Source organism: Bradysia coprophila (genome assembly GCF_014529535.1).
Source record: "Bradysia coprophila strain Holo2 chromosome X unlocalized genomic scaffold, BU_Bcop_v1 contig_20, whole genome shotgun sequence".
Taxonomy (NCBI): Eukaryota; Metazoa; Arthropoda; class Insecta; order Diptera; family Sciaridae; genus Bradysia; species Bradysia coprophila.
The window spans coordinates 4984472-5124594 of NW_023503307.1; the positions used below are offsets into that span (position 1 = coordinate 4984472).

Here is a 140123-nt window from a genome sequence, read left to right on the forward strand (position 1 = left end):
ATTTTGTAAATTATACATAATCCGTTGCAGAAGGTTTCGCAACATCAAAAATTTGAATGGGAGTAGGTAGCACCAGATACCAGACTGCTTCCATCACGGTGGGGTTGAACAAAACTTAAATAGAGTCGCGACACCACCTCTGATTTTTTTTTTATATTCTTATTGAGGGACTCGAGTACTATAAGGAACCACATTCAGTTCGCAAAATTTTCCAGCCGTTTCGGAGAACCGTCACTCATGGCCGTGCGGGACCGACGAGTCAATTTGAATACAGATTGTTATCGCAACGGATAGAGGGACTAATTCTAAGTTAATTCGTATAGAAATGGCTCCCCTCAACAACTTGACCACGTAGCTACAGCCAGCTAAAGTCGAAAATTCGACATATTTCAATGGTGATATGTCCAAGACGAAGAAAGTTTGAAATTCTTTGAATGGCGATGTTGGTAGATGATTCCATGCTCTATTAAACGCCGAGAATGGATTTTAGAAAATTTGTCTGAATTGTATAATATTTGAAAAATTTTATTTTCACCATCCTCGGCGAAACTTGGACTCGTCTGTAATACACAGGTTCACCCTGTCTGCAACAAAACAATAGTGCCTGATGAGCCTGCAGTCTAAGTTTTACAACAATACCACACTCGCCATACCAGCCTCACAACAAGTATCTGTTACGACATTTTGTTTGCAGCAAGGTCACTCTACGACGAAATTTTCAATTTATTATCTATCTTCAAGTGCCTGTTCCTTTAGGATGAATGGAATTGTTATGCATTCTTCATAAATAAGTGGTATAAGTTATTTGCAGCAGTTCTTACACTAATTACGTGTTTCTGGAGTCGATTAAAGCTGATTTCGCTAGCCGTTAGAGAAAATTTACCCCAAAAGTATGTGGAAATCAGCTTTAACCGACTCCAGATACACGTAATTAGTGTAAGAATTGCTGCAAATAACTTATACCACTTATTTATGAAGAATGCATAACAATTCCACTCATTCTAAAGGAACGGGTCATATATGGCAACTAGGCAACTCAGAAGTGTGCTTTTGTGATTTTCATTTAATTCGCTATATTGAGGTGTTTGCCGCGTAAAGCGGGCCTTTTGTCGCCTTTCCTTCACTCAAAGTATTTTTTCCTACAGGTCACCTTGCAGTGACGGTCGACCGATCTCCAATCACTCAAACGTCAAACATTTCTTCTTTGAAACTGAACTATCGACTGAAGGAGACCAATGAAGTTGTATTTTGACTATCCTACCACACTGACCCGATCTCGACATTTATTTTTTTTATCTCGACGGGCGGCCCAGGAAGACGTCACTGGGACCAACGGTATTTTATACTCAAGGCATCAAGTCCTATTCAACCCACTATGTCGTTATTCGTGTCCAAAGCCTGTGTTGCCCAGCGTATGTGATGATGTGCGTGGAAAAGGAAACAATTATTTTACATTGAGCGGTGTATAAGTGTATTTCGGTATAATAAAATCAAATTCCCGGTGTTATGTAAATCACATTAGGGTTTTAGAATCGCAAGTCATTTTTTTTTTAATTAATAATTTTGTTCTAATTTTGCTTTTTTAGAATGTTATTGTGCGTTAATTTGGCCTTAACAGAATAAATAAATATGATCGATGTCATGCCTCTAACAGACATTCGTTTAGTATACACAATAACATCCCGGTTTTTTCTTCGTTTTATTTTCCTTTTTTATATCCACACACAATTTTTTATTTAACCTTTTACCGACGGCAAACATATCATCAGTGGTTTCCGAGTGTGCCACGTCTTTGAACAAAAAACAATTTTCAACATTGATTGAAAGAAAATATTTTATGGCAGGGATGGAACCGATTATGTTCGCCTGCCGTCCGTAAAAATTAACAAAATCTTTGGTAAAAACAACAACAAATAACAACATTCGTGTCGTTACGCATACAAATTTTCTTTTTGTTTCAGTTTGTAAACGAAAAATGATTACAAAAATCGATGGCAAAGATAATAAATTTTTTCAATTTTTTTTTTCTTCAATATAATAAAAAACCCAACAACGTCCCAACCATAATCAAAACCGATATGTATAATTATATGCGTTCTATCTACTCAATTTTCGTTTTGAAATATTTCTTAAAAATAACAGGCAACATTGTGATACAAGCGAAAACGGTCAAATAGACCATTGACACCCAGGAGAATGCTTCTCGCGAACTGGTTAACGTATTCAGCGTTTTTCCCGCCTGGATCGCTAGAAATGATGGTGGGGCTACACCTAATGAGAGAGGGAGAGAAAGATAGAGCAAAAATTTTACAAAATTCAAATCCAACAAAAAATCCCAAGAAAAAATCTCCTACCAAAAAATGTTCCAACAGCAAACGGAAACAATGGAACACCAATGACCGGTGCAACCAAATTGATAAACCAATTAGGCAGAAATGGTGTCATTCGTAAAAATAGCATGTACATAAGCAGTTCGTCCTTGTGCTTATCCACCTGTTGTGACCATGATGCGGCCCGTGCCGGAAAATAATACTTAACCAATCGTCTGCCAACCAGTTGTGACAGCAGATAACATAGAGTTGCACCCAGTGCCGAACAGAAACACACCAAGCACAATGCAATCGGAAAATTGAACAGGAAACCGCTTAGAATCGATAGGAACAATGATCCAGGAATGGCGAACGTTTGCAGGCTGGATGATAAAAATTTTGTTTCGTTACGATAATGTGGATGAGAGATTATTTTGAAGAACAGCCTATTGAAATCGGGCGCATTTTCCAGGGGACTTTTCGATAAACGCTTAGGAAAGCATTGGCGGGCAGCCAAATACACTTTTCAAAAAAATCCTCGAGGCTTGTGTGACATTTTTCTTCTCCTGTCTTCAATATTTCTTGATCAAATATTTCCAGTGCACGAAGAGGAACTGAGTCATAAATTTACACTTCAAAGGTTCATTCAACCCATGCATGTTTTGTGTCATCGCAAAACTGAGAAAACCGTTTCTAGTTGTTTTCGTTGCGTTTTGGATGCAGCAGAAGTGCATTGGTCAAATTTTTACCCATTTTTTAAACGGCTCATATCTTAGTGTTGATGACTTTTAAGCCCAATAAACCTATATGCACCGAAAGTTCTTCCAATCACCTTTCTAATAACACCCTGCGCGAGTTTTTACGTTTCATTTATCTGGAGAAATTTCTATAAGAAGCCACACAAGCGTCGAGGAATTTTTTTGAAAGTAGTTTTGGCTTCTAGGGATGAGTTCATTTTTAGGTACATATAAAAAGGACCACTAGAAAAGCTTCCGATTTCGGTAGGCTGTTCTTCAAAAGAATCCTTTGATACGATGGCCGCGTATACTTACAATACGTAAACGAACACAACGCCGAACATGACTTCGAAATAGTACGTGTCTTTGTACTGATCCAACACCTTACCAAGCATTTTAGCATCTTCGATGTCGAATGGAATTTTTAGATGTTGCTTCTCTGATCTGGAGAATGAAAACGGAATAAGACAGACATTACGTTGGGGGGCACAATCGAGTTCGCGCCAGATAAAAAAAAATTGTTCGAGAAAATACTTACTCATCCAACTCAGGAAACATCATGTACATGTAAAACATAGCTACTAGACTAGTTGTAAAAATTGATAACAATATGATCAATGATTTTTGAGCGTTCGGTTCTACGCTCTTGGAGCTACATTTTGTTTCAGTCGTTGAAAATGTTTCACTGCCATTTCGTTGCTTTATTCCTGTAAATTATACAACGAATTGCGTTATGATTCCCTCACAAAACAAAACGTTTTCGTTTATGTAAACATCCAGTATACCTGCTGCTGTGTTCATTTTGCTGTGTCTCTTTGGAAGTATACTGCCTGCAATCAGGTGATGTTTTGACCATGAACGGTCGAATTAGAAAAGTACAACTCACTCCACTCACTACAAAAATACTGAGTTTCTGACGTGTTCAATTCAATTTAATGTACAAATTTTGCTTAGTTGACGAAAAATGAAATTGACGCGAGATCAATTCTTTACACGTTGAAGCCAATCTCTGTGTAAAAACACACACAATTCTTGATAAAAATCTACGTTTGTTTTCCTCTTTCGATTTTTTTTTTATAAATTCAATGCTATGACAGCATGACTAACTGTCAAAACATGAACATTGAGCAGCAGCATGTTATGATGGTATATGGTATACTCTTGGTATATAGAAAAGTAGGCTCCCCGCTCCCATACAATTTTTCTTGCATTTCCGATATTTTTAAGATGAGTAAAATGCAGAATTCTTGCAAAATATGACACAAAATGTATGAGCCAGGTGTCAAATAACGTCAGGTTTACACCGAGCTTTCAAAAGATTTGATAGATAACTCATACATTTTATGTCATATTTTGCATGGGTCCATTTTTCACGATCTGTGTATACTAAATCCTTCAAATTATAATTTTTGATCTTTCACTGACTGTATAGCACCAGCATAAATATAGAACATAGAATAAGCTGCTACTTCTTTTTATAAATGTGCGAGAAATTCGTTTCTTTTTTCGATTGTCAATAAAGAAACAATTGTTTTCATTCGCTTTACTATAAAAGATCGAAATGATCAGTCTCAAGGCAGTTTCTTTTATTGATTACGAGTGAATTCGCCAAAACATCGAACAATCGGGATTGGGATTTAAGCCGACGGCGATCCTATCGAGGTATGGCTCAAATGAATAATCGTTCCCAAGCTGGTCAATAATATTCAGCTCATTGACCTTCATAAACGTGCACAATTTAACATTATTCACATCTCGCATGTTGGAGTAATTGATAAAAAACGATTTTCACGACCACTTCGGAGAAAAATTTTCTAAGGGACATGACAGCCCAACATTTTCTATTTATACACCTTTGCTCAGACTAAGTAGCTTCGTGATCAAAAGGTGCCTTAACATTTTGTTTCAGTAGCTATATAAAAAAAAAGATTCTGAACAAAAGTTGAATCAACTTGGACGAAAAAGTGGAAAACATTGTTTTTTTTTGGCCTGGTAAGAGAATGTGAAGTTTTTGGTCCACCTGAAAATCCTTTATAGCTCGGCAAAAGCAAGGTTAAAAGTAATGTTTTCGTGTGTTTATATTCTGTTTTCGCCTCGGACCGTACATGATATATGATGTATGCGTCGAAAGCTGTACTTTTCATGTTTTAGCACCACTTTCGACATTCTCAGCACGTAAAATCCATTACAAACTCGCGTTGAATGTGAAAAGTCACGTTTTCAGCTTAGCCTCGAATCAACAAAATTCACATGAGAATTAAACTTCTTATTTCTGACGACCTTTTTCTGGGATGTTTTTTAAATGAATAAAAATGCAAAACAAAAGATAAAAAGTCGTGTAAATTTTAATGATGAAACGTGACTTTTAAATTCTTTCCCGAGCTTTGTGAATCCATTTTTCATGCAAGGGCCCTCGAAATTTCATGAAACTCGATGAAAAGAACGATTTTCAACCCGCACGTAAACTACAATTTCATCAACTCAATTCTTAAATGGATTTTTGTGCCAATGGAGATTAAGCTCAACAACGTAATAATATCATAGTCGTTTCCGTTACCCTCAATGCTGCCACTATTCAAATATTATAGAATTTTTAATTTCAATCTAAAAAAAACCGCCTCTTCTGGTTTATACCATTATTGTAGGGAAACTATGGAATGGTATCGATGGTGTCGGTACTGCCGCTGTTTAGTAGCGAAACACGGCTATCTTCATTGTATTTAAGTTAATATATCAAATTTTCAGTAGTGTCAATAAGATTATCAAACCTTTCTGCGACAAGTAAGCAAAAATTATTTATTTTTTGTTGGGCAGTAAATTAACTACCACTCCATGCCTGTGACAACCAATCATCAATTCAAAATCAATATCTAGTGAATAACTCCGATTCCTAACCACACTTTTGTTTACAGTGACAGATGTTCCGGAGCACCTAATTAGCGGGCCAAAGGCTGGGATAAATTACCCACTCACGGTTCAATACTGCGGAAATTGTTCAATGCCAATAGAGGTTTGATTCTCACATTTTCATACCGGGTTTTACGGTCAACGGACATTTAAATACCGTTTTGTGTGTATACATTGCAGTACTGTGAATACTATCCGGACTACGAGAAATGTAAAATTTGGCTGGAGAAAAATCTGCCCACAGAATTCTCGAAAGTTAAACTGGATGACGCAGATGGTGGTGCTACGGATGATGACAAGAAGCGTCAGAAACGCGGCGGTAAAGGGATAATGAAAGCGAAAAAGAGCAAAGATGATGGACCGAAAAAAGTTTGCGTTTCCCGGGCGCCTCGAGGAAAGAAGAAGTCAGTGACTGTTGTGACCGGTTTAAGTACATTTGGTATGTTGGTGTGGTATACAGATTGCATAAAGAAAATCCAGTCAACATTTTTGTTCTATTTCGGTTAGATATTGATTTGAAAGTGGCCGCTAAATACTTTGGAACGAAATTCGCTTGTGGTTCATCGGTTACGGGTGACGATGAGATTGTTATTCAGGGTGATGTTAAAGATGATTTGTTAGAGGTTATACCGGAAAAATGGCCTGAAATTGACGAAATAGACGATCTGGGTGATCAAAAGCGATAGTGTGCGATACAGTCCATTTTATGCGACTGATGACATGCATACTGCACATAAACATACCTAGAAGAGAATCCCCGCTCCCTTTTGATAAGTCTTTACATTTGATTGATTTATAATTTATTGTGATTTTTTTATAAAATTCAATTCTTAAAATGTAAGAAAAATAACATTCTGTCAACGTCAACGCGCACCTGGATTTTTATTTGGCATCCTTGTCTTATCCCCTTTTTATTCAAATAAGTAGTCTTAGCAAAATCATTCTTCCTCACTGGCAACCAACCATTGCTGAGCGATTCTAATCAATTCGTTCACTTGATCTTCCGATAACCGTTCCTCACTGTCTTCGATCTGTAACTGGATGTGCAGCGCCGATGACGGTGGATCGTTGACCATCATCAAACATTCACTTTTCGTTAAATTGAACGGTTTGACGGCTTGCATGAACTGCAAAATGTTGTGTTTCGTTTGGGTGCGGCAGGATCCTTCTTCCAAAAATCGAAGTGTCTGTAAGAAATATAGCGGAGATTCGGTGGTTCGTTATTGATCGAATGTGGAATGAAAGTTCGAGAGATGATGTCATAGAATCATGTGATACACTATGGTTCATTCAGACCCTAAGTTGAGTGCTATGCTATAACCATAGAGTTACACTCGATAGATGGCATGACGGCTATGTCATCTTGTATCATGCATGGGCCTGTACAACGCACTCCAATAACAGGCACAAGAACAGATTTTTTCAACGGTGACTTGGACTCTTATTTTGTATGGAATTTATATGAAATTTTTAGAATGCTGTGTCGTGGAGGCCTCTTATTTAATTCTCTTCTCCTGCCTGTCTTGGAGTTCGTTGGCCTGTATCATGTATTGGTGCCTATCTCAGATTTTGTGCCTTTATAGTAAGATGTGTCAATATATTAAATGCCCGATGCCATTACATGAGTAGCCAGTCCTAAATCCGGGTGATGTAATTTTTGATGGGGATTACGTCAGCACCACTATGTCACCACTCAAGTATAGCTTTGTGGCTATAACAGCTGAAAAATTTGTTTCCGTCGAGTGACACGCTTTGCTCGACGGAAACAGCCAAACTAAACATCGACACTTTAACTAAAAATGAGCTCGTATCATTAGACGAGAGAGAAAAGAAACGTCCTGCTATACAGAAAGATATCTTCAACAATGATTCTGTTGAGCCGACAAGAATTCCTTCCGAGGAATTTTTAGTCACTGAAAACCAGCGACAAAAATGTCCGCAATTAAGAATCTGCTAGAACAGAGAGACCACTTGAAATTCGCCCAGTTTCAACTTGGTGGAGAATGGAAATCGTTTGAAGGTACAACAGACTGTAACAGGAAAATAAGTTCAAGGCCCCGGTTCAATTTTAGGAAAATGTTTTCATCTGGGAAATTTAAGTAAATTCACCCCAGTCTTGGCCGGGAAAAACTTCCAGTCATCAACTTAAGCTCATCACTATCAAACTGAAACTGAGTTCTCGTAAACTCTGCCAAATGCAGCATTGTAATGACAGCTTCGGGACTCACATTACCAAAAGAAATTGACTGATTCGTCAAAATTTTTCGCTCTGATGATTTTTCGCTTACCTCATAACTGATTGTCGCAAGGTTCCTCAACCCGAATTTCTTTTTTGTATCACCAATCGTTCGAAGAGCTTCCATCACCTCGAAATTGGACATCAGAGCGCAGCTTGGATTGACACTGAAATTATTTACAGATTTTCTTTTTGTGAGTAAATTCGATGTCATTGTCCACTTGAACTAATTTACATTTCCATAGTCACAAAAACGGGTATGAGGCTGCCGGAGTCTAAGTTTTGACGTGAGTTTTTAACAAATTTCCCTTTGAAGTCGACGGATTGTTTATATTTGTTTTTGAAAAAAATGTCAACAAAAAGCAGAAGGAGCGCAGAGGGTGGTCACATTGGACATTATGGTGAAGTTGTTTACGATAAAAAGTTGATTTTGAGAATTTGAATAAATTGGCGCAATTTATGACCAAAATGTTTTCTTCACACATCGAGCGATAAAAATGAGCGAAGACAAGCTACACCTGTTGTTATTTATGCAATCAATTGATAAATGATCTTTTAGGAACTAGATGTGTGATCGGCCTTTGGCCTCGAGTGATAATCTAATACACATCGTGTCCCTAAAATGGTTTATCGTTTTCCACGCTAATGAAAGAGAGCAAACAAAGTTTTGCTTTTCGTCACTGAGTTGAGAAAAACCACTTCTTCAACTTCAATTTTTTATTTTAACTTCAGTAACTTCATCGTAAATGTCATAATCTGTTTGAGGTGGTTCACCCGGCTGCGTTACTTGAGTCTGAGGCACTGTATCAACGTTATCCACAACATCTGGATTCTCTGGACTCTCTGGACCCTCTGGACTCACTCCTTCCGTATTTACTTCTAGGCCTCCATTCTGATCTGGCTTCACGATGGCAACACCGTCCTGTCCCATTCTCATACAATCAAAGTGCAACACCTTTTGGAAAACCAGAAGTTAATTAATAAAAGAGACGAAATTAATGAACCACTACACAGTTCCGTGTGCTTACAATGATTGGCGCTTTTTGCACGTTCATTTGCATGTCCATGCACATGTGAAGATTATTTCCTGGCGTAAAAATATTGAATAATTTAACGCACATCTCAATGTTTAAAGCCACTTGAATTGGGGGCGGAAGCGGAAATGGAAGACATAACGGTGGTGGATTTTTGGCCGATACCATATTTGTGTACAGATTATTTTCGTTCATCATCACGTCCAGTTGTAAAGAGAACTCGTTGGGGTCATACGTAAAGTTTGTGCAAACTAAAATTTAGAAAATTTGAATTTTTCCAAAACGTATTCAATGTTCTTTCCACATACGGTGCTGATTGAAGTTAAACTGTTGAATAGACATCCCTGCGCAGCAACCGCAATTCAGTGAATGACATGAACATGGTCGACGAATTAAAGGTAGTCTTGGCGATGGTGAATACTTTAGTGGAGTAACGATAGGCGGGAGGAGAGTTCTATTTGTTTTCAGGTCGTAGAAGATTATCCCACCATTTCGTAGGTTCGCTTTGTCTGTGCTGTGAGCTGTAACAAAATGTGATATTTTTTGTGGTCTCTGGTTACAAAAGATCAGTCGGCTTCGGTTGACGATTCACATATTCGTTAACGCTCACTTATGTATTTGCATAGTTAATCTGCTGACAAATATATCGTCGGCAACATGACTAAAGGGCATATCTCTGAGATCAAAAAAAAAATCAGTAAAATCAGCATTTTTCGTCGTACTCTCTAAAGGCTTTTTAGTTTTTCCACAATAACATGCGAACCGTATGGCCGACTGATTTCATGTCGAGCTCAAAATTCATTACTTTTGACTACCTTTCAGGGAAAAATAAAAAAAAATCAAAATCGGCTCAAATGTCTCACAAATTTTGTTTAAATAAAGCTGTATCTTCTGAACCATATGGTTGGTTGACTTTTTCGTTGACCCGTCGGGCCCAAAATTCATAACTTTTCACACCTTTCAACGAAAAAAAAGTTTATCAAAATCGATTGAGTAGTTTCTAAGATATCGGAGATACGCCCTTTAGTTATGTTGCCGACGATATCTGGCTTGAAAATTTTGAACTGTCTGTGGGCCACTACTGTCTGATAAAGTATTATAGCTGAAGCTACAAAACTACAAATTCGTTGATGCGGACTAGGTAAGTAAAACGAAGAGTATTTTAGTTTTATCAGAAAATCGTGTTTTGAGTTTAACGGTATTTAACTTAGGGTTTTGCGGTCCTTATCAAACTACAGTCAATACAAGTAACGAAAAGGTTTTCTTTTTCGCCCTAGAAACTGTCAATACAATAAGCCGGGAGCACGTTCGGCAAATCACCATGAGCAAAGATAAATTCATTTTCACACCAAATTTTTTCCGCTTTTCAGTTCACCACTAGTATCCACATGGATTTCATATTAGCACTAAGCGTCAAAAAGTTTCCCATTTCGATGATGTAATAGTACACGAAATAGTTATTTATGCCACCGAGTGATAAATGCTTTTAGGCACTGGATGTGTTAGTTGTCACTCTAGGCACAGCTCTGCTACAGTAGCAGTGTTGTGCTCTAGGCCACATGCCGAGTGTAACAATACACATCGCGGCCTAAAAAACATTTGTTCAACTCATTGATGAAAGTGAAACTCTCGTAGGCTTTTTTCAAAAAACGTTGTAGGAGTGATTAATGCCTTTGCGGACACACTATGTGTTCACATTCAGTCTGTCGACAGTGCCAAAAAAGTTTGTCTAACAAATGCAAAGAAAGATTTACTTTTCGACACTGAGTTGAGAAAAGTAATTTCGAGGGCCTGATTTACTGATATGTTTAAATTGAATCATAAAAAAGTTAATTAACCAAACATTGGTCGGGCAGTTCTTCACATTTTTGTATCTTGTTGGAATTGTAAGCCCTCGAACCGCGACCTTTTTACAAAACGCTGGTGGCATTGACTGTGAGCTATTAGCAAGCAATTATTACGTACACAACACGGCAATTACTAAGATTGGAATCAGCACAAATGACCTGAGCACACAACTATCCATCACCATTGGAACAACCAATATATCGGTTCAACAATATAATTTATTTAATTAGAAAATGATATTCGTTGGACGAAGTTCAGTGTAACACTAAAATTGATTTCAGTATTTCTGTTTCGGAAGCACTGATTTACATAAAATTGAGGAACAGAATGTGATGATATTTTAGCGTTATGCATACCAAGCTTCTTCGTAAAAAGACAAAACAGAAAAATTGAGTAGAAAAACTCGACAATACGATGGTTTGAGTTTGTTATTCGTTTTTCAAAGAAATTGAGACTAGACGGTTCACGAGGCTCAGGCGGTGTTATGTTAAAGCTATAAAGACCTACTGTCCAAACAACATACTATGACATACATAACGTAACATTAGTTTTGCAAATATTTATGGACCTCCGACGCATGTGATCGGAATGTTAATAAGTTTTTGGTTTTGATTGGAATGGTTTATATTACAGTTCCTCTAACAGTACATTGAGTTTGGCCTTTTGTTTTGTTTTTATTAAAAAAATTTATTCTACGAAATATCAACCAGCAACGGTGTGCCTAAAACAACTTTCTTCTTATACAGTTTACAATCGATCCATTCATTTCTTATCGACCACATCTTTAACGAATTTTCGGAGCTTATCCGTGTCTTGTAAGCCAACTATTCTTTCGGCAGCCTTGCCATTTCGAATTGCTAATAACACCGGAACAGCCGCCACATCATAGTCCAATGCCAGATCACTGTACTCATCAATGTCCACTTTAGCTAAATTAATCTTTCCTTCACTCTCGGCTATCACCAGCTCAATGCGCGGTGTCAACATTTTACAGGGGCCGCACCATCTACAAATGATAACACAGCGCAATCATTTCACTTTCAGTGTAACATGTAAAATTTAATTCTATTTTTACGTTGCAAAGAAGTCCACAATCACCGGTTTGTTGCTGTTTTTCACCTTTTCATTGAATTCTTCCATACTTTGAATTTTAAAGATTTCTTGACGACGCACTGTTGTGCTAATTGTACGGATTGATGGAATTGATTGTAAGATTCTGCTTCTGCATAGAGCCAACATTTTTGGGAATAATTTAGTTCTTTGGTCCTATTACTTTATTACGAAATAAATAGTCGAGTGTCAACAACAATGTAGTGTGTTTGCTCCGTTTGCTCTCGGTACGCTCCGTGTGAATGGAACGAGAAAATAGACTGTCAAGGTTTGGTTCAGTATCAATTGGATGAATTTGAAATTGGGCGGCAAAGTAAATTCGTTTGTGAAATGAGTTAAAGTAGTAAACTCACCGTACATTGAATTTTAAAAGAATAGATGCTGATTGATCTATAGATTCGTGAGGTGTGCTGTCGATCGAAAGATGGAATTTATCGTTGTCATTTCAATGAGGAATTATTACTAGTATCTGTTTGTGTACTGTCAACACAACCAAAGCTTTGATACAACGCACTGGAAGCATGACTGATAGTAGTTTGAGCTGCCAAATAGTCTATTTTATATGATTTTTTTTTCAATTTGTTTACAGTGCCAAAAGCCAAAAGCATCACAATCAGATAGATTGCCGTCATTCTTTTCTTAGGAACGCCGATCTTCTTTGCATTTCATGATGTTTGTGACCGGACGGGAGTCCAACAACGTCTTTAAGATTTAATATTATGACTTTTCATTTTATCAATCATAGGATTGATGAACCGTCATCTAAATTCTATAAACATAGGAAAACATTTTGTTCTTACCGTCTGCTTCGAATTCCACGTTTTACAAACGGCATATCAATCCTTAAAGCTTCGTATGGGACTACAAAAAAGTTGAAAAGCCTTACCTTATCACTGACTTCCGATGTGTTCTTCTAAGACACATCTGTAGAACAAAGTGTATGGTTGTGATAATCCAATTTTTCGTAGTATATCGCTGGTATCGCTGATCTGTCTACGATCCGACGTATTGTTCAGGCTCTATTATATGATCGACACCACGACACTTTAGAATACGGATCTAATTGGCAGGTGGTCGGTGCAAATTCAGCCATTTCGATTTTTCGCCAAATTTGTAGCTTCGAATTGAACTTCCTCTCCGACATAAAACGAAGTATCTGAAGCATTAGGAACGTGGAGTGCTCGACAAGTTGATTATTTTTCTTTGCAAATAGCCACTTGACAGTTGTCGAAGGTTTGCTCATTGTTTCAGCGTTAGTGGTAAAAGTATCGACCATGACCATGTTAGTGATTCATGTTCATGCATTTAACAGTTAGTTAAACCAAACTCGAAGGTCGCAATGAACAGTTTGGCAGGTCGCGTTCTATCAATTAATTAATTTGATGCCAAAGGATAAACCTTCATTATAAAACTGATATTTGCCTCTTTTTGTAAATATGTTTCAAGCAATAAAACAACGAAACTGAAAATATTTCAATTACCTCAACTCTCCGTCAAATACCTTAGCTTATTTACACACATTTTGATTATTTCTGTCTCCAATAAATTCTGAATCCTCATGTTAAATATGCCTATATCGATTTCATTGTATTCAGCCAATGTCTTTCTGGCATTCGTTAAAAATCAAGCCCGTACACTATACAAAGTCCTAATTTTCAGTAATAAAAAAACACAACAAATAATAAAAAAAATCAGGGGGCACACAGGTTTGAACTATGGACCTCTCGATCTGCAGTCGAATGCTCTACCACTGAGCTATACCCCCCTTGAATTCGAACAAAAATATACAGCACTTTACACCATACCAATAAAATATGATTCACAATCATTGTTATTTTACTATTAATATAGGATCCATACGCATGCTTGATTTTACAGTATACTGTAACAGGTGAATGTATGTTGCTACTCATGTGACCAGTGCATATGGGAACGAGTTGTAAAAGAAACCATTCATCGCTGATATTATTGACAACTGATGGTAAAAGCGATTATTAATCATGTTGTTCTTATTTTGAACAATTAATTAAAAAGTAATTAAAAAGCTGGAAACGCTCACGATGCTGCTGAGAACTAAATAATTTTTTGTAAAATCAAATTTCATATCGATTTCGATGAATGAAACTTATTTGAGTTCTTTGATCCTTTCGCGATCTTTCTCGATCATAAAATAATAATGATAAAATTACCCAAAAGGTGCAATTGATTGATCTATCTGAGATGCCGTAAAACAATACAATAACAATAACTCAGGCAAATTGTTCAGGATTAGAGCGATTAGAGTGCGTCAAAATGGTCAAAATTTTCAGAGAAGAAACATCAATAAAAAGTATAAAATGAATGTTTAAAAAAGGCGCCAAATTCAAATGCTATTAACGAGTCTTTTAGATCAAAAGGTCGAAAATGCGCAGAGGGAGAATATTAAAACTGAGATCCAAAACGGTGAACTGCGCTTCAAGCTTTACATTCGAACTCATTTTCAAATTTTCAGACGACAAGCGGCGAAAGTGTAATTGCAGACCCGTGTAGGAGGCTCACTACTGATAATTAACACCCAAAAATTACATATACTTTTTATACTTTTTTCAAATATTTCATACTGAATCCTAAGCTAGTATTTTCTGCTGTATGTAAAGCTGTCAGTCTATCATGCATACAGTATAAGTGTACAGCTGCATACTTACTTGAGTACTGAGAAAATAGATAGATTGAACTGTAGTAAACATCCCAAAAAGTCACTGGTAGACTACATTGTGAGATTGAATGAATGAATAAGGTTCACGCGTAGAGTAAAGCAGATGGGTCGTGCTTGAAATTGATGAATGTTGTTCGTAATGTTACATACGTGTTCATTTCAGCAGATCTTCATATAAGTAAATATCAATAAATCGAGACAAACGGGATGACTGCAATAACTACATCTCATAGAGTACAACTCTGTAGATATGCTATTCATCTTCAATATTTATGTTTGTCTTCTCCTAACTTATCCACGTTTTCGAAGAAAATGCTATGCCAAAAAATCACTCATTCTGAGAGTCCTCGCTTCCAGAGAGTGTGTGCGTCGTTAAGACCTCCCGTCCAAAAACGCAAACCAATAAGTTATTGATATATTCGTTTTCGGTTTTGGCCTTATCTCAACATTCTCCCTCCGTCCTATGCCGTTTAAGGTATTTGTGTAAATAAATAAATAAAGAAATATAAACAATCTGCAACCTTTTCTACGAATAGGATTTCCAGAACTCGTTCATCTACTGCCACTAGGTAATCTTGTAGAAGTTTATTTCGACGATCCGCCTTAGACAACTCTGTTTTTAACTTGATTACTTCCGACAGTGCGTCATTATATTTCGTGGTAAGCTCATCCAAATTTATAACGACAACGTTTGCCCCACCTTGATAAATTGGGGTCGTCAGCCAATAAAAATGGTTCAAACACAAACGAGTTTTTTAAGGCAGCTTTGCTGCCTTCAGCTCGGTCTCCCACTGTGCTTCGATCATTCTGTTTGCATATTTTACTGTGGATGGATATCGTCTATGTATTGTACTAATCATGAATCGTATCTCATTATCAATCCTATCTCATCGTAGCACGTATGCCATCGTAGCACATATCCCATGATAGATTATATCTCATCATCATCATCATCATCATCATCATCATCAGCCGCATCGAAAATAGAAATAGGCTAGTTCGTTTAGATTAGTTTCGAGTGGTCGGACGATGGCTTTTTCTTACAATTCTCTAATGGGACATGTTCCCATTCTGCATTTACCTTCTCCACCTTCAGATTTTTTTCCTCTGACTTGGCATCTCTGGACAACCACACTAGGTTTCCCCTTACTCTGGGTCTAAAAAAAACTTACAAACGTCTTCTTGTTGCGTGGGTGTCAAATTTTGCAGACTCTTTTTAGCGTCGCTTCGTGTTTTCTCAATGTCTTTCACCATATCGTTGAAAATAGCATCGAGCTTAGCCTCATTTATCTTCCGTGCACTTTCAGAGCTGTCTTCTTCGAAAGTTACCCTTCCCTTTGCTTCATGCATTAAGTTGGTAAATTTTCGACGCAAATCCTCTATAAATGTCGGCTGCTGAGGTCTCTGTGACCCTAATACTCTTGCTTCATCGGTCAGCCGAAGTCGAAGAGTTGGGTAACTACTACTACTAAATTCCAAATCGTCAAGTGTGGTGAAAACCAATCTCGATGATGCCATTGTAAGCCTGAATGTTTTTATTCAATAATCAACAAATTTTGTTGCTTCGACACAAGATTACATATTTTCGTGGAAAAGTGCTTGAATAAATTACAAGATTACCTTGGTCACTTATGAAAGTGATGACAAAATACTCAACAAAAACTTTCGCTATGCAATCACTTTTGAGTAAATTGGAAGATAAGGGTCTATTTCAGTTTACACTTCAAATTTAGAAATCAGTGAAAGAAAAATTTACCTCCGATTCAAATTCAATTTTACAAAAAAATTTCGCTTTAATATCACGACGGGCACCAGTTCACTCGCTTATCGACACCCAAATAAATTGAAATCAAATTATCTATTGTTTATGACCATTTGGATCACCCACTCTCTTCTTACGCGCTCGATAACTCATACAGATGTTTGACCGAGTAGCTCAGTTGATAACGTTACTTTGTACACTGACAAAAAAGTTTCGAAAAACTCAGCTGTTGTAGGTAACTTTGTCTTCACAGTTGTAGAGTAGCACCCCATACAAAAAATACAGCTGCGGCAGATAATGTAGATTACCTGGAGACAAAGTTACCTGCTACAGGTGAGTTTTTCGATTTCTTTTGTCGTTGTCGTTCTTTACCCGTCGCATAGTCGCGACTAAAAAGTCTATGGATTTACATACGATTTTTTTTCTTTACAAATTTACCTTTATTTAACTTTGCGATTAAGTGTCATATTGCCAAAACTTCAGGCGATTGAGGAACAAGCGTTCTCCGATTCCTCGGCTTATCCTCGGATCAGTCTTCCCCCAAAATGTACTATTTCCTTCGTTTGTCCCCTTGGTAAGTAATGTACAAGTCCAGGGCCTTGGGCCGAGGTCGGTAAACACACAAGAAGCCATTTCTATTGTGTGTCTCATTGACAAATAAGGTATTTTACACAAAAACGTACAGCAAATTTTCGGTGCTGTCAAGTAAAATCAACTTTACCTCACGTTTTTGAATAAAACTGTACATTACGTGTTGGTTTGGGAATTTGTGCTTTGACACGTCTAGCGCTTGCAGCAAGGAACGTTGACTAGGAACGCAACCACAAGAGCCAAAGAACATCCTCCGAACCAATATGTACATACTTGGGAAATTAAGTGAGTCATTATTGCACGAATTTGAATGTGTGCTTGAATATATATCAGAGCGTGAATGTTGATGAAACAAGTGAAAGGAATTGGAACGAGTGTTATGATTTTCACACGAGGATCTATACTCACTTACATTACTTACTTATTTGGCCAAGATTGAAATCACAAAAAAAACTGGTCTAAGTCAACTAAGCAGTTCAAATTACGAAAATATTAAGTTTTAACTGTAGTGGATTAGACGAATGTTGACAAAATTCAATGAACCTAACCATCACAGTTAGTATGAAAGTAATAGTAGTAGTAGTAAAGTTAGTATGTTAAGGTAATAGTGTATTTTAACATACCCCAATACACACAAGATGTGTGTGCACGCGCGGGCGAAGCCCAAGCGAAAACACACATCGAGTGTGTATTGGGGTATTTTGAAAGATATTTTTCTGTAATAGTGAGAGTGTGTTGGTGCATTCCTTCCCAACCGTTACTTTCCTTCTCGACCGTTTACTTTCCCTACCGACCGATTCATATCATAGCTCACCAATACACTCTCACGTATACAGAAAAGTACTTTAAATTACTAGTGAAGTAATGAGGCTTTTCCTTCACGAGTGAGAGCACCGTTACTTCACTCATAAAATAGCATACTATCAGTAAAGTAATAATATATCCCGTATGACGATGATTAAAATTACTTCGAACTTCGGATACGGTTTAGATACGAGATATCTCATTACTTCAGTGATACGATCACTAAGGCTCGGAACGGGTTCGGGTTGACCTGATCAGTTCAGGTTATGACCCGAACCGGTCTTAGACCCGAACCGGAACTAAGACTTCGGGTTCAACCCGAACTTGTCCCGAACCAGAATTTTCGATTTCGGGTTCAAACCGAACCCGACCCGAACCCGAAGTTATTCAACCCGTACTTGACCCGAACCCGAATTTCCATTTCGGGTTTGACCCGAACCTGATCTGAACCCGAAATTTTCAAATAGATCAGGTCCGGTTCGGGTGACCCGAAAATTTTACACTAAAAAATGCCAAAAATTTCGGGTTAACCCGAACCGGACCTGATTTATTTGAAGATCTCGGGTTCAGGTCAGGTTCGGGTCAAATCCGAAATGGAAATTCGGGTTCGGGTCAAGTACGGGTTGAATAACTTCGGGTTCGGGTCGGGTTCGGTTGGAACCCGAAATCAAAAATTTAGGTTCGGGTCAAGTTCGGGTTGAACCCGAAGTCTTAGTTCCGGTTCGGGTCAAGATCAGGTTCGGGTTCCGGTCTGACCGAACCCGACCCGTTCCGAGCCATAACGATCACATTTAGAACGGTGATGTAAAGTGTTTATTGCCTAAGTAGGTTCATACCTAGGAAGCACAACTTATCGGCAGCTGATGTGATAAAATCATGTCAAAAATGGTTGCCAATCTGAAGAAGAAGAATGAAAATATTTTGTAGTTTTATTTTAAAAACAAAATTTTACCTCTCTGCTTTACTATAAACCTATATTCGTAGCAAGCAATTGAGTTTCTGTTCATTTTGTGAAGTCAAAAAGAAATGAGGTTTTCCACCTACTACGAAGTAGGAGGAAAGCAACATTTTCAAGACCAATGATCGCTCGGTTTAGGACAATTTCGAACTGAACATGTAATTTTGATTTAGTTTTTTCGCAATTCCGGTCCATAATCATCACCTTTCCATGCATCCATTTAATGTCGTTTTGAAGGTATTTATTCACTGTATTTCTGGACACAGTGCGATATTAACTTTTTTTCGCACGCAGTGCGATATCAACTTTTTTTCTAGCATTGACCAGAAATCGAACCCCCGACACCAAAAGGTCTTAGAGGCAGTTCCATAATCATTCATTTTCTTTAGCGAATATTCAGTTTCACATACAGCACAAATATCAGTACTTCCATCGGTTTCATTTCTGTTGTCTTGAACTGATTTTAAGCTTTCGTAAGTTAATGTACACCATGCATTTTTGGCAGTAGAAATGGATTAATGGAGTCCGCTGATTGGGATCAAAGACCTTCTTAAATAGGTATTTTGTTCTCGAAAAATTGGAATCCAGTATATTGTGAAATAGTTTTAAAAGATCTTCGAGGGCGACCCATTCAGATGGTGTTGATGGAAATATGCAAGAATCATAATTATAGCATCTGCCGTATTGCATTGCAGTTTCGGATGGATCAGCTGATCAGAAATAGCATGAAAAATGGCATCAGTCTCATCATTCAATACTTCAACTTCAATATTGTCCGCATTCATAAGTTCAACATTTTCTGTTCCTCCATCTACAAACGCAGCCCCATTCGTTGTATCTTCAAAATGATAAGTCACAAATTAAATATCGATTGATCGTTGAAAACTTCCTTTTTTATCCTGGATTTGCAGAATTGTTACTATTCATGGATCAATATATCGACGTTGCATTCTGAAGCTGGTCTTGGTGGTTTCTCTTTTTATTTTCTAATAAAATAAAATTTCCAAGTTCACGGTTCATTTCATTAAAATTTATTATATTAAAACCTTCGCCATATATTTTGTGAGAGGACTATCATCATCTGGCTCTAAATATCGTTTGTACATGTTTAAAGATTTTTTGTGACAAGATTCGAGTGTTCGTTAAGACGATTATTTCATGACTGTTCCATGTTAGAACTTATTTCACGTACTTATTTCATTTTAAGATTCTCAAATATCCTTAGTAAATATTTGCATCCACCTCATTGTTAAGTAGAATGTTTTGCATTCTCAACAGCATTATTAGGAATAGGAATATTTCAAAAAAGGTTCAAGGATCACAGATCTTCAACAACAATGTTCGAACATAAGATCTACACTAGTTCGTGAAGAAGAAACAGGTCATCGTGTTGATTCTTTCTTTCGCGACACAATAAAGACACATTCATTTACGATGTCTTGATATACTGTTTAGTTGAGCCTGAGGTAAGCGCAATGCATGATGTTCTTATTATGCTTACGTTTCTTGAATAGGGTCTATTGCTTCGATGAAAAACCTACATTTGTGCGTTTTGTACTATGGAAATTTCTCAGAGCTGGTTTAAACTACAGGAAACGAATCTATTTCTTATTAAAACCTTTTGAGGTCGTTGTTGTCGTCTTACATCGGTACTGAATCTTTTACTTAATTAGTTTTCGTAAATATTTTACTATATCCATTTATTCATCAATGTTTTTGTCGTATAGCCGTCGGAATGGTCTCGCTTACAAAAGTTTCAAGAGATCGGACGGATAATTTCCATTAGTCAGTAGCAGTCTAATCGAATCAAACTAATGATCAAAATCTGCAGCAACCTTGAAGAATATCCGACGAGATCAATGTGTTAATACTACTGCGCAATGATATTAGCAACTGCTGGAGAACGATTCGATAATCAAGGCCAGGGCTTATTTTAAGGCAAATATCTAAAAAAAACTTTCCCAAAATTATCACAAAAATTATTCCAAAAAAATTCCCTGCAGTGCCGATGGCCACGGATCAGTATACAAAAAAAATCAATTTGAATTTTTGAATTTTATTTTACATACTACTTTCCATGGTTGAACGTTACTCCTAACTATGCAGTAACGGGTCTAATGATTGCTTTGTCACGAAGACTCACTACCCATCCAGGATTCAACCCATAAAATAGTTGTCTCGGATCTTTAGCTTGTGAAAGCATCTCGTAGTCTGGATCGTCTTCGATTTTCGGCAGCTCGTAGCCATACTTTTGTGCCAAGACCTGTTCCGGTCATAAGGGAAAATTAAAAATTTCAATTCCGTGTTCCAAGCATCATAAGAGTTCTTACCATCCTCTCATAACTGATTGCCTCTGGATCAGCCAAATAGCCTCGATTCTTCGGATCGGTATATTGGTCGACAGCATCTGCAGGTGGCAACATTCGTCTCGGTATAGGAACACCTTTTTCGAACCATTTGGTCGGATTTTTTGCGACATTCAAACTGTGCTGATCATAATAAGCCGTTCGAATTACGCCACCGTTCCGTTCAATGGTGGCAATAACCAATTCACTTGCATGTTGGACTTCAATGTTAATTTTAGCGTTAAATTTGTTCGCTCCTTCTTCTGTCAATTGGACACCGAATTGATAGCGCTCCGGTCGAATATGGTACAGGCCGGTGTTGCAGAATGCCGTAAGATCTATGGGTTGCTTCTTGTCGATACGGTCAGTATCCAAAAATAATTGCAGCCGTTCCAAACTGATCGGTGGATACTCACGTCGAAGACTGAAAAAGTTAGTGTAATTTAACCATAAGCCGGTGCAGTGAAGAACGACAAGCAAAAACTCACTGGTGTCCACGGTAGTATGGTTCATACGGAAATCTAAGATAGAATGGTGTGTTGCCGGTTTCGTATCCCAGACGCAAGTGATTTTGGTGATCTTTTATACCGGCACCGTGTGTTTCGCCTCCATGCTGTCCGCGGCGTCGTGTTCCCTAAAAGAACGAAATATTGTCGTTGTAAATTGAAACGGAATTGTGGGCTGGACGAGCCTCAAAACACTTACGTTCCGTTTTGAATTGGGATTGTCACGAATATTTCCAATCTGTACACGGGGCAATGTTCGTAATAATTTTAGGGCTTTATCGACGGAGTGATGTGTAGAACTCATAGTCGATGAAAGTCGTAAACCGGTATTAAATGAACTTTTTGCTGGGCTAAATTTTCTTTGAAAACCTTTTTCACAACCTAAAAAACGCGAACATTAGAATGCTCACAATCGGTATTATGGACGGGAAAGTGTCATGTTGGTACAGTGTTGCCGGTCGTCTGAGTTACATCTAATTATTTCTTTTGATTACGATAAATTTCGTATATCCATGAAACCAGTCTCGTACTGGCCGTACTGGGAATTCGGGCGATTCCCAAAGGAACCTTTCGACTTTTGTATTAAAATCGTCATTTTATGGGCTTTTTACAAACGAGTTGCATTTGGTCCCGCAAGGGCTTTTTCGAGCCAGTCCGGCACTGAACGAATCTGAAGACAAGGTATGTACAATTGAAAAGATCATCTTATTTACGTCGACATACTGACCAAGAACAATGATTTATTAACATAACGTCCTAAGAAGATAGTCGTTTTTTGCCTTCGCTCTTTGCTAACATATTTGACAACACTGCCTTATACGTCAAAACATAACCTCCATTTTCGTAGATATTGACATTAGAACATTGTCGTAAGAGTGTTGTGTACATTTTTTTCGCAAGAGAACTGATTATTTTTCAATCAAATTTCTCGGTTGAATGAGTGTGATTTACCAACTTGATAAATATGTCAAAAAACGCGGATGCCGAGAAAAATAATCCATGTCTTAAGGTCAATGAAATGTTTTTCAATTTTATTCGTTTTTGTGTTATCCTATTTATAACCATAAGCACTTTTACTGGTCCGTCCGGATAATGTACATTCCAATGCACTCAACGTATTGTTAGGTGTTAACTGAGTGTAGGTTTTAGGGCAATGTTGTTAAACGTTTGGTGCCCTTAAACCTCACTCAAAATAATCACGCTTAATTAAATACTGTATATGGACATGAACAAAAATAAAAGTTTGTTTTGTTGCAGGAAAATTTGTTATTTCGAGGGGATAAATTCCTTGGCTGTTCTTAAACAAATTTTCTTGATGAAATACGTAAAAAAATTAAATTTGTACAACTCTCCCTCATTCTGTCTTACAGGAACAGAACATGACTTACCAATGCTTGAATAAAAACAACTATGACAGGGAAGTGTGTGAGCCCTATTTCGTAAATTACAATAACTGCAAAGACTTTTGGGTAATAAGAAATTTCTCGCAAGTTGAAAATCTTTAACGATCTCACTTGTTTCACTTTAATTGCATTCAGGGAAGTGTATCGTTAGCACGACGTCGTAAAGGAATCACACCGCATCTGCCAGATGTAGAAGACAGGCCGAAAATCAAAGAAGAATACATGAAAACAAGGCCGGATAGGTAACGTTGTGTTAAGTTGGTGTGTTAGAAATCATAATTCGATGTAAATAAATAAAAAAAAGTTGGAATTCATTAATGATTGTTTATTGTTTCTGTACGGTTGCGTTTATCAACACGCAAGTGAGTATGGGTAACGGTAGGCTGCGGCAAAAAGCTAACACAAATTAATTGGTACTGTTCAATCAAACGGCATAGTTACTTACAGAAAAGTGTGTTCAGTTGCAATATTGCTTCGAATTCGAATAAGAGAAATTACTCGTCGACATGAGAAACCAAATATTGTTCAGTTATGAAGAAGTTTTCTAAAATGAAGTAAAAATCAAGCGACATTCTGGAAATGACTTTCTGTCTCCACGAACGAAAAATTGTACTTACAAAAAAGGAAGGTTTGAGATTGAAATTTCGTTGCTTTTTAGTACAGTGCCCACGGTATTTTTAGTCTCACGGCTCACATAAGAAACTTTGTTATCCACACTTGCCTATTAAACCAGTGTTACAGTATTTTGAGTTCTTCATAAGGCGACGGTAATTTTGCTGACAAGAGTACCACTAGTACATACCTCGGCCTCGATCTCGACCGTCACATATCGTTTACAATTCAAAATGAAATTTTTGTTGAATGCCCTGTCGTGTCATACGTCATACAAGTTAGACATTCGAAAATTTCAATATCCCGGGTGAAAATAGAATCCTCGATTAACGAAAATAAGCATCCTCACTACTCAAATTCTGTTTCCTGTAGATGAGTGATTCATGAGTGACTCATTTCAAAACTTTGAGGATTTCTTTTTATTATTAATCAAGTTTCAAACTGTGCTCGTATGAGAGACTTAAAATGTTATGGAGCGCATGTTTATACTGAAATAAACAATTAAAGCACAAATTACACAGAGTCTCGGTTGACTCGTCCCGAAGAGAATAAGAAAGTAGTATAAGAAATAATGTACTCTTTACGTTATAAAATAACAACCAATGTATTATGGAACTAGATATAACAGTCACATATTCACATTTCATTTCTCCAGTTTGTTTTGGGACTCGACAGGTCCATTATCAGTCCAAAAATCATAATTCTTAGTGGTGTTCTCCTTCTGCTGACTGGCTTCCATATAATCTCATAACTGTAACGACAATATACCGGAATGGAAGTCAGCACTTTGATTCCATTATTTTGTTATCAATCGTGTTTTAAAACCACTTTTCAATCGATGATTTGGCAATTCGCCAAAGAAGTAGTTTTGTTTTACTTACCGTGATCAATTGTTAAATACTTTGTAATGAATGCACAGTTCAATTTTGGTTAAACATACAAACAGATCAGCAAATTTGTCAGGAAAATGAACAGAAAGAATAGGAAACTGATCAGCAAATAACGCAATGTTGTGTCCATTTGAGTAGCTGGCGAGTCTAACAACTTTTCTCTTTCGATTAGAAAACTGAACAATTACAACAGCACACACAGCAGATAATATTTCTGATCACCACATAGTACTAAAAATAGATTTTAGTGATTTTATTAGATTAAATCTTTTTTTATGATTTCGGCTGTGATCAAATGATCGATTTTACATACTACTACTACTACTATTTAAATTTTGTCTGTTAACCTGTCGCAGACGGCAAGCATATCAACAGTTTACTATTCAAATTATTACTTCATTTGATCGAAGATTTTCATAGATTGATTTCAGAAATCTTTTACTTCATTTGTTTTTAATAAGCTATTTACTATATTAGTCAGACGTTGTCGTTTATTATTGCTGTCTTTGTCGATCGCCCAAAACCACTTACAGTTGAGGTGTGACGCAAGTCCACTTACAAAAGAACTGATATCGGTGTAGTTGACGCTTACAGATTCGACACGCAAAAAGATATGCGTCACAAATGGCAGCTGATGAGGAAAGCATTTCGTCAACAAGTAGCAGCGCTTTTTAGGGAAACCATGAAACACGTATCGACTAGAATCTAAAACTCTATAACTTTGTCTTTTAAATGAACTTTCTATCTACCATATTTTTCGAGTTATGGCTGACATAGCTCGCACTTAAAACGCTCATAGCTCCCAAATGATCGATTCTTGGAGAAAACCATCAAAAACGTGTCGACTACAATGTGAAACTCTATAACTTTGTCTTTTACACGAGGTTTCTTTTTCCGGCTGACATAGCTCGCACTTAAAATGCTCATAGCTCCCAAATGGTAAATTTTTGTTGAAAACACTGAAACACGTGTCGACAGAAATTTGAAACTATATAAATTTGTCTTTTATACGAGGTTTCTATCTGCCATATTTTCTGAGTTATGGGTCCTATAGTTCAATAGCTTAAAACGTTCATAGCTCCGAAATTATAAGCTTTTATGAAAATTCCTTCAAATTAGTTTCTTAGAATTACGTCCTTGACATACACTGAAAATTTCAGCCAAATCCACCGGTAAATTCAAAAGTTTCGTTGTAACAAAGTGACAAAAGGACAAAGGTTGGTAAAATCTTAGAGTACTTATACCTAGAGAGGTATTTCGTACGATAAAATGTGGTCCCGACCTTAGAGTAATTATACCTAGAGAGGAAATGACGAACAGAATTACGTAAAATTTGTGGTCCCGACATGAAATACGTAATGTGTGATAGTGTGAGTTTTTCCCTACTAAATTAGTGGGCAAATTAGCGCAAAAAATTTGAATGTGCCTACTAGAAGGATTCTTTTTTAAAAAATCAGTCTCATTTGAAGGAAAATTACAAATCAACGAACAAATGCAACTCGAGCAATTTTTTATTATGCACTTAAAATTACCGAAAAAATGAACAGGCATTGCCCTTGACTTCTTTTCTTTAGCATCCCGTAATGTATCACATTTGCACCGTATTTAATTAATAATTATTATTATTGCGAATGATTTTAAACAAAATTCCAAAATAGTGGTACGCGATTTGGAAAATATAAAACTGACAACTATCAAAATTTTCAACGCCTACATGTGTTAGTGAAAAGCTCTACGCAAAATTGTACGAAATGTGAATCTTATACAAACGGATGTCGGGACCTTAGAGTATTTATAATAATTACTCTAAGGCCCATAGCACATAGAGTCCTTCATCATATGACCCACTTTGTTAAAGATGTAACACTCGATACTTTCGAGTTAACAGTCAATTCACATCATACATTCTCAACAATGTGAATCAAACGACGTTGATAATCAAACAATAGCTTTTGTTGAACAAATACAAAAGTCAGATCGTCTTGTTCCATTGCTTCCACTGTGGTTATGAGTGAGTCATAACTTACTGCTTCTAGCATGATCATACTTATGAAATGGTTACAATGCATTTTGATATGTTTACTTAACGACATCATAAATATTTGGGAAGACCATGCATTGCTCAAAACCAAACCTTTGTCGGTATTCATTAATAGTTTTTGGCTTTCTCGTATAGCGAGACCTTCTTTGACTTTTCTTAAGTTAAAATCTTTTTCTTTGATTCTTATTTTTCCTTCGTTCCAATTGATCTTGTGTTGCTTATTTCTTATGACATGTCTTGCAATGGCTGATTTTTTACATTCTTACGTTGCCTTCGTTGTCGTCCTTTCTCTCTTCGAATTTCTTGCTTTCACCTAAATATACTTAGTCGCAGGTTCCACATGGAATCAAGTAAATTCCTGCTTGATTTTCATTTTCTTTACCTTTCAGACTTCGGAGCATATTTAAGACTTTTATGTCTGGGGTAAAATTTATCTTCCACTTCAATTTACGGCGTTAATAACTTCCAACTTTGTTTGATATAGGTATTACCGATATATGGTAATGGAAGAAAGGCTGTAAACTTTGGGGAGGTCACGCAGATACAGAAAATCGGGTAACACACCAGACTTAACGATAAAATGGCGGATTTCATAAAAAATTCACCTCCTGTGACGATTCTCGTCGCCGTGACGATGCGATGTTGTTAATTTTTTTTGTATGTAAAATCTTTCGAAGTGGTGTGTTTCCGCGTATCTAATAAAATGGCGATCTGCGTGACCTCCCCAAAGTTTACAGCCTTGAATGGAACCCAATATTCGTCATTTGCTTTGTCTTTTTTATTGATCTTGGGATAACGTTATTATGTTGTTCTCATTTAGTGGACTTTGTAGTAAATTATTGTTGAGTGGATTTGCGATTTCAGTTATGACATTTGATGCTCTCTGTCTTCTATTAATGAATTCAATTGGAAATGCGTTTTCTTGCAGGGTTCTCTTAATACGATCTAATTCGTCTTGAAGGTAATTTTGACTGCAGATTTTGAAAGCATGGTAAACCGATGCGTCTATGACCGAAACTTTCTGTGATTTTTGGTGAAAGAAATTAAAATTATGCTACAGAGCAACACACTTCAAGCAAGAGTGGTACTCTAAATAGAGTACTGAAACGGGACAGTGTATCGAAAAAAAAAAATTGCCACAGCAAAATATTCTGGAAACATTTTTCATACAAATATAGTACTCTATTTGGCAGTTGTCACTCGAAGCCCTTTTGCTTGAAGTGCGTTGACCAACCACTTATTAGTTTAAGTCCCTCGTCAAATCGACTGCATTTGCCTGGTTTACTTTACTCTGACGTGGTAATTTCGTTACTGGTGAATATACCCAGTTTTTAGGCTTTGTAACAGCGGTAACTCAAAATAATTTAAATTTATTTCTGGGAATGTTTCGACTCCTATGTCCGCTAAAGATGATCAAGAAAAAAGGTTGCAAGTGGCTCTTTGGTCCATTCTCGGCCATTCCAACAATTATCAGTTAGTAAGAGTCTTCATTAGCTAATAACGTTCGATGCTGAGGAAGCCTTCGATAGTGTACGGCACAAATGCTTGCTGCACCACACGTTTTTTCCTCCAATGTTCCCTAATGTTTAACGAAACCTTTGCAATCGTTACCGATGCACCGCGTCTTACATTCTCACTGGTGTTCTTCAATTTTATTATCACTTGTTAACTTTGATTCTGTATAACCTATGACTTAATATTCTGTTGGAAATAAAGTGACTAAAAGTAAAACAAAGAAACTCTCCGTTTGGATTATTAATTAATTATATTTTAGGCGATGATTATGTTTATAATACAAATCCTTAAATACCTAACTAATTAAGTGTCTAAGATTTTTTTTTGTAATATTTTCTTTTTTGATATTTTTTTTCTTAATTTTTTTTTAAGCAAAAAAAGTATAAAAATGGCTTCGTGTCTCTATAAATTGTGTATAGGTGTTACTGTTCTAATCGTGTATAATGTTTCTGGAGAATAAGAAGTGAACGTTAATTTCGATTTATTTTTTGTATAAAATTTTTTTCGTTTTTTTCCATTTTTTTTATTTTATAAAAAGAGAATCATCGTTTTTATATAATTGAATTGGTTAAATGATAAACCGATTTATTTTCGGCCGATAATTCCATTCCATTTTATTAAACTCTAGATGCAAATCGTTTTTGATTTTGTTTGTTTTTAGTAAAAATTTTTTTTTCTTGCATTTTCATAATTAATTAACTTTGTTAGATTAGAAGGCCACATATTAATAAGGTAGAGTAGTTTAATCTACTTTTCAAAATTCCTGTTTGAATGTAAAAAAAATAATAATATTTTTTCCCTATCCAAATTTGTTTGTTTTTTTCATCTTTCGTTCGTTATGATTTTAAGCCGTGATGGAAAATTACAAAAAAAGAATTCTGAGGTTCAACTAAACGAATATCTATAAATCGATTAAAAAAATACTACAATATAAATGTTCTTCATTGACATGCGTGTGTGTCTGTTGTCGGTATAAAAATATGATCTCATTCTCTTTTCCATTTTTACTCTCAATTTTTTTATTTTCTCTTTTCTTTCATTAAAATTTTAATTATATTTTTCGACAAAAAAAATGTAACAAATTGTAAAACATAATACTTCTAAGCTCTAATAAGAATTGGTTTTCTTTATTTAACCCCATTTCTCCGAAATTGTTTCCTTTAATTCTTTTTATATAGAAATTATTCGTCGAATGTGAAGACGAAAGGGAAGAATTTTTTTTTTTTTAAATTTGATGAGAGAGATGTGCAAAATATGGAATATCATTGAAATTACAATGGTTTGCTGTCTTTTTTACCTGTTCTCTGTCTAACTGATCTGTCTGAGTTCACATTTTTGATTTTGATATTTTCCCAATGTGAAAAATATAGCTCAACGGTTCCGTTGCGGATAACATTTCCAAGCGCAATAAAAGAAAATTTATCAGAACCAAAAATGTAAAAAATAGTCTCAGAAAATAACGTTAGCCAATTCGTTCTATATTCAACTATCGACTTTCCATTATGAATGGTGGTGAAACGAGTGAATCGCAAATTAGATCCTGGAGACAGTCGCGTAATTAAATTTCTCACTCGGTGAACGAGAATTGTCATTTTAATCCCCGAAAATCCCTAATAATGCGACATATTATAGTAATTTAAATATCGGATGGAAAGGATGAAAATTGTGTCCTTTTAATTAGTGTTTTGTCATCGAAGTGTCGATGAACTTAAATTACTCGGATTACATCATCACCATATTCTGAAAGGATTATGCATTAGAAAATGCAATGGAAACGATATGTTATGGAAAGGATGACTCTTTGATATTCCAATTGAGTTCTTTTCCCCGTAAACAAGACTCTCATAAAATTTTTCTTTGATTTTTATTTGTTTTTTTGATTAACCCGATGAGACCGACTGGGATACCTGTTATCCCAGCTTGCATCCCTTTGCATCTTTGCTGCATCCTGTAGGCATCTTAAGCTGGTAAACATCGGAAGACTTAACACTTAATTAAATGCATTACATGATATTTATAACGGTTAATATTGCTTCTATTTCCATTTTTCTTTCTCGTTAAAAAATTATTTTCAATAAAAAAACAAATTAGAAAATGTTTTGTGTTCATTGTTGAATCGAAAATACTGTGCAAAAAGCGAAAGAATGGTAAAAGTTAAAATGAAATGCCTGTCAAAAACTCCCGGACAATCCAAAAAAATAATAATAATCAAAAAGCGAAATTTCACCTGTTATCTACCAGGTTAAATTTCAATTATTCTTTTAAAAAAAAAATGCTTCTACTGAAAATTGAAAGTAACAAAACAAAATAATATTTAAAATTTCAAAAAGAAAAAACTAAAAGAAAACATCGTGACGATTTTGCTTGCAGATAAGAGTTTAGTAGTTTAATTAAAAAAAGATTTTTTTTTCAATTTTATTTTTTAATTTAATACTTGCCACTAATAAAAAATACCTTTTTAATTCGCCCAGCGATTTAAACAGAAGAAAAATAATTATAAATTTCAATCTCAATTTTTCTTCTTCATCGCAATTGATTTTCCCTCGCACCCGATTACTTATGTTTGGTTCTTTTTTTTTTGTTGTTTAAGTTTAATAATTTTAATCAGTTTTTTAGATTTTATTTTTATTCCTTAAATTAAAAAAAAGAAGAAAATTAACTTTAACCTCAGTGATTCTCTTTCATTGTAGTTTTTTAATTTTGTTGTTGTTGTGGTTTTTGTTGTTACTTTTTTAGTTTATCAATTTTCACTTTTTACATATTTTCAAATTGATCGACACGACGTTTCGTATTACCTTTACGAATTTCACGTAAAGTTTTGTATTTGTCACGTCCTTGACGTACGTTCTCACGATGAATTTTATCGTTTACGGTTTCTTTTGTCTCATCTCGAGATTGTGCCAAATCTTGTTTGAGTGCCTGTTAAAAACACGGATAGTTGTTAAGTGTTCGGAATTTTAGAATTGTTATTTTCGATTACCAGTGACGAAATGAGATCGCTTTTAGCACAAAAATTCATATTTTCGTGTGCTAAAATCTTCATTTTGTTACGCGTATCGACCACAAGCTTTTGTATTTTGGTTACGAGAAGAAAATTGTCATTCACTGACTTTGCACATTTCATTCCATCACTAGTGTCGTAAAAAGCATTTAGTCATTCGACACATGTGTCGAAATGAATTTCCTTCAACACCGGTGTCGAAATCAATTTCCTTCGGCGCTAGTGCCGAACCGAATGTCATTCAATACTAGTGCTACCTTTCGATACCAGCACGACACACGTGAAGTACTCTTTTCTTCGTGACGACCAAATTACAAGAAACGTTTTCTTTCTGTTAAAATTTACCTTCAATTGGTCATGAAGACGTTCACTTCGTTCCGCTAATGTACGTCTATCCTCAACGGGATCCTTGATACTTTCATCGATATCTAGGTCTCTAGATACGTCACCGCTGTTGTTGTCACCATTTGTCATCTCCTCATCATCTTCGGCAATGTGATGATGTTGTGGCGTTGCTGATGCAGCTAATAGAGCAGCAGCTACTTCCTCCTGAAAATAGTTTCATTTTTTTTTATAAAACTTAGTCCAATGCTAACATTGTCCCTCAGACAATCTATGATGATAATTACCTGCTTGCGACGTGCTTCTTCGACTTCATCTTGTAAACGTTTCGTTTCACTGTCCTTGATATTAACTTCATCTTGAATACGTTGAACCTCTGCCTGTTTGGCTTGAATTTCTTCTTCCAATTTCATACGTTCGGCTGCCTCCATATTCTTGGCATCTTCTAAGCGCTGCAACATTCCCTTCAATTCCTTCTGGCGTTGTTCCAATTCTTCCTTGGCCGCTTGCAACTGTCTAAGTTGCTCCTCCAATCGTCGGATAATATCTTGAGCTTCGGACAAGTTAGCCTGCGATCTTTCCACTTCCTCTTGCATGGCACGCAGACGGTCTTCATACTCTTGTTGTTTCTTTTCGGCACGTTCCCGAGCTGCCAATGCCATTTGTAATTTTTCACGTTCCTGTTGCTTAGCATTCTTTTCTTCTCTGGCTTGCGCTTTCATTTGTTGAACGTCAATTGTGTCGGGCTTACGACGGCGCATATACAATTCATGGTTGCCCATACACAATGCCAGAATTCGTTTATTGATACGAACACGCGGTGCGAAGAACACAAAATCGGGCGCTTTCTTATCAATTGGTTTGATAATGAATTTCCTATCATTGAACGAGATATTACGAATCTCAGACCATGGGAATCCGATTTTCGGTGTCAATTTGTCATCTTTTTCGTAGATGTTCAAGCCCAATGCGTCAACGCCCAACCACAGTTCCGTACCTTTTTTATTACGAATTTCGAAATAATTTACCCCATACATTTCCAAATCCTGAGCTATTTTCAAATATTCCATCATAGCATCTTCGCGTAGCATGCCTTTGTGTTCCTGCCACCATGACATAATCGATTGTTCCCATTCGTCTTTCGACATTTTATGCTGATCGATTACACGTTGCGGCAATAAGCGATCGTTCGACAAGAAACCTGCGTTGTGTGAACCTTTATTATGATCACCGTGACGAGCCTGGACGGCATACGATGCTAGCAGCACAGATGTTTCGGGCGGTGAATATATTTCGTCCGATAAAATGGCATTTTTCACTTGAAGATAGAATAAGCGTAGAGTAATGTCTTGGATAAGTTCTTCAGCAACGTCTTCAGGATAGAATTTGGCACGGAATTTGAACTGGAGTGGATTTTCCCGTTTGACGTCTTGATTCATCACCTAAAACATAGAATAAGAAAGATTAAATGTCGGTTTTTGTGGAAGGTGCAAGTGAATTGGAAAGATTTGATTTTCAGTATTTTTATCTCTTCAAATTACCCAGTTTGAAAACGGCATAGACCCTGTCTGGTCCAATAAGCAAGCATTCAATTGAAAATGTTAAATTGAATTAGTTCATTTGTATCATTGATTTTGTAAGATTTAACAAAGTGTTAACCTTTCACAGACGACAGGCATATCATTAGTATAAACATTGAGTGTATGAAAAGATGGATAGAAAATCTTATACTTCATTTGTTCTAGATGCACTTTGATATATATAAAAAGCCAGAGCTCCTTGCCCTTTCTTTTTCAAAGACAGATAACACCGCCGTCCGCAAGAGGTTAAACAACGTTTTGATATAAAAGTCAGATTAACAGAGGAATGTGAATACGATAGTGATGAAATAGACTTGGTAAATATTTACATTCCTCACATTTGTGAAAGGTCGAAGGGAAGGGCTAAACTGTAAAGTCAAAGATATAATTTTTTCAGTCATCATCAAACAAATCCGTTTGTGCCAACGAAACGGTTCTTCTTTTAAACGATATTTATCATGTCTTATTTAACCGCAATTGATAGGCAAATCGTGGCAAAATAGTCACCTATTATTCAACGAAATTATCAATTATCGTACGGCTCTGAAGTTTTTCTTTCAATATTGTTGTCGTGATGCTGTTATGTTTAATCAACTCTCATTTCGCCTGCATGATCGATCCAACCGTTCATTTTAAACGATTCAGATAGAAAGTTGTTTAAGTCTGTTATTGCCTCATTACACTCCACGGTTTTTTTTTTCATGCATTTTATTTGTTTTAGTGTTTTGTGCTACCGGTTAATTACGAAAAGATTGAGTTAAGAGAAATAAGAATTGCATTTGGAAAAGATGTATAATGTAGTGAGTGGACCATTATTTATGGAACACTAAACGTTTTTATGTGGTGGAAAATATGTGCAATGTGCAAGCGTGTGTAAAGGTTTAATTTGTCATTAATGTTCATTACTCCTAATGATTCATTAGGTGTGGCCAAGAAATTGTTTTGAATGAAAGGTTTAATATGCATAAAGTTGAGTTGGCAGCAAAAATGAATCGTCTTGTTCGTAGATCACGGTACTATGGCTCCTAGCATTAAAATGAGTAGTTCTATGATCTTGTTGTTTATAGTGCTTATAACCAAACGACAGAGACAACAAAAGCGAGAAGAAATATGTGTTTAAGCTACAGCAAAATGCTACCGTAGCTACAGTCAACCTTTCACAGACTGAAATCATATCTGTATTTTTACTGTCTGATCTATTACTTCATTTGATATAAGTATTTTCAATAGACTGACTTCAAATCTATTACTTCATTTTTATGAACATCCCTTAGTAAAAGCTTGTCGTACAGATCACAGCTGTTCGTAACAGATTAAATCAATTTTTCAATCCGATTCATTAAAAACATTCCTTCCCGAACACTTGTACAACTCAATTACAAATTAATTGTAGAAAATGTTCACCGGCTTTGACAAGTGTTACAAGTTATATCTAGAAATTATCAAGGCACGAAATAAGATTTATGATAATGGAGCAGTGGAAAAAAAACAGCACGTCACCTTCATAATAAGAACTTCACGTGTTCGCAATTATAACGATTAGCATGTTCAATTCAAAAGCTGTTAAGCTGTGTTACCAACGGAGTCTATCCTTTCAATAAATCGAATTTTATTGCGATTATAAATGCAATCAGATCGATAGAAGAGATACAAATCAAGAAATCTTAGCTTGATAATTCTAAATTGAACGAATTCATTGCTTCGATACAGTCGAAGATCACACAAGTATAATGGTTCGTTTATAGATCGATTAATTTAACAGCAGAATGAAAAACCGATTTTGTGTGTTGAGTGTTGAATGAAAGGGGCGTGTAAAATGTGCGAAGCGATTTTTTATTCGCACAAAAACAAAAGAAATCAATTTTATTTTATATTCATTAACTGTGCTTATCAGCACTTTTCGCTATGCTCTGTGCTGAAAGAAACATTATAACTAATAAATTGTGATCCACTTTGAAGCCATTGTCGAAAAGTAAATAATGAATTAAATGGTGAAAAATTACAAGGCAAATAAACGTTTTTTTTTTTTAGTTTTCTGTCTACCTATACAGTATAACCTCTTTCTGAGGCATTCTATTTTTTACTTTTAATATTTGAATATAAAATATAGCAAATGCGAAACATTTCTGATATTGTAATTTGTCTTTATGATTATGTAATACAAATAACTCGGGCTGGTGATGTATGGCAAAATAATTATGACACTTTTAGTTTGTGTACAAATTAAACAAAAAAAATTATAAAAGAAATGAATGAATGTTGGATCGTATACTGGGTACCTAATATATAATATTATTGGATCTGTTACACACATAGTGACACCAGAGTGTGGATACGAATTATTTGCCTTTTCCGTTTTTATCTGAAACAGCTTGAAACAGAAAACTGTTGAGTGACAATCATTCACTTTTTATTTATTTTTTTCAAACGCTTAAAACCGATATAGGAAACATATGAAAATGTTTTTTTTTCTTTTTTCGTTTATATAAATCGTAATTTTTTTATATTTATGGCAGCGGCGACACAGCTTCATAAAATAACGAACCATACGCGTATTTTTATTACCTATTACCTCTATAGGTAAAACATTAAGCGGTGAGACTATACATTGTGACCTTAGTTTGAAACAATTTCAAACGATAATGTCGTCCAACAAGACACATATTTTCGAAAATAATAATAATAATAAAAAAAATCGTGTTTGACCAATTAAAAATGTGTTATTCAACAGATAAGTTTGCAGTTGGATTGTGTAAAACAAATGGTGTCAACATTTATGAACGGAAATTGCACTATGAAATCTAATTTCTCATTTGGAAATATGAAATTAAAAAAATATATCGTTAATCGACATTAGAGCTGCTGTTTTTGACGCATTTTTCCAGCTGATAGGCAAGTCAAGACGGCTCGGGATTGTTGCTACAAACCTAAACTATCCTTCTAACTTTTTCACCAAATCTTAATTCAAGATTCCATTTGAGTCACCTCGCGATAATCTAATCTCGATATTTTTCAATTGGCTATCACGCCTAGTTCCGCTTATAGTGTGGGTGCGACAGGGGCAGTTTTAAAATGTAAGCAAAAAATGTTCATTCTGGGTGCCGAATGTCCAAGTCAAGGTGCGGTTGAATGAATTTTAGCAGAGCATTTTGATGCACTTTTAATATTTTTGGATATTATTAGTCAGCTCGGAGCCAATTTTTTTTTTATTTTCATCCGTACCGTCGGTGACATTGGTGCATAGCCCATCCTGTCTACAGAGAGTGGTGGAAAACTGGTTGTGGTTTCACTCGATAGTGCTTGAAATTCTTACAACAATTGTACAGAAATGTGGTACCCTAAGTGCAAGTGAAGCCGGCAGAGACATGATAAAGTTGAAAAAACGTGATTTTCAAACAGTCATAGAGGCGTGGATACTTGAGGAATGAATCTAATAAATAGTTCTATCAGTAGAACAATATTTCCTCTACCAATGACCAAAAACTTTTTTTTGGAGACCAACTACATAGAGGCCGAATTTGCAGGTTTCAGAGGCACCTGAGACGCACTTATTAACATTTTTTTGTAATTAAGATGGTTAATTCAGAAATGCTGGAAGTCTCAGCTGTCCATAGACACCATACATGAAATGACTCATGTCAACAGTGCCGATATGTTGGAATAAGTGAAATGTGTCCTTCCACAATGAAATTTTGTGCAAAAATCTTTGAAAACACCGCTTGTTTGATTAAGAAAGTTATAGAAACAACAAAAAAAAACAAAATAACATCGATATTTTGCTCTATATAGATAGATATTTCAAATCATGCAAATTTTAGAAAATATGAGGGAAAAACTTTGAGCTACTGTCGGCCTCCCTCTATGTCTCCAAAAATAATTTTTTGGTCATTGGTAGAGGAAATGTTGCTCTACTGCTAGCTAGAACTATTTATTAGATTCATTTCTCAAGTATTCACGCCTCTATGACTGTTTGAAAATCATGTTTTTTCAACTTGACCATGTCTCTGCCAGCTTCACTTGCACTTAGGGTACCAAAAGTTTGTACAATTGTTATTAGAATTTCAGGCACTATCGATCGATTAAAACCACAACCAGTTTTCCACCACTCTCTCTGTAGACAGGATGAGCTATGCACCAATGTCACCGACGGTACGGATGAAAATCAAAAAATTTTGTGGAACCTTGTTCAGGGCTCCGAGCTGACTAATAATATCCAAAAATATCAAAAGTGCATCGAAATGCTCAGTTAAAATTCATTCAACCGCACCGTGAAGTCGCACTCTGTCCAGTAAAAATGATCCTGTCTCAAAGTGTCGAAATGAGTAGCTTTAACTTCCACACAAAAAAGTGAGGATTTGAGATGTCCATTTTTATTTCACTTTTTTTTCAGGGTCACGTCTGATCTTTCATTCGGAATGCAACGATTCCTCACGAGAAATTCCTGAAGCAAAAAATTAAATTTCGCCAAAAATACAAATCTATTTCTGAAACAATCGTTTTCTTATCTTCCCCGGGCGATAAAAAACATAATTCAGCTTTTTAACTTTCAAAATATTATCCAAATATGTGTAGAGTGAAAAAAAATGCGCGGTTTTATCTCTGTAAATAAATCTGTTACGTGTACACATTTATCATCATTCACATAAACTTTTTATGTGGTGTGTTGTATAAATATATATATTTGAACTCACTTATGGAACAATTTGTTCAAGTGCAAATCTATAAAAAATAATAATCTATGTGGCGGCATCTTTCTACTGCCGATCTATTCGAATTGTTTGAAATCACAATATTTGCTGAAATTATTATTATAGCTCTGGAAACCCTAAACCGAAAATTTTAGAATTGCAGTTCAATTAATGAAAATTAGCGCTAGATCTGGCAATTAGGGTTTCGAACAGGTCATGATCAGAACCAATTTACCTAGTCAATGAAAAACCGCAGTGGATTTTCTTTAAATAAACGGAGAATCAGGGCCTATTTTAGGGAAATCAAATTCCCGTCCCTAAGTCACAGTTTGTCTGTTTCTTATAAATAATAATAAATCGAAGTTCCTCCGTTGATTTTATGGCCTTTCAGTTGTATTTTGGATGTTTTTGAGCTTGAATTTATTTAAATTACATTCGGATGGCATTTAGAAAGTAGAATTCAGGAATATTCGGAAATCTTAGAGAATTCTAAGTAACATTTCAATTTTCTGTAATTTAATTCCTTAAATAAGGCTCTGGGTACATTGTATCCCAATCAGAATAAATTCATTGTAAGAATTGCGTGTATGTAAATGTCTGATAAGCCATCGAAAATGTCAGCATATCTCTGTCTGCCACACCAATGACACACGGATGAAAACTATCATTAGAATTATTTCTCTTATTTGCAAATAAAATAAATGTGAAAAAAAAACCGGTAAAAGTATACGGAAATGTGCTTTCGGTTCGAACAAGGTTTTTACATCATTACATCCAATGCAATATAAAATTGCCAGCATTAGTGTAAAGTAGTTAGAGCAAGCTATTTAGAGGAAAAAAAAGTACCCAGTCATTGCTCAACCTACAGTTATATTTATGCAGATTCTATATAAGAGAGTGGAGAAGGAAGAAAAAAAAACTTGTAAAATCAGTTAAATGAATTCGCAAATTTATTTATTTTTTCTTGTATTTCTATGCATGATATAATAACCGGTATGATAACGTGATACGTAAAAATAGACGCATCGAAGGTCAGACTCGTCTTATTTGAATATAATCTAGGAAATCATCTCGACATGTGTAAAGAATTTGGGAATATAAGAAAATTCTGTTCCATGTTGTGATTGACTACGCAAAATAACAAATCGTAGACAGATACTATCTTCAGTGGACAAAACATACAACGATCAAAATAATCAACACGCCACAGTCCACTGTAACTTGAACCGTTAACATTTCTTATATCAAATAAACCACGTTACGATATTCATCGGATATATGTGTTAATGTGTATATGACTGTAATTAGCATGAAAAACGTCATTGATTTATCACAAGCATTTCATGATAATTTTCCTTCCAATTATTAATTCCGAAATGGAAAAGAAACACAAAGCAAAAATGGTTATATATCTTTTTCCTATAAAATTAATTCGTTATGTAATTGTACGGTTCGGCTTACATTAAAATGTATATGGAGGAATGATGAGAAACGAGCAGGTACACTTACTATCACGTGAAAACGAAAAAAGTTGCGTGAGTTATTTTTAATTCATAAAAGTATATAAAATAAAAATAACGATTGCTGGAGACCTTGGCATTAAGCGCAAGGTACATCATTCTATTATTATTATTATTATTATTATGGTTATTGAGAGAGTGAGAAAAAAAAATTACATTAACAAAACTGACACAAAGTGAAAAATGGAATATTTGAATTTTTAGTAACAGATCTGTTCGATTACTACACACATTCATCAGTCTTCGTAACCCCTGTGTATACAGTACATATATACATTAAACATGAAATGCTGTAATATGGACTTTTTTATTCGATTCGATACGATGTATAGTAAAACTATATCTATGCTTACGAGTGTATAATTGCATAATTTCAAGTTTATTGTCATTCGTTTGATGGGTTATCTATAATATTGTTGAACAGATAGTTCAATGCTAAACAAAATTGACCGATTAATGTGAACATGATTATAACGAAAGCAATCAGTGGCTTTGATCTTGTACTGAAAGCAAAAATTATTGAAACAACTATGTACAACATCCACCATTACACAGAGTGTAAAGTTTTTGAATGGAAAACAGAGCAGAGCAGTTAAACACCGCACGAATTTGAGCTTAATATTTTTTTTTGTATGGGCAAAAATTGTTATAATAATAACAATTTGAGTCGTTAAATAAATTTACATTTTAAACGATTTTAAATGATCTAAAAATAGATTGTTTCGGTATTTTTGTCGGTGAAAATATGAGTGAAAATTTAATGTTTATCGTCACTGAGACATCACAAGATATAGACTTCGAGACACAATATTTACTTTGGCAAGGAACTGGTCAGTCGTTTTTCAATTATTTTTTTCTTCTTCTTCGTTCGGACAAAAATTTCTAAAATAGCTCTGCAACCGTTAACAAACGATATACACCACGGAGACATGAATATATCTAAGTGCAGGCTGATGGTAATTATTTATTTATCAATTAACAGCATCATTCTGTACACAGTCAATAAATGAGTAGATCGTATGACAAACGTCTCGGTTCGATAACAAAACGAAACAAATAATTTAATTTGAAATTGTGGTAAACGAAACTGGTTCCCGGATGTTCTGTTGAGTTTTTTTTCTTCTTTAGTTCCAATTTTCATTTTTAAGTATTCCAGACGTTTTTCGGTTACATAGATTCAATTTATAGAAATGCGGGTCGAAAATTCATTTCTTTATTAAGACATGACAATGCAAAGCTCTGGAGAAAAACTAAAAGTTGCGACGTTTACAAGAAAAATTGTCTTTACACCTTATTCAATTTAAACAGTTAAGTAAATCTATAAACGGAAATGTTTGGTGGAATAACCAGAATTGATCGAATTATCTCGATATTTCATGAATTATAATTTACATATCTTAATTTAAACAGTTATGAAGTGTAAAGTGAAATCTGCTTGTTCCTTTGTATATCCTGGAGTTTTATACAAAGTCTATCACTTCAGTATTTTTATCATACATTTCGCTATATATAAGAGAAGAGAAAAACTTTAAATCTGCAATAGCGCCACAAACGTATTTGCTTTCAATAAAAAAATTCAGATCAGAGAAACGTCAGCAGTTTGCCTAAAATTTCCATAAACTGCTGACTTTTCTCAGAGCTGGTCAAACTGGATTTTTGTTAAAAATTATCACCAAAAATACAATGAAACACGGATAAAATGTAATACTTTCAGCGAAGGCATCCATTGCTCTAAAAAATTCATTCAATCAAATAAATGCCATTACGTCATGGCTGTATTTACTTTTTCTCGACATTTTTATCAATATATCTAACCCGAGTATCGGCCTCGTTCGATTAACCTGTTTGACCGCATGTTCTAAAACGAAAATGACGCGATTGCATTGACTGTATATTTCTGTGGAAAACGTGATGAGTCTTCGTTTTACCTATTGCTTAAAATAATTTACATTTTGATATCGAAAAAAAATATCTCGAAATTCTCTGCTCGAAGAAAGACATTTTTTCGTCATTTCATGTATCATTGTTCTGTGCTAATTTAATTAAAATAATTACATACAAAGGAAACACATAAAATGAGTTAAAAATACACAAACTCTTAACCGGATGTTCTGTGAGCAAATTTTGTGTGTGTTTTCCTTTTAAAATACAAAAAAAAGTTTTACCAAGCGAGTTATGCTTACCAAATCTTCTTCTTCAGAATCTGTATCGTCGGTGGGTTTTTTATTTATTCGCTTACTCAAACGCTTGGCATGCTTCATTGCTGAGGAAAGAGCATTTTCCGGCTTTTGTTTATTTTGTTTTTAATTCAATAAATAAATAAGATACAGTCAGTCCATGACATGCACGAAAGCAGCATGCGAAAATGTTTTTGATTGAGTAGAATTTATGAAAAATATGTTTCCGGAAAATTGATGTGTTCATTTACACGGTCAAAGCTATTAGCAATTTGTAGCTGTTGCCATACAAAGTATCGAAAAAAAGCGAGCGGTAAACTAATTGCATTGTAAACCTCGAAACGTTATTTCTACAATAGATAATTGGAATATAATATCAACGGGTATAAATGAAAATAGGTTAGCAGCAGCAACAATGTGTATACTACTTTCAAACAAAGCAAAGTTACGATCAAATGCACTATAAATTGGTCACACTACAATCCGATGACCGTCACAAATATACAAACAAATGAAAATCCTTTGTGAACACAGCTTTTGTAGTAAAAGAACCCCCAATATTTCGTAAATGCGAACGCACAAAAACATTATAAGTATCGGCGAAATATTGGCCAGAAAACGAAAATATTTTCAGTTACAATTTTTCGTGTGGGAATTCGCATTTTAATTATTTTTGGTGAGAAAATGGTTTGTCTATTATTTTGGAAATTGATCGAAATGGTATAACAGTAACATCTGCTTCCATAAATTATCGACTTAAGTTGTATGCATATACATCATGCATGAGTGTGGGTAATTTTAGCGTAAAGTTGGTTCATTTCTTATTTCGGAATTGTTGAAAAGTAAAAGTAAATTGCAAACCATAGAAAGTTATTATGTCGGCAATGTTTGTACATTTATTATTATACTGTGTGTGTATTACACACGTCTCTCTGTCATATTTATATTTATCGCTTCCTGCTTATCCGTGCTACAAGGCATCGCAGTTGTACTATTATGTGTATACAATTTCTGATAAGGTGTTTAATCACATGTCACATTTCCAATCTTAATCGATGACTCAAATTTTGAATTTGAAATTCTTTGAATAATTAGACGCATTGGGCCTGCGTCGAAGAGAGCAAGATGAGTTCATCCATAGTTAAAACGTAATGTTTTCTTTTTCATTGTTACACGGTTGTCGGTTGGCTGGATTTTTCGCCATCTGTTATTGCTTTTCCAGCTTTGATAATTCAAACCAATAACGACTATATTTCGCTTGTTATCAACGGATTGTTTAGCTTTAAAAACTAAAGTTTTAAAACACAAAAATTCTCAGTAAAAATTCCAGGTTTATAACATCGATTACAGTGAAATCAACACTTATAAAGTCTAAAGCTGACATCATTCGTTGTTATTGGCATTATTGAGATTACATGTAAGTTTTTATTATTTCATTTTCAATTATTTTTTATCCATCGGAAATTGGAATGACTGATTTCGATTAGGTTGATTTGAGTGAGGCTAAGATCATGCTTTTGTAAAAATTAACAACAAAAACAAAAGTTTAATGTTAACCTTCACCGATATAGCAATTATAAAACCGACAAGGAATTTTTTCTTCACTTTTTTTTTGTTGCTATTTATTGATGAACAATTTTACGATCTTGCTTACAGCATTTATTGTGTGTGCTGGGTATATGTGTGTCGATTGCGACCAGTCTTACAGACAATCGGTATTGATGGCTTTCATTGTACACCTTTTATAACTTTCAATGTTTCTATCGTCATGCATAATACTAAGTAGCATGCGATACGATAGAATATTAATCGAATGGGTGACGAAAAGCTTCATTAATCTGATCCGATTGAATTGGTTTACAATTTCATATATTTAACGTAGAAGTGTAAAGGCGTTTTTTGAAGGGACCATCTTTTTTGGTCCTCGTCCACGGGGTCTGGAAATCTGTTTTACCAGAAGTTGCTGAGAATTTCCGAAAATTTGCTAAAATTTGGCAAAATAAATTTTTCAGCGTTGGAAAATCACACCAAATTTTGGAAGATCTTAGCCAGTTTTGGAAAATATGTCCTGCTCATTCCCCTGCGTCCACAAAGTTCTCAAATTTTTTAAACAAGTTTTCTGTGGAAAATATTGTTCTACTAAACCATTTCAACCGGTACGAACTGAATGAACTTAGTAGATTGGATTGGAGACTTGGAATGCCTCTTCTTGAAGAAGCAGGAACTCTGATAGACTTTTTGTTTAATACTGCACAGTCTTACGTTCTCTATCAGGGAAACTTCCCGGTTTTCGATAAGAAATCGTCAAGACGCTTTTGCCATCTAAAGATTCTTTATACATTCTTTATACAAACTGTGCCATTTCGCGTGTCACGCCGGCGAGAGTGGAGTAAAAAGTGGACAATCCCTAAGGATTTGCACAGCACTCAACTCAAAAGAAGTTAAATAATCAGAAAGTGGAGGACTTGCTCTGGAATCACAAATAAAGCTTTAAAAATCAACGAAACGATAATTCTGTGACCACACGATTTCCGAACTCAATTCAAATAATCCCCGGCATCTTCTGAGAATTGATATCGTTCAAATAATTTCTGTATAAGACCTATGAACAGGCTTATTATCATCAGTGCGTGTACACAAACAAGCATGCAACACACCACTTATGCACTAACGATTATTGAATGCCATTCGGTTATAAAAATGATAAGAATAATTTAAAAAATTTAGTGGAAATTTATTGTGAACTCGATTTTGTTTCTGTTGTAGAGAAAAGTAATTACAAATCTATTCTGAATAATTTCACAGTTTATTCCGATTCGGTAATGGTTTTTCGTGTTCTGAAATTTATTCCAACGATAAACAAGTTAAAAGCCAAAATACTTGAGGGGTAAAACCAAGTATATGTTGCCATCAACGACATTTTTTTTCAGTTCTACATACATATTGTTATGAGAAAAACTCATAATTTGTTTCGGTTGAAACCTGATAAGATGAAAAAGTGTATCTTGACACCTTTTCGTGTAAATCACATCAGACAAAAGCAAAATTATGCTGAACAACAAAATCAACAGAAACAGAACACGGTGTACCTTTGAATATTAGATGTATATTAAACGAAAAGTTATAATTTGGATGTGACACCGAGTCACCGAAGATGAGAGCAGAAAAAAAAAGAATTTTTAGTAAAATTATAAATTGCGTGTTCGTCTCCGCTAATATGAGTGTGTTACTTTATATTATATTTGAACAGATGATGATCCAACAATAAATTAAAAGGAAAAACGTTGATTCGTTTCATATAGTAATGTTTAGCAGACATTTACACTATGACGATAGAGCCTATTTTTACCTTTACTTAGGATTTTAGGAGATAATAATGTTGTTTCGACAAAACAAAATAATTGTGATTCATTGGCAGATGGGAATCAGTGAATATATAACAATTTCATATTAATAATGCTAAATGAACGGTCTGTTTGTAAAACAAATTATTTGAATTATAATGTGTAATCGAACTATCGTCATATGGAGTCATCGGTATTCGATGAGTTTCTATCGTAACTTAGATATATTTAGATCTTAACAAAATTGTTATTCCGTTTGACATTGAACATATTCGACAGGGTTGCAAGAGACTAACAAAAGAAGTTGATTGCTTCCGATATTCGTACAAGAATGACAGAATTCTTTAACAACAAAAAAAAACGAGTAGAATCATTCTCATCAAAGTTTGGAAATATACTCAACTCATCAACAAACCATTCTAACAACAACAAAAAAACCTATAAATCGATTGCATCTCGTCATATACGGAATAAAATCATCAAACATTAAATTTGCCCGAACAATTTATATTAAATGTGGCATGAGCGAATAAAATAATATTTTACGATTGGGACCTCAGTATATCGAGTGAAAAAAAGGCAGCTGACAAAATTGTAGTTTATGCAAACGAAAAGCGATTAAATATTAATGTAAAATTTTTGCAAATAATTTTTTTTTAATGAGTGTTTATTGATGTTACGTATCATCACATAAAATTTATAAAGAGACTAAACGCAAAATGACGCACTCCAATAAATATTTATCAAGTTCCGACTGACGGCTGTGTGTATCGATATGTGTGTGTACAAAAGTTCTTCATTATTTTTTTGTTCTGCCATCCATCCAAATTAACAATATAATTTTCGGCGAGAATTTAAATTTTTTTTGCTTTGGTTAGATAAATTCAGAAGAATTTAGTTTTCGTTTTCCTGTGTCTTCACTGTGGTTTGTGTGTCTATACATTGAATCACTGACAAATTCAAGTGGATAATCCACATCGGACATATTTGGGGATTAGACATGACATTTATCAAGGGTAACCGTTGAACGAGTGGATTTCAGTTATTTGTATTGATTATAGATAAAATAATCAACATGAGTTCGGCTTAAGTTTCAGCTGCGTTTACATATTTTTTTTAAAGGCTGCTCATTGTATACCGAAACCAAGTCTTACGACACTGATATACTCGAATTATATCGGTCGACAGCACTTTTATGAAAGTAATTGCATTCGAGATTCTATTTAACTCGCTTATCTAGCCGATAGAGTTTTTACATTTTCGTAAAGTCAGATGAATTGCTAAGCGTTTCTTGTAACCGAATTGGTACGTCTTGCAGTGAAAGTAATAATTAATAGCACTTGGAAGAAGACAATTCGTTTTGCATAAATTTTGTCTTGCACTCTGCTAATCGTACCAGTTTTTCTGGTGAGAAATGTAATTTCTTCGAAGGGGGTACTCACTTCTCAGTTAGGAAATCCAGTGTATCATATTATATGGCCGCATTTGCATGGTCGTAAATCGTGTTAAAATCTTCTTTTTTAAATATAAGTGTGGGCACCAGTGTACCAGTAGTCGAAAACCTATTGTTCTTTCATTCATGAAAAAGTTTTTTAATGAAAGAACATTAGTGTACATGTCCGGGAACTGATGCCGCCACTACAAGATTTAGTCTGCTTTCCTGTCATTTACATTGCATTAATAGTGATTTTCTGAAGTCGGTACTCCATCGGCACATAACATTCGTGGTAAAAGAATTGACAAAATGAAAATCACTTCGCTGATCTCATCGAAAATTTACTTTCGTCCGAAATATAAAAATTTAAAATAAAAAAAAAATTATCAAAATTGTTAACGGCCACCATAATTCAAACATATGAAAATAGCGTATAAGAAAAGCAATTAAACCTTCAAGCTACTCGACACTGACATCATTCGTTTATTCAAAATCACGTATAATATAAAATGTTTGAATTGAATACAAACGATGCATTTTGAATGTGGAATATATATAAGCAATGGCGAAAACGAAAAACAACAATTCGCAATAAAAAGTGTTATGCAAAAAAAAAAAAAATAATAATAATGTTCATTTTCAACCAAGAGAACCAGTTATCGATTTTCGTAATAAATTACCCCCCTGACAACTGGTGTGTTATACTGTTTTCATGGCACAAATACCGGAAAGTTTAGGAATCAAATCTGGCGACGTGGGTTCAATAAATAACAGTTAAAGTGCATTCAATGAAGTTTATCACACAAATCTCTGAAGAATCAATGTCTATAATACCACTAGCGTAACATTTCAATTGACCGGGTAATATATTTTGTCGATGACTTACCTTTTTGTACAGTTTAATCCATGTCAGGTCACCTTTCGAGTCTGTGTACTGTAGGCCGAAGAACCATACTTCTCGTAATCCAATGGTTTTGACGACTTGATCAAATAACTGTTTGCCGGTGGTAGTTTGCTGAATGGCAAACTCCAGCTCGGCATCCATGGTAGTGACACGCACATTTAGCTGTAAAAAAAGCAAATAAATTGAGTTAAATTAAAGATTCGGAATTAATGCGGAGTCTCAGTGTGTATATATGCAAGTACTTCACTAATGGTTACGTATAAACATGGAATTTATATAAATCCAATGAACCTAGAGTTTCGATATGGTTACAAGATCCAAATTTCTATTTATTTCCTCTTTTTTTTAGAGAGTAAGAGTTAAATCATATTTTCCGTTTCGGTTTTTTTTTATATTTTGATTTTGTTAAAATATTTTCATAGTTTTGGGGCTTTTGTTTGTAAATTTCTAACAAAAACCAACTGATCCGATGCAAATTAGACGAAATGTTTTTTTTTTACTTTCTTCATACAAAAATCATAGAACCATATCACTATTTGTTTCCGATATAACGACACCTGCACTTGACAAGTCGGACGTGGAAGAGAGAAGAAAAAAATATGAAAAATTATATCGAAAAACTTTGGCTTCTTTAACTTCTATACAGGCGCTTTTGTTAAACGACAAATTGGATTAGGAAAGAAATATTAATTTTCCTTCGCTCGGTTTGAACTATATAAAATCACATTTGGTTCACATAATCCGCATCTTGGATGGTGTGTGACATATCTGATGTAGTAAAAAAAAATTCAAAAAAAACAAACCCATAAAATATGTCGACTTAATAAAAAGAAAAGACAAATATGTCACGCACCGGGAAGATGCTCGATCAAATGACGATACATACAAGAAAGATTATTCAAAAAGTTTGCAATGAATGTTACAAAATTTTTGGAAGTGCCATCAAACTCGACTATCGTATAATATATCTTTGTGTGTCAACACGACCCGATGGGGGACAAATTGTGAACAGCAAAATAATGAAATCATCAACATGCGCTTGAACAACAGCTCTTTTTTCCACTAATTTAATTTTTTTTTCCATGGGATTTTACTTGTTTTATTGCCTACAGAAAAAGGTCAGGGCGTCTCGCGTGCAATGCGAAGGTAATCTGTCTGCAATTCAATGCGAAATCGTATATCCAATTTTGTTTTCGATTTATCGATAAAATATGGTGGTTCAACGAATGTACTCGATTACGATGCGTTCGGAGGGTATCACAGACACTTTTCATAGGAAATCATTTTTTTAAACGAAAATATTCAGGTCGTGTTGTTCGTTCATCGATCTAATTTCTAGGAAATTCGTCTCCTACATACGTCGACCTTGGGCTACATAAGTTTTTCAGAACAAAAAGTAGTAGTTTTTGTGTGATAAATGTTCAATATTCAGACACATACACACACCTGATGATGTCAAAGTAAAACAATGTTTACTTAGTGGCTATAAAACCATAAAATTTATCTAAATTTTTTAATTTGTCAGAGTTGTGAGATAATAATCAAGCGACGAGGCAAAGAGCTTGGAAAATATTTACACCAACGTCAACGCTTCATTCAATAAAATTTATCAACATTGTTGTGCTGACTATAAATTAGGATAAACAGCAAATTGTATACTGTGGGGAGTTGCCACATAACTATATATACTTTGGTACAATAGTATATGGCACATATCTATATATAAATATGCCTTAAATGTGGCCATTATCAATGATTGTAATGTTGTATCGATGTTATTGAATATTTAACAGCTATAACACTTCAATTGTCATAATTGTCATAAAATATCATTTAGATACTATAGAGTTTCGGCAATTGCTTAGCGTCAATAGAGTGTTTTAACTTGGACATTTGGAATAGTTTTAGCTGTGGCACACTATTGTTCTAGTGTCTCATTAGTACAGTTGACCTGTGAGACAATAGATTACTAACACTTTTGCGTTACTGTTATAACGAAGTAAAACACCTTATTGAAGTATTTTATAACAGTGAAGTCGATGTTGCCGAAATTGCGATTTCTTGAAAAATAAAAAATCTGCTATGGCAGCAACAATACAATTTGTTCTACGTTTCGCCCCTATTTTTTAGCAAAAACTGAATTCAAAATTACGTTGTGAATTCATCAAAAAAAAAAATTGATCATGTCTACTTTTATACATATGTACTGTGCTATATGTGTGAGTGTTGCGCCCCGTGACTTGCGTTGATGAATCCGATGAAAAACAAAGTTTCTGATTTTATCTGGCAAATGTATCGAAACGTGAAAGAATAAAACAGAAAAAACATGAGTTTGAATTTGGACACGAAAACTGCTAAAAAAAATTCAACTGAATTTAATGGAATCGAGCTTATATTACTCTCTGTTTCATTAATTTTGTATTAAGCATAGCGTTTGGGGTTCTTGTTTGTGGGGCGAAAAAGCCGACAAACTGACAAACTGAAAAGAAAAAAACCGAAACTTAACACAATAAATAAATATTGAAACAGAAGAAGAAGAAAAATATTGTCGACAAAAAAGTGTTGATTGCAAGTTGACTTTATCGCATATGGTATAGCCAGACTACGGAAAAATATAATTTTTTATATTCTACAAACGGCATTATGTAATTTGTTTCCTTGTGACAGATGGAAAGTTTCAGAATTTTTTTTTCTTCACTCGTTTCTATGCCACGAACGATCATTAGATTTAAAATGTTTCTATTCGTTTTCCGGTGTATACAACGAAATGACTTCTTATCATTACAATTTTTAACAGTCAAAACGGAGTGCTGGAGTACGGACAACACTAAATTCGTTTATTTGTAAACACAAAACCAATAAATTCATTACTTGAGCATTATATAGTTCATGAGGTCAGTAGATATGCTAAGAGCTTCCATTTATTTATAAATTTTGCAGAATTGAATTGTGTTTAGCCAACTGTGAATACACTACCGCGGCAGATGAAAACTAATTTGTATGGGCAACGGCTTTTCAAATAATAATTTTCGGTTGAAAACTTGGGATGGTGTCATTGTTGGTGGAGTTTTTTTTTGTATTTCGCAATTTATTTTTCGTTTAATTATATTCTGTGAATTTCCAACGAAATGAATCAATTAGAAATTAAACTGAGTTTACCATTTTGCTTGAAGAAACCATTTTCTCGGTAGACGAAGCCGCTGTCTTCAAGTAAAGCCAATATTTTAACAATTCTCCAAATATAAAACCAAGAACTATCCAGGTGTTAAACCTTCGTTAAATCTTCCTTTCAATAGCGTAGCTATAATTTTATCAAATCACTCAGGTTTGTTAGAACAAATGAACAAACAGTGCAAATAAAGTACAAGTAACACACAGCGCGCGCCTTTATACTGTTTATCGCACAAAATTCAAATTCAAACTGACGATGCTCAACAGTTTTCAAAATGGTATTCTCAACGGTCAACACATACACCGCGTATATTCCGTTCATTCACAACATTTACGAAGCATTCGTGGAAAGATACGATTCTTTTTTTTTCGTGTTTGAAAACATTGTACCTTAGGATTTTGTTTGTTGTTTTTTTTTTCGTTGGTAGAATAAAAGGCATAAAAAGTTCGCCTGACTAATTCTTACTATATCGAGAATTGGACCCACTAAGTTTTGCAAAAAAAGAGAAACCAATAAAATCAGTTAAGGAAAGAGTCGGCAGTTGATCAAAATCGTTTTTAAAATTTTTAAAGAAAACGGATCGTCCCGTCGTGTAATATACCGAAGAGAATTTATTTTTCGGTTATTTGAGAATATACTTATATATTGTTGCGTCATGGTGTATAAGATGTGGTACCATCTTGGGGTCCGTATACGTATAACACAAAAGTACACGTTTTTGCTTAATACATTCAAAAGAGAGAGACGAAAAAACAACTTTGTATTTGCCAACATCAAGGTACGTAAAAAAACAGGTCTGATTCATACAAATGTATTGAAATTGGTGTCTCAATGCGACAAACAATATCACAATACAGAAAATGTTTTCGGATTTGCATGAAGACAAGGCAGTGTTGTGAACATTGGTGAAAAATCGGTTTTTCTCTTGGTTTGCCGGCTTAAGGGAAGAGCGAAAAAAAAATTACCGTTTCGCCAAGAAATTCGTAGAATCGAAACATAAATTGTGTGCAAATTCACTGTGGTGGTGTGTCATTATTAAAAATAGAAAGAAAGAAACTGCGGATAGACTGTCGACAGATACAAAATTTCTGAATTAATACATTTTTAGCTGGCAACACTATAATCTGATAAAACATCCAGAATGTGAACATATAAGTATATGACATCATAGTCAAAGCCATTCATAACGAAATCTTCAATCTCACATGATAGAAAATCGTAGACATTCAAATAAAGCCGAAAGACATATACGTCTGTAATTATAATGTCTCTTTCCTACCACACATATCGTACAATATATACGTATACCGTATACCATATACCAGGTAGACATACATTGCATTTACACAATTTTCATATACTACCTCAAAAGGTGTAGTTTCAAAACACACATAACCGATTCAACTTACAGTAATAAAAGTAAAGATTGAAACGTATATGTATAACTGCATGTACCACTTACATAGAGATTGATTTTTACATCCATCTCTGCAATTTTCTTTGCAGTGGCATTGTTCATTTTTCGAACCAAAAAATTCATTCAAATTAATAATAAGCTTCAAATTGTAACAATTTTTTTTTGGTGGCATTTTGTTTCGAAAAATGAACAATGCCACCGGAAAGAAAATTGCAGAGATGAAAAGTGTTGCAAATCAATCGAAAATAAAATAAAAATCGAGAAATGGAAAAAGGATCTGATCGCTGATCGCATTACTTTTTATCGAATTCAATTAAAATCAATTTAGAAATGTATGCGTTTATGCATACTTAGGTCGAATTTTAAATACTGGATTTTAGTTTACTATTGATAATATCTTTCCATCAGAATCCTTTTTGAAAAATGTACGACTGCAATTCCGACCACGAATGTGGTAGCTTTCCACAGAAAATACATTTGGTTGTAGAAGTCTGACCGGCTCTGAGAAACGCGAACGTTAAACTGTTCACTTTTCTCAGAGGTCAGAGCTGGTCAAACGACTACAACCAAATGTATTCTCTGTTGAAAGCTAACACATTCGTGGTCGGAATTGCGATCGTACATTTTTCAAAAAGGATTCCGATGGAAAGATATTATCCATCAGCACGTCGTAATTTTCAGTCTTGAACAACAACAAAAAATTATCTTGAAGAAAATTTATCTGCTAACGTAATTATATCATAAAATGCATCAATTAAAGGAAGGTAGTTGCATCTCATCAAAGTAAAATAGTACCTATTCAACGGAGGTGAACCTACATCTATTGTGTTTCTAGCTGACTAATTTCTATGATTAATAATCAGATTTGTGAATTGTTTTGTTCGTTTTCTTCTAGTCAGAATTATGTTTCGTTGATTAAATGCAACTTAGTCAAGGTCGTTAATCTCCGAACGAAAATGGTTGGCTTGTCGTATACGTATTTCTTAAACTACAAATGAATGTTTATCACAGAGAGACCACCGCAAAGAATTTATAATTATTATTTGCAACAGAATCTTCGATTTGAGAACTTAACTGAACAGTTAAAGTCATATATTATGTTGATGTGTCAGTAGTAAAACATACAGCATCACCCCAAGGTCAGTGTTAAACAATAAAAAAAATAATTCGATCCGTTTCCTAGCGGATGAAAATGATTGTGTCAAACAGGTTTAATATTAGAGACGCTGTTTTTCTGTGTCGGAAATCCTGACTGCATTTTTTGCGAAAATATTTGGTTGATTTTGTGGACATACATTGTGAACGCAATATTGTTCCACATTATACCATTTGGTATGAGTTATTCGTTTTACCTCAATTTTGCGTTGCACTAAAATGCACATTAATCAAAACAAATCGATAAAATTGACAACATTTGTTTTTTTTTGTATAGTTTCGATATACAAACAGACACAGGTTTGAAACAATTTTCAGCGAGAGGTTTTTAGGTCAATCCAATTAATAGCAATGGTAAGCAATTCGTATAGTCAAATATTCCGAATCTATTTTAATTTCCCACACCAGAAATATTGTACACAAAATGAATTGTAAACGGTATTGTGTGAATATTCTGGTACTATATTTTGCAGCATCGAAACATCATCGACTCGCCTTATTATCTTATTACTTCACGTATTTCTCTTCCCTGTTTTTTCGTCTTTTACATCATGATTATAGAAGCTTTCCAAGAGGTCAATACAGAGAGAAAAACAATGACCTCGCGACGGGTTATCTTTCAGTTCCCGCTAAAGTAGAGTTTACCGTAACCATTAGAAACGAGGCAATAGGAACATAGAATAATGAAGTAATAAAAAATACCAGAGAGTGTCGACCGCAACAATGTTTTCTTCCCGGTAACTGAGTCAATATTTCTCGGTAACCAAAAACGTAAAGGGACATCCGTATTCTTTTCCTTGCCCGGTGACGACTCATAAAAATATTTTGGTTAACGAACTTACTATGGTTAACATAAAAGCCCTGGAATAAATTTCCGTGTATCACGTACAGTTCGAGGATTCCGTGTATCGTGTACAGTTCGAAGTGAGATTTTAAGATTTAATTGAATTTAATTCGCATCGTCCAACACTCAAAACTAAATTCAAATATTTGTGGTTGTACATGGCCATACCTTTTATCAATCCACTTACTAATGCTACATTACGAACATTTTAATGCACATTGTACACTTATTTGGTTCACATTTAGCACGCTTCAATGAGCAAACATCCAAACATCCATTATATATATAATTTCGACGATTCAAATAAATTCGTTTTTAATTTGAAAAATAACGTCAATGCGATCGATCCGCGACGAGATAAACTCCGTCATTATCGAACGCCAGATGATTAAACCCAAAATAAAAAAAAAATGAAATAATTTTTTTCTTAAAATATAAAGTTCATAATTACGTATTTTTACATGATAATTGAACTGTGAATCTGTATATATATGTGCTGTTCATGTAAACTGTACACACTATGGTAAGATCAGAGCGGAAATGCGATGTTTTTTTTTGGATTCGAAAGAGAGTGGCATATTATGCTGAAATGATATACACGTGATAAACGAACCAAATAAAAAAAAAATTGTCAAAGAAAAAGCAGAGATACTTTTCTTACGGTTGTAGTGACTGAACATGGATTAAAATGTAACTGCTGGACGGGTTGACATTATATATTGTGTTAGAGATTTTGTTTTGTTTTGAAAGGTGAGGTTAAGCATCGTCAATTTCGAGAAAAAAAAGTAACAGTTTAACCAGAACACGATTCACTAGGTTAACATAAAATTTGTTCAATGTTCAGTTAACACACATTGTAATGGAAAATAAGTCGTAACTTTTACTTTAAATATAAGTTTGAAAATAAAGAATTTCTTAATATTTTCAGTGATTGACTTCTGTTGGTAAAACTTTAGGAAGGCGAACATAATGTCTAGTTCTACATATCGGCCAAAAGTAGTACCCAGCCAGACATCCTTTTTGATCATTTTTTTTTTCGATCTATACTGGGATATAATTGCAAATGAAGAAAAACTGAAGTGCAATTCTTTTATTGTCCCAATAAGTCCCACTTATTTGGCCTCAAATTAAATATCCATATATCCATAAAGGCATTAGGGACCACATGCTTAACGTGTATTCCGAACCCCGCCTTCGAAGTATTTTACACTCTGAAGGATTTTTGATTATTGTGCCTTAGTACCTATAGCAGTACTAAACCCACTAAACCGACAGCTCCCAACAATGTCTTGACCTGTAAGCCGTGTCACAGCTCTACACACACAACTACACCAGATTTGAACCGAAAGGCCCGAACAATTCAAACTTTCATACAAAATTTGGAAAAGCCCAGAGAGCGAATTATTAAATTATCTTTTCACATCCAGACGCATGCAAAATACGTACAAATGCTTTTGTAAACGAGTATGTTTTGAATCTGTGCAGAAAGTACTATTAATTCATATTCCGGAAACCGTTAGAGCCGTCAGGGGTCACTGCCAATGGCAAAAACTTTAGTGCAATTCTTTTATTGTCCCTGTAAGACTTTATTTTTCTTAAGCTCCATTTAAAATCACTTTTGAATTTACATTTCGTTTGGTTGGCAATTATCAATTATTACGTATGCCTCTCATGGTTCATTATATGTGGATTTGCCTGACACTATGGTCACTGGAATCTTTTTCGATGAGAAACGAAAATAGCGAAAAGCGTTTACAAGTTTAACGAAAAACGTTCCATTAACAGTAGGTTGTAGTGAAGCGATCCTTTTGTAGATTAAACGAACGATTTACACAATACAACCAGAAATATGTTTAAAAAAAGACAATTTGTGATGGCATACCGGCCTAGTCAACTTGCTTCTGACTACAATTTACTATCTCAATGTACGGTACCCTCTTTGAATTAAAATTTCCATCGCACAAGTTTAATCGGCTTAAATAGGCAAAACGAAACTAGTACACGCACAGCACGCACATAACATACATTCATTCCGTTCCTTTGCACAACATTGATTTGATAAAAAAAATCTAATGCATGACCAAAAGATTTCGCATTAACTAACGGATGTATTAGACTCTTGATTAGACTGCAAATCAAATAAACACCAGAATTCAAATTGATTAACTGCACTTTTGTTTATTGGCTAAGAGTTAGTTTTTGTCGATAAAAATTTATTTTGTTTTCTACCAGTGGTTTTGTTTATAATAAAAAAATAGTTCCGCACTCTTCTTTGCTTGGTTCAAGAAAGTTCAAGTTCTTTCGTACATACCCTCAAACAAAATAAACTAAAAAAAAATCGATCGATAAAAAAAGTCCGTCTTAGTCATCGAAGTGCGGAAATGTTTAATTGTTTGTTTAATTTCGTTAGTGTTCTAAATTCGGTTATTATAATGGCGTTGCAAAATCGTTGATCGGAAAAATGCAAAAAAAAAAATTAAACATTTTCCAATAACTCAAGTTTTATCAGCTATTTTACATTGCTTCAGTTCGTATATATACCTACAACAAATGGCAATGTAAAATGCAGTTCAGTCTTTCGATTTAATCTAAATTGATTCGATGCAGATGAAATATACTTTCATAGAAATTTCGGTTTACTTTAGCGTTATAAATAAACCATTTCGTCAATTAAAGACCCAATCGATTTAATATTTGATTTATTTTGCAACAAATCCACTTCCGAATAGCCTCTGCACTATTAAATCATTATATAGATTCGATTGTTCAGTTTCTATTGGTCTGACACGGTGTCTGGTAAAAGTTGGAAAATAAAAGTTTACGAATTTTATAAATAACATTTCATTAAGAATGCATTTATAGGTTGGAACGACGACGTAAAAGATATATATGTTTTCTATTGCAACTGTTGCAACTCCCATCATCTCGTTAATAAAGATGTGAATGATTAATGTGTAGGCTTATTCGAAGTTTAAAAAATCGTTTGGAGTGTTGTGTATGCTGGTTATATTAGATGAAATAATATTTTTTGATTGTTTCTATAAGAGTAACGTTTATTTAAAAGAAAAAAAAACAAACAATCAAAACATGTTGACTTGGTGTTCGCCTTACCATATTAACGCATTGAATGCTTTCACAATTTAGTCATGTTAAAGTTATTGTATTGAATGAAACCTACGCTGCGTCGACTGACAATAATAAGGGGGTAGAATATTTACAGAGGAACAAACGAAGAGTGTGACAATCGGATGGAATCAATTGTGTGTACAGACGATATATAAGTCATCGAAATATTTTTGTCGTGACGACTTTATTTTCTGCGATAAAAATACAACCGAAAAGGCGTTTGTTCTTATCGATTTAGAGTTTTTCATCGCTGACTTTTCCACTGGGAAAACACTGTATGTTATCTGAGTTATTGAATGTGCCGGTAAAAAAAAACTACAACTACCCGTCATACAAAAGTTTAAATATTTTCAATGGGCGTATCCAGCTTCGTGCGACCTCTAAGTGTCAATTGCATCAAAATCGCGAAGACCTAACTGTGACACAACATTTGATCTGAAATTTTCTATTTCGGGTTCATCCCAAACCTGAGTTCGGCCTTTATCTAACCAGAAAATTTCAGGGTTCAGGTCAGACCGATCCTAACCCTTTACGAGAATCAGTACGGACAAATTTTTTTTTTTGAACAAAGTCGGTTTTGGCCGTTACTTGTCCAGTTTTGTCGCGGACTCCCACAATGAAAACATTTTTCAAAGTCATCGTATCACCCATTGCCTAACCTCTAAACTTTCATTCTATCTATTGGTTGATTAAAATATGAAAAAAAAACGAAACCATTGTTTACACAGATTATACATAGGTATCCATACCCATATAACCAAAGAAATTAAATTGAGAGTACATCCACTCCAATGGACAGCTTTTGTAATTTGCGAATCAAGTAAAACGCAACAGGTTCTATTGGAAACACAACGACGAAATTATATCACATTTTTGGTTGCATGTCGTGCGGTCGTTAACCGAAAATTAATCGTAAAATAACTCAAAACCATTTCGATCCAAAGTTTAATAGACTTTGCAATCAATGGTCAGTGAAACGGCAACGTTTCAATTTTTAGGCGTACAATACACGAATTAAAACTAAACGAAGTGTAGAATGTAAATCGAGTTGTGTTTGGTTATTTCACATTAAATCACTTCCATTTTTCGGATTTCTTTTATCGATGGAAACAGTAAGAGACTTTGCACAGAGGTCACAAACGGGACGGATTAATTCTAATAGTAATTATCTGCTACTCACCGATTTCGGCATTTTGCATAGATGAGGTTTCCTTTACCAGGTGTCAACGATGAACACAATCTGCAATTGAAGAGAGAGAGGAACAAAATTAATTAAAATAATTTCGGTGACACCAACAATGAAATGGCTGAGCCCAAAATAAATATATGGTTAAACGAGAGATAAAAATTAATTACATTCACTCGGCACTTTTAAATTGTGAACATTTCAGACAATCGTTTGGTACCGAATGTAACTTTTCTTTATCGTTTAGCAACATAAAAAAAGCTTTTGATTATCAGTGGAAAACGAAGGTGATGACGATAACACACAGGTATTCCATTACTAAAACTAGGCTAAGTTGTTTCGGTGTTTCATTAAAAGATACTGGAAAAATAAAATCGAAATAAATTCAATTAAAATTTGTCACACGAAATTGTGACTCAATCATGAACCGTTTTTTTTATTTGTTTCATTCATTTTCATTGTGCAGCAGCAACATTCTCTTCCGGAAAATGCAACAAAATCCAAACGGAACAATTTCGTTTCGAGATATTTAGATTTTTTATTTGATACGAAATGCACTTTCGGAATGTTAACATCAATCATTCGTGTTATTTGCTGCGCTGACGCAAGTGTCTACATTTATCTTTATAATTACGCAACATATTTGGGAGATAATTTGTTCAAGATTGATTAGCACATATATGGTGACAATAAAGAAAAGAAGGAAGGTGTAAGCAAGATGAAAGAGGAAAAGATTGTGATTGAGTTGAATTATTATCGATTGTAGACTCTGTGCGATTTATTTTATCAAAAACAAAAATGTTTCCTTCCTCCGACAATCGATTTTGTTTTAGCAAAAGCACATTCTTGCAAATGACCTAGGTGGCTTGAAATAAGCATCGATACAGTAACCTGACTAACTAACCCTTCCTTCGTTCGTCGTGGAAGTTAGATTTTAAAATATCTCGCCCAGCGCAATAATCATCGTGAAGGTGATGTTGTACACCAACATGACCAGTGCCAGCACTTTTCAAATAATTTGATGTAATTTGGTTCAGGCGAATTAAAGTACTATGTCTTACAGTTCCTATTTTTACTTCATGTTTGACACAAAATCCATGTCTCTCCCAAATTCAATTTCCTCATTCTTTTCACAAATTTTAATTTCAAACTCTATATATGACCGTTATTCTCCCTTTAAATTCCCTTGTAAGCCGTTAATTGGACAATCTTGACTGGGACAGTGTTTGCTTATCTGAACATGATCTACTGGCAATTAGTCGATTAATTTTTCGTTATTCTTTTCTTTTGATAATTCTTAATTGAGTTTTAAAACATTTAAAAGTGTCTTTTCTCAACACAAATGTTTTTTTTTCTCCCGACCTTAAGGTTCATTCACATCAAAAATTTGAATATACATTCACAGCATACATGGGTATTAATGGTTACATTATGAGCTGAACACTAATTGAAATAATTTATCGTGTGTATTGTGCACAGTGAATTGCTCACAACTTTAGGTAAACATGAGTTACCAAAGATTTCAGTTTTGAAAGTAACACAGATAGGAGCATAATGTCTCGACGAGTCGTACATTAAGAAATTAAGATATTAAAATTTAAAAAAAAACGTAAGCTGTGGTATACAACTGAGTGTTTCATTCATTTGCGCCATTCATGTTTACCAAAACACAATTTTTTTATTTGGCAAATGCTCAATGAACGTCAAAACACCTCATATACATCATGCTTTAGAATAACATTATGTGAACAGAACGAATTAAATTTTTCAACCAACGCAGGAAGACAGAAATTGTGCCTTTTCAAGTATGAATTTTCCAACTGATTCCTCTAGTAGAAGTCTGAATGAAAAGCTGTAAGTCTCTCCTTTATTCTCCTGGTCACAAAACCTGAACTGGAAGTTTTACTGACGAAAGTAGGTTCATGATTATAAAGTTCCCCATTTTATAATCATGAACCTACTTTCGTCAGTAAAACTTCCAGTTCAGGTTTTGTCTTACCAATTGATTGATAATTGGTAAGGAAATAGGCACAAAGTACTGCATACGCGAGTGAGAATTAGAGTGTCAAAAAAAAGTCTGTTCACCGTTGATTTATGATTGATAATGTTGATTATTCAGGATGTTAACTCATCACATCTAAGAAGTATCACCGGTCAAAAAAACTTACTCCAGCTACCAATATAGCAACGCGAATTCAAATAATTTTTCTTTTGTTCTATTGTCAAAATTGACAGGAAAAGAAAAATTTGAACTGAGTCTTATTCGCGTTTTTATGTGGAAGCTGCAGTTAGAATTTTCGAATAAAAGTCAAGCATCGGTACGTGAATCCCTTTACCATTACTCATTTTATCTCTAATGCATTTGCCGTTCGACGGTTTAGAAATTTTGGATCTAGGAATTAAGAGGAGTTGAAAAATTTTTCCTGGGAAAACTGTTTTTTTTTTTAAGATAAATCGTGGCTTAAACAACAAATATCTTAAGCATAAAGTTTTAAGCAAATTTCTCTTCCTAATGTAAACTAAATCTTTGGATCCCGTGAATTCAGAAGAAAACAAGAATCCAGCGACAACTAGAGACAGAAACAATTTTACCGGCAATATAAAATATGAAACTGAACGAAACAACAAATTATACCAAAAAACATGAATCTCTGTGCACTCAAAAAAAATGCATGAATCAAAGGTGTACACAAGAGTCAACGTTACAGAAGACAAAATTGATAATTAAATGTATTGACACGTATTTGAATTAACACACAGCATACTCTCTAGACAAATTTTCATTAATTCAATGTGGAACACAACACACTTTGAATAGAATTAAGTGCCTCTTGTGTTTCATAATTATGAAAATATCGTATTGTAATATGATCGTGTGTATTGTGTATACTGTGCCTAAGTGCATTTTTAAAGCGTCACAAGAGTTTAAAGATGTTATGCTCGGTAATTGCTGGGTAGGTAATTAATACAAAATATTAATTTATTTTCCATTTATGTTGGATTTGAACGGTGTACAAGAGTTGAGAGTTGTTATATATGGAAGCAACGAAAGAAGAAAAAAATTTATGACGAAAAAAGAAAGTTTTCACTAAAAACCAGATCGTATTTTCAACAGGTAAAATTGAGAATTGTACATAAATCTCTACATGTATGTTATATGAGTCGACTAGTAGCAAAGTTTATTGTAACCATAACAATATTTTGAATTTTTTTTTGTTAAAACAAGAATTTTGTCTGAATCACACAAAAAAAAATATTCGAAGCACACTCAAAAATGTTAACTATAAAAACCACCAACCGTACATTTATTGGAAAATAATAAAAAAAAATTATTTAGATTTACTAAGCTAGATCGATTGTGACACTAAACGAGACGATTTCGCCGCGAGGTAAATATAATTCTCTAATCAAGTTGTGGCACAACATTGGAATTTTTACAAATACATCTTCAATACCGTTGAACATTTTATATAGTATATTTACACTCACAAATGGGTCGTCTGACTCAGTAAAAAATAGCAAGTAAAATAGACAGAAATCCACCTGTTTCATTGACTATGTTCCATTCCAAGCATGATATCGCATTTAAATCTTCTTTTTTTACCTCATACATAATTATGACGATGCAATTAATAAATAATTTAATTTTATAATTTCCAAACGAATATGTTACACGAATCACAAACGTAATGGAAAATCATTTTATTGATACACATTCGCATTTAACTGTGATTTAATTTTATTATATACCAGCAGAGATGTGGAAAAAAATGATAAAAAAATAATTGTCCGGCAGACTAACCTGAGTTTTTTTCTCTCTCGCTTTCAAATGGACAAATTTGTGAATGCAAATGAAATGTTATTTAGCACACAGCACACCCTCACTGTAACCTTAATTTGCACAGAATATAGTAACACTTTGATAAACAAATAAAAATTTAGTAAATTTTAGATGTAATCGAAGTGGATCATAAAAATAAATTTAAGAAAATAGTTAAATCACGAAAAACTACACTTCATCAAAATCGAGGTTGTGGCGGTGGAATGAACTTGTTGAATGAATATTTCCAGTAGAAAAGTAAACCGATCGTTGGAAATTCAGTGGAATGTTTTGTCATATATTGTGTGCATGCACTGAGAAAAATTCGACATTCAATCGAAATCATTTGGTGGAGTCATGCGAATCTTTTGAAAAAGATGATGATGGACTTGACATCATTTGAATAAATTCCGAAAAATTGAATCTAAACATCGAGATGTTAATCTGTAACATTACTTCGACACATACTTAGTCATACTGTGAAAAAAATATTCTCGCAATAGCAGAACCAACCAAGGCTGTAAACTTTGAGGAGGTCACGCAGACCGCCATTTTATTAGATACGCGGGAAGACACCACGTCTGATGAGTTTACATACAAAAAAAATTTACCACATCGTCACGGCGATGACAATCATCACAGTAGGTGAATTTTTGTATGAAATCCGACATGTTATCATCAAGTGTGGTGTGTCACGCGCGTATCTGTATCTGCGTGACTTCCTTGGAACCAACAGGAAATAAATTTACGGAAAGTTATGGGGAAGTATGATTTTAACAAAGAACTTACAGGAAGCGTCAAAAGTCGAAACAATAGAATTATGACATATGACACTCCTTGCAAGTTCTTTGTTCAAACACATACCTCTAGACACACACACCGACAAAAGAGTTCTAAGTCAAATTTTTCTTTTGTTTTTCTGTCAGCAAAAAAACACCTACAGTAACAGCCTATAGAGTATTATGATGGAAGATAAAGAAATATTTTGAAAAAATATCCCAAGGCAAATTATAATAAACTGGTCTTCGGTCTTCTCACTCACATCATAACATGTTGAAAGTTATGGTCTTCAGTTTTCTAACTCTGATCATAACAGTCTATACACACTTTGTGGTTTTAACACAGTTTAAATTACGTTCTGATGACTCTTGTTCAGAATTTTTCACTGTGCGCATTTCACGATTTTGGAGTGAGTTCACTTTCTACTTTGTACGAAATAATATTTGAGTCCGCACAATTTATCGGAAAACATTAGAAAACTGACTATGCAGTGTATTTGAAATGTAATGATGTTTCCATTCAAGTCAAGATAGATTGCTAGAAGAAACTGCTAACGCTCCGTTATAAGATTATTTTTTTTTTATTCATAGATTTCATAGATCGGTTTGGCAGTAGGTTGCAAAAAGATTTGAATATAAAACAGCTCACATTGGCGAGAAGAGACTTGCGTAACGCAAGTTGCGTTGATCGAAAACATCAAACACTCACGTTAGATGATATTCTACATGTTCCTTCTCACCAAACTGAGCTTTACCAGGTCTAGCTTTTACACTAATGTAACTATTGAATCTGTTACTTCTTTTGATCCTAGTGTATTTCAAGAGATTGAGAATATTTTTCTAAATAAAACCACTTTCGCCAGCGCTCATAGATTTAGTATTTAGTGTAGCTGCTGGTAAATATGTTAAATCATGACATAACCGTACGTTCAACGTACGTTTGTATTGTGATACGAATTAGAACATAAAAATAAAATTTTCAAAGTGAACAATCTTTCCAAACAATGTAACGTGTTCCAGTAATAAAATTCATCTTTCCAAAAGTGTTTTTCCAAACCGGTTGAGTGCTGTCAAAAGTTTCATTTCAAAACCAAAGATTCTATCGATTTCAACTCGAAAATGTCTCTCATTTTACGACGAAAAACAAAGCTGATTGCTTCGGCAATAGCGCAATTTAGGTCTGCACAATACAGTGTACGTGTTAGTCACTTACCGGTGAGATGTCTTGATCAACAAATCGTACATTCGGCTTGTTTGCCCCATCGCACCTATTGTACTCCACCAAGAACCGATCCTCTTGGTTCGGCTCTACTAGATTTGGTAGTTTATGAGGCCGTTTGTTCAGATACGCTAGAAGGACTTTGCGAATATTTTGATGATTTGGTCGAAAGTACACCGCATCTAAAGTCTGCCGATGTCAATTACAGCGTAAGAACACGAACAATGAAATTAATTTCGTTCAATGGTTCAATTGAATTCGGTTTCAAATTAGGACGGAGTTTTGACAGTAAATCTTGGTAACACTCATGGTACATATGTGATTAATCGTCAATCGCCGAATCGACAGATCTGGTTGAGCTCACCAACTAGCGGACCAAAGCGATATGATTTTGTGCCATCGAATAAAGATGCGAGCGAAGGCTATTGGCTGTACAAGCACGATGGTATTACGTTGCACGAACTGCTCCAAAAGGAGATTCGATTGATCGTTAAACGAGAGGTGGAATTTTTGAATCTTCCGAATGGCCGCAGGACTTAGCGTATTTTCTACTGACAAATTGTTTTCGTTGTCGATTTCGATTCTGTATTTATTTTCTATTAAAAGAAGGGAGACAATTTGATGTGTCTTTATGTTTGAACTAATGTCTGGTGCAATTTATTCACAGCTGCTGATACCATTTGTTTCAGGTTGTCATCATCCGGACCTGCTGCAGAAAAAAATTTAGAATTTTGATGATTGACACAACGTTAACCTTATAAAATGATCTTACCAGGCTAGACAAATTGATTTGCGCTTCTTTTTCATTCACCTACACCGTCAGGGTGTCACCCTAAAACATCTTCGGAACGGAATTCTCGCCGAAAATGTCCTGCAACACTTCAATCAAACATTCTTTTAAGTGATCGGTCGTCCCTTTAACTGTTCCCGTTGATTTGATGGTGTTACCCACCAATTCGGTTTGCATTAGGCTCGCTATCACCGTATCGGCATACATGTCACTCAACGGTGTTGCTTGCCATTCCATGATCAGTATTTTACCATCGACTGTCAGTTCAATGCAGTTGAACACCTTGAATTTAGTGTCTACGTCGAGAATCTCTACGGTACCGGGACCGCCAATACGTTCAAGAAGTGTTTTCAGACCACCAACTGTTCCGGAAAAAGCGATGCTCTGACGCTGTGTTACAACTGACATGCTCATGTCGGTGTATTCTGAAAGAATTTGGGATTGAACGGCAGACAAATCTTCAATTGCCACGCACATGTCACCCCACATGTCTGTTTACAATCCATATAGAGATAGCAGTCTTCAAAGTGCACCAGCGGTCCCAAGTTACCAAGGATGTGTACATAATTCTCACTGTTATTTGATTTCCCCACAGTTTAGCCATTAGCATAGCCACAAGAGATGTTAACTAAGGAAGAAAATTATACTTCGCATTAAAGTGGCACGAAAACATTTTTTTCTTCAACTTACGGCTTGCGAAAAGCAAACATACCGCCGATTCATTGGTGGTCAGCGTCACCGATGTTTTTTTCATGTCCTGCTGAACCCTTTGAACGGAATGCATGAGACGTGCAGTGTTCAACAGACCATCCATAGCTTGACGTAATTTACGCATAGACGGTCTCAGTTCGGAAGCCCAGTCTGTTGTCAATGATAAATCAAGTCCGTCAGTGAATTCTTGACTTTGCGTGTCACGTCGCCAACAGCTTGAGTCAATGCTAGGTTCTACTTATATTTCCAGTTTTCGTCAGCGGTATTTCACTTGAAGTCTCCGTAGTCGTTGAGATATGGGAATGTTGTGCGTCGGATGTGCATAGTGAATTTGGTTGACTAGTCACTACATCCTATCGCGAAATTATTCGTGTTTCAGTTAGCTACTCTGGTTTGTCAAGTGAATGCGACTTACTGGTGGAAGGTTGTTGAAACCTCGTTTGATTGACTGCTTCGGTTGACGAAGACGAACGGCTTACTACCCTCGATCAAAAACCAAAAACAATTCTGGACTTATCTTGATTTACAGCCTTGCATTCGACTCGACTGAGTCATCTTCATAGCTAGAAACAGTGTCGTCTTTAGCTTTTGGGCTAATTGGAAAAATTGACGCCAATTTGTTAAAGATTTATTCGCTACAATCACAGTCACTAAATGGCAATATTTTTTCGGACAAAATTTGATTTTCGTTTCTTATCACAGATTGTTGAATGACTTGTGTAATCGTAAACATTGAAAACGTCAAACTTGACTAAACATATGATCGACGGATTCAATAGATGGTTTAGTTCACTTTTTGATGTGTATTGTCAGACTTTGAGCTAATGATGGTCTCACTTTTTTGTCTCTCATTTTCTTCTTGATGAGATTGTAGAATACTAGAGAGACGTGCTTTGCGTCCTTTTTGAAATTAACCTTGTGGCATTCGTTCAGGATTATGTGGTTCGCTTCATGTATCTTCAATAGACCTCTGGCTCGAACCATTTTCAAAACTTTCACCGTAATGAAGTCGAATTCGTGATTTGTTGCCGTCACATGTGCTACCCGGGCCGTTTTTGTTGGTTTCTTTGCTCGGTTGGCCACATCCTTTTCGTGCTGAGAGCAACGTTCACACAAAGGTCGTGACGTCTCACCATGGTACGTCCTTCCGCACTGTTTGCAACGAATGGAGTGTTTGCCGATGTCCAATTTCTCTTGAAATTTAAATTGAAACCGGATTTTTGGTCCACGTACGTGGATGCTCTAAATAGGGTACTGAAACTTGACAATGCTCCATACAAAATTTTGCACTGTAAAAAGAGTGGGGATAAAATTTCATTCAAAAAGTACTCTATTTGGCAGCTGTCATTAATAGCACTTTCGCTTGAAGTGCGTTGATGAAAAGGAAAACACTCCAGACTCCAGTGAAAAGTAAAAAATTAAATTTTGTCCGACAAAATATTGTCATTTGGTGACTGTGATTGTAGCAATTATTAGCGTAAGTTACGAAGCTGTTTAAGTTTAAACCTAAGCAATTCATTGTTGTCTTTATTATCGAATTTCTAAACAAATTCTTTCTCGAATCATAATAGCTCATTATGTCACTTAAAATCAATGGGGTTGAGGTATCTATAAACAATGTAGAAGAAATAGACGCCGTACGGGGATTGCTTGAGTCAAAAGGTTCAGAATCGTTGGAAATGTGGCATCGGGGAATCTGGCACACGCATCATAGTATGCGTCCTTTTACGACATGTAATGAGAAGTCATGATTGTGCCAAATTCGCCGCCTATAGGTGAATCTGGCACACCATCAATTTGTATGGTGTGCCAGATTACCCGTCCCCCGAAATGTACGTAATCTTATTTAGGAGGTTGCATCATCATAAATCAAAATTAATTTACAGAAGGTGATGTTGAACTATCGTTTCGAGACCTTTCTGGAAAATGCAAAACATTTTTCAGATTTGACGACCTGACATTATCCAATTTAGTGAAAAGTGCTGGGGGGCCGCTTCTTTTGCGATCAAAGTTTATTTTTTGCAAAACTTTGGTATACTTATCCAGTCACACGCCGCTCGAACTGCATTCACATATGTTCTTGCGAACGCTTCCAATAGAGGAGGAGATCTAGGAAGACTTTACCGAGAAGCAGAACTGTAATATTTGTTTTCTTTTCTATCGTTTTTCCTAAGTTGAATGATTCATTTTCCTTAGCCTACATGAAAACATTTATGAAGCCTGTGAAGAAGACGAACGAATTGAGTTCATTGAAAAGATGAAAGAATTAAACAAATTAATTTGGGAATGTGATCCTGAAATTGTGCGATATGCACTTCCGAATTGTGGTGTGGTATTGGAAGAGACTAGATTACGCAAAGAAAAAAATGTTTACGGTGAAACGTATACCATAAAGTTTTACGCACGAAAAATGAAAAAGAACAACGCAAACAAGTAAATCAATTACAGTGAGGTAGGTCTACAATAAAACAGTGAAATTGGCATGACTTAATCGTTAATTAATTAAACATACTTCAAGTTGACACTTATTTCACACAATTCCATCAACACTTTCCACGTCCCAGCGACATTTAAACAAAGGTTCTAGTCTAAATTACACGAATCTGTGAATATAATAGCAATGGAGTCCAGCTATACGCCACGCCACTTGTGTCACTTGCTTGTGCTAAGGCACTGAGTGATAAGAAATACGAACAACAGAATCAGTGGATTCTTTCATGGGTGTCGGTTAAGGCATGCCACAGATCATGTTTTAGGTAACCTGATTCTAACGAAAATGTGATCTAACTAAAAAATCAAATCTAAGTCAGCATGAATGATTTGTTTTGATGTGATTTAAAATAAGGAAACAGAACACAGGTCGTATCTGTCTCATAGGTCGGGTCGAGTTGGCCAATAAATTGAAAAAGAATTGACAGTCAGTGTCATAGTTTTTCTTGACCGACATACTTACAAATCGTCTCCCAACAGATTTTTATTTTTTATTTTTGGAAATTCGGAATGAGTTTCGATATTCAGGTAAAGTTGTTTATTGGCACGAAAATAATTACAGGAAATTAAAAGTATAGTCTTCCGCGGATTGTAGGCGTAAGGCTCGCTGCAATGATGACCTTTAAAATTAAAATCGACAGCGACGACTCGACAACGACGACCAACAGTTTGCTGCAATGATGACCTTCAGGCTTTTCTAGCCGCGTACTTATTTGTGCATCACCTGAATTTAGTCAATTATATTTATTAACACTTTTAAAGAAGTTTGTAAACTTACACTACAATTATACAGTTTGTTAACTTGAAATTTGGAAAATTTAGTTGAATCGAAGAACAAAAAACAGCTGGACGGATAAGGTATAGTTGTCAATTGTGATTTTTGTTTTCACCGTTGGTTCTTCTGTCGCCTAGTGCACAAAAACGAGCGAAATTTCAAACAAAAAATTATGAAAACGGAAAACAGCAAATTACCTGCAAGAGGCAGAAGCTTTCGTTCTTTAAGCCAACTTTTCAAGCACATACAGGCACTGATCGTTTTCGGATGCAAAGAACACCTGGTTGAAGTGACCAAGTGTGTACCCATTGAAAAATCACGTTCGACTGGGACACTACTGCCTTGAATTGCAAGATAATCCTGAGCCATTCTGCTTAGTTTTGGGAACTCGTCCTTTTGAGAACGCCAATAATCAAGAACGTCGACTTTCGTATTCGACAATGGATGATTCAGATACTTTTGAAATTCTTTCGGCTCTCGACTCGACTTGCGTTTGAACATATGCGAAAAAAACTCATCCGGTTCACTCTCATTGCCATTATCAACAGTATCGCAAGCTTCGCTTCCGTAATTATTTTCGAGTACTTCACATATAGCCTTCTGGATGTCTTTGATATGACCTTTGGAATATCCGTGTTCTTTAAAGTAGTTTAGCTTTAGTGCAGGATTTAAGAACACAGCAATGTAAATGGTTTTGCACTCGGATAATTGAAATTCATCTTGGTATTTCTTCAACTTAAGCAATCCAGCGTTTGCAGCAGAAGCCAAGGGGCCGGGATTTTCACGAATAAATGATTCGACAGATTGCACTATCCACTCGAACGTTGGAAGATAAGCAGATATCGTCGGATGGCGTTCCATACTCATGAATTTCGTTGATCGACGAAACTTCTTGAGAAGAGACCGTAAAGTATTTAATTCAGACCACTCTCCACTTGTTATTGAAAGATTTTTCAATTTCTTTTCTTTGGAGCACATGACATCAATTGGAGCTTTAAGGTATATAGCCCTCTCAATCATATCGAACGTCGAGTCCCATCTTGTACCGACATCGATAACAGGAACAAGATATTTCTGCTCATACAATTCACAGATTTTCTTGAGCTTTTCTCGCATTTGTGGACTTTTTCTCAATTTCTTTATTAACTCACGAAGTTTCGGAACAGTAGGACACTCATCCTCGACTACGTTGTCAGCATGATCTTCGTTATCTTCATCCGAATTTTCTGCACAAGCCATCTTAGCAATTTCTTCATCCTTAAATAGTTACGTTAATAAATATGATCAAATCAAACTTCATTGCATCCAACGTTATACCTCTAAATCATCTAGGTATTGAGAGTGATCAACATCATCGTTCAGCGGAATTTTCAGTTCAGATAAAATGTCCTGAACAGCTAAGTTTAACACATGAGGTAAGCAACGAATACGATTGTGTGACTTAGACAAATTAGTGCCCGCATCGATTGAATGTTTTCTCAGGTAGTCCATAAATGTGTCATTTGAAGACACATTGTCCATAGTGACTGCAGATACTTTCGACAAGGGGATCTCAAAACGCTTCAAGCAATCGACGAAAATTTTGCATAAATTTTTACCAGCATGATCACCTTCGATAAATGAAAAGTCTACGACAACTGATTCGTAGGTCCAATCATCGTTTATCCAGTGTGCTCTTATATCCATGAAAGGCAATACATTTTTGGAGGTCCAGGCATCCACTGTAAACGCAAATTTACTTGACACCTTACTGAGACGTATCTTCGTTTCTGCTACACATTCTTCAAACTTTTTCATAATGTCACGCTTCACAGTTTGAGCGGAGAAATGCTTTGCCTCTGGATTTAAGCTTTTTAGAAGTTCCACAAAATCTTCTTGTTGACATTCACAAAAAGGCTGATCAGAATTTATAATCCACTTGATTAACGATTCCCGATAACGCTCTTGGGAGAACACCTACATTTTTTTATGATTTCAATAAGTTTTGGCTTTACCTTGATGGAAATTACTTACGAATTTTTCCTGGGCTTTTTCACCACCAACCGAGTATATATCTGAATGATCCCCCTTCAAATGTCTGATTAAATTTCCAGTGCTGGCGTTGCTCTTGCCTCCTAACCTAATAGGCCTATCAAGAATTCGTTGTTACAATACCAGATGACTTTAGCATAATTGAAAGCTTTACTTCTTGTTACAATAATTGCAGAATGCAAATTCAGCATTTTCTTTCTGTAGAAACTTGATTGTGAAATGTTTCCATATTAGGCTAGTTCTCTTTCTTTTTTTTGACGGGCCAGCATTTTCATCATTGAGCTGATTTTGACCATTTTCTTCTTCATTTTCTAGAATATTTTCTTCTATATTCTCTTCATTTCTCTGATCTCGACTATCTTCCTGTGGTCGTAGTGTTTCTTTTTTTTGAAAACTCGAACCGATATGAGCTCTCTTCATAATGGCTTTTTTATGTACACAAGAACGAAAAATTATGTGACCTGAGTAAAGACTCGCGATATAATGAATTTGAATCGAAGAGTGCACGGGTATAAATTCTGATCAAGACACACTAGATTTGTATATCTTAATTCAATTCTAAGTGTATCAATCAAATCGGGTTCACAGGTTAACAAAACCTGCGGCAAGCCTTAGTGTCGGTGAATTATATTTATGTTCTAGAATGGTCAATGAGTTTAACAAAGCCAAAAATACGAATCAAATTCGTAAGCTGTTGAATCTCTTGGGAAATGATTTTGTTTTGACAGTAAATTTTGGTAACACTCATGGTACATATGTGATTAATCGTCAATCGCCGAATCGACAGATCTGGTTGAGCTCACCAACTAGCGGACCAAAGCGATATGATTTTGTGCCATCGAATGCCATCAAAGATGCTAGCGAAGGCTATTGGCTGTACAAGCACGATGGTATTACGTTGCACGAACTGCTCCAAAAGGAGATTCGATTGATCGTTAAACGAGAGGTGGAATTTTTGAATCTTCCGAATGGCCGCAGGACTTAGCGCATTTTCTACTGACAAATTGTTTTCGTTGTCGATTTCGATTCTGTATTTATTTTCTATTAAAAGAAGGGAGACAAGTTGATGTTTCTTTATGTTTGAACTAATGTCTGGTGCAATTTATTCACAGCTGCTGATACCATTTGTTTCAGGTTGTCATCATCCGGACAGGTAACTTGCTGCAGAAAAAAATTTAGAATTTCAACTCGATGATTAACACAACGTTAACCTTATAAAATGATCTTACCAGGCTAGACAAATTGATTTGAGCTTCTTTCTCATTCACCGACACCGTCAGGGTGTCACCCTTAAACATCTTCGGAACGGAATTCTCGCCGAAAATGTCCTGCAACGCTTCAATCAAACATTCTTTGAAGTGATCGGTAGTCCCTTTAACTGTTCCCGTTGATTTGATGGTGTTACCCACCAATTCGGTTTGCATTAGGCTCGCTAGCACCGTATCGGCATACATGTCACTCAACGGTGTTGCTTGCCATTCCATGATCAGTATTTTACCATCGACTGTCAGTTCAATGCAGTTGAACACCTTGAATTTAGTGTCTACGTCGAGAATCTCTACAGTACCGGGACCGCCAATACGTTCGAGAAGTGTTTTCAGACCACCAACTGTTCCGGAAAAAGCGATGCTCTGACGCTGGGTTACAACTGACATGCTCATGTCGGTGTATTCTGAAAGAGTGAATGGGAAAAACATTAGGATAACGGAGTTCCACCATGCAGGCATTTCCATTCGATTTCATTACTTGATAGATCGGATGCAGCCAGGATGTGATATTTGAAATCGCGTTTCACTAAAACACCGGACAATTTGTCTCCAGATTCCGGTCGCTTAACAGCTAAACTTCCCATAACTTTGGCCGTTTTCTCACCCCTAAAATACAGTTCAACGCTGTGCGTGTTTCGTGGATTATGGAATGTGATGTTGGCATTTTTGTCCGACTCATATTCCCGCTGCAAGGCTGACTTTAAACGTAACATTTCATTCTGTTCACCATGCACGAGCACAACATGTTCCGGTTTCAGCAAGCGAATAAATTCACTCGTCTGTTGGTAGTCGGTGTGCGCCGAAAAGGATATATAGTCGACGGACATGTTTAGAGGTAGCTTCGTTCCGGACATTGTGGTTATCTCTTCCGGTTCGGATAGAATCGTTTTCGCCAATGTACCTTCCACACAGTAGCCAGCAATGATTACGCCATTCTTAGCTTCTGTGCACCATGTCTCAAATAGTTCACGAGATAAACCGCTCTGCATCATACCAGGTGATGCCATCACAACACACGGTCCAATGTCTTCGAAATGATCAATGCCCTGGAATATGTTTTGAAATTTTTAATAATCACTGCGAACATGAACCACACTCTCTGTTTCTCCCTACCTTCAGATTGGATATGTGCCGGAAAACGAATGGATTATTGACGGCAATTTGTCGGCGAATTTTATCGTTCATTGCATTGATGTAAGTCTGATACACAGCCATACATTTCTTTGCCAGCGACGATGCATAATAAATTGGAATTTCTTGCAATTCCGGCGTCTGACTCCAAAACTCGTCCAGTATCAGCAACAGTTCCTGAGCTCTGCCCAACGCAAATACTGGAATCAAGCAACGGCCGCCTTGTTGCACGATTTTCTGCACCAGCGACGTAAATCGACTTTCTCGGTCTTCGCGTTTTTCATGGATGTGCGTACCATACGTTGATTCGGTGATCAATACATCGGGTTTCATGGTCGGAATCTCTGCTGCCATCAAATGTCGATCTTCTTGTCGCGAAAAATCACCGGTGTACAATATTTTGACACCGGCAATTTCGATCATAAACATTGCCGCGCCTAAAACATGGCCAGCATTGTAGGCCCAAAATTTAACGCCCATCACGTCACGTTCTTCGTGGAAATTGATTGTTTCAATTTTCTCCATACTCGCTTCCAGGTCAGCTTCGGTGTACAACATTTGTTCCGTCGATATATTGCTGACTTTAATGTAATCCGACAACATCCATCGATAAATGGCTTTCGTTGCATGTGTCATGAAACAGCGTCCCTTGAAACTTGTCTTTTGTAAAAACCACGGAAGTGCACCGCAATGATCAAGATGGAAACTGATGCAAAAAGGACGATGGTTAAATAAGGTGAACGAAAAAATGGGTGCACCAGTTGTGCGACTTACTGTGAGATAAATAATAAGTCAACTTCGTCCGCTTCAATTAAATCAACAAATGGCAAAGCATCCATTCCGGATAGACCGGGATGTATTCCACAGTCGAGCTGTGAATTAATTCAAGGAATTGATGGTAAACGTAACACCGTTAGAGTCAACCGGTTTCTCATTCAAATTACCATAATATTCTTCCCCTTAAACTCAAGCATTATACAAGATCGTCCGACTTCTTGTCCAGCTCCGCTGCAATATAAACAATTTCAGTAATTCAAATCGTATTGATGTTAACCTAAAAATATATTTGTTACAGTGGACGTATCAGCAATAAATCACTTTCCTCAGCCGGAATTTGACTTTCTGGTTTCCGTTTCGATGCCATGTTTGTGAGGTTGAGTAAATTCTATTTTCTAAGTTACACTTTCTCAATAAATAATTGGAAAATTCAGATGCCGCATTAAATGTTGAAGTTTTCAAACAACAAAATAAAATTACTGTCAGCTGTCAGTAGAGAGCTGTTGAAAGTGCGCGATTTTTGTCAACATGTTTTGAAATTATGTGTGGTAGGTTGAAAAGGTGCTTCTATTTCGATTTTCTTTCCTGTCTGATGGAAAAATATACAAAATGAGACCAACACAAAGAAAATCGAAAAATAAATCAAGAAAAATCATTGTCTCTCTTTTCGGAGTAATTTTTTTCAGCATTATCACAACTTTTCACCTTCAGCAGCTATAGCTGACTCCAATTTTATTAAGATAACGTACTCTTTGTAACAACTCAATGTAAACAAAGCAATTTGATTAAATCGATTCAAGTCGAGTAAAGGTAAGTGTAAGAAGCTTTTGCACGGCTAAACGGCATGGTTATGTGTTCCAACAAAAGCGAATTTTTGTGACCAGAGCGAGGACTTCGCCCGAGTGGGAATTTTCTATTTTCTTTCAAAGGTGAACACAACGTTTTTGAAATGTGCGAGGAGTGATTAACCGTTTTTGGCCACATCAATTTGTTACAACATTTTTCAAAACAAAAACACTGGTGACAGTTAGGTGAAGAAAATGTGTATTTTCTTCCCTGTCAAAACAATAGAGTAGTAAAAGATAATTTCTTACCCGACCTGTCATCAGACAAAGCGTCAACAAAAATCATTTTCTACAGTCGAAGGCAGTCAATTTTCAGCATAAATTTGCTTCAGCTGTTTTTCAACTGATTCACACATACAATCAAAACTGGTTTTCCTTGTTCATACGGTCGAAGCTTATTTTATTTATCGTATGCGTCATTACAAAGTACTACACAAATATCACAGTTGAATTACATTCGTCAGAAAAAATTTATCACATTTGTTACATACATCGCTTTCACAGCTGAAGGTCCAGCCTTTTGAGCCACTCTATTACACTGGCTGTTGCCTGGTGCACCTCTCCAAGGTTATTTGAGTAGGCCCTCGTCGGGCATTCAGTTGCGATGTGCCTCATAGTCTGGTTCGGTTCACCACAGTCACATCCTGGATTGTCGGCTAGGCCCCATTTGTACATGAAGTAAGCGCACCTTCCGTGTCCGGTTCTAATGCGGTTCAGTGTGACCCATTCCTTTCTCGGAAGGTTGAAGCCTGGCACACGATTGGACGGATTTTCTATTAAGTTCTGTGGATCTCTATTACTCCTTTGCCAATCGTCTTGCCATCGGTCCAGCACGTTGAAATTGGTCTGTTGTAAAATCTCTGCTGCTTTTAACGGCGGGCTTCTGGACACGAGCCTATGGGACCGGATGAGCTCGAGATCGTTGTGAATAGGCAGGTGTGGGTTCGATTGAATTTTTCGAAATTCTTTGAGCAGCGCTTGTTGTCTTCGCAGTTCCGGGGGGGCTATGTTTGCTAGTATTGGGATCCACTCTAATGGTGTTGAGTTAACTGAACCAGTGATGGCACGAAGCGTTTCGTTTAGCTGAATATCAACTTTGCTGGTGTGAGAACTACAGAGCCAGACCGGGCAGCAGTATTCCGCCACTGAAAAAACTAGTGCGATGGCAGTTGTACGTAGGCTCTCGGCGTCAGCGCCCCATGTTGTCCCGCATAGCTTGTGGATTATATTGTTTCGGCTCTTTATTTTGGCTGCAGTGTTTTCGCAGTGTTTTCTGTGGGTGAGCGATCGGTCCAGAGTAACCCCAAGATATTTCGGATGACTGTTGTGCTTAACATTTTGGTCGCAGAGACGAAGCTTCAGTTGATAATTTGCTTGTTTGTTGTTTAGATGGAATGACGTTGATTCCGTTTTCTTGGGATTCGGTTTAAGCCCCCATTTGTTGAAGTATTTCTGGAGAACCAGTAAGTCTTTGTTCAGAGTCCGCTCGCATTCCACGAAACATTTCGATTGCACTGCTATGGCGTTATCATCAGCGTACCCAAACTTTCGGCTATCAGTGGATGGCATATCGCTGATAAAGAGATTGAAAAGAAGCGGGGCGAGAACAGATCCTTGAGGGAGGCCATTACTCAAAATGCACTTCTTGCTCCTCTCCTCGTTGATGTACACGACGAATTCTCTCCGGCTAAGCATCTCATTGATGAGAGATATGAATGTGTTGCAAGGTATCGCCTTGACAAGTTTGAGGAGTAGACCGTGTCTCCACACAGTGTCGTATGCCGATGAGAGGTCTATGAAGACCACTGCCGTTTTGAGACACTTTTCGAATCCATATTCGATGTGAGATGTTAGCGCCAGGACTTGGTCGCAGCAGCTTCTATTGGGTCGAAAGCCGGCTTGTTCATCTGGAATTTTCAGGTCGATAACAGATTGTATGCGGTTGTAGAGTAATCGTTCAAGCAGTTTGTACATTATGCTGAGCATTGCAATCGGTCTGAAATTTGCTGCGATGTCGTCCGTTTTTCCAGGCTTCAGGATAGCTACCACTTTGGTCTTCTTCAGATCGAGTGGGAGTTTTTGTGTGTTGATGATGTCACTGAAAAATCGGGTCAGCCAAACCCTTGCGCTTTTTCCACAGTTTGTCACAAATTCTGGAAACATTTCGTCTGGCCCAGACGCTTTTCCGTTTTTCACTTTCCGGAGGGCAACGTCGACTTCTTCAACGTTGAGTGGTCGTGAAATTTCTGAGCGAATGGCGGCACTTTTTCTCAGCAGGCGAAGGTTTCGTTTCACGTTTCTTTTGGTTTTCTGGTCTATTTTAGCTTGAGACACTTTCATAATCCTGTTTGCTATCGTTTTTGGCTTCATGTTCGGTTTTGATTTCGATCCGGAATTGCTGGCTCCTATCCGTCGCAATACAGCCCAGGCCTTTCTGCTGGAGTGTTTAAAGTCCGTGCTTTCCACTGTTTCCATCCATCGCTGTCGACGGGCATTATCCAAAGACTGTAGTAGGTCGTCAGCGATTTCCGTATCGCCACTCTCCTCGAATTCGTTGTACAATCTCGTGCTTTCTTCAGTCCAGCATGGGATGAATTCTTTTCTGAATCCCCGTGGGATACACTTCTTGGCGGTACATTTTACTATTCTAGTAAATCTGCTGTAGTTATTTACATCCGGTTTAATCCACCGTACGTTGGCATCCAAGTTGGTTTTGAAAGCGTCCCAGTCTGCTTTTTTGAAATTCCAACGAGGTTTCGGAACGGATTCGATCAGAGGGATTCTTATTCCTATCGAAATGAGAACAGGTCTGTGCTGGCTGTGTGGAAAATCACTGAGTACTTTCCTAGTGACGTGAAGCGGGATGTCTTGACCGTTCTTGGTGACTAGACATAGATCTGGATTCGTTTCAGAATTCCACCTTGCAGATTTGAAAGTACCTCGCTCTTTTGCATCGAAACAGAGAAACAAGTTTTCATGTTCCATCCACTGTGTAACAGTTTCTCCATTGGCGTCATTTTGTCTGTAGCCCCATTGAGTGTGGTGGCTGTTTAAATCTCCCGCTGTGACAGCTGGGTGACGCATTTTCGGTAGAGAGGACTCAGTCCAGGTTGCACTTGGTGGCTTGTATACGTTGATCACTGAAAGGTCGCTCACTTTCGTAACAATGCAGGACACTTCGTCCTCAGTACTGGACGCCGCGACGTTCATCCAGTTGTCGATATTTTCCCTTACATAGGTCGCCGAGCCATATTGGCGATGGAAAGTTGCACCCGCCACTATGTATCCGTTTATTGTTCCCCTCCGTGTTAGAGAGATTTCGTCGGCAGTGTGTGTTTCTTGTGCAACTATAACATCTGCTTTGCATGATTTTGCCAGCTTTCCCAGGTATTCGCTCTTTGACTGGCTAATACCTTCTACATTAATCTGTAAAATGCACAGCGATGGTCCAACGGTTCTGGTCGGGAAATCGGTTGTCGATTGATTCGTCGTAGTCATGTTGTCTTATGTGATGAATATTCTATTTGCATAGAAAACTTTGTTGTCGAGAGGTAATTCGAGAATTACAGGTTCGACCATGCAAAATGTAATCTTCCGGTCGTAAATTACAACGTAGCCTCGTTCCCGAGTAGATTTCTGTAAGTACAAATTGTTGTCCTGAAAGGTCTCAGAAATTCAAAATTCCCGCCGGTCGAAGCTGCTACACGCACGCGCATGATAGTGGTAAAACCGTATAAAGACGTATAAACGGTTGTGATTGTTTGTATGGATCAGCTGAAAAACAGCTGAAGCTAATTTATGCTGAAAATTGACCGCCTTTGACTGTAATGGCGTAATGAGTGGAATTAGGTTAATTACACCACACATATGAAAATATCATTTTTGGGAGACTCCTACTAGTTCTGATCCTAGTACATCATAGACGGCGTTGTGTTTGCTCCTTACCTTCAGCTTATCACTGGTGAAATATTTCGGTAATGAAAGGATCAGAACTTTAAGCAGCGGAACGAGTAAAACTACATAGTAATGATCTTACCCCAAACTCTTCGTGGGTTGTTAAGGAAGGTTATTATTGTTATTATTTATCATAAGAGCTATGTCAGTGACGACAATAATAAGCGATAAGCTTTGGAAATCGTAAATCGTTTGTTGAAGTAAAAGATTTTGAGTTATCTTTCCAAAAATACTTCAATCAAAAGTAACTGATTCGATAATAGTTCTGGTGGTATCAATGCTCTCTGAAGTATCGCCCCGTTACAAAATCTTTTACTTTATTTGTTTAGCCATGTTAATAGAATATGATTCGCAAATGATAGAGGCTACCGAAATCGGGACGGATTTCCCAATAACTAATTTTTGTGTTTGTTGAACCAAATGAAGTACATGATTTGTAACGAGGCGCTTTCCGCTTCTACAAGATTAAGAACAAATCAAAACGATAATGAAGAGCTAGTTAATTTCAACCGATTGATGTAAAATCTGTGTCAACATATATATGATAGAATAAGGCAGATGGCAGATTTACAGTCACTTATCCTGTCACATCTGTTATTGATAACGACGACAAAAATAATGACAAGATCTGGGTAATATGGTTTTTTATATAGTAAAATGCATGTTGCAAAAATTGAAGTACAAGATTTGAAATCAACAGATTGAAAATACTTTGATCGATGGAAGACCCGACAGTAATACTGGTGCGAAAATCCATTTAACGATTCGGGTCAATGTTCCAACGGGTCTGTTGGTGCACCTAGTGGATAGTACTCGCCAATTTTGACATGGTCGACCTGCACCGACCCACACTGTACGTAGAACATGAAAAATCGAAAAAAAATGCTACTCCGCCATACAAGTTGGTCATATGCAACAGGTTATATTTGTCGCTACCGATAAGCGATCTTTTAACATTCCATCTTCTAAATTATTTTCTGTAAAAGAGCAATTCGTATTTGTTTAATTCAAAACCAAAGCAACCTACATCCCCAATCGTATACAAGCCTCTCCATAGCAACTTATACTTTCCTGGATAACTTACAATTTCGTTGTCTCCATATAGTTTGCTTTCAAAACAAACCACATCGACTGTAAGCAATGAACGAAAAGAAATCGCAGATCAATAAGCCGCGTAAAAGAAATTTTGTTGGTGAAAACACAATACGAAAGGTAATTTGTTGCGATCAAGTCCGTATAGACTTGAAATTGTAATTCTGTGACGTCATCTATCTAGACGACCGACTATATTCTATCTGAAGATTGCATACCATTCCACATACCGCACAAAAGGCTGAAGGAAAGCGATGAAGAGGACGTAAAAGTAAGTCAGAAAATTTTCGTATAAATTTTTGATTTTGCACCAATATTTTATTTCGATTGTCTTAAAGGTATCGCAATCAGGTAAGTGATGTACGATGAGTTACCTAACACTTTCAGTTCTTATTAGTACCGAGTATGATGCAGGTTTGATTAAAAAGAATTATGGGGGTCTACGTGCAATGTGAGTCCTATGACAAGTTAATTCCGTTGTTTTTGCACTAAGATTGTTTTTTGTCGTTAATAAGGTTTGATTCTAACAAATTTGGACGGAATACATTACATTCTCAAGAATCGTTACTACAAACTTTTGAAATTGTCGATCTGAACCAGCTGATCAAGGAAAAAGTTACGTCGTCCAAGGAATATGTTTTCATTTATCTGACCTACTCGATTCCAAGGAGCAGTGAACATTTCACCCCATACAGTCTGAAAGAAGCCAAATACAGCGAAATCGATCCAAATGAATTTTATACGGTTGATCGGGAAGGAGTGACCTATTTCAGTCGCCGTGAAAATCATTTTACAAAATTGCAAATATGGCAGACGGAATATGACTTATATATGAAGATGATAAAGGTTAGCCTTTGCCTGGCATTTTATGGGTCCATAACATGAACATTTTTCAGCTAAGAACATTCAGCAAATACCGGTTGTGGAAAGGATTTAAAATTTGGCAGAAGTCAATCCATTGGAGAAAGTATTTGGAAGCGAGACAATTTCTGGAAGAGCGATTGTTTATTGCGAATCCATGGTTGGCTGGAGCTATTTTAACGTTTCGTAAGGAATATTGCGAGTTCGAAGGAATCTGTTTCATTGACGACACGACGAAACAGAACTTTGAGGTGTTCTATTTTATCGAAGCACAAATGGCAGCTTTCGAGGCATGCAAAAGTACTTTAACTGACTTCAGGAATTCGACTGCGGAAGTCTTGTGTAAGATTTGTGTAGACATTAGTAGAACTTTACGCTGCCCTTAGAAGTGTCAGACTGATATGTAATGACTAAATGCTCAATTGCTTCTGTGAAACCATTCATTTTTGTCATTGCCGTTTAACTCTTTAGATTCTCCCTTAATGAACTTAACTTACAGTTGATGCATGTCACACGGCCATCACAAAGAAAGGCTTTCAGCCGGTAGATGAAGCTTTAATTTTTACAACGAAAAAGAAGATTCGAGAAATGTCTAGCAGCTACGTGTACAGAGCTCAAAAAAGAAGATTTTGTCTCTTGCTCACAAAGTATTTAAGCTGAAATCATCTTCTATGCAAAGCACTAAAGTTTTCCTTTGTCAACAGCTTTCTTACTTACTGTGACTACATGGCAATTACCATTCTGCACGAAATTGTTCGAAAATCTTTCCAATTTTTTGCCGATATTTTGAAGGCGCACGACATATCCGGTCCGAGTGAATATGAATTATTGAATACAGTGATTAACAAAAAATTGGAAGAACCGCGGCCAACTGAATATCCACAGGTTCATTTAGATCGTATCATGACGTTCAGTCGAAAGAATGAAATTATTCTCTTCCAGAAATCGCTTCTCATCGCTCGACTAGTTCTTACGCCAGAGAAAGTGGAGATCGATCCTTCGAGGTTGTTATTAACTGAGTCGTATGACTCGAATGCTAGTTATATCCGATATTAATCTTGCGATTATCACAAAATCTATTTCCAGGGAAGTAACAACCAACATTTTCACACAACTAAAAGACCTAATGTGGAATACGATCTGTAATTTCGAAAGCTTTCAAACCGATCCAGCATATCACCAGTTTACCGAGTAAAAAATAGCATTAGCACTATGTCTAAAATACGATTCTAACTGCTTTAAATCATTTTTAAGGCCGTCTATTATGGGCAAGAAAGTGGCTCGATTGGGCTGTAAGCCGCCGGACATAAAATTTGTGCTACGAAACGATACCCAGACCATCGAGAACAAGTGATTAAAAAAAAACTTTTGCCATAGAAAGTTTAAATCATTTATTTACATCGATACTTACAGGAATTACATTTTCGAAGCCATTGATCGAGCCTATGATAAAATCGAATTGTATGTGAAGCGGTTCGAACCGATTCGTGAAAATTATGAAATCGACTTCAATACAAAGCATGAAACGCTTAAAGCTCTGCGTGATGTTAATAAGTTACGATCGTATTTGATTCGGTACACCAGTGAAATGATCCAACTCGATGGAATGTTGTTGGAATTGAATCTTGGATTATTTGTTGTAACGCAAGCAATATTCAAGGAAAAATTTATTTCGGTTGCGAAGGAATTGTTGGATGTGATGTGCGCACATATACCGAAGTAAGTTGGAAGAATTTTTTTATTCTTCAATCGGATCTCGTGGTTCGGGTATTTCTAGAGTAATCTTTGTTTTTATTGCAAACAGAATTACAATAGAAGCCGTAGCAATTTTATCGGAAAAAGCCGGCAACACCATAGCTGAACTAAATGCCGTCCCAATAACTACCCACCAATTCGTTACCTACTTCCACTATCTCGACAATTGCCAAGAAAAAATACAAAAATTATTCTCGGACATTGATTTTGCCAACGAATATTTCGATCTGATGCTGGAGTTCGATATTTTCATTGACGATTCCGAACGAGAGATCTTCCAGGGTATTATAGGCCAAATGGAACACAATTGTTTCTTCATTACAAAATTTACCATTAAATTCATCTCAGGTTGCACAAATCAAATCCAAGAGGTTCAAAACACATGGAAAGCGAAGAGTGAGGAGAAGGATGTGCTTGTGGTCAAATTTGAACAAACTCTTACCGAAGACATTAAGCAATTGTTCGATGAAGTAGCCAGTATACAAGAAGATGTGACCAAGGACTGGTTAATCGATGAAAATTCAAATGGCACTCAAGTGAAAGAGTTTCTGGTGAATTTGGCCGATCGTTTATCCGTGTGCGTTTCTCAAATGGACGAATATCGAAACTACCAGAAGGAATTTAGGGTATGTATCATAAATCCAACGTTATACCAGTATATTGAACCCATTCGTCCGCACAGCTGAATAGAACCAGAGTTGATGCACTGGACTTAGCGCAAAAAGACATAAAACTGCGACAATTGCTCTGGGAAACAAGCGAAGAATGGGAAAGTTCGATGCGTACGTGGTATGAAGAGCCATTCAGCAATTTAAATATAGAAAATGCAACCACTTTAACTGCTAAAACGTTGAAGAACTGTACAATGTTTGAGAAGAATTTCCCGGAAAATGCAATTGTTTCCAGAGTGCGAAAATCAGCCGAAATTTTTAAAGTAAAATTGCCGGTATTCGCTCATTTGCGGAATCCGACTCTAAAAGGGGTAAGTGTACCCATGTGCTTCCCTTAACGGTATATTTGTACAACCAAGTTTTTTCGCAGCGCCATTGGTTCCAAATCGAGCAACTATTGAGTCTCAAAATCTTATCAGACGATTCGATTACATTAGAATCCTTCGAAAAGGCGAACGTATTGGATCCACAAATTTCCGACCAAATGTCTAAAATCTGCGATCAAGCGGCAGCTGAATTCGATGTGGAAGGCCTACTCAAAAAGGTTGAAGGTCTATGGGAAGAATTTAATTTATCGGTCGTTCAACATCGTGATGCCAAGGACGTTTATATTTTGGGTGGATTGGACGAATTACAAATTGCATTGGATGAAGCTTACATCAATGTCAATACGATTTTGGCTTCACGGCATGTCGGTCCATTCAAGGATTCGGTTCTGAATTGGCAGGCTGCTCTAAATCTATTCTCTGAGAACTTAGACGAATGGTCGGCATGCCAAAACTGTTGGATCTATTTTGAGGGAATATTTTCGGCTCCGGATATACAGCGACAATTGCCCAATGAATCTCGTCTGTTCAACGTAGTCGATAAAAATTGGAAAGACATCATGAGACGATGCTACAAAATGCCACTGGCTCTGCCGATCATGACCGATCCGAATGTTTTGAAAATCATGAAGTATAACAACGCTTGTTTGGAACAGGTGAACCGATCATTGAATTCGTACCTGGAAATGAAACGAGTGTCCTTTCCCCGCTTTTATTTCCTGTCCAACGACGAGCTACTCGAAATTCTCGCACAAACACGCAATCCGCATGCAGTTCAGCCATATCTACGGAAATGTTTCGATGCAATGGCGAGAATTGAGTTTGGTGTCAAGAAAAATGTGGCCGGGAAACTGGAACCAACTGATGATATACTGGCAATGATCTCACCGGTACTGTTAGACTTTTAAAGTTTCCATTTGAATTCAGTTCACGGAACAAAATATTTTTCTTTCAGGAAGGCGAAAGAGTAGAATTCGATCCGGTAAACCACTGCTCGCCTTGAAAACAATATTTCATTCACATACCGTAACTTAATTGTCACTTTTAGGGTCTGCGAGTTCGAGGTGCTGTTGATGAATGGCTCGGTCACGTTGAGCAAGCGATGTTTGTAGCATTAAAGCGTTGCATGCGAATCGCATACAGGAGCTATCACAATAAGGATCGATCAATATGGTTTCAAGACCATGCCAATCAAATTGTGCTGACCATTTCCCAACAGCAATGGGCAAGTGATGTTCATAATATTCTCGATGGCGAACAGTCGCAAGTTCCTGAGAAGATGAAGGACTTTAAGCAGAAATTGTCTTTGGACTTGAATAAGTTGACTGCCATCGCCAGAACTGAGGTCACTTCTCTGTTGCGAAAAGTCTTGTGCGCTTTAGTCACCATCGACGTGCATGCAATGGAAACGATTTCGAATTTAATCAGAGAGAATGTTGCTGACTCGTAATATCGAAATTTTATCATCTAAATTACAGGAAGCTTGAGAGACTCTAGCCTCTTTGTATTGCAGGAGCGACTTCAATTGGGTGAAAATGTTACGATACTACTGGGTGAGTGCATCCGAAACCATCGACGTAAAAATGTCTTCAACAACTCTGCCTTACTTTTACGAGTATTTGGGCGCAGGAGGAGTTTTGGTAATTCTACAGCCACATTGAACTGCATGACGAAACTAACAGAACCGTTCAATATTCTTAAAGATCATTACCCCGCTAACGGATCGATGTTATTTGTGCCTGATGGGTGCGCTACAAATGGACTTAGGTGGAAGTATTGCAGGCCCGGCAGTGAGTCATTTTTGCTCGGCGGTTGAACTTCATTGATTAAAAATGATTTTTCATTGAACAGGGAACTGGAAAAACGGAGACCACGAAAGATTTAGCCAAAGCATTAGCTAAACATTGCATCGTATTCAATTGTACTAACAACCACCACATTAATTAAACCATTCGTTTCACTCAACAACTGATGTTCTTGATGCAGGCTCTGACGGATTGGACTACAAAATCATGGGCCAATTTTTTTCGGGTCTAGCCCAATCAGGTGCCTGGTGTTGTTTTGATGAATTCAATCGTATCGACATTGAAGTATTGTCGGTGATTGCTCAACAGTTGATTACTATCAAGAATGCTAAATCGATGCAAATGACCCGATTTATGTTCGAAGGGAATGAAATCAAACTGAATAACTACTGTGCGACATTCGTCACGATGAACCCAGGTGATGATCGTAGATTTGTTTGAAACTTGTGAAATTTTCAAAAATTTGCTCCTAGGTCCTGACCGAAATAAAATTTAAATTTTTTATTTAAAAAAAATATTTAACCACACGCAGGCTACGCTGGCCGTTCAGAACTACCCGATAATCTTCGTGCTCTGTTTCGACCCATATCGATGATGGTACCGGACTACACATTGATTGCCGAAGTTATTTTGTATTCTGAGGGATTCGAATCGTCTAATATAATGGCCAAGAAAATGGTGCAAATGTACAAACTGTGCAGCGAACAATTGAGTCAACAGGATCACTATGACTTCGGTATGCGAGCGGTGAAGAGTGTTTTGGTAAGAAGCTTCTTTCGTTTATAAAGTTTAAAATGTTTTGACAACGTCTTTGACAAGGTAATGGCTGGAGCGCTCAAACGAAGCAAACCAGATCAGTCTGAAGATGTAACCCTCATCACCGCATTGCGAGATTCAAATCTTCCGAAATTTTTAGCACTTGATGTTCCACTATTTACTGGTATACTGGGCGATCTCTTTCCCGGCATTGATCTGCCTGTAATAGATTACGGTGATCTACAGAAGACAGTTGGTAAATGGCTTTTTTCATTTATTTCATTCCTGATCCGATTCCAATTTATTTATTTGAAACAGAGAATTGCTACATCAAAAATGGTCTTCAACCGGTGCCGGCTATGGTCGCAAAAACAATTCAATTGTACGAAACTATGGAGATAAGGAGCGGTGTTATGTTGGTTGGATTGGCAGCATCCGGAAAAACTTCAATTCTTAACAATCTTTCGGCTACATTAAGCCAACTTTACGCGGATGGCGTTACGCATCCACTGTATCGCCCAGTAGAAATTCGAACAATCAACCCGAAAGCCGTTAGCAGTGACGAGCTTTACGGCTTCGTGAATTCTACGACTCTCGAATGGAAAGACGGTCTATTAGGTTTGGCAGTACGGTCCGCCTGCGTTGTGACGGAAGAAATACACCAGTGGATCGTTTGTGACGGTCCTGTTGATGCTGTATGGATTGAAAATTTGAATACGGTTCTAGATGACAACAAAATGTTATGTCTGGCTAATTCGGAACGCATCAAATTGACACCATGGATTCACATGGTATTCGAGGTGCAAGATTTGGCACAAGCTTCACCGGCCACTGTGTCTCGTTGTGGTATGGTTTATGTTGATCCGCGCAATCTTGGTTGGTTCCCATTGATAGAATCGTGGCGACAGGCATCTTCAGCCGATTTGTGGAGCGACGAACTGTTGGATTTCGTTGTTACATTGTTTTCGACATACGTTAACGATATTCTACATTTCGCTACGTTGAATTGTAGCGGAACAGTGCAGCAGGTTACAGTCAGCAAAATGAATATGATGTGCACATTACTGACGGCAATGGCCACAAATTGTGACGGGCTGAGCTACATGAACAAGAGTGATGCAAAGTTATTGATAATTAAAATGTTTGCATATTCGTTGCTGTGGTCCGTTGGGGGATCCTATGACGATGATTCCAAGCAAAAACTTGAGAAATGTGTCGTAGATGCTCTTCGAAATGATCCCAGAGTTAAAACCGACGAGTCTTGCTTGCCACCTGGTTCGCTGTGGGATTATAAAGTTAATTTACAGTTACATGTTTGGGAACAGTGTCTGGACTTTCGAACACAGTACGCATTCGATCCGAATATTCCATTTTTTGATATTTTAGTGCCTACAAAAGACACCGCAAGGTATGGTCATATTTCAGACATTTTACATATCGCACGTTATCCGTTGATGTACACTGGTGAAACAGGTAAGGTGGACTTTGCAAAACATTCGAATTTCCATTCATTAAAACTACACGGGAACGTAGGTGTCGGTAAATCGGTATTGGCCAAGGAAATACTGAAAGGACTCTCATCGGAAAATATTCTTACGGTCTTTATGAGTTTTTCTGCCCAGACTAGCAGCAGTATCACTCAAGAAATGATTGAGTCCCGTTTGGAGAAACGCGAGAAAACAGTTCGTGGTCCGCCCATTGGAAAAACGATGGTTTTCTTCATAGGTAATTATAACAGCGTCGACACAGATGTTTTGAACACTATCACTAAATGCAAACCATCTCATCTTCCTTTCTGACTTCCTTTTAATGTTTCTTTGGTTACTAATCATTGAATAAACCTTCTTTGTAGATGACGTTAACATGCCGAAATTGGATACATATGGCAGTGTCCCGGCTATCGAATTACTTAGACAGTTGTCTGATTGTAAGGGTTTTTATGATCGTGACAAGATGTTTTGGAAAGGTATAAAAGACACGGTATTGGGGTGTGCTTGTGGACCACCAGGTGGAGGGAGAAATGCCTTGACTCCAAGGTTAACTTAAATATTCCGGTTTTATTATCGACTGATTCCATTCAGCTCATGATTTTTATTAGATTCGTTCGTCATTTTGCTGTGCTTGAACTGCCACAACCAGACAATGCCACACTGACAACAATATTCAGTGGCATCGTCAAAGGATTTCTGTCCGATTTTAAGTCACAGTTTTCGCTAATTGAAAAGCCAATTGTGAATGCAATGATCTCGATATATGATCGCATCTCAAAAGAATTACTGCCGACGCCCACGAAATCACACTACGTTTTCAATCTTCGTGATCTATCGAAATTGGTGCAAGGTTTTCTACAAGCAGATGCATCGAGCTATGACCAGGAGTCCCAATTGTTGAGGCTACTTTACCACGAATCACTGCGTGTCTTTCAAGATCGTTTGGTGAATGACGATGACAAAAATTACTTCAAGAATATGCTGAATGAAATTTTCGAGACAAATTTTCCCACTTACTATCCAATAGTCAAGCCCAACGAGACAGTTATCTTCGGAGATTTTATGCTTTTCGGACAGGCTAAGGAAAATCGTACTTACGAAGAGATCAAAGACATGGACAAACTAAAAAGTGTTTTGGTGGACTATATGGAAGACTTCAACACATTATATGGATTAGACGTTATGTAAAATCAGTGGTCGATCAGTTGTAGATGCTTCTGTATCATTCCATTTTTGCTTCCAGGCTGATACTGTTTCAGGATGCTGTAGAACATGTTACTCGATTGGCACGACTGCTAAGAGGTGATCGCGGCAACGGATTGTTAATTGGTAAGTGTAAATTGAGAAGGCTAAGGTGTTCATTGTCGTGTTAAAATGTTAATTCACTGCTGTTGTAGGTTTATCCGGAATGGGAAAGCAGTCATTAACCCGGCTGGCAGCTCACATAAATAATTATCAAATCATGCAAATCGAACTAACTCGCGCCTACGACTACACCAGCTTTCGTGATGATTTGAGAAAGTTTTATTGGAATACGGGCGTTGCAAATCGAGAAACAGGTACAGCTGGAAGAAGCCTTTAGGGAAGCATTTAAAATATGTCTCTTTCAGTGTTCCTCATCACTGACACGCAAATTGTTCGGGAGGAATTCATGGAGGATATCCAAAATATTTTGAATTCGGGCGAAGTTCCTAATCTGTTTCTGGGTGACGACTACGAACGAGTAATACTTGGAGTGAAAGATGACTTCATGAAATCGAAACCGAAATCAGAGGGTGGCACTGATGGAGGCGACACATCTCGGGAATCAATTTTCGATTTTTTTCTGAATCGGGCTCGAGCCAATTTGCGTGTGTGTTGTTGTATGAGCCCTATTGGTGAAGCTTTTCGCCGTCGTTGCCAAATGTTTCCGTCATTGGTACAGTCTTAATATAAAGCGTTAGATTGTGCAATTGAAACGATATGATATTACGATTTCCAGGTTAATTGCTGCACAATCGATTGGTTTGTTAACTGGTCTGCTGAGGCCTTGTATTCGGTAGCATATGGATCCTTAACTGATATAGCCGTCGACCAGACACAAAATGATCAACTAGCTCAAATTTGCGTTAAAATGCACGAATCAGTCGACAAAATGTCTTCGAGACTGTATGCCGAGTATCGTCGTCATTTTTATACAACACCAAGTAGCTACCTGGAACTCTTGAAGCTTTACCACAGCTTATTGGATAGCCGAAATGAAACGATCAAAAGTCAACAAAATAGAATTGGCAATGGGCTGAACAAAATCCTTGAAACGAACGAAACAATTGAAATAATGAGGAAAGAATTGGAGATTCTAACCCCAAAACTGGAGAAACAGGCCGCTGATTTTAAAGTTATGGTGGACAGAATTGCAATCGAAAATAAAAAAGCGGATGCAATGCGTGAACTAGTAATGAAAGATGAAGCTGCTGCTAGGGAAAAGGAAGCCGGAGCAAGGTTAATAGCAGACGAGGCTAGACGAGATCTGCTAGTAGTTCAACCAATCATAGACGCAGCCCAAGACGCTCTGAAACAAATCACCAAAAATGATATCAACGAAATAAAGTCTTTCACTTCGCCTCCGCCTCTTGTAAAGTTTGTGATGGAGGCAGTTTGTATATTATTTGATGCGAAGTAAGTTACACTTTCGGTACATTGCTGGCGGTTTTTTTTTAAATATCTCAATCATTCAACAGACCGAATTGGGACTCGGCCAAAAAGCTGATGGTGGACACGAACTTTTTGAAAAGATTGATGACCTATGACAAGGAGCATACATCCGAGGCGATGATGAAGAAAGTGAGAAAATATACAACAGACAAGGAATTCGATCCGAATGTGAGTGAGATTTTGATTTTTCAAGTCCTTCATAGTAAGAAATTATCTTCTATGTAGAATATTGGCAAAGTGTCGAAGGTGGCAAAGTCTATGGCGATGTGGGTAATAGCAATGGATGAATTTTCAAAAGTTTACAAAGAAGTCGAACCAAAAATTAAGAAAGCTAGTGAGGCAGAGGCTGTGTTGAAAGAGGCAAATTCATTTTCTCCTTTCACTTCTGTAGCAAAACAATCAATCGATCGATTCTAGGTCATGGCGCTACTTAAGCAAAAACAATTGCAACTGGCAGCTGTTGAGGCAGAACTGAAAGTTATTCAAATGGAACTGGAAGACAAAAATCGTCAATTGAAAGTAGGTGATGACCACATCGTACCATTGATATCAGGTGACTGATACTCCTCTGAATTACATTTTAGGAATCACAAGACACCTTTGAATTAAGTAGTTCGCGCTTGAACCGAGCCGGTCGCCTAAAAACGGCGTTATCTGATGAAGAAGTTAGATGGGGCGACACCGTAAAGGTATAGTTCGATTTTGCATTGTGCCGTTCATGTCAAAACGTTATTATGTTGCACTGCAGGAACTTGTGATCGAGGCCCGGGCAACTATTGGTGACGTTCTTGTCGCAACAGCTTTGATTGCGTATACAGGCGCGTTCCCTGCTAGTTATCGGAAACAATTAACTGAAATTTGGGTTGCTAATTGTAAGAAGTTTGAGATACCAAGCAGCGAAAAATTCGAGTAACTTCCTCATCTACTCATACGATCTCCCAACTTGTTTAACATAAATCAAAATTTTCAGTTTCATTGCTATTTGTGGCCACCCGTATGAAATTCGAAATTGGCAAATTAATTTCTTGCCTAGAGATGATTTATCGACATCGAATGGTATCATTGTGACCAAGGCTCTTCGCTGGCCACTTATGATCGATCCGCAAGAGCAAGTAAATTATTTCACGGGATTTGCGTCTGAAAAAAAAACGATTTTCATGTTTTACTTATAGGCGAATAGGTGGATCCGAAGCATGGAATCGGAAAACAATTTAGCTGTTGCGAAGTTAACGGACTCAAATTTCCTTAGAGTATTGGAAAATTGGTGAGGAAAATTGGTCATTGTCGAATTGTTGATACAAATCTCTCATTCTAATTCCTTCGACGCAGCATTAGAGTTGGCAATCCCATATTGATTGAAGAACTGTACGAATCGATTGATCCGTCTCTGTCTCCTGTTTTGAGCAGAAATATTATTTTCCAAAATGGTCGGAAAGTAATAAAACTCGGCGACTCGTTCATCGATTATAACGATAATTTCAAATTGTATATGACGACTAAGCTTGCCAATCCTCATTACTTGCCTGAAGTGTGTATATCAGTAAGTATTTTACGGAATTGTTTTCAAACATGGCAAGTCTAACACGTTGCTTGACTTAGGTAACTCTTGTTGATTTCCTTATAACGAGAGAAGGGCTGGAGGACCAATTGCTGGGGTGAGTTCCAATGTTTTGTGTTTTGTGGTACGAAATTAATTGACAAAAAATTGAACAACATAGCGAAATCGTGACGATTTTACTGCCGAAGCTAGAGCAGCAAAGGAGCGAATTGATTCTTCAAATTAATAATGACAAACAGCAGCTATTGATGCTAGAAGACAAAGTCCTTAAACTTCTTTTCTCGTCGTCCGACAACATTCTGGACGATGAGGAATTAGTGGAAACGTTAAACGATATGAAGGTAAACCATTGTCCATGGTCCACTAATATTTCCATTCACGTTACTACCAAATACAGGAAACGTCGGTCATTATAGCCGATCGGCTGATAAGCACCGAAGAAAACGAGGCAACCATTACAGCGGATCGAGAAAAATTCCGCCCACTCGCCATCCGTGGAGCCATTTTATATTTTGTCATCGCATCGCTCAATGAAATCGATCCGATGTATCAGTTCAGTCTGAACTATTTTCTTGCCATCTTCTGTTCCGTTATTTCAACTGAAAATGCACCAGCCGACGTCGAACTATCAATTCGATTGGAACGGCTGTTGGCCGCACAGACTTATGCATTCTACTTGAACATATCTCGAGGATTGTTCGAACGACACAATTTGATATTCAGTTTCATGCTAGCTATTGCCACAGAGAAACAGGACAAGAGAGTTACCGATTCAGAGCTTCAATATTTATTGCGCGGAATAGCTGGGCATGAAGTCAGTACAAAGCCGAAATTGGACAACTTGAATATGCCGGATAGTATGTGGAAGTGCTGTGTGTATCTGCAGGAAGAGTTCGATTGTTTCAAAGGACTGTCTCGCGATTTGTTGAACAGCATATACATCCAAATTGGTGATTATTCGAATGTAACTTATTTCCGAATAGTTTTCCGTCTGTTCATGTTTAACAAGATTCTTTCCAGACGTTCAACTTCAACGAGAAAACGGCAAACATTAAAGTCGAAACCTGGAACCAAAATCTAAACTTTATTCAAAAGCTGATGCTGGTGAACACGTTCGCCACAGACCAAGTGGTTTTGGCTATTACGGCGTATGTAACGGAAATTTTGGGCAAAAACTTCACTGAAGCTATGCCTTGCACCCTGGGCGATTTGTAAGTTTAATGAAACTATGTGCCGTTCACTGACTTCAATTGTTTTACCACGTGTAGGTACAAAGACACGACCTGCAAATTTCCGTTGATTTTCATTTTATCTGCGGGCAGCGATCCGATGGCCAGTCTACAGAGATTTGCCAAACAAATGAATTACTTGGACAAATTGTACACCTTGTCGCTCGGTCAGGGTCAAGGACCAGCTGCGGAGAAACTCATAGATAATGGCTGTAAATCTGGTAACTGGGTGTTTCTACAAAATTGTCACTTGGCTACGTCGTTCATGCCGCAGATGGAACTCATCCTACGGCGCATTGCATTGGGAGAAGTGAAGGCGCACGATGATTTTCGAGTATATTTGTCGTCGATGCCAACGAGTGCATTTCCTGTTAGCGTTCTGCAAAATGCTGTTAAAGTAACGTCCGAGCCGCCGAAGGGTTTGAAATCGAACTTGGTACGAGGAGTTAGCGAATTGAATACAGATTATTTCGAACATCACATTTTGGAGAAGGAGTGGCGAGCTTTGGTGTTTGGAATTATCATGTTTCACAGTATCATATTGGAGAGACGAAAATTTGGTCCGTTGGGCTGGAATACCTTATACGAATTCACCGACAGTGATAGAGAATGTGGCTTGAAAATATTGGACGTTTACTGCAAGCGAGAGATACGCGATAAGATTCCGTGGCAAGCCTTGGAATACATAAACAGTCAGATAACATGGGGCGGCAGAGTTACAGATTTTTGGGATCAGCGTTGCTTGACGATCATTTTGAATCATTTCTGTTCCGAAAAGACCAAGGAGAATGGCTACGTGTATAGTCAATCGGGAATTTATTTATGTCCAGAGGGAAAAACCGTCGAAGAATTTAAGACTTATGTGTTCCAATTGCCTGGAACTGATAGCCCGGACATATTTGGTATGCACGAAAATGCCAATCTAATATTTCGTACAAATGAGAGCAAATTTTTTATGGACACAATGAATGCCGTACAGTCAGGGCAAACCGAGACTGTATCGAACGATTGCTCTGACGATGAGATCGTACTAAGTACCGTTGCCACTATATCCGAAAATGTAGCGACGAGAATCAGCTTGGAAAAACCGTATCCGATTTTAATTCGAGAAGACAGCAAAGGAAGACTCCCTCCATTAACAACCGTTTTGTTTCAAGAGGTCGATCGATACAACAAGCTGTTGCGTATCATTCACAGCAGTCTGGACATACTTCAAAAAGGTATCAAAGGGTTGATTGTCATGTCCGCGGAATATGAGCAAATTTACAAATCTTTGCTTAACAACATCGTGCCGAAATTGTGGTCATTGAATGGATTCAAGTCGACGAAAAGTCTCGGTTGTTGGGTGCAGGACCTGCTCATGCGAATCGATTTCATTCAACTTTGGGCCGATGAAGGTCAACCGAAGTCGTCGTGGTTGAGTGGATTGTTTTTTCCGCAATCATTTTTGAGTGGAGTACTCCAAACATTTGCTAGAAAAAGTATGTTGCCGATCGATGGATTGAGTATGGACTTTGAAGTGTTACCGCAAATTGTACGTCAGTCCGAAGTTTATAGTCTGCGCAAGAAAGGCAAAAAGGTACAATGAAAATTTCAGAAAAATGTGTTCGATTGTCTATTTGTTCCGTAAAACCAATTAGGTTTCCCATTTGTATGAGAACATCATCGAACCGGATGTGGGAATAGTTATTCATGGTTTGTTGATAGAAGCTGGAAGATGGGACCGTAATAATGGTGGCCTATGTGACGCAAATTATGGCGAATTACTGCCAACACTTCCGGTTTTGTGGTTAAAACCGTGCGCCTCGGTTAAAATTGGCCAACGGTATCAGGTGAGTCTTGACTTACGGCAAACAAAAAATTAGTCCTTCAATTACACGAACACTGCAGGCACCTCTTTACAAGACCCAACAACGTGCTGGAATATTATCAACTACAGGTGCTTCGGATAACTTTATTTTGTCGGTTTTACTGGAATCAGAATCATCACCGGAATTTTGGATAATGAGAGGCACGGCATTGGTTACTGGTGTAACAGAGTAATGCTGTCCAACGTGTTCGTCCATTTTAAAAGTCAATCAATTTTAATTAAATTAAATTAAATTGAAAATGAGCGAATGCAATTTTAAGTTTGAAAAGTATCACTATCTGATCTGGCCCATATGTCTACATCGCGCTAAACAATTACTACTCGAGAAGTCCACTCACTGACTCGGAAACACTTTTTGCCAGCCATTTATTCAAAAGATCTGTAAAGTAAAAGTAACTGAATTAGCACAACCTCGTCTCTCTAGTGGCATGAAAGTTGCAGAAACAACACAACTTCTCATTCATCTCTCGTCATAGCCTAGTAGCAGAAAAGAAAAACGACAATGAACAGGTAAATGAGATTTTTATTTTGTAAGAAAACTGTTTCGTTAGTTTGTTTTAAGTAAATTTAGTACATCCTTTCTCTCCAACAATTACTGTGTACTACACATTGTGTAGTCGCGTAAAATGTGATTTACGTTGTACATTTTCTTTTCTAAAATATTATTTACATCGCAACGCAAAGTACATGAATCTAATCGTTGCTATCAAATTCGTTCTTCTCTCTGACGATGTTTAATTGTTTCTGTTTTCTATTTTCTCACATTCAATTTCTTTTTGGTGGCTGAGTATAAATATTTTCTATTAAAAATTTCAAATTGTAATGTGGTTATAGGGACAAGTTTTCAAATTGAAAGTAAAAAACATTTTCTTATAATTTTCGAAATCAACGACTACATGATACTCCTAAATGATTTGCCGAAATATCTAATTACTCAGTGCGGTTTGTATAGTTTCGCTACGTGGTTTATTCACTAAAAAACTTTTCTTCCTTTAATATTTTGGCAAGTTAATCAATATTGATACGGTAAATTTAACCAATCTCCTAGAACAAGTACGTCATTATTGATATGAGTGTCTGATCTTAAAATATTTTCATGCAAACCATTTCCACGGTTTCTTGATTTTGAATTTAAAAAAAAAACGTAAATGTGAGAAGACCAAAAAATTGAGTCCACCATATCAAAAAAGAAAACAAATAATCTTTTTCTCTGATGTGGCTTTGACCTCGGAAGGAGGTTGAGTTCAAACCAGAGCCTATTTATGAAATTAAATTCTTAAAAATTCCATAAAACTCTCAAAACATTTTTAATCTCTAAGAATTTTAAGAATTCCATAGATAAGCTATGGCTCAAAGAGTGTAATGTCAAAAAAAATCAATTTACGGTGCCCCTATCCTTAAAGACATTGTTCATCGAATAAGTCTGCTTCAACTAAACCAAAGTGCCGAAAAATTCGACTTTTTAATTTTGAATTAACGAGAGGAAACCGAAGACGTGGGTGGGTACCATGGTGGGAGGTTTATGACAAACTTTTAGAAATTCTGTCGCCTAACGTCAACATGGTTTGCTTGAATGCAGTTAAATTAACATGAAGTGGCAAATTTTATATTATATTTTTGGATAGTATTCATCAGCTCGGGAGCCAGGTTCTACATTTTTTTTTATTATTTTCATCCCTCCTTCGAATGGTACGGATGAAACCTGGTTTAAGACACCGAGGTGAATACTATCCAAAAATATCGAAGTTACCTCTACGTGTTTAATTAAAGTGCCTCCAAGTACACTGTCTCAAGTCAATCTTTTTTCAAAATTGAAAAAAAGACTTCCAAACGACCATTGCAATACATCCCCAATAAGTTAGCTACATAAAAGACGAATGGTTGCTTACACTGTACGGAAGTAGTAGATTCAAGAAAATGATTTTGTGCTTGCAGCCTAAGACGAGAGCAAAAAAAAAGTACACTGCCCAATTGCCTACCCTAATCGGAAAATGCATATTTCCACTTATCTGTCTTTCCTCCTCTCAACTACAACAAATTTGAATAAATTCAGTATAATTTCTAGTGTATCAAATGCTTCGATTAAACAAATTGTTGAAAACTAAATTATTTTCTCCATCAAATTGTTCCGATTATACAACAAATCACAGGATATCATTCGGTAACTTTATTTGTAAACATTTTTTTTGCATCTTAAATTTTCATTCGTCTATTAATTTGATGTGAATGTGAATAGCTTGAGTGACTTTGTTTTACGTATTACCATTTCCACTGTTTTACGTTCATATAATATTTTCAATAAATTACTAAATTACTACGGTCCAGATTGTGAATGTGATATATACGTGCTGTTAAACATACATACAATTATAGTTATTTTTATATAGGTAAAATGGAAGATTTTGTTACAGTTTTTATTTTCATTGATTTTAATGTTTTTCTTTAAAATTAATTCTTAGTAATTTTGGCACTATTTTCTCTTTTATTATAATAGATCTTTGGTAAGTAACTAAAATGTTTTATGCTCTGTTCTGTATATAATAGGTAAAAATGCATTACTGTTTCGACTAAAATCTAAGCGAAATTTATCTTCTTATGCTGTTCACTACCCTCGTCGCAATTGAATCAATTCATCGTACGACACAAAATTTCCCAAAGATTTTAATTCAAACAAATAAAAATTTACTCAGTTTTCAAGAAGAATCGCGCCGGATCTGTAAACATTGAACAAATTATTTGTTACGTCGGTCACAGTCACACATTTTGTTAGTCAGACCTTATTTCGTTTCATCGGTGTTTTTACCAGATTATTACTATGGAGGAGGACACATCCTAGTTTATAGACAAATTTTCTTTAGAAATTTGTGATATTTTTTTGAATTTGTGGAATTCTAAGATTTTCTGCAAATTTTAGAATTTATACATCTCAAATGTCTCACTGTCATTTTTTTCAGAGAATGTCATTGTGAATTTGCAATGACACAATAAAATTCTCAGAAAAATTTGACAGTGAGACATTTGAGATGTCGTTCACTGTATAAATTCTAAAATTTGCAGAAAATCTTAGAATTTGCATAGAAATTTGCAGAATTTTTAGAAATTCGTAGAAACTTTACATTCTTTACGAAACTTTTCTAAACAATTCTAAAATTTTTCAAATTTCTGTAAATTCTGTAAATTGGGCCTGGTGTGATACACCTCACATTCCTTGTGAAAAGGAAGACAAACCATCTGGCAAGAACCACTGAAAGAATATTACGTCTTCAATATTAAAATCCCTGACTACTAGCAGTAAGTGTGTAACAAGAAACAATAAATTAAATAACTGGAACAATGTTTCAACCGAGGTTTCAACTCACAACTCCCTTAGTAACCTGAAGTGAGAATTTCTGGCTAAAAGTTTCGTAATTATTATTTCCGAGTTTAGAAACATAACATCTCGAAAATCTTAACTCTGAAAGTACTTTCACCACTAACGGCTAATCGTCTCTATTACCAGAAATACAGCAACGATAAAATTAACAAAATTCTTCTGCTTAATACGGTGCTTTTTAATAGATTTTACCTCACACTTCGATCACAAAAAATTATGAGCTTTAAACTATACTGATGAATAGTTAAATGCAGAAATGGGACATGTCGTATTAGCGAATTATAAGAAAAATGAAACTTAATTTGTACGTTACTTTACTGTAACTTGTTGATATCAAGGACCGATATTCACCTTCATATTACAAAGATTGAACATTCAGCTTCGTAACCAAAAGTTAGTTAATATTTAATCAATTTTTCCAATCGAATTCGATGTTTTTAAGTGAATCACGTGTTCAATGAAGTGTATCGTGATTTGTGGTAGTTCATATAAGATGGGTATGGGTAAATCGATAGTTGGCTGTTTTCGAAACTTTAGTTACTTAAGACCATGATTTGCGACAGAAGTTTTTGTCATGGTCATCATCTGTTAATCACAGTCAATTACCTTAGATATTTTTGTTTTTTTCTTCAAAGCGTCACAATGTACTTGTGCCGAATGCAGCAAAAAAATCATTTTTCTTATAATTCGCTAATTCCCCTTTCCTCCACCTAATTATTCATATAAGCTTGTCGTCTGTGAAAAGTAACCTCAATAAACAGACTACTCGGAATTAAATTGGGCTATTGGTCTGTGAGTTTAACGGATTGCCAATAGAATTTGGCTGTATAAATTCCGGTGAATGTAAGCTAACCTTACACGCAATTTTATCACGTGGCGATTCCTCTTAATTTGGTTGTAATTGGCTTTTTATTAGGTCTAACGATTCTACCAAATTTGTGCTGATTTAACGTTTTATGATTTGTAATAAAATTGGAACGACTTAATACATAACATTATCACCGACAAAACACAATAAGTGTCTTCGACAAAACGAACAATCAAATAAATTCTTTCTTTCTTTTTTAAATTAATTATTTTTGAAAACATATAAATAAGTACTTCGTCTGGTCTAAGTAATGTCGGATTAATTTTTGTTGTTGTTGTCGGTTTTCTGTCTCTCCGTTTTTAAAAATAATTCTTCTTTAAATAAATATTTTATTGTCTACATACATACTCTATTGTTAAACATATCGAAATTAAATATTTCCTTTTTCAACAAAAAAAAATCAAACAAATCGTTCAAAACGAAAATTATTCCATTTAATGGGTTCCATTTTTTCTTTAAGAGTCAAATAGCGAACACACTTTTAAGTTTACTCTTTCCTTTGACCGTTATTTATTGGTGATAACTTAAAATTAAAGTACGACCAATATATTTCATATATTCTTGGCTGTGTGTAATGTTCAATTTATCGTCATCTAAAGCTGAATTATTTTTTTTTAACAAAAAAAAAACGTTTTTCACAAAACAAAAAATTCGTTCAATAAACTAACAACCAATCTCAGTTGGTATCGCAGACATTCAATTAAGATTGTGCTTTACCATACGATCCAGTTGGTGGCCTATATAATTGCGGTAATGCTAGCACTTGCGGCAAATTGAATGCATACTTACGTATGCCAATGTTCTTAACGGTATTATCACATCGTGTGCCTTTGCTGCAAGATAAATAGATGGGATTTAATGGTTTGAAGAAAATGTTGAATCAAGCCCGCCCATTCTCTGTCCAACATTTTAAAAACATGCCCCGTAACCTACTGTGCCCGGGTTCGATTATTCACTGCTCGAAAATTTACATTTACAATTGAACCCAAGCCTACAATAGGAGCAAATTAACGAACTTAATTCTACGCCCCCTCGGCTGTCTCTAGATTTTTGAGTTTGCAACAACAGGGCTGGGAATAGTTTTCATAGAATTCGACAATTTTACTCTGTGGCATGACTACACAAAGTGCTTCGTCCCAAACCGTCTATGATTTGATTAATGGAAATTCACTTACCTTCTCATTGTGTCCATGACATTTTGAAGATTGCTTGCAGGTAAGTGAAATTCTTTCTGTAAAATTCGACATTGCTCCAGCGTAACAGCCATACCGGTGCGATCTTTGGCACTTTTACACGAAGTCAATCGTAAGCCTTGTACCGCTCTGCAAATGTCTTCGGCTAAATGCAGAATTTTTATATTTTTCGAAGCATTTGATCTCAGCGACTCCTCCATTTCAAATAGAAGATCGGTCACCGTTTGCACTTGTACGGTGATTTCGGTTTTGCTTGGCGTATCCGGAACGGAAAGATTCAATTTCTTGTACCGAATGTGGTACTGTTTGATTCTGTCGAAATTATCCCAGTTCGATCTAAAAACGAAGTGTGCGGTTGCAATCACCGGAAGAATTTTCTGTTTTGTCACTGTTTACTAACCTATGCTGTTCTCTGGTGTATCCAAGCGTTTCGGACAGAGTTGCTTTCTCATTGATGCCAATGTTGAAAAAAACCGGCGTCACTTTGAATGAAGTCGTCTCTTTTGTTGGAAGAATGGAATGTACCGATTCTGGTACAGGAAGAAGTACTTTTATTGATTGTCTCGAACCGATAATCCGTGGAACCGGAAGTGCCTTAGTGTCTCTGCGGTTTCATTTACAACTGAGTGAAAGGATATTCGTGTGATAAACATAAACCTATGACCAACCTTTGAATGTTGCTTCGAACCAGTGTGAATTGAACGGAAGACAAATCTTCAATTGCCACGCACATGTCACCCCACATGTCTGTTTCCAATCCATATAGAGATAGCAGTCCTTCAAAGTACACCAGCGGTCCCAAGTTACCAAGGATGTGTACATAATTCTCAGTTATTTGATTTCCCCACAATTTAGCCATTAGCACAGCCACAAGAGATGTTAACTAGGCGCGCGAATTAATTCGCATTAAAATGGAACAAAAATATTTTTATTTCTTCAACTTACGGCTTGTGAAAAGCAAACATCTCGCCGATACATTGTGGTCAGCGTAACAGATGTTTTTTTCATGTCCTGCTGAACCCTTTGAACGGAATGCATGAGACGTGCAGTTTTCAACAGACCATCCATGGCCTGACGTAATTTACGCATAGAAGGTCTCAGTTCGGAAGCCCAGTCTGTGGTCAATGATAAATCTAGTCCGTCAGTGAATTTATTTCCTTTTTTTACTTTGCGTGTCACTTCGCCAACAGCTTGAGTCAATGCTAGGTTCAAATCCTTGCTACTAAGATTTCCAGTTTTCGTCAGCGGTATTTCACTTGAAGTCTCCGTAGTCGTTGAGATATGAGAATGTTCTGCGTCGGATGTGCATATTGAATTTGCTATTGGTTGACTAGTCACTACATCCTATAGCGAAATTATTCGTGTTTCAGTTAGCTACTCTGGTTTGTCAATTGAATGCGACTTACTGGTGGAAGGCTGCTGAAACCTCGTTTTATTGACTGCTTCGGTTGACGAAGACGAACGGCGGGACTACCACATCTGCCACATAAAAATTTCACTTTACTAACCAAGCACATTACACTCGCTTCAATGTTTAGTTGAGTCAAGTCCAATGGTTCTGGCTCCTCGGTTGGCCGATAAAAATTTGCAGATGGCGACGAACTCATCACCTATTTGAAATTGGTGTAGTAGTTACACTTCCATGGTCGTATTATTGATATTTCTAAAATCCTACCTTAGCATCGAGAAAAGCTCCATTATGTCCCAAGACGATGGAACAATTTTGCGTCAAGCCATTATCGTCAAATTCGGTCGAGTTATGCAGAATTTCATTTCTACTTTCAGCAAATTGTTGTGCGAACGAGTTTTCGACCGATTCATGGTCCATTCGATCACAAATTGTTGTCGGTTTAGTCGGTTGTATTTCATCACCGGGAACTATATCGCCGTTCACATCAAAGTGGGTCTCGTTGAATTTAATGCCACCCGATTCGCCCGAACTGACGGTTTCGACGGGTAGTGAATATGACATTCGTTCGCTAGGCGACGACGCCATTTCACTCATCCGACGATGAGATGTTTGGCTTTGATAGGTCTTCACTGTGTTCTGAATGGTCGCAATAGCATTTATGTCCGTTGACGATGGACTTTTCGTTTTGAAATTATGCGATCGACTCTTGTTTGCATTTATCGATGGCCATAAGTCAGGCGGTGCCGATCCCATTGGTGTGGCAAAGTCCTCCAAATCGGGTGACTTCAGATCCAAGGCACCAAGTTGTTGGGTGATCTTTTTGAATGGCGACATGGGCTAGAGAGAAGAAACCAAACGAATCAAAACAATCGAACAAAAAAAATTCTCAACAAGCAGGGCGTTACCATGGTAAAGTTATCTGGCTCTTCGACAGTACGATGCTTTTCAATAAACTCAAATGCTTCTTCTACGAGACTTGGTTCCCATATATTTAATAGGACTCGCGTCTTCGTCACCATTTCGTTGCAGAGCGGTAACATTCCTTTGGAGTTTTTGGACTTTGCAAGACACAGAAGTTGCGACATGATTGCAACGATTTCTTTACGAAGTTGCTTTATTGCTTGAACTGCATCATTGGCTGCCTGTACTTTAACGCCATTCTGATCCATTTTCGATGGAGAATCTTTCATTTGCTGAAGCAATCTAAAAGAAAATGGTTTTCGGATGCATGACAACCCTGCGGATCCAACTTAATCGATTTTTTTTAAATTACTTGATCAGTCCTCCAGTCTTTGATTTTCCAGCATGCTTCGTAAACGCACCCACGGTAATCACATCTAATACACCAGATCGTTTCAACGTATCGTTATGCGCCCACATTCGTTGTAAATGCAAATTAACCGGTGCAAATTCGAACGCTTCATCCGTTTTACTAGCCGATGATTTAAAGAATTTTTGCGAATTGTACTGTTGAAGATTCTGCTTCGCTTGCGAGTAGTCTTTCAGTAGTTTGAGATGTTTATCCAGCAAGTCCATCTGTTTGTTTCGCCATTCCCCACCCAGTTCGCCAATACCAGATATCTCCTGAAGAAGTTCCTTTTCACGCAGTATCCAAATAGATCTGTCGGAACAGGTGAACAGTGAGACTAAGGTAAAATTAAATTAGCGAGAAAAAGGCTTACAATAGCTGCTGTGGTATTATGAAGCAGAGTTGGCACTCCATCATTATTTCGTGAACGCTGATATCACCGCCAAGTCCAGAATGTAAACGATATGTGTGGATCTAAAGTGAAAATAAAATTCAGTTCGACGATCAACTTCAAGTTGAATGAAAAACGACTCACATTTGGATTAGCAAAGACCAGTGCCAGCTTCTCTTGCGGTGGGAAAAACAACTTAACACCAAGTTTTGGTGGAAGTGATTGCGATCGTCTATGCCCTTCAAATTGGAATTTTAACGATTAAAAATCATCTACTACTTCAGTTAACGTGACCACACATTCAGCACGCACCTAAATGTTGTTGTTCAACAATTTTCGCCGGCGACCTGGGCGTTTTGCGATCTTGTTCGGGAGCCCACGACGCAATGGTAATGAAACCGGCATTCGTTCCAGCTGCCGACCGCAACGGAATTCTCAGACGCGTTGTATCTTGGATGACACCTAATTCGATTTCAGCCGAACCAATCGGTACCGCCGTTTGTGACACCTTTTCCCGAACATCGTATACACTAAATCTAATCATTGATTTCGAATGGAGACCATCGCATGACCGAAACGGTATGGTACAGAGAAATTGTGGATTGGAGGAGCGCTGCATGGAGTAGAGAAGAGATATTAAATGAGGAAATGTGTGTGTATATGTGTTTAAACGTCTGAAATACTTACTTCAATCACCTCGGTCCGGCTGTATTTTATCCAACCATTTCTATTTTGTGCAACTACTTGAATGACAACTATTGGATTTGGCGCTCGACCATGGCCATCGCACAATAGATTGTCGCAAGAGATAGCCGATTCGCATATTGGAATTTCTCCAATGTCTAATCGAGAAATAAAATTGAAATTCGATTTTTTTTACTTTGAATTTGAATTTTTTATTTGTTTTATGTTGTTAGGAAGATCTTGCGTTAAAAAATAATTAAGTTGATGGAACAAAAGGAAGCAAATAGATAAATTAATAAAACAAATAAGTTTGAAACTTTCATTAGAAATGTTTATTGACGAGCATTGTGTTTTGATTAATTTTTTTGCTTTGTTTTTGTATAAACGAATAAAATCTAAAAATTATGGCTTAGTCACGTTAATAATAACAATTAAATTTGCGTGTACATTGTACAACAAAATTGAGCTACCACCACCATGCATTTTTTATTACAAAATTAAAATGATTAAAGGAATTAGTTAACTCCACCGTATTTCTTAGGCAATAAAGCGAACAATTTTTTTAAAAGTACAACTCCGAATCACAAACAAATTTTTCTTTAAACGACTAAGTGTGACATCCTAATTCTACATTTCATTCATTATAATTTATTTGATTCTGAGGCCGAAAAATTTCTTTAAAATTAAATGTCCGAACACCTTTGTCAGTTAACCTTCAAACTTTTAAGGGAATACTAAATTTGAGGATTCCCGAATGTATACCAAAAGGTATCTCCATTTGATAGTTAAATTAAAAGATAATTTGACGTTAATTTATCATTTCTATTGATTTTGAGCCATTACATTCTCAGGGGATTGTACTGATTTTCTAGGCACATTGTTACCGTCAGCCAAAAAATCGCTTCAAATACGGATTTTGAGTAATAAAAAATGGATCTGACACAATGCCTTAAATTTAATAATTTACCACCAATCGTACCCCGTCCTATACCATATGAGTGCAGTACATGATGGGAAACAAGCCCACAAAAATTTGACATCATCTCCTAGTATTACATAAAGCCTGTTACAATTGGGGCTTCTACGTTAACTTTGTGGAAGTGGTAAACCTTCATTACAGCTAAAATTGATTTTCTACTGCTTGATTCAAAACCCTCCTGCACTCGATCACTTTTAGCACACACTTTGAGGAGCTAGTTTTCCATTTTTGAATACTAGGAATACTAGGAACTGTTATGGTCATAGCAATTATATGTCGTTCGACAAAGTCTTATATAAGCATGAAAAATTAGAACGAATGACGGTATGTGCACTTGGATGATCATAGAATATAGACATAGAATCTCTGTCGGTTTATATATAGAGAAACCATTTTGGTATCGAAATGAAGTAATTTATGAAAACCGACTTTACATACATTTAGATTGGAGTTTGGCGAGGTTTTCCAAATAAATGAAAGCAGAAATCCAGATCAAAGTCCTTTTGTTTGTAACCCTTACTTCTTCTCCTATTCTTGGAGTTCAGGACTCAGGCGCCTGAAGGACCCTTTTAACCTAATAAGATTTGGTTGGTGAAGCAGAAAGGAAATATTATTGTTATCAGCCTAGAAAAAAATAGTTGCTTGACTAGGGGTATTCAATTGCCTAAAAATAATTTAAAAAAAGTTGCGAAAAATCTTACAAAAATATGAACAAATTTATCAAGCAAATGATTTACGTATAGAAATTTTGAAAATAAATGCGCATTTCCTAACGTATTTTAACGTGAAAATATAGCTCTAGGCATTAGGTCGAATATTGGTGTGACTACAACAAAACAGATTATTCCTATCTTCCAAAACACCCAAACAAATTCCACTTTTGTTTATATAAAATACTAAAAATTTATCAAAAATGAAGGAATAATTAAAATTTTATAAGATCACCTATTTCCTTGCCGACCTGCAATCGAACCATTTCAACATCAACATCATGTGTGGTGTCTTTACATTTTTCAATTTTTTCACGCAACATCTGCAATTGTTTCCGCAGCTGTCCATAGCTAGCAGATTGAATTGACTTGATCCAATCAAGTCGTTCAGTTTCGGTATAAGCTGCCAAACGTTGCCGTAACCCGTCCTGAAATTCTTTTTTGGACAACAAAAAATGACATGAAAATGCACACTCTGGTGATTTAAATGCTATATGTATAAAATTACCGATGAAAAATACGAAGCCATCATGCTCTCGACTGTTATTCCGGATATTCGCTTCACATTTTTCCAGTACAATCACTCCCTGCGGTTCCGAAAACTGATCGCTAGTTTTGAAGTAGAAGAGTAGATTTCCACGTAATCGACACCATCTTTCCAGGCTGACTGCAAGAGAATGTAATCGAGTCGATTAATTTTTATGTTTGATTTTCATGTGTCGAAATGCTTAAGTAAATTTTAGTAATGGAAAATATTGCGAATGCATTAGTTTCTCACCGTAATAATCGCCGGTACTTCAGTACTTCAGTGATTTTTACTAATTTACATTTTACAAAATTGAATTGACACAATTTTTGGTCGAATATGCTGAGATGACAAGATCAATACGCCGTTTACCTGAACCTGACCTGAGAATACGTGCACCTGTTTTAACTTGATCCTATTATATGAGCAATTTTTATCTGACTCGCATTAACCTGAAACCTAAAATATGACAATCAGATCAATCCTAACGCGAATACTGCGGTACAGGTTTCATGAAAAATCTGAACAACTTCAGGTTACTTGAAATCTTTGCTGAGAGGTTCTAATGGAATTTTTGAAAATTATCAGCTCCAAACTGAGTCGATCTATTCCCAGTTTTATAATGATTACAATAATCGGTAACGTTATAACCCAGCTCAAAGAAGTACGCATACAAAATACATATGGCGATTCTAGGACATACTACCCATGCCAATGTCTACTTATGCCACAATGCTACCCTAATACTGTGTATTACCCTCCCGAAATGAACAGAAAATTTCAACATTATGACAAAAGAAAATATTTTTGCTGCCTGTTAAGTTCCGAATCCTCCCTTTTGAAGCCACTTTGAATGAGTTGTATTGAGTTTGAAAGATTTTGTATTTAGTGACTTGATATGAGTAGCACGTAAGTTGTAAATTGAATGGAACGCACAAAAAATTCTATAAAAAATCGGCTAAAAACCGATTTCTCTTTTCATTACAGATTTTATTATTGAGAATGAGCAAAAACCTAATTTCCCGCCCAGCAGCATTCTCGTCTGGTTCATTGGGAGCACAAAAGTTCAAATGCTACTTTCACGGAGCACCGTGATAGGCTCAGAAGATGAGTCCTAAAGTTATTTGGCTGATTATAGATTCACTTACGTTGCGTATCTTTTACGTTAAAAGGATACTACGTTTAGGTACTAGCGAACGTCAGATTTTTCGACAAAAAATGCATAACAGTAATTCTAAGACTGACCTTGAACGTCAAATGTACGAATAAACCAAAAATAATTAAATTTTGGCCCGACACATTTTCATCAAATAATATGTCCGTATGAGTGCATGATCTCAGAATTCCGGCAAAGTAATTAGTTTTTTAATCGAACAATATTTACCGAGCGATAAGAATTTGGAAAAAGTTAATTTTTCACATCGCTCACCTCATGATTTTAAAGTTGATTAACGTTATCGTGAATTTCAAAATTCGTCCTACCTTCACAACCCACATTAGTATTTCATTTCATTAACAACCACAATGTTATTAACAATCACATTCTTAGTTAATCTTACATGATGTCCTTACGTAATTACAGCGGCACACGCAGCACGCAACCAACAAATCCCGCAAAAGCAGAGCACATTTTAGTAAAGAGTTATTTACATTTTTAGTTCAAAACAAACATAAAAACAACAATAAATCAATCATTGTATAACTGGAATCTTCAGGTTAATTCGCGAAAACTTCGACCAACTTGTATGAAGGTAAAATTTATGCGTTCGCTAATTTCTAATGTCTGTGTAACTATTTAATTGCAGAACGTAAAGCACATAAAAAGTTTATTTAAGCTAGATTTAAATCAGGTTAGGTTTTCATGTATTTGACCTGACTTACATAAACTGTTTACAAACACTGAGCTTGAAATGAGCTTAACCCCAAAGTCGATGATCAAACAAAATGTTTTTATTGATATTGGTATAGGGCAGTCCATTGATAAGTAATCGAATAACAGTTAAAAAAACCATCGGTAAGGAGATAGCTGATTAACTACTGTGAGTTAAATCGCGCACGGAGGCCTCCTTACCATCGGTAAACTTTGATTGCTTATGTAGGATATATAGGAAGGAACTAGTATATTAGTAAGCTAATAAAATCTACTTTTCTAACGATGCCAAATATGTCCCGACAAGTATCTTTTACACTAAGGTGTTTTTACACTAAGTACCATCCATATAAACAAATGCAAGCACTTTTGTCTGTATGAGTGGACCAGCTGAAAAACAGCTGAAGCAAATTCATGTCCACTGTACGTTAGGGTGGGTCGATTTTTCCAACTTTAAAATCCACATCCAGCGGCTTGTGTAGCTAGAAGAAACTTTACTTGTGGCGGCATCATTACTGTTTCGTTTCCGCACACTTTCGAGTATCACACTTGCATTTGAAAATCTGATTTTTATATGAAAAATCTATTTTTCATACGAACCTTAGCCATCAGTGTTATACTAAAAAGTGTGCGGAAACGAAAAAGTAATGATGCCGCCACAATTACAGTTTCTTTCAGCTACACAAGCCGCTGGATGTGGAATCCAACCACCCTACTGTACGTAATTCTAAACAGCGAAGAAGCGGTTTTCTGTTGATTGTGCTGGACACTGTCATGTGAATTTTACTAATAATTTCTCTGTTCAAATAATGTGAACTGTGAACTGTAATGATCAGAGGCGAAGCAGAAAACGTGATTTTTCACTTTTATCGTTAGTAATGCCACCCACATCTGCCCACCCACATTTTGTTAAAATTGTCAGACAATGGACTATGGTCGAGAAAAGGTATTCCTGCCAGGAATTTCCTGGTATCATTTGAAAGGAACTGATTGTGGAATCATCAATATTTATTGGTAATGCTACCCTTCGATTGGAAATATAACTGCAATTGATTGATGCATTGAGTTTAGGTGAATGACAAAATAAAATAAATTCAATTAAAAACATAAAAATGTTGGTGCAGTAAGCCATCAGTGCCACATTTAAAAGAAGAAAAACGAAAGAAGAAAAACAAACAAATAAATTTAAAAAATAAAAAATAAAGAAAAAATATGATTTCGAACCTTTTGCTGTTCCACCAATACAACTCAATGAGTGCCGTCTTTGTGGTATTTTTGATCGACTGTGTGCTCCAGTCTCATCTAATTTTTCATTTTTTTTTATTTCAATCAAAAAAAAAATAAGAAAATTTGTTTCGTTTCGATTAAACTAGTTATAAAGAAGCATTTTATCGAAACAAACTGAAAATAAAAGTTGTAAATTAAGGAGTGTGTGTGGCCGTTATAATGCCGGTGTACTGTTTTTTTTAAGACAATTAATAAACGAACGTTTGATTAACGTGATTAATTTGTAAATTTTACCAATTCGTGTTAAATCCCATGATCTTGTTCATAATGACTTGGGTATTTCGATACTAAATAAAACGTTAGTTATCGCAATCACTGGTAAGTGGTAACATTGACTTAATGAAGCAAAAATCAAAATTTTCTATTTATTCTTAGATAGTTTTCAACTTTAGAACCTTTCAGAAACGGCCGGCAATCGCGATTTATTCGTTAAAACTGTTAATTCCGCTATTTATAGTATCGTCTAAAGTTTGTTGAACAAATTAAATAAAATATTGAACTGTAACACATGACCAGCCGTTTTTGAAATGTCGCTATACATTCAAATGATGAAAGAGTGATTCGTGCTTAAAATTATTTTTTTTTCTCACTTAATAAACAAAAAAAAAAGTCTACAATACCTTCAGATCGTCTGAAAAATCCCTCCTGCTTTTCTGTTACGAACAATACACCTTCTTTATCAAATTTGTTACTCGGCTGGGTAGCTAGTGTAGCTAGTTCCTGTTTGTTGAATCGCATATCGAGATTCACTGAAAAATATGGAAAAATTTGTTTTATCACGGATTGAACTAATTGGATCTATAAAGGAGATGTCAGGCTTCTGAGTTAAAATTGTATTGTATTGTATCATATTTTTGTTATCTTTCCACTCATATTGATATAGGACAGAGCCTTTTTTCGAGCAATCTGTTTCTTGAAAGACTCATAGAACTTAAAGGACATATTTTTGCCCTAGATATTCTTCAAATCTATTTTTTGGCATGAAGATGGATCATTCAAAAATAAGCCACATCGCAAAATATAGATTTAAAGAATGTGTAGGCTAAAAATATGTCACTAAGTTCTATGGGTCTTTCTTAAATGTCTTGAAAATGTTTTTGAATTTCTCAAAATAGATCCCGATTTAGGTAAATAGTTATTTATACAACCGAGTGATAAATGCTCTTTTAGGCACTAGACGTGTAGATTGTCACTCGAGGCCGCAGGCCGAGTGTGACAATACACATCATGTGCCTAAAAAAGCATTTATCATCGAGTTGTATACAACGTTTTACGCAATATCACGTATTGCGATAAAAAAATTGTAACATCACTGGCGACCGACGTAAGGATGACCAAGGGTAGAAAAATACGAAATTCCAACAAGAGAGGTTGTTATCATTCGAGTTGGAATTTCTTTTTTTCCTCGCTTTTCATGTGTTCGTAGTGTTATCAACCGTTTTTCTTCACGAAACAAGAACATCAAGCATTTTGAAAAAAAAACAATTGTTAGTTGACAACGCTGAGAAAGTAGAAATATTATCGCCGAAGACAAAACGTCAACATGGAATCATGGTATGTTTGGTGGAGAAAAAAAGGTTAATCACACCGCACATTACCATTAAATCCATTGCATAGCTCAGGATAAAAATGAAAAGTTTCCTCTTCGTGTGTAAATTGATCTCAGCTTCCCCTCGGAACAACAAAGTTCACACGGAAGCTCCACTCTACGCTACTTTAACATCGAAATATGCTTTACTCAATTCAACAAAGTGAGGTAAAGTTAAATTATATTCGTTGCAACAAAAAAAAACTCACATTTCAATAGATTAAGATCGGGCTCGCCTAGTTCGTGTTTACTACGTAGGTGGAAGGACGGGTTTTTAGGGTGTTTTAAAATTTAGTTTCTTCGAGTTTTGTTCAAGGTCCTAAATTTGTGAAAGGTGAAGTTCCGTTTTCACCAAGCAAACTTGATTTGTTAGAAGGGAATAGCATCTAATGAATTAAATGACCTCGGCATCGCCTCGAAACAACAAACTTTAAACAAGTAGCATCATTTCCATCATTTTGTTCCATTGAGCGTTTTAAAGTAATGAAAGAAATGTGGTAACTATTCTTGTATCAAATTTCTGATTGCATTGCTACCATAAAAGAAAATTTAAGGAATCATAGAATATCCACGAAATCCATCACATATTCTAGACTCTGTGCTCTGACAGTCATATCATTTTAAAGAAAAATGCAACAACCCACCATGCACAAATTATGTACACAAACCAGAACAGCTACAGACTAATATATAAATGTTCGCGTGTTCGCGTTCTTTTAAATCATTTCATTGATTGCACTTCGTTTCAGCCACAACAAATCCAGCTGACGATAACGTTTATTTTGAAATCATAACGCCCTATACATCGAGTGACACACACACAAATCAACACAATGTTTTCGATTGCACCTTTAATTTCACCTCACTATGTGCGGTAAGACTATGTAATATTTTGCCACAAATTAATGTTAAGCTGAATAAGCAAAACATTATTGTCTTGTCAAGACATCGGAAGTAGAAACCTACGTGTGCAACCCTTTGTATTGAATAGTTTTCTGTTAAAACCGAATACTTCAACCTGGTAATGGTTTAGAGGGAAATGAAGGTAATTACATTGGAACGTATTACAGAAATATGCAAATTTCTTATTGATAGCAGGTGATATTCAGTCTCTACTTTCAACTTGTTAACACAGATTTACGTGGATAATTTTATCAATGAAAAAACAGATCCCTTTTCCATGTTCGTATGGGAATCATCAAAAGTTTCCAACACCAATAAAATATGATAAATATAGCGACTGGCATAATATATTACCAGTTGTGGCTGAAAAGTAGGAGTGCCCCATAAATATGCATAGAAACTATGACTCGGCCTCAATAATCAGTGTGACAAAAGAAAATAATCGAAAATAAATATTTGAAACGATATCCAATGATTCGTGGGCAAATAAAATTAAAAGGAAAAAAAATAATTGATTTTTCACTTACATATTCCGCAAATTGTTTATCAACATCTGCAGTGAGGGATGTTATGGTTATCAATTGTGCACAATTTACAAGAGCAAAATATTTTTCCAGAACGAAACTTTAGTTTTAGTTTAGTTCCACATTTTCACAGCTTTGGACAACTGAATGCTAATTAAAACTTTAATACATTCTAACGGAGAAATTGGATTGAAAAGTTTGTTCAAAATTTGGGCTTAAACACTTGAAACTATAACTTAGATGATGTAGACAATTTTCTTTTTCTTTTCTATTTTTTATTGTGTTTGACAGTTCAGTTATCTCTACCCTCTCTACCTCTCTTGTGCGGCAGTGCTGCCAGTTTTAGATTGGAATGTAAATACGAAAAAAACTGTTGCAGTGCCTTGTGAAACTTTAATATTAAAGTCACTGAATGGTTAGAAATTGTCATTTTCGGATATCAGCAGAGCACCTCTCTAGCAACCGCATATACCAAATTACGTTATGTTAGAGGTGTATTAATACAGTGTAATGAAATTTACAAGCAGACACTGTCCGATTTTAGTAAATTTTGTAAGCAAGGTGTATGTGGTGGCTAGAGAGAGAGAGAGAGAGAGAGAGCTGCCTTGGTTGCAGTGATTATAAGTACTGCATACGAACAACGATTGTATGTTGCAGGTATACTTCAGTATCAAAACTTCATAATGCCAGGCTTATTATATCTCACTGTTAAGATTAATTAGTATCGGCATCAGTATTATGTATTCTAGCCTTCGTATTTAGTTGTATTTTTTTTAATACCTAAATACTCACTACATCTTAGACAGACACCTTTCAACGCTAGATAAGAGTGGAATAAGTTTTAGAACAGGTCCAATTCAGGTCATTCAAAATTAACTCAATCGCGTGACAGAGACTTAGGCAAATTGCCTAAGCCAATAGATCAAATCTATCGCACTAGTTGCATCAGTGTTACAGTAGTGAACGTATTCAAGGTTTAATCTTCAAACAGATCGAATTCAGTTAATATAGATGTTTAGAGATTTAAATTTGAATGTGTTCACTAATACAGCACGGATAAGAAACATGTGAACAATAGAATCACAAACAGTAGAAGCTCTTCTTTCGCTATTGTTCACAAGTTCGACAACTTTCTGAGTGTGAGTGTGATCACAAAAATCATGCAATTAAAGATATATCGAACATGCAGGGGCCGTGAATCAGAACCGTAGACTGCAAGGCATGTTGAATTCGGTTGCCCGGAGCTAAAGACCCACGGCTCATTGTTTTTGGCACACTAAATGGAATTTACGTGTTTCGGAAATGTAGATGGCGCTTCGCTCATATGAAATTTGCATTTACATTATTTACATTGCCTAATCACGTAATGCAAGGTGCTTACGTCCGGGCTTACAAATTTGTATTTTAACGAGCGGGAAATATCGCATCCCAGTTATCGAGAGAGCGTTTGTTTGTATAGAGGCTGTTTAGTTGAACCTAGAGATGAGCGTGTGCGTCATTTTTTTTTAACAATCGGTCCGAGCCTGGATGAATATTAAATATTTATAAAAATGCCAGCTGTTTAAGTAAAAAACTTTCCCAATAAATAGATTTAACACGATGAAAATTCGGGAGTTGTGATGCCAGCAACAAAGAACATTTTAGAGAAAATTTCGGGCGGATCGCTTTCAGATTGAGAATTTATTTCGGGAAAATTAGGATGAGCAGCATAACAATTAAAAGTGGTTTCATTGCACAAAACGGTTAGAGTTTTACTAATCTTTTGTTTTTATTATAATTCATTTAAGTTAGTTTCTTTGTTCAGAAAGTATTTAAAAATTTAACCAAGAGAAAATAATTAAAAAAAAACTTAAAGATTAAAGGGAGTCTCAATTATATAATTTAAATAACGACCATTAAAAAAGAACAAAAAAAAAATAAATTTAATCGTTCATTTCCAATTGAATGCTAGCGATTTCCGGTGAATCGCAGCCTAACATATTATCCGCAAGAGACTTGGTTGTTGGCATCGAAAAGGAAACATTAAATGCCGAAATGTTATCGTCCATGTCGCCATGATGATCGTCCGTATCCGTACCGAGCATTTGACCATTCACAGTTACAGTCTCATCTTTGTTTGTGTTGTAGTACATACTTCGGGTGATTTCATCGATTAAATTTGGAAGAGCACTTAATGCTAGCACTTCCGGACTAGGATCTGTGTCATTGCACCTGTCAATATCCTGTGGATGATAAAGGAAAGTTCAATTAGTTAACTCAGCGTCAGTTGCTTTAGCAAAAAACTTGTTTACCACATCAGGACTATCATCTGATTCAACCAGGCCGACATCGCCATTGCTTTGAATGGTTGGTCCGTTTTGATCCAATTGAACTGAGTTTGGGGGCTCGGTGGATGGAACAACCGCTTCCGAATTCTCTGCAATTTCTTGTCTATCTACCGGATTATCACTTTGAACATCCTTTTCTGTTCGACTTGAATTTTCTACGCTTTCGGATGAATTTGATTCATTTTCTTTACTGGGTATAATCTCTGCGTCGATCGTCATCGATTCATTGGTACCATCTGCATTATCTTGCACTGGAGATAAAGTTTTTCCGTCGGTTATCATCGGTTCATCGGTACCATCGGAATTATCTTGCACTGGAGTTAAAGATTTTGCGTCGGTTGTCTTCGGTTCATTGGTACTATCTGTATTATCTGGCACTGGAGTTGAAGACTCTGTGTCGATTGTTATCGGTTCATTGGTACCAACGGTAGTACCTTGCACTGGAGTTAAAGACTCTGTGTCGGTTGACATCGGCTCAATGGTATCATCGGTATTCCCTTGCACTGAAGTTAAAGACTCTACACCTGTTATCATTGGTTTGTTGGTATCATCGATATTAGCTTGCACTGAAGTTAAAGACCCTCCGTCGGTGGTCATCGGTTCATTGGTATCATCAGTATTACCTTGCACTGGAGTCAAAGATACTTTGACCTTTTTCGTCATTCGACCAATTAGAAAGTCCTGAATCGACGGCACACTCTTTTTTGGTGTAGTCACATCGGTTGCGTTTAGCGTAATTTTTTCCAAAGGAACGGTTACCTGTTCAGGTATGGTCTTCAAATTGAAACTACGTTTGACTTGAACAAATGCTTTGAACATTCGTCGGCCAAACTTTTTTTGCAGATGTTTCAGTTTCTTGTCTTTTGATCGGCCAAACTTCCGGAATGGTTTGGTTATTTTAAATTTGAACAAGTCCTTGTGAGTTGATTTAACTTTATGTCCGTTCTTGTTTGACAATTTGTCCTTTGTTTTCTTTTTCTTTTTACTGGACGGTTTGTCATTGCTTGCGGCTGCCTTCGTTTTCGATTTACTTTCCGATTTTGCATTTTTCGACTTTTTTGACTTTGTTTTCGATTTGTTCGACCGACTCTCCTCCATTTCCACGTCCGTACAATCGCTACTCACCCCATCCAAATCAGTCGAATCGATGAATGTAATTTTTGATGAAAACGATACGGATTTACTTATGCCACTGTCATCTTTCGGACTTTGGGTGTTGGCCAAAATACCTTTCGGTTTGACCATCGGTTCGTCGAATACCACTTTTATTTGGTAGTTATGGTCGACGCCGAATCGACTTGACGTTCGGTCACCATTCAGTCGCGGCCGTTTGTATACTCTAGGATCATTAAAAATACGTACGTATGACGAACGGAATTTCCGATCGCTTAGTGCAGACTTGGGAATTTCCAAATTGTTTGGGAAGGCGAATGAATTGTTTTGATGGGACCGCTTTGCAGGCGTAGTGTTTAGTCCAGACATTTTTTGCAGAATTATTTCACTGTGTGTGCCGGATCAGCTGATGTAGCTAAAAGTAAATGAATTTCAATTAAATAAAAATATAATGTGGTTGTGGTGTTGTTATGTTCACAGGCCCACTGAGAGAGAGTGAGGACGTGAACAAACCACAAAATCCATACATTCAAACAATTGTTGATCATCGAACGAATGGGTCGACACATTTGCTATTCAAAGAGCATTAAGCGTCATGTTTGCAGAAACAGAATGTACCCCGTCTAGACGTTCTTCGCGTAAATATGTTTCTTTAATTCACTGAAATCGTGGCTTTTCAAAAACGCCAGCCAATTTATTCGTCAAGTTAAGACATTTAGACTGAGTCAAATTACTCTTAAGACCTTGAAGCACAACAGGTTACTGGATATTGGTGACAAACTGAGTTACTGAAAGTAGCGAGTCAGTAAATCATTTACAATATTTGTTCGACTCACATCCTATGAAACAAAAGGTTTTAAGCAATTTAGAACGTAAATCGTCGATGGCTGGGGGATGGGGGCTAGTAAAAAAATGTACTAATCGCAGCAACAACAAAATATGTTTTAGTTATTGCGAACGAAATGCTAACTGAACAAATTCGGTGATTAAATTCAGATATTACTTGCTTCAGTCACATCAAATAGGGTAGTGTCTCTAAGAAGAGCTCCTAATTTGACGACGGCATTCCGACTATCGCTCTTTGTTAAAAGTTTAATAGTACGTAGCGAGACAGTAAGTGGTAACGTGGATACTTGTGTATTTGATAACCAGGTGTCCGTATCCTAAGCTTAGAAAATAAATTCAATGTCTTGATGATACACAAAGTTGTTCACATAAATGTGACGCAACAGATGTATACCACACCACATAATGCATTACTGAAGTACCACAAACATTTCAATAGCATTTTTTCCCCGAAAGTAAAATTCTTTTCAAGTGTTGACGTAACTCGAAAACTATCATCTCGATAAGCTAATTCTATCGAAAATATACAATGAAAATGTGTCAATACGCTCATAATGTGATCCACTTACACCAAATAACGTTACTCTGAGTAATACGCGGAGACAATTCCGTCACTTCAGTGAAAGAACAATTACAAAGTTGAATTCACATAATTGTCGTTACCATTTCGAACGATAGGCAACAACGTCAACAACATCAGGGAAATGTTTTAGTCTAACATCTACCACATTCACTCACATTACAAAATCATTTCCAAACATAAAAGTCAAGAGGAATGTACAGTTATCACATCATTATGATTTAAGCGTCGACAAGAAATTTTGGCAGCTCACCTACTTACTTTCTTGCTCCATTTTATTCCGCGACAATGAACATTATTCATAAACGATTCATTACCGCACTTAGCATTGAATTTATTAGCAAATTGAAGTCCTTCACATTGAACTGATGTTGAAGACTTTTGTTATTTGGAATTCGTCGTATACCAAAGACAGAAAAAAAACGACAACAAAATTACTTTGCAGTCATCGAGACTGTTTTCTTCGATTCGATGACAAATTTGATAAATTAAATTTGAGTTGGATATTCAACGTGTACGCAACCGTGTATTTAATTGTACGAAATTTCTATCGAATATTATATATTTCGACGAAATGGTTAAAAATGAATGCTTTTTCAAACTATTTCTTTTTAATGGTGGTTTTTGGCTAGCTGATTGCGTGAAATGTCAAAAAGTTGACGCGCCAACGTATGCGTTTTTGTTGACTGATGCTTGTGCGGTAATAGCAAGCCTTTAGTACTTCTTCAATCATTTCAATACAAATAGAGTGCTGTGAGCGAATGAATTCCTTAAAGTATTTGACAGAAACAAATCGTAAATTACATTACATTATATCTAGTTATGATATGCCCTGACGTAGGATCTCAAGTTCCAATTTTTACATTCTCTATTAAATCTGAGAAAACATTATTACATTAGTGTGACCTATCAAAGATGCACAGTGTGCATTGCACACTGATAGGTGGAGGTAATCAAGGCTGTGATCTTTCGGAAGGTCATTCAGATTTTATCAATGAAAGTACAAATCGGGCTGGTCTCTCCAGACAAACAAGAGGAAAAAGCGATTTCATACACACAGAAAAAACTAATTTTGCATTGAGTTTGTTTATTGAAATCGCATTTCCTCCGCTTTATACAAATTTTGACATACCTATTGCATTGTATTAGATTCGCAGGAGCACACCTGTGCGTGCGTGATGATGGAGACCTTTTCAAAGTTGAGAGCGATGGAGGTAATTCATTCATTCGTCATGTCATTCGAGGTTTATTCGAAAAAACCCAACATAACAAAAAACGATTGGATTTTTATACAAGCCTGGCTGTCGCGTCACAACAGTGACTATAGTAATTGTATTGTATCACATACTAAATGCTACTGACCGTATGGAAAATGGAATGAGATAAGACTTCACAAAACGAAATCATCCTTCTTATATCCTTAATCTTACTCTTCGAAGCTTCATAGTAGGAGGTAGATTCAAAAATCGGTTTCGATAGGATTTCTAATTGCTTTGAAACCATTGGAGCTTCCGATACACTGTAGATGGGACTACTTTTCTATGAAAAAGCAAACATCACGAGTTGTCCGCTCATTTTTCTCTCTCATTTTTTCATATATTTCTTTGGCACCTTAGGTGTAAGCTGGCAACACTATTAGCAACGATCCCGATACGTCAAAAATATATAGAAAAATGAGATGACAGTGCAGCTCAAGTGCCAATAGCCAACTCAGAAAATTAATGAAAAATTTGCTTTCTTTTAAAATCAATTGTTACAGTAATGAACACCTTAGCGTGACGTCGTTTAAATTGATAATATTGGTCAGAACTAAAATTGTAACTCTTTAAAAAAAACCTACAACACGCTGCATTGCAAATCATGAGATCAGTCTATCAAGCATACCTCCCTATTAGTCAACTAGATACCAACGGGTGTCGAAATTCTGACAGTATAAAAAAAGCAACAAGTGATGATGCAGCAAAACGCAAACATATTACGACACCGCCCATTTTTTGTATGTATAACACACTGTATACATATACTCACCATAATAATCAGATGTTTGACGATATCATTCTATTGAATCATCTAAGAGAAACGGAGTTTTTTTTATAATGAAGCAGCAACGAGAAGTGAAGAAAAGAAAATGTCATCGTAAACACCAGGAGAATTTTTTGTGGAAAATTCCTATGTTTTTTCTATAACGCATCCGATGTAGAAAATAGTACTAAACAGTAAGTTATGTTAACGCATCATTTTGATGTATGGCAGCACTGCGCATAAATTTTTGATGGATTTGATGTGTGACACTTATAGGTTATGTAATTTTTCTGTTGTCAATTTTTAATGTTTTTCTGTTTTGTTTGTTAAAACATTGATTTAAATTAATTTACGTAAAAAGTGATAAGAGTTGCTTCGAGCACCAGTAAACGGAAGCGAGTGATAGTCGAAAACAATATTCATCTTGACGAATGTAAGTAGCGACGTGTTGATTTATTCCCTTAAGTTTGATAATTTTCGTTTTCTGAGATATCGGAAGAAAATATATCACAACAAAAACAACGTTTTATTAAACATACGAAAAACGAATTTATATTTAAAAATCCGAAACATTAACATCAACATAAACCGAGATATAATTTTCCGTTTAATTTTAGTTCTTGTCAGTCTTGGACGATTTCTTAATTTTCGTGCGGACTTTCTTAACAAAATCTTTAACATTTGAAACATCCATTTCGGTGTCTGATTTCGATTTTCTTATATTAGGCATGATCACTTTTGGATGTTTATCCTTTCGCGGCTTCTTATTCGGCTGAACAACAGCCGTCGCAACGATTCCGCCGGTCTTGAATTTGTTTGTCTGCTTCGTTGCAGTTGTTGTTAAATCAGGAATGTTTAAAGTTTTCCTCAAATTCGAACTTTTCGTTCCTCTACCCAGACTTGCGATGATATGTGTTGTCTCGGCAATTTTCGTCATTTGATTTCTGAAAGATAACAAAATGCTAAAACTACTGACCAATTGGCAGGAGAAATAGTTGCTAAGATTTACTTTTTCTTCTTAAATCGGATGCGTTCGTAGCACGTTTCGGGTGGTTCGGGTTTCTCTGGCTTAGTGGCAGTTTTTGTCATTTTTTTCGTCTTCAAACAACTGGATAGACTTTTCGCTTTTTCATTCCCATTCTTTTCGCATTTCAGTTGCCACTCCAGTAGTTTTTCGGAACATGATCTGTTGAGCATAATGTTAAATGTTTAAGGCACGAAATTACAGTCTCGACTTTTACATATTTACATTAACAGATCCTGTTGAGCATCAACCAAATGGGTCTTTTTTCTGATCATCGGTGCGGCTCCCCAGGACAATGGTTTGAGTCGTTCAGAGTGATGATTTTCAATGCCTGTCCAAATTTGCTTCTTCAACGACAATTTTAATTGTAAATTTTCGGCGGTCTCAAAGTAACTCGGGTGATTCATATTGGACACTCTGTAAAATACCACATCATGAGCTTAAGCTCAAACGAGACGAATAAAATGTTACTTCATCGTAGGCACACATTTTTTGAAATTGTGCCATGAGTTGCTCTGCTGAATTCGTCCAATCGGTGGTAATTCCGATATAACGACTTGGCTCTTTTCGTCCTTATATTCTCGAACGGCTTCGTCGCCACTTTTCTGGGCTGGTGTTATTATCAGTTCGGGTGGCATAACTTTCGGTGTTAGAATGTGCACGGACCGTTTCAGTTCACTTCGGTGATGTTGACGCTGCGGCTTTGACACATTATCGATACCGTCCAAGTTTTCTTCATCCGTTGAATAGTAACTGATTATTTCGTAGTCAAGTGCGGCCTTAGCCAGATCGATGGTTGAACGTAAACATTTGCGATTTTTCTTCAACGATTCATCTTTCTTGGTCTGTTTGGTTTTCGTTTTCTTGGGCTGTGAATTGTAAGACAGTATTTAGTGGGCCAAGGATGAAGTGGAGGAGGCTAAAGCTACATAGGTTGGGGAACAGGAATCCACAAAGAAAACTTCTTTTGAATAGAATCCGAACAAATGGAACTAAAATCAGACATCGGCGCTGAAAGATGAAATATTTGGTTGACCAAACCGTACATCTGTTCATGAGAAACAATTATTCGACTTTCGTCAGTTAAAATTAGGAACAGAAATTTTTGTGCATTCTCTTTAACAGTCACATCTCACATCCCAAATTAAAGATAACAAGTGTGGCGTCATTATAATCATTATACTCACTTGATTTATATCGAACAACTTAGTTCTTACCTAATCGTAATGTATACACATCCACCAATAAAAGTGGAAGCGTGTAAGATAATTTTAGAATATTTGATACACTCATTGTGTTTTCTCTTTGAAACAAAAAGAAGAAAAAAAATAGGAATGCAGACGGAACATACCTCTTTGACTTTCATATGGTCATGACCGCTGAATATTTCGACTTCTATCGCCTTGATATTGAAAACTGAAATCACATTCCTGTGAAGGTTAGTTTTTCGTTGGTGTAATTTTAGGTGGTGAGGCGCTTATATATGTTACGAAATTAGCAATAAATGCAATCCACGCCAAGATAGAGTAATTTCACGAAGTAGTATTTGGATTCAGCTTCGGTAGATTTTCCCGTTCTTTAAGGATTAAATTTTAATGTCAGGAGCGAACCGAGTTATTGGGGAAAGGAATGTTGTTCATTATCATAGACATAAATATGTTGTCGCCTGTATATTCGATGTCTGTTAAGTTAAGTAGTTTTGAAAACAATACAGGCCACATGTGACTCACGTAAATGGAATTCTAAACGATAGCAATTCTATGCAGACCACTGAGAATGTTCGTCTTTTATTGGTCACGATAATGGTAACGTAAAAAAATTGTGAAGAGAAAGGAAACGAATGAGACAATGACGACAATAAGTGTTGTTGATTCTTTAGACTTTTCTTGGAAATGCTCCAGAAAGAGAACGAAAATAAAAAATTTTACCTTCTTGTCATGAAACTGATACTTCGGTATACCAATTGGTGATGATGGTGGCACCTTTAACGGTTGGCAGCAGGGTCCTTCACGGTCGCTGATTTTACCCTCATTCTCTGAACTGCTGCTTGTATCACCTTCATCACTAATTGTTGAAATGTTTTGCTATAGACGGAGTATTATGAAACATTTATTTGGGTATTATATCACCTGGAATAATCTGACAATGGAATGTTGAGCGGTTCATCAGCATTCGATCCTTCTTGATTAAGTCGGTTAATGATCTTTGCTCGCAATTTTTCCTGTTGCGGATGGTTGGAGAGATAGAAGGGGAGAAAGAGTTTTTTCGTTGCGATCAGTCAATCATAAATTGCAAAAAGAAACCAAATGCGAAAGAACGAAAGGAAATTATGAGAAATAAAAAAACATTTGCGAAAACTTCTGAAACATCGTATTTAAACGGTGCAATTAAGTTTATTAAGTTTGGTGAATGCAAAATTAAAATATTTAAATCTTAAATCATAAAAATATAATACACAACAACGATAATAACAAAACTAGTTAACAATTTAACAAATAAAAGGTAGAACAAGCATTTTACATCGTTGTAATTTGTATCTGCGTGAAGAGAATGAGCAAAGATTAATCTATTTTTCCTGAAAAAGACAAAGGCTTTTTCCTTAGAAAGTCGCCGTTTTTATCTTCAGATAAACAAAATCGGATATTTTGTGACAACAAAAAGATTAAAAACTTACTAAGACAATTGCGTTGTCTCGGTTTTATTCGATGCGTCGAAAATTGTTCACTGAGTGACAATTGCTAATGCTCCTCGGACAAACAAAGATAGTGGTATTTTATTAGACCCAGCCTTGATCGAAGAATCGTTCATTTAAAAAAATTATCTTCGAGTTTTCACCTTCACAAATAAGGGAGGTGGCAGCATCGGCTACCGTCAAGCTCAATAATAGCCGTAGCTGTTGCAGAACCATAGAGTGTGATGATCTTTCGATTATTTATCACTTTTCGATAGGGGAAGCAGGGGCAATCAAATTTTTACTTAAGATGAATAAACTTAACTGAAATGAGAGTCTACATTTTGGTGTTTCGTATTGTTTTTTGCTGATATCTCTTTCCTAAAATCGTTTTTTTTTAAATGGTTTGTGACAGGTTCTGAGAAAAGTCTGCAGTTTATGCTAATTTAGAAAACAGTTGACCTGGTCAAACTGCTGCAACCAAATATATTTTTCATGGAAATCTAAAGGTGGTTATTTCTTACATCTTTTAAAAAGGATTTTTGTAAAAAAGATATCTCAACAAAAATACAATACAAAGCATCCACTCCTCTTAAATAGACTCATCACTACACTTCCCTTTACAGTGCATGGACGAATAAAAAAAAAATCAGTCATACGTTATTATAAAGTCGTTCTAGTCTACATGTCGTTCTAGTAAAACAAGATACTGGATTGTGGCATGTTTACATATTCTGTGCTAAGGCTAAAAATACACCAGCAATTTCGCATTGCTGAGATTGCAACGCAAAACTGCTTCGTGTTTTCGACCTTAATCTCTTCACTTTTCTCCGACTCTGTAAGCGCGTATTACCATAAACAGTTAGATTCTTTACTTGTATATGTCCCACGACCCATTGGCCGTCCATATATTACGTAACGGAAGAGAAAGAAGGGTATTTTGCCTGACAGAGGGAAGGGGGATCTTGAAACTGGAGATTTTAGCGCTATGTAATTTATGAGCAGCCACTTATAAACGTAAATAATGTAAAAACTAATCCAAACGTACGGAGTGGATTCATTACAGCTTTTAAATCGATTAATGGGACAAATCACAGAAAGTGCATCTTATGCGAGCATTTGATTGGGAGCAACAAATACATAAGGAGCACCATTTCCATCATTTGGGCCATGTGCTATTACATCATTTCTCTGAGTAAAATATTCGGCTAAGAAATGACATAATTTTCAAGCATTATGTTGACCGATTTATTAGTCTATAATGTGTTTGTGCGCATCCTATTAATATAAAAACAATCCGGCAGTGAATTAAATGCCGTGATGTGGTCTTGATAGTTGAACTTGTGTATTGTTCTGATCAGTTCTATTTTACGCTTGATTGACATGAGTCTGTTTTCAATCAAAGAAATACAATTTTCATTTTCTCTCTCATACACAACGAAGCTAATTAACGAATGCAAAATCATCAAGCGAAGAGTGAATCTGAATTAATGAAATGAAATACGGGAAAATGTGTGCTGAAATTTCAAGTTGTTTGCTTGAGGAATTCAAATTGTTTTGGTTTCCGTTTTGCGGTGATCCGTAAATATATAATTACGTCTAACGAAACTTTCAGCGTAATCGACTCAATTTTCGGTCGATTTGCTTCGGGTGTGCTGTGTTAACACATTGCCCGTACAACAGGTTGTACTTATCAATTTTTGAAAGTTTTCGATTCGATTTTGTAATTTTTGTTTAGTCGAAATTTATTGCGAACACTCAACCAATTTTTCAGCACAATTCATTGGCCCTTCGACTACAAAGTCACTTTTTTGTCTTTCTTTTGCTAATTTCTTTTCTAATTTTGCCGCCTTCCTAAGTTTTCGTTCTTTCTTTCTCATTCTCTTCAAGATTTTCTTATATCTTTCGCGTCTCTTTACTTTGATCGGATTTTCATCTGAATAGTCCATCAATGTTTCACAAAACGCTCGACCAATATGCTCGTAGTCCTGAGAAACAAAATTTTTTCGTTTATTCAATAGCATTGAGCTTGCCGTCCAATCGTTAAGTGTTATTCTTACCGCTGTTGAAAAATGAGTTAAATTTCGGCTTCCGATGGTAGATCCGCCAAATGAAGCCTCCATTGTATAACTATTTGTCACACCTAGCATCCAGACAACTATACGGCCGGTTCCTTCCTTATTTCTCTGTACCTTAAATTTGCAGTTTTCGAATGAGAACTGAAAAATTTGAATGTCAAGTTAGTGGCGGTCAACATGTTTCAACCTCATCGTTTACCTTATCCGCAACGTTTTTATGTAACATCAACGGAAATACTTGTTCAGTCAGCTTCTTCTCCGGTGTCCGTCGATTTTCACAGCCATATATAAAAATGTTATGATTTCGGGAATGAGCATGCATATCGCAATACATCATAACGCCACAATCGTCTGTCAGTCTTTTTATCATTGTTTTGGTGTACCAAATTGATGGATATGTTTCCCGAATCACGGTACGATATTGTCGATTCAAATCTTTACCGGTTAGAGAGCTGCGCGTGTTGCCGACAATGACACCGTCGGGATTGAGCATTGGTATCAATTTGAAGATAAATTTGTGACGAAGTTTCTTTGCCTGGAGACATTGTCCATTGGATGTTAGTTTCGGAATGGAAATTGCTGAAGAAATTTCCGATATAACACTCACCACAAATGAATCGCTAGTGATAAAGTCCATTAAACCTTTCATCATCCAAGAGGCTGGTGTTTCGCCGGGATGGACACGAGAGCTTACAACGATGGCTCGTTTTTTCTGAATGAGGGAAGAGAAAGTGTATTCATCAAGCACGAAAAAAACGGCAGTATTCGGACAGTATTCTTAATACTTCTGGCAAATTACATTAGGGAGCGTCAGAATTGCTCAATAGAAACTAATAGTTTTCCCAACTGGACAAATATATGCCGGGCGATAAGCATTTGAAAATGTGATGTTTGTATTGATGATATCAAAGTCTTATCGCATAAAAAATATTGGCCTGATTGAGAAAATAATTACTTTACCGGACTCCTGAGATCATGCGCTACACAATGGCATTTCGTTTAATTAAAATCCTTGCGGTCAGAATTTAATTATTTTTCAGTAAATCTGTCAAACTTGTCCTTTTGCCTTTTCCGTTTTTTGTTTTCGTTTTGATTTTCTGTTCAGAAAATCTGACGTTCCGTATTTACTGCCAAAAGATTAAATTTACTGGCCAAATAATTTGTTGCCGATGAAAAACCAATTGAAGGTTTACTCACTTTGGCGGTTTCTTCATCAGTTGGAGCAGTAACAGTCAAATAGTAAACGTTATTGCCCGCAAGAGATCTACAAAGCAGCCGTAGCTTACAAAATTTGGATTTTTCTGGATTTCGTTGAATTTCCATTAGGTAATCCTGCAATTTTTTTAACATTTTTTCAACAATCGTATACGGTTACATTGTCATGTCGGCTGTGCTCAATTATATATTCTGTGTTATACACAAGAATCTACATCGAAACTTCATTACAATTTTTTTTGGAAACTTTCCAGTTAAGATAGATATTTGAGTGCCGGAATATGCAATGAGACTTCGATGTAAAATCACACTGATTTTTCATTTACTAAAATCAAATACGTGCTACACATGCAAAAAGTACACACACACGAACATTTAATGTTAAAAGTCAGAATTTTTCATTATTATTATGTTTCCCAGCCACGGACGACGGAAATGATTGATTGGAATTTCCCATGAAAATGTTTTTTTCCCACTAATTTCTTCTTCTTTAAAATGAAAATATATTCACAAACCTGCAAGTCGCTGTAAGTATATGGATAACTGTGCGCAAAGTAAACAGTATCGTTGTCATGTGGAAATTCAATATTGAACGTGAGAGTATAAAATCCATCATATTCATCATCGTCATCGTGTGTTACGTTGACATCTTCATTCTTAAAATACGATATATTTTCACCACAGCGTCGCCATCCAATTGATGAATTTTTTGCATCAATAGTTGAATACATTAACGGTTTCATTCCTTCGTTGTAAAGACTTCCGGATTTTACTAAATTAACTATGGATAATCTTTTTTGGGGGGTGAAATTGAATTGGTTAATTTTAAAACGGAGAATATTTTCGTATTTTAATTCAGATAACCACCCACCTATAGGGTGCTCCTTTTCGCGTGTTTGTAACACGAAAATAAAACCACTGACTGTGTCGATTTGTATACATGTCGTATCGTAAATACAACTCATAGTAAACTGGCGTAATTTTTACAGCTTTGGCCAGATTTCCAGATTCGAATCTCGATTCAAAGACCAAATCATTTATTTCCAATGGATTCGGATGAACGTTCATCAAATATTTGGATCCGCCAACACTAGATCGACTAAACTGAGTGTTTAAATCATTATCATTATCGTCAATTTTTAGATCGGAAAAGTCCACTAAACACTGTGCTGGTATTGGATGTTGGGATAGGATATCATGGGCGAATGGAATCGATACATCTTTGTATTTGACATTATCGGTCGAAGTGATCTCATCTTCGTCCTCCGAATCGGAATTTAAATATTCTAAATTCGGTGGTTTTTCGCGTTCGGGTGTCGGGGATGGACTGTCTGACGATACGCTTTCGATATCGTCATCATTCGAATCGGAGTCGTTAACTATTGTCTGAAAATTGTGGAATTACTTTTATCGCAATTGTTTAATGCTGTGACATTGATATCAAATCGAATTTATTGTTAGCTGTTGATGATGAAAAGCGCCGATCTGATACACTTAAATGTGTGTGAGTTAAACTAGTACGTTTGAATGAAATTTTCATGGCCGAAAATAGTTTTGTTAATGCCACTTGAACGAGGCTTAATTTAACTGCTTTTTGTCATGGGAGAGCTGAAATTTATATTACTTATTGTCACACAATTGAGCTGTTCGATGCGTGTTGATTTAAATGCTTTAACAACATTCGTTGCTAGACTCCAAATAATAATTTTATCTGAAATGTTTCTGTTCTCAATTTGTTCCCTAATTTAAAATTAGGGGCTATGTTTAGGGAATGCAATCCCGTACCGATTTTTGAATCCCGGGATTCGGGATTGCGAAACTCAGTACCGGTACCAGTACCGGGATTTCCGGTACTGAAAAGATATCGATTAATTATCAGTAAAGAAATTATTTTCTTTTTATTCTCATTTTGTTTAGTTTTTTTAATGGTACAGTTAAGTGTGCTTACACACAGTGACAGACGTATCGAATTACTTTTGTACTAAATATCAAATTTGACGCTAGGACAAAAGAAAACTTAGGTCGCTGTGTGAAGGCCACTGTGACATCTACGCTGTTGCAAGCATAAATTTAAGTAAGTTACCCCAAGGCTGTATACTTTGGGGAGGTCACGCAGATGCAGATACGCGGGTTACACACCACGTTTCATACAAAAAATTCACCACACCATACAAATTCAATTTTGGTGAATTTGTTTGTATAGAAAAGGTGTGTTCCCGCGTATCTAATAAAATGGCGATCTGCGTGACCTCCACAAAGTATACAGTCTTGGGTAACTTACTTAAATTTATGCTTGCAACAGCGTAGATGTCACATTGAAAATTTCAATTTTCTTTTTGGAAAATGCTCTAAGAAAGCGCAATGCACTCAATGTGTCATCGTTCAATCTTGAACGTAAAGGTTGTGGGACTTGTTGTCTTCACAATCGCAAATTTTTGTGCTTTGTGATTAAAAATTAATTGGTAATTTAAATTTTCAAGCACGCTGCCTTTGAAAATATAAATCGTGTAAAGTGACAGAAGACCGACTTGCCGAGAGCGTTAATTAGTGACAACGCTCGTTGGTTTGATGAGCGGCAGACACCCATATGCTTTTGATAAAAGAAGGCTGAGGTTGTCTCCATTCTCAAACAAATTCAACTACTGTCAGAAAGATTTTAAACACTTATTGACCAATTTTGGCTAGCCACAACGCACTTCAAGCATAGGTGGTACTCTAAATAGAGTAGTGAAACTGGACAGTAGTGGAAAATATTTCCATGTAAAATGGAGTACTTTCTGCAGCCGACGACTATGATCATGTTGGGTCAAAAATACCCTACAATTCACACACATGAGAGAAAAACGTTAATAAATCCTTTATTTCAATGTTTATCTTATATTGCCATAGTAGTTTGAATCATATAAGTTGATCGATATCAACATTTTGTAAAGAAAAAACTGTATTTTAAATTTCGGTACTAATCTCGGGATTTTTTGATCAATACCGGGATTCGGGATTGAGATTTTCCGGTACTGGTACCGGGATTGGTACCGGGATTGCATTCCCTAGCTATGTTTAATAGTCGAAAACAACACACTTTTACTTAACCTAGACTGTGGAACATCGCCAGGTATTTAAATAAATCTTAAATCTTAAATAAACATTGGTTGACTTAGATATGTTAGTGGTGCATTATGGTTTCCAATATAAACGAACGAGAAAAATTCTTAAATGGTTCTGCAAAATCTGACTTTCGCCTGTAACTAACACCGTAATGTGCCACTTAAAAATGAGTTGACGACAAAAGATTCTTAAACAGCTGATATCTCAGAGCTAAAAATCTAAAAATCTTCAAAGAAGAAGATAGAATGAAGAAAAAAACAACAAAAAAATCTATTTCTGATTTCATTAGGAAAACGAAACAAAAAAAAACGACAAACTGAGATTAAATCAACATTGGCAATTTTTTGGCAACCATTTCAGACGATAACTGACTGTAGTGTGGTCCAAATGAGAACAACAACAGAACGTGAAATTCAATTTCTGTTTTCAGTCGTTGCTTGCGATGAATGATGATGTTCATCAGTCTCTTTTTAAATTGAAAACTGTATACACAAATCATGGGTGGTGTATGTATCCTCTTTCTCTCACTACAACTATATTACGATGTTTAAAGCTCAATATTTTGGACCATTTTGTAGAAGCTGTTGTTAATGCTTGTTAAACTTGGCAGTTAATGACATTAACTTATTATTTAATAGACACAAACATACATCACTCATTTCCTCATCTTCATATTTTCGAATTAATTAGATGTTCAATGTATCGTTGAGCATTTGCGGTTAGTGGATGTACGTATACGGAAAGGTTTATTAAAATTAATTAATTAAATTACTTTAAAAAAAACGTAAACAAATGAGAAATAATTAAAAGAGAAAATTGTGTGCAGAATTCAAATTAGTCTTATGGCAATTTTTTGTAGAAATATTTTCAATTGAAAGACTCACATAATTAACAGCACTTATTGGATTGTACGTATAAACAACTACACCATTCTCTTCGCCAACCGGTCGTGGTTGAAGTTCTCGACCGGTGGGTTGATAGTATGGTTCGGGTGTTTGCGGTACATATTCTATGTGATAAATCCGATCCTCCAGTACCTATGGGAATGATTTTTTTATTATATTATTTGTATGTATGTTGCGGTTAATTTATTAAATTTATTTTTAGATAAAATGGAATCTCGGACTATAATTTATCGATCGTTAATCAGAGATTTTTATGATTGTGTTTCGGTGTCTTAGTTGATTTTAATTTTTCCTGCTTTTCTTTCAATTTTGTTATAATTTTCATAAATTTGAGATATATTTTGGATACACAAAGATCTACGTCTCTTACCTATTTTATTACATTTTCGGTTGAATGTAACATTATCAAGTGGGTGTGAATCATTGGGACCAATTAATGGATATATGAACGTGCGTTCATTTTATAAATAAGTTGTCGTTATTTACTCAATATTTTTTTTTGTTGAGGGAGTTCATTTCATTTCAAGCGAATATGCAATTCAAAAAGTTAAATAGCACGAAATAAAAAAGTTAATTATATTCGTTAATAAATAAAATAGCTATTTTTGATAAAAGCGACGATAACACACCCCCCCTGAACAAAAATAAAGTTTTACCGAAAATGCACCCAAAAATTGATTGCTGTTCTCAATAGAGGTACCCTAGAGGAGTTCAAAACGATGGTCCGTTAAGCTGGACCAGATGCTTCCCCACACCCATACAACTAACGAAAAAATTGTATGGGCTGGGGAAGCATCTGGTCCAGCTTAACGGACCATCGTTTTGAACTCCTCTAGGGTACCTCTATTGAGAACAGCAATCAATTTTTGGGTGCATTTTCGGTAAAACTTTATTTTTGTTCAGGGGGGGTGTGATAAATAGTATTTTATATAACTGGGGATTGTGTAATGTAATGGATTTTATCCAAAATTGTGAGGAAAAGTTAACTTTTCTTCAAGGAGACAAAACTTTACCTCACATGTTTGAATAAAATACCTTACTTGGCAATACGGCAGATGATGTAAATGGTACTTCTTGTGTTATTACCGACCTCGACTACGCCTCGATCGGTAAATTTCACACAAGAAGTACCATTTCCATCATTTGCTTCATTGGTAAGTAATGTACTATTATATGCTGAAGGCGTTAAAAGAAGTGCTTCAAACATGTAAAGTACAGTTTTCGACGCATGTAGCATGTAAAGATTATTTAACATGCTTATGCACGATAAGGTGCACTTACCGTCACTGTTTGTGACAGTGAAAATGCACTTACCGGACTCAAACATGTAATATATATTATGCACCTATTGCCAAGATTGATATTTTGACGTGCAGGACATTATTGCCCTAGCCGAAGGCGTGGGCCATAATGCCTACACGTCAAAATAACAGTCTGGCAATAGGTGCATATCATATTTTATCTGTCGAGAACAGATATATCGAGATAAACAAAAACTCCCTAGAGGGATAAGCTCGAGATTATCGTTCTAGACAGATAAAATATCTTACGTAATTTCTTGTAAAAGTTTGTTGTTTTGGCAAGTGTGAGCTTTGCGGAACGAGCCGAAGGCGAGTAGAGCAATCACACATGGACGTATAATATACTATTTCGCTCTAATCAGTTTCGATTCGTATTGAACCTGAAATCTTAGTTCAGGTTCGATTTCAAGTCCGGTTTACTTTGCTCAGCAAACTTTAGGTCCGGTTCCTGAAATCGTTCGCTCTGCTCGCTTAGTGCAATATTTTAAGTTTAATTTTTTATTACGAGCTATCGTCCGAATTTCAATTGACTGTAACTCGGTGGTTGCAGATTATTTCTTTGGGAAAATTTCTATTTTCGTTATTGACAAGTGTGACGTGTCTCGATACACGTTAAAGTTGAAAGTAGATAAGGAATGATGACTTGTCGATATATAGGTTTCTATATCGAAATGCCAAGGAAATTTTTTCTTATTATAGGTTCATTTCTTCATTAATCAAATTTATTATTTATCAATTTCCCCCCATCAATTTTGATTGAAGTAATTTCTGCTTTACTCGATGTCTGTGCCAAACACATCAAATAAATTTTATGATCCTAAACGAAAACCATGTATACACCTAGCAAGAGTAGAAAAAAAATTGTTTATTTCGTTGATTTTTGTCGTAAATAAAAATACGGAGCAAAAACGTTCCGACACAACCATTTTGAAATTCTTCCAATTTTATTGGGTGTAGGTGGAATGAAACATGAATTTTCATTTTGTGTCAGAAATAACGTAACATGCACAAAGAAATAATGTTGAAAGAGGGAAAAATTATTATTTTCTTACTTTCTTTTGTTTATTTGGATAAAAATATTTTTTTTTGTTGGTAGATAACGTGGAAAAACCACCATCTGATAGCATTGTATTTAAAAAAAAAGAGAGAGATAATTTATGGACACTAAACGTTAGCACAATGCTATACGAACACAAAGTAGTGTAGATTGAAGTGTCTTTATGTGATACTTTTAATGATTTCAGAAAATTTTGTAGATTTTTGTGGATAATCGGATCCGCGAGTCAGTACACGAATATAGGTCACACAGTTATTTATTTTGTATATAGGATACACAGTTAAATATAGTTAACAGGGTAATAGGTTCATACCAAGTGATTGCATCGATTTTTTCTATTATATTTACTGCCAAAACTCAACAAAGACATCTTTCACATTTGACAGAGACTATTTTTGGGTAAATATTTTCCCTGTTTTTCTAGAACTTTTTCTTAATTTTTCCTTGATTTTCCAAATTAAAAAAAATAAAATTCGGGAAAAGGTTTTCCCAAAAATAGTCACTGCATCTGACTGAGGAATAACACCAGTGCCTATTTTGAAGATTGTCGAAAATATTCAAAGATTATTCAAGCAATTATTTCATAAAAAATAAGCCCTGAATAGAACTGCTATCATTAACAATAATGCTAGATATTCCTCGACAATTCCGTTCTGACGAAGAACTTTGGTTCTGCATTTTGTCAGGCTTGAGAAAACTAATATTTGGTGTGGAGTGAAATGAAATTCGTCAAATGCCTCCCATCATCATTATTTCGTATGGTACATAATATATAAACGACATTCCATGTAATTACAATAATAATTAGAGACTGAAACATTCTTGTCGTGTGATTTAGATACAGTGTAAGACACAGTCCCCACACACTATGGTAAAGTAAAAGGATGCTCACAAGGAGCAGAACGTTTTTCTATTGTTAATGTTGTCGAATAAAAAAAGAAGTCTAAAAGCTGATGCGGCAAGCCTGGCGTCCAAATTAACCCAAAAACTCACTAATTGCTGATATAGTTTCAATTTTAGAACAGATTTGAATAATTATCAGCCAAATCTTGTTTAAATGAACGGTAAACTTTAACGACTTCATTAAAAATTTACTGTGGTTCATTGGCAAGTTAAGTAGTAAACTAATTGCTTAGACGAACAATGTTTAGCTAAGTGTAGCCAAATATTAATAAAATTACGTGCACGTCTGGACATATAAAACGAGAATATTTTCCTAATTAATTTGGCAAGAAATTCAAGGACTCGCACGACATGCATTATATTATACGACACGCTAAGATTTTTTGCAACATTTGCAAAAAAGTTTACGTTTTGGTTATCTCAATAGGAACCATTTTTTGTAATAAGTAGAACATTTACCTGACACTCTGTTGGCCATCTGGCGGTCTGCTGTGAACATTCATTATCCTTGTCTTTAGGCAATGCGAAAAGGTCGCGGGGTTCTTTTAGTCGTGCAATAGATCGTGATGTCTGTGCATCGGTGTTGACTTCCAACTGATTGGTTTTCAGATTGTTTGATAAGAAACTACCTAGAAAACCTGTGCAAACGAAAAGACGAAAAGGAATTAATTAAGTTAAATATAGAAACAATTTACATTACAAGGGATAAAAAGTTGAAAAGTAGAGTTTTCGTGTGAATGTTGTGGATCCGAGGCGAAGCCGAGGTCAATAAACACACGAAAATGAGACTTTTCATTTTTATCCCGAGTTATGTAATGGATTTTACATGCTACATGCGTCGAAAACCGTACTTATCATGTTTCAAGCACTACTTTCAACGCCCTCAGCAAGTAAAAAACAATACACCTCTCCTCCACACTCGACTTCTTTATGAGTTGTTTGCCCTATTGTTATTTGCATACAGACATACATTTAACAACTTTACAATAGCTTAGCTAACAGCACCGAGGGATCTATATTACAGTGCTTGTATACAATGTACGTACATCCTCTTTTGTCGCATTCAAACAATAGTATTAAAATTTCATTTGCCAGGCACTTATAAATGTTTGTACAGACACACAAAGTTTCATAGAATTATCGGAAAGGGATTTGGCTTCTGCTTCGCCAACAAAGTATATAATCAATTTGACAATGTTGAATATAAATATGTCCACATGTTGTGGGTCAACATTTCTCTTTAACCGCACATTTATATTAAATTATACTGACTATGCTGGGGTTATATGGGCTACATTGTGATGTAGCATTGGTTGACCATGAATTACACTCAGACGGGATTATAATGATGACCATTTTTCTTTTATGTCCAAATTATATGGCAAGCCGAGAAAATACTTTTTCCAACTAGAGCATGAACATTCAAATAAAACCCGAAATTATTATTCCTTTTTTCCACAGAAAATTCGGTTAAGGGGTGTTCTGTTCATTAATAAAATGTTTGAGTTTTGCTTTATATTCTGATTGTGTTAGTTTTACATAGTGTCCCATTCAATGGCGTTGCATGGCATCACAAACTATGACTTTCCGAAAGAAAAATTATACAAATTTGAATGTTGAATGAATAATTCATAAGTTTGAGTAAATTGTTACGTAAACACTGTTTGTGTTCACCTCCACCCGTTATTATAAAATCGATATATCCTTAGATTGTCGCAATAACTGTATTGTCTTTCTAAGACATTTGATTTTATCGATAGAAACATATTGTGACTCCGAACACAAGTTTTTTCTCCGGTCACTTGAATGGGATTTAAATTGCCATAACACTAGGTATAGATCGTATAGATACTCTAACAATGCTGTAACAGTGTTGCAGATATATTATAGCGAGGGTGTAACCTGCAATGTGGTTTTTATAAAGTTATATTACATTGTATTACACTCCTGCAGGTTGTGCAAGGAAAGCTTGTGCACAAATTTCGTAGAATTAACAGTTTTACCTATCAAAAATATCAAACCGAAAAATAGGTCATTGCAATATTGTTCATTAAATAGAATCCTGGCGAAGACCTGAGAAAGCAATTTTCATTGAACCTCTACTGAAATCGCCGGATTTCATTTTTCGATTTTTTTTCCTGTTCAATTTAATGTTTCATTGTTCATAAAACTATTCTTACATTTTATTGCATGAAATGAACAAAAGCGAATGTCGGTAAAATGGTGCAACTTATACATCAAATTCTGGAGCGTTTATTTTTATCGGAAAATTTATGCTTTTGTGACTAGCGAACGCAAATTCTTACTATACTCATTTATAAATTTTGATTTAATTGTTTTGCTTTCGTGGTTGATTTATTTCTGTACATATGAGAAAAGAGGAAATTAGAGGAAATTGATTTTTCATTTATCTAATCTAGTTTAGAATTTGAATTGTTACATCCATAGTTTTTACAGTTTTCGGAAAAATCTTTTGTTATATGTAGCCTTTGTCTAAATGTGTACTACTGAATGGAACGGTCCTGCAAAAGGACAACTCAGCCTAAGTTACTCAACAGGTAATTAAAGTGAAATTAGTATATACTAGTACAGTGATTGTTGTTAAATTTAACGCTACATCATTCAGGCGGTATCGGATATGTGCAAGCAACAGCAATTTCTTAAAGTTTAATCTTGATTCCTGTTGAAACTTAAAACATGTGTTAAGTTTTTCAATTAAATTAAATTAAAATATATCGACCGTTTACGGAGACGTAAAGACAATTCAGTGTTTCCAAACAAATCTTAAATTATTGACAAATCCATGAATATGATTTTCTGAGGTGCCAAATGTATGACTTACCCATTAAATCCCCCTTCCTTAATAGGAGACAAGAGCTAGAGCGCAAAAAAATCATTTAAAAAAAACGTGTTTATCAACTTTCCACACGAACTAAAAAACGAGAAATCCAATACAATCTTACGATTACAAAATATGTGGAAATCTATTACACTACGGTAGGAGATGTGTAAGACTTCACAATTCAGAATTTCGTATTATAATAGTTATTTATGCCAACGAGTCATAAATGCCTTTACATGCATGCGTCGAAAACCGTACTTTCCATGTTTCAAACACTACTTTCAACTCTTAAACATGACAGCCACTAACGTAGATCCCCCCTGCCATCTCAGAAATGTAGACACAGCGTTCTGGAGCTCGATGTTTCAGTTTTTGGTCGTTTTGGCACCCCATTGTGGTTACTTGCCTGTATATGAATTTTGTTGTTGTTTTCTGTGAATTATTTATCTTTTTTTTTGTTTTGTCTATCTGTGATTTTCGTTGTAAGGTTGATCTTTTGATTTTTAGTTGCTAAGTTGATCACTTTTGTATTGTTAGAGTCGGCTGGGAAACAGTAGACTAATAAAACATTTCACTTCTGACGTCCTCATCATGTAAAATTTGTAACATAACTTTGGATAAAATGTTGAAAAGTCTAGTTTTGGTGTGTTTATTGAACTCGGCTACGCCTAGGACCAACAACATTCACACGAAAACTCTAGGCACTAAATTTGTAGATTAGATACACATCGTGTGCCTAAAAAAGCATTTATCACCGAGTTGCATACAGCGTTTTTCTCAAAAAGGGCAACAAAAGTTTTTCCTCAGTGAGTTGAGAAAATATTTTTTTTGGCCAAATCATACAGTGTTTGATAGAAAATCTTTTACTTTCATCATTTTGGTATAAGGTAGAAGCACCGGATTTAGATGCATGGCCCAATACTAGTGCTTTTACCCTAATGTACAAACATTTTTTTTTCGAGAAGTTGATAAATATAGGATTTTACTACTAAAACTGAAGGACCCACGACTATTTTAGGCATAAATTGAAAAACTACTAGAACTTATTGACGTATTTATGACTGGAACATTCTTTGAATCATTTTACATTGAATCTAGAAGATAACATGATCTACATTTTTGTATACAATTGCACAAAAATGAGCCATCATGGTAAAATATAGATTTTAAATACGTAGATGCTATTGACAGGCCATTTCACCTGTAAATAGTCTATGTAGAAGGAAAAATGCTATTGGCAGGCGCCTGCCAATAGCCTGTGTAAAAGAGGGAGATGCTATTGGCAGGCGCCTGCCAATAGCATCTTTAGTAATAATTTGGCTATTGGCAGGAGCCTGCGAATAGTCACTACGTTTTAAATATGTCTCGGCCAATAATATGTTACTAAGCTCCTACGAATTCTTGTCTGACACCAGCATTTTGAAGAACAACACTCCACTACTCTCAATCGACAATCTCAAGACGGCTAAAGTTTTCCACCCAGCAGTTTCATTAATCATATTATTAATCTACATCGTCGTCAACGCTATGGTTCCCTTATGAATATTCATTTGCCACATAAGAATTTACTTAAGCTCTCCCTTTTGGGTACACAGAGCACACTCAAGAATGAATGTGCCCCATAATTCATTTTGTAATTTCTGTTTTCTTTTTTCCTTCCAACCTTTTCAGAAGTTATACATTTGTTCTTTAACTTGTTACGATTCTGCAAATAAATTTATATGAACAATTTTTATATGCACGACTGCCTCACATTGCGCGGCATTCAACTGAATCACAAAAGGCAATGAAATATAAAGCTAAGCTCATTATCTTTATTTTCTTCTTTACAATTTAAAATTTACTCAGCTTTTTAATAGCGTTCCGCTTCGTTCGCAATTTCAAATTTCAACAAAAATTTAATACATGGAAAGAGATGGCATCCTTTTATTATTTATGAAATTTCCAACTCTTAAAATTTCTGAAACCATGCACGAATATCCACATATGAAAGTAACATTACACTTGCGAAAATATGTTTAGCATTAGGCTACAAATTAGTTTTGGATTTTCCGTGTTAAATCGTTTTGTTTTATTGGCACGATAAACTTTAGATTTAACTGTTCAATTTTCCTGTTTTTCATTTTGTATTCACTTCAGACAGAAACGATTTCAAGTTACCTGACACATTGACATCAATTTTCTATTATTATTGAACGTTATCGTGGATATAATCGAGCCTGTATATCGAACAAGACATGAGATGTTATCAACAAAAATACGTCGCATGTTTTAGTTAATGGAAAAGGTGAGGCTTAATCTCCTTTCTGTAGACAATTGTGTTCCTACAATAAATGGATATGACTTTCTGACGCCTGACGAAATGAACAGAAATAATTGTTAATTTATAATAGATTAATAGACAACCCCATGTGACATTGTTTCAGGCGAATAAAGCTTAGAATGACGAGAAATTTAATTTCATTGAATATGAATACGAATTCGAGCTGTATCCCAATATTAAATAGGTGGAGCTCCGTCAAGGGCTTCTGTAGTATTCTTTTGAGATAGATATTTTGCCGTCTAATTTTTGTTTTAATCTAATCATAATAGCAAAATATAATGTTCCAAGCAAGGAAATAATAGTAGACTTTTGCATCTTTGTAATTTAAATTGATTAAATTTGCTCTCAACAAGGTGAGGTAAGGACTTCATGAAGGCGAAATGTTATCTTAGTTTTTTTTTTAAATTGTTAATGGGGGCGAGTGATAAAAATGACTTCTTGTGCTTCGCCTCACATATTAATGCGAGGAGTACCATTACCATTCTATGATTTGTCCCATTGATGAGTAATGGTACTTTAATCGACAAATTTTATCATCTTCTTCTTCACATTTTCTTTTGATTCTGAATACCTTCAGATTATACATTTACGCGAAACGTAATTTTATGGAAACTGTTATTTTGACTAGACCCATTATCTTGACATCAAAAAGTTGTAACATCAATTGCTTGAATCTTTTATTTAATCCATTTTCGTTAATATAGGAATAGGAGGAGGCAATAGAAACCCCAAAGAGTTCATTTATGAATGAAATATTATGACCGATCATGCAAGACATTCATGGGAAATTGTGTGATGTTTGTTTATAAATCTCTGTGAACCAAAAACAATCAAATGGAGATGGATGAATTAATTTAGCTAACCAAAAATACTGGAATAAACGACTGCAACTTATTTAAAAATCTCGTGCAAAAGTAAGACGACAACTTTCTTCGAAATTTATGTTAGTTCCGAACGTTCAAATGTTTTTGTGGCAATTTCACGTTCACATACTTTACGAACAGCGAGCAGTTTAGAGAAATTTCCACAGACTGTTCGCCGTTCTTAAAGTAGATCAACAACATCAAACTGTGTGAACTAATGTATTTTCGAAGAAAATTGTAGTTTTAGTTCTCCGAAAAATGTAATCTTTACATAAAGCGAAGACCGTACTGAAGACCCTAGTGAAAATAAAAGTTTGAAAATGTTGTACGAGTTTGAGATGTGAACAATGTATTTAGATGCATGATGTATTATATATGTAATTTCCACAGATCCGTCTCGCTAACTCTAAATTGCGAATTTTCATTGTTCGATTTTAAGGA

The 140123-nt window shown here is 36.0% G+C and overlaps 18 protein-coding genes, 2 long non-coding RNA genes and 1 other non-coding gene across 32 annotated transcripts in view; 8 read left to right on the top strand and 13 right to left on the bottom strand.

The window, feature by feature from the left end:
* Positions 1 to 1552: 1552 nt before the first annotated feature.
* LOC119068622 (transmembrane protein 41 homolog) lies at positions 1553 to 4166 on the bottom strand. Of its 3 annotated transcripts, none has more exons than XM_037172288.1 (6): positions 3832 to 4166; positions 3585 to 3753; positions 3362 to 3490; positions 2355 to 2692; positions 1995 to 2271; positions 1553 to 1952 (listed from the first exon to the last, which is right to left on the bottom strand). In XM_037172288.1, the coding sequence occupies exons 1-5, from the start codon at positions 3845 to 3847 to the stop codon at positions 2102 to 2104; spliced, it is 822 nt and encodes a 273-aa protein (XP_037028183.1). In that variant the 5' UTR covers positions 3848 to 4166; the 3' UTR covers positions 1553 to 1952; positions 1995 to 2101. The 3 variants fall into 3 exon arrangements, with proteins under 3 accessions (XP_037028183.1, XP_037028182.1, XP_037028181.1); XM_037172287.1 differs by having other exon boundaries at positions 1553 to 1957; positions 1994 to 2271; XM_037172286.1 differs by having other exon boundaries at positions 1553 to 1962; positions 1994 to 2271.
* Positions 4167 to 5709: 1543 nt separating this feature from the next.
* On the top strand, positions 5710 to 6820 carry LOC119068623 (density-regulated protein homolog). The gene is made up of 4 exons (XM_037172289.1): positions 5710 to 5827; positions 5959 to 6056; positions 6134 to 6392; positions 6461 to 6820. Coding segments are annotated over exons 1-4 (537 nt in total). The 5' UTR covers positions 5710 to 5826; the 3' UTR covers positions 6640 to 6820.
* LOC119068626 (DNA-directed RNA polymerase III subunit RPC9) lies at positions 6737 to 8569 on the bottom strand. The gene is made up of 3 exons (XM_037172293.1): positions 8425 to 8569; positions 8242 to 8356; positions 6737 to 7140 (listed from the first exon to the last, which is right to left on the bottom strand). Exons 1-3 carry the CDS (start codon positions 8430 to 8432, stop codon positions 6892 to 6894), a joined length of 372 nt encoding a protein of 123 aa, XP_037028188.1. The 5' UTR covers positions 8433 to 8569; the 3' UTR covers positions 6737 to 6891.
* Positions 8570 to 8898: 329 nt separating this feature from the next.
* Positions 8899 to 9861, bottom strand: LOC119068624. The gene is made up of 3 exons (XM_037172290.1): positions 9532 to 9861; positions 9218 to 9474; positions 8899 to 9144 (listed from the first exon to the last, which is right to left on the bottom strand). Exons 1-3 carry the CDS (start codon positions 9563 to 9565, stop codon positions 8899 to 8901), a joined length of 537 nt encoding a protein of 178 aa, XP_037028185.1. The 5' UTR covers positions 9566 to 9861.
* Positions 9862 to 11751: 1890 nt separating this feature from the next.
* On the bottom strand, positions 11752 to 12416 carry LOC119068625 (thioredoxin, mitochondrial). Its single transcript, XM_037172291.1, has 2 exons — positions 12147 to 12416; positions 11752 to 12077 (listed from the first exon to the last, which is right to left on the bottom strand). Exons 1-2 carry the CDS (start codon positions 12308 to 12310, stop codon positions 11834 to 11836), a joined length of 408 nt encoding a protein of 135 aa, XP_037028186.1. The 5' UTR covers positions 12311 to 12416; the 3' UTR covers positions 11752 to 11833.
* A 1458-nt stretch (positions 12417 to 13874) lies between these two features.
* Trnac-gca lies at positions 13875 to 13946 on the bottom strand. Its single transcript has one exon. It is a non-coding gene; the product is annotated as a tRNA-Cys (tRNA).
* A 7085-nt stretch (positions 13947 to 21031) lies between these two features.
* LOC119068627 (39S ribosomal protein L15, mitochondrial) lies at positions 21032 to 22289 on the bottom strand. Its single transcript, XM_037172294.1, has 4 exons — positions 22042 to 22289; positions 21825 to 21970; positions 21322 to 21760; positions 21032 to 21254 (listed from the first exon to the last, which is right to left on the bottom strand). The coding sequence occupies exons 1-4, from the start codon at positions 22144 to 22146 to the stop codon at positions 21090 to 21092; spliced, it is 855 nt and encodes a 284-aa protein (XP_037028189.1). The 5' UTR covers positions 22147 to 22289; the 3' UTR covers positions 21032 to 21089.
* Positions 22290 to 22686: 397 nt separating this feature from the next.
* LOC119068628 (coiled-coil-helix-coiled-coil-helix domain-containing protein 7) lies at positions 22687 to 23564 on the top strand. The gene is made up of 3 exons (XM_037172295.1): positions 22687 to 22851; positions 23213 to 23311; positions 23381 to 23564. The coding sequence occupies exons 1-3, from the start codon at positions 22807 to 22809 to the stop codon at positions 23489 to 23491; spliced, it is 255 nt and encodes an 84-aa protein (XP_037028190.1). The 5' UTR covers positions 22687 to 22806; the 3' UTR covers positions 23492 to 23564.
* Positions 23565 to 28975: 5411 nt separating this feature from the next.
* On the bottom strand, positions 28976 to 62248 carry LOC119068630 (moesin/ezrin/radixin homolog 1). Of its 3 annotated transcripts, none has more exons than XM_037172298.1 (6): positions 61997 to 62248; positions 58189 to 58248; positions 47277 to 47456; positions 31934 to 33088; positions 31650 to 31853; positions 28976 to 31222 (listed from the first exon to the last, which is right to left on the bottom strand). In XM_037172298.1, exons 2-6 carry the CDS (start codon positions 58198 to 58200, stop codon positions 31058 to 31060), a joined length of 1716 nt encoding a protein of 571 aa, XP_037028193.1. In that variant the 5' UTR covers positions 58201 to 58248; positions 61997 to 62248; the 3' UTR covers positions 28976 to 31057. The 3 variants fall into 3 exon arrangements, with proteins under 3 accessions (XP_037028193.1, XP_037028194.1, XP_037028192.1); XM_037172299.1 differs by lacking the exon at positions 61997 to 62248 and adding an exon at positions 61799 to 61937; XM_037172297.1 differs by lacking the exons at positions 58189 to 58248; positions 61997 to 62248 and adding an exon at positions 50454 to 50723.
* Positions 58198 to 58617, top strand: LOC119068634. Its single transcript, XR_005086194.1, has 2 exons — positions 58198 to 58337; positions 58400 to 58617. It is a non-coding gene; the product is annotated as an uncharacterized LOC119068634 (long non-coding RNA).
* LOC119068631 (frataxin homolog, mitochondrial-like) lies at positions 61116 to 64634 on the top strand. The gene is made up of 3 exons (XM_037172300.1): positions 61116 to 61148; positions 63838 to 64221; positions 64286 to 64634. The coding sequence occupies exons 1-3, from the start codon at positions 61131 to 61133 to the stop codon at positions 64550 to 64552; spliced, it is 669 nt and encodes a 222-aa protein (XP_037028195.1). The 5' UTR covers positions 61116 to 61130; the 3' UTR covers positions 64553 to 64634.
* On the bottom strand, positions 64575 to 66259 carry LOC119068633. Of its 3 annotated transcripts, none has more exons than XR_005086193.1 (4): positions 65929 to 66259; positions 65515 to 65866; positions 64785 to 65430; positions 64575 to 64721 (listed from the first exon to the last, which is right to left on the bottom strand). It is a non-coding gene; the product is annotated as an uncharacterized LOC119068633 (long non-coding RNA). The 3 variants fall into 3 exon arrangements; XR_005086192.1 differs by having other exon boundaries at positions 64575 to 64718; positions 65493 to 65866; XR_005086191.1 differs by having other exon boundaries at positions 65493 to 65866.
* A 2040-nt stretch (positions 66260 to 68299) lies between these two features.
* Positions 68300 to 70017, bottom strand: LOC119068947 (zinc finger BED domain-containing protein DAYSLEEPER-like). Its single transcript, XM_037172812.1, has 2 exons — positions 68976 to 70017; positions 68300 to 68911 (listed from the first exon to the last, which is right to left on the bottom strand). The coding sequence occupies exons 1-2, from the start codon at positions 70015 to 70017 to the stop codon at positions 68871 to 68873; spliced, it is 1083 nt and encodes a 360-aa protein (XP_037028707.1). The 3' UTR covers positions 68300 to 68870.
* A 1435-nt stretch (positions 70018 to 71452) lies between these two features.
* Positions 71453 to 71794, top strand: LOC119068948 (frataxin homolog, mitochondrial-like). Its single transcript, XM_037172814.1, has one exon. It carries the CDS (start codon positions 71453 to 71455, stop codon positions 71792 to 71794), a length of 342 nt encoding a protein of 113 aa, XP_037028709.1.
* Positions 71795 to 71819: 25 nt separating this feature from the next.
* On the bottom strand, positions 71820 to 74470 carry LOC119068629 (cleavage and polyadenylation specificity factor 73). The gene is made up of 7 exons (XM_037172296.1): positions 74282 to 74470; positions 74153 to 74216; positions 73983 to 74080; positions 73191 to 73914; positions 72556 to 73123; positions 72039 to 72481; positions 71820 to 71970 (listed from the first exon to the last, which is right to left on the bottom strand). Exons 1-7 carry the CDS (start codon positions 74350 to 74352, stop codon positions 71884 to 71886), a joined length of 2055 nt encoding a protein of 684 aa, XP_037028191.1. The 5' UTR covers positions 74353 to 74470; the 3' UTR covers positions 71820 to 71883.
* Positions 74471 to 79825: 5355 nt separating this feature from the next.
* On the top strand, positions 79826 to 81123 carry LOC119068949 (dynein heavy chain 6, axonemal-like). Its single transcript, XM_037172815.1, has 6 exons — positions 79826 to 79996; positions 80061 to 80147; positions 80215 to 80227; positions 80291 to 80327; positions 80392 to 80722; positions 80773 to 81123. Exons 1-6 carry the CDS (start codon positions 79925 to 79927, stop codon positions 81121 to 81123), a joined length of 891 nt encoding a protein of 296 aa, XP_037028710.1. The 5' UTR covers positions 79826 to 79924.
* A 125-nt stretch (positions 81124 to 81248) lies between these two features.
* LOC119068635 (dynein heavy chain 6, axonemal) lies at positions 81249 to 95126 on the top strand. The gene is made up of 41 exons (XM_037172301.1): positions 81249 to 81384; positions 81442 to 81622; positions 81680 to 81741; positions 81824 to 81928; positions 81992 to 82087; positions 82151 to 82456; positions 82542 to 82774; positions 82841 to 83118; positions 83175 to 83474; positions 83534 to 84379; positions 84445 to 84471; positions 84538 to 84935; positions 85003 to 85129; positions 85193 to 85279; positions 85341 to 85410; positions 85476 to 85712; positions 85827 to 86056; positions 86114 to 86306; positions 86369 to 87523; positions 87584 to 87775; positions 87903 to 88086; positions 88149 to 88724; positions 88784 to 88869; positions 88938 to 89099; positions 89151 to 89458; positions 89522 to 90198; positions 90261 to 90402; positions 90460 to 90594; positions 90652 to 90753; positions 90819 to 90923; positions 90983 to 91143; positions 91205 to 91346; positions 91407 to 91498; positions 91564 to 91774; positions 91834 to 91889; positions 91953 to 92133; positions 92190 to 92756; positions 92813 to 93003; positions 93061 to 94600; positions 94662 to 94853; positions 94927 to 95126. Exons 1-41 carry the CDS (start codon positions 81326 to 81328, stop codon positions 95062 to 95064), a joined length of 11130 nt encoding a protein of 3709 aa, XP_037028196.1. The 5' UTR covers positions 81249 to 81325; the 3' UTR covers positions 95065 to 95126.
* Positions 95127 to 99544: 4418 nt separating this feature from the next.
* On the bottom strand, positions 99545 to 112818 carry LOC119068636 (inositol polyphosphate-4-phosphatase type I A). Of its 2 annotated transcripts, XM_037172303.1 has the most exons (18): positions 112511 to 112818; positions 110113 to 110241; positions 109430 to 109507; positions 106318 to 106476; positions 106045 to 106245; positions 104124 to 104278; positions 103749 to 104049; positions 103581 to 103675; positions 103419 to 103519; positions 103010 to 103357; positions 102642 to 102939; positions 102001 to 102573; positions 101732 to 101935; positions 101271 to 101669; positions 100994 to 101208; positions 100726 to 100929; positions 100308 to 100661; positions 99545 to 99965 (listed from the first exon to the last, which is right to left on the bottom strand). In XM_037172303.1, exons 2-18 carry the CDS (start codon positions 110228 to 110230, stop codon positions 99833 to 99835), a joined length of 3936 nt encoding a protein of 1311 aa, XP_037028198.1. In that variant the 5' UTR covers positions 110231 to 110241; positions 112511 to 112818; the 3' UTR covers positions 99545 to 99832. The 2 variants fall into 2 exon arrangements, with proteins under 2 accessions (XP_037028198.1, XP_037028199.1); XM_037172304.1 differs by lacking the exon at positions 109430 to 109507 and having other exon boundaries at positions 112511 to 112817.
* Positions 112819 to 114424: 1606 nt separating this feature from the next.
* On the bottom strand, positions 114425 to 118045 carry LOC119068637. 3 transcript variants are annotated; one of them, XM_037172307.1, is made up of 4 exons: positions 117627 to 118019; positions 115260 to 116362; positions 114799 to 115070; positions 114425 to 114729 (listed from the first exon to the last, which is right to left on the bottom strand). In XM_037172307.1, exons 2-4 carry the CDS (start codon positions 116314 to 116316, stop codon positions 114430 to 114432), a joined length of 1629 nt encoding a protein of 542 aa, XP_037028202.1. In that variant the 5' UTR covers positions 116317 to 116362; positions 117627 to 118019; the 3' UTR covers positions 114425 to 114429. The 3 variants fall into 3 exon arrangements, with proteins under 3 accessions (XP_037028202.1, XP_037028200.1, XP_037028201.1); XM_037172305.1 differs by having other exon boundaries at positions 114799 to 116362; positions 117627 to 118045; XM_037172306.1 differs by having other exon boundaries at positions 114799 to 116362; positions 117635 to 118018.
* Positions 118046 to 119672: 1627 nt separating this feature from the next.
* The window catches only part of LOC119068639 (glutamine-dependent NAD(+) synthetase), a 39277-nt gene continuing 18826 nt past the window's right edge, over positions 119673 to 140123 (top strand). The window contains exon 1 of the mRNA XM_037172311.1: positions 119673 to 119828. The gene's annotated coding sequence lies outside the window, so the exon portion shown is untranslated. The remainder of the gene's footprint in view (positions 119829 to 140123) is intronic.
* The window catches only part of LOC119068638 (cytosolic carboxypeptidase Nna1-like), a 30143-nt gene continuing 9959 nt past the window's right edge, over positions 119940 to 140123 (bottom strand). Inside the window, exons 2-16 of one of the 3 annotated variants that reach the window (XM_037172309.1) lie at positions 134114 to 134292; positions 130373 to 130525; positions 127255 to 127487; positions 126899 to 127175; positions 126366 to 126500; positions 125776 to 125880; positions 125368 to 125703; positions 125151 to 125309; positions 125010 to 125078; positions 122549 to 122640; positions 122348 to 122483; positions 120891 to 121288; positions 120645 to 120836; positions 120405 to 120581; positions 119941 to 120339 (exon numbers count right to left, since the gene is read on the bottom strand). In XM_037172309.1, coding sequence (XP_037028204.1) covers positions 120009 to 120339; positions 120405 to 120581; positions 120645 to 120836; positions 120891 to 121288; positions 122348 to 122483; positions 122549 to 122640; positions 125010 to 125078; positions 125151 to 125309; positions 125368 to 125703; positions 125776 to 125880; positions 126366 to 126500; positions 126899 to 127175; positions 127255 to 127487; positions 130373 to 130525; positions 134114 to 134292 — 2972 coding nt within the window. In that variant the 3' untranslated portion in view covers positions 119941 to 120008. Of the gene's footprint in view, positions 120340 to 120404; positions 120582 to 120644; positions 120837 to 120890; positions 121289 to 122347; positions 122484 to 122548; positions 122641 to 125009; positions 125079 to 125150; positions 125310 to 125367; positions 125704 to 125775; positions 125881 to 126365; positions 126501 to 126898; positions 127176 to 127254; positions 127770 to 130372; positions 130526 to 134113; positions 134293 to 140123 lie in introns of all 3 variants that reach the window. The other 2 variants (XM_037172308.1, XM_037172310.1) reach the window with 2 other exon arrangements.

Excerpts from the sequence above, each read along its gene's own strand:
- LOC119068636 (XM_037172303.1), bottom strand. The coding sequence starts at position 110,230 with ATGCGATTCAACAAACAGGAACTAGCTACACTAGCTACCCAGCCGAGT. Across the intron at positions 103,358-103,418 it reads ATAATACCACAGCAGCTATT|ATCTATTTGGATACTGCGTG; the intron begins GTAAGCCTTTTT and ends CTGTTCCGACAG. Across the intron at positions 101,670-101,731 it reads GTTTCAGCAGCCTTCCACCA|GATGTAGTGACTAGTCAACC; the intron begins GTAAGTCGCATT and ends ATTTCGCTATAG.
- LOC119068630 (XM_037172297.1), bottom strand. The coding sequence starts at position 50,474 with ATGGTTTCTTCAAGCAAAATG. Across the intron at positions 33,089-47,276 it reads GGATTAAACTGTACAAAAAG|GTGATGAATCAAGACGTCAA; the intron begins GTAAGTCATCGA and ends TCTATGTTTTAG. Across the intron at positions 31,854-31,933 it reads AAGAAGCACGTCGCAAGCAG|GAGGAAGTAGCTGCTGCTCT; the intron begins GTAATTATCATC and ends AACTATTTTCAG.
- LOC119068628 (XM_037172295.1), top strand. The coding sequence starts at position 22,807 with ATGTCAAAAAACGCGGATGCCGAGAAAAATAATCCATGTCTTAAG. Across the intron at positions 22,852-23,212 it reads AAAATAATCCATGTCTTAAG|GAACAGAACATGACTTACCA; the intron begins GTCAATGAAATG and ends TCTGTCTTACAG. Across the intron at positions 23,312-23,380 it reads ATAACTGCAAAGACTTTTGG|GGAAGTGTATCGTTAGCACG; the intron begins GTAATAAGAAAT and ends AATTGCATTCAG.
- LOC119068626 (XM_037172293.1), bottom strand. Across the intron at positions 7,141-8,241 it reads TTGCGACAATCAGTTATGAG|ACACTTCGATTTTTGGAAGA; the intron begins GTAAGCGAAAAA and ends TATTTCTTACAG.
- LOC119068949 (XM_037172815.1), top strand. The coding sequence starts at position 79,925 with ATGAACGAAAAGAAATCGCAGATCAATAAGCCGCGTAAAAGAAATTTT. Across the intron at positions 80,328-80,391 it reads TATGGGGGTCTACGTGCAAT|GTTTGATTCTAACAAATTTG; the intron begins GTGAGTCCTATG and ends GTCGTTAATAAG. Across the intron at positions 80,723-80,772 it reads TATATATGAAGATGATAAAG|CTAAGAACATTCAGCAAATA; the intron begins GTTAGCCTTTGC and ends AACATTTTTCAG.
- LOC119068625 (XM_037172291.1), bottom strand. The coding sequence starts at position 12,310 with ATGTTGGCTCTATGCAGAAGCAGAATCTTACAATCAATTCCATCAATC. Across the intron at positions 12,078-12,146 it reads ATTGTGGACTTCTTTGCAAC|ATGGTGCGGCCCCTGTAAAA; the intron begins GTAAAAATAGAA and ends TATCATTTGTAG.
- LOC119068629 (XM_037172296.1), bottom strand. The coding sequence starts at position 74,352 with ATGGCATCGAAACGGAAACCAGAAAGTCAAATTCCGGCTGAGGAAAGT. Across the intron at positions 73,915-73,982 it reads GACTTATTATTTATCTCACA|TTTCCATCTTGATCATTGCG; the intron begins GTAAGTCGCACA and ends TTTTTGCATCAG. Across the intron at positions 72,482-72,555 it reads GGCTGCATCCGATCTATCAA|AATACACCGACATGAGCATG; the intron begins GTAATGAAATCG and ends TCACTCTTTCAG.
- LOC119068622 (XM_037172288.1), bottom strand. Across the intron at positions 3,491-3,584 it reads ATGTTTCCTGAGTTGGATGA|ATCAGAGAAGCAACATCTAA; the intron begins GTAAGTATTTTC and ends TTCATTCTCCAG. Across the intron at positions 2,272-2,354 it reads TGCTGTTGGAACATTTTTTG|GTGTAGCCCCACCATCATTT; the intron begins GTAGGAGATTTT and ends CTCTCTCATTAG.
- LOC119068627 (XM_037172294.1), bottom strand. The coding sequence starts at position 22,146 with ATGAGTTCTACACATCACTCCGTCGATAAAGCCCTAAAATTATTACGA. Across the intron at positions 21,971-22,041 it reads ATCCCAATTCAAAACGGAAC|GGAACACGACGCCGCGGACA; the intron begins GTAAGTGTTTTG and ends TCGTTCTTTTAG. Across the intron at positions 21,255-21,321 it reads CAATCAGTTATGAGAGGATG|GTCTTGGCACAAAAGTATGG; the intron begins GTAAGAACTCTT and ends TGACCGGAACAG.
- LOC119068948 (XM_037172814.1), top strand. The coding sequence starts at position 71,453 with ATGGTCAATGAGTTTAACAAAGCCAAAAATACGAATCAAATTCGTAAG.
- LOC119068624 (XM_037172290.1), bottom strand. The coding sequence starts at position 9,565 with ATGTCTATTCAACAGTTTAACTTCAATCAGCACC. Across the intron at positions 9,475-9,531 it reads GTTTAACTTCAATCAGCACC|TTTGCACAAACTTTACGTAT; the intron begins GTATGTGGAAAG and ends TCTAAATTTTAG. Across the intron at positions 9,145-9,217 it reads TGCAAAAAGCGCCAATCATT|GTGTTGCACTTTGATTGTAT; the intron begins GTAAGCACACGG and ends GTTTTCCAAAAG.
- LOC119068631 (XM_037172300.1), top strand. Across the intron at positions 64,222-64,285 it reads CTGCCGATGTCAATTACAGC|GACGGAGTTTTGACAGTAAA; the intron begins GTAAGAACACGA and ends GTTTCAAATTAG.
- LOC119068623 (XM_037172289.1), top strand. Across the intron at positions 6,057-6,133 it reads ATTGTTCAATGCCAATAGAG|TACTGTGAATACTATCCGGA; the intron begins GTTTGATTCTCA and ends TATACATTGCAG. Across the intron at positions 6,393-6,460 it reads GACCGGTTTAAGTACATTTG|ATATTGATTTGAAAGTGGCC; the intron begins GTATGTTGGTGT and ends TATTTCGGTTAG.
- LOC119068947 (XM_037172812.1), bottom strand. The coding sequence starts at position 70,017 with ATGGCTTGTGCAGAAAATTCGGATGAAGATAACGAAGATCATGCTGAC. Across the intron at positions 68,912-68,975 it reads AAAGCTTCTGCCTCTTGCAG|GCGACAGAAGAACCAACGGT; the intron begins GTAATTTGCTGT and ends TTTGTGCACTAG.
- LOC119068637 (XM_037172305.1), bottom strand. The coding sequence starts at position 116,316 with ATGTCTGGACTAAACACTACGCCTGCAAAGCGGTCCCATCAAAACAAT. Across the intron at positions 114,730-114,798 it reads CAGATGATAGTCCTGATGTG|GATATTGACAGGTGCAATGA; the intron begins GTAAACAAGTTT and ends TATCATCCACAG.
- LOC119068635 (XM_037172301.1), top strand. The coding sequence starts at position 81,326 with ATGTCTAGCAGCTACGTGTACAGAGCTCAAAAAAGAAGATTTTGTCTC. Across the intron at positions 83,475-83,533 it reads GGAATCCGACTCTAAAAGGG|CGCCATTGGTTCCAAATCGA; the intron begins GTAAGTGTACCC and ends GTTTTTTCGCAG. Across the intron at positions 85,713-85,826 it reads ATTCGTCACGATGAACCCAG|GCTACGCTGGCCGTTCAGAA; the intron begins GTGATGATCGTA and ends AACCACACGCAG.